This window comes from Aegilops tauschii, chromosome 6 (assembly GCF_002575655.3).
Source record: "Aegilops tauschii subsp. strangulata cultivar AL8/78 chromosome 6, Aet v6.0, whole genome shotgun sequence".
NCBI classification, from domain to species: Eukaryota; Viridiplantae; Streptophyta; class Magnoliopsida; order Poales; family Poaceae; genus Aegilops; species Aegilops tauschii.
The window spans coordinates 452030052-452174230 of record NC_053040.3 but is presented as its reverse complement, the minus strand read 5'-3'; the positions used below and the strand labels follow the sequence as shown (position 1 = coordinate 452174230).

General features: G+C 46.8%; 3 protein-coding genes and 1 pseudogene across 4 annotated transcripts; 1 reads left to right on the top strand and 3 right to left on the bottom strand.

Annotated features, from left to right (window-relative positions):
* Positions 1–5381: 5381 nt before the first annotated feature.
* Positions 5382–6209, bottom strand: LOC109751349 (probable CCR4-associated factor 1 homolog 11). The gene has a single exon (XM_020310242.2). The coding sequence runs from the start codon at positions 6207–6209 to the stop codon at positions 5382–5384; it is 828 nt and encodes a 275-aa protein (XP_020165831.2).
* A 2020-nt stretch (positions 6210–8229) lies between these two features.
* Positions 8230–9526, top strand: LOC109751357 (uncharacterized). Of its 2 annotated transcripts, none has more exons than XM_020310252.4 (3): positions 8230–8551; positions 8999–9119; positions 9235–9526. In XM_020310252.4, the coding sequence occupies exons 1-3, from the start codon at positions 8278–8280 to the stop codon at positions 9365–9367; spliced, it is 528 nt and encodes a 175-aa protein (XP_020165841.1). In that variant the 5' UTR covers positions 8230–8277; the 3' UTR covers positions 9368–9526. The 2 variants fall into 2 exon arrangements, with proteins under 2 accessions (XP_020165841.1, XP_020165842.1); XM_020310253.4 differs by having other exon boundaries at positions 8247–8551; positions 9031–9119.
* A 5800-nt stretch (positions 9527–15326) lies between these two features.
* On the bottom strand, positions 15327–19776 carry LOC109751363 (fatty-acid-binding protein 2). Its single transcript, XM_020310258.4, has 11 exons — positions 19385–19776; positions 18006–18588; positions 17626–17836; positions 17308–17383; positions 17088–17190; positions 16603–16671; positions 16283–16319; positions 16123–16197; positions 15995–16046; positions 15871–15915; positions 15327–15742 (listed from the first exon to the last, which is right to left on the bottom strand). The coding sequence occupies exons 2-11, from the start codon at positions 18509–18511 to the stop codon at positions 15645–15647; spliced, it is 1272 nt and encodes a 423-aa protein (XP_020165847.1). The 5' UTR covers positions 18512–18588; positions 19385–19776; the 3' UTR covers positions 15327–15644.
* Positions 19777–25183: 5407 nt separating this feature from the next.
* Positions 25184–140711, bottom strand: LOC141026172 (protein FAR1-RELATED SEQUENCE 5-like; annotated as a pseudogene).
* Between the last annotated feature and the right edge of the window lie 3468 nt (positions 140712–144179).

The following is a 144179-nucleotide window of genomic DNA, read 5'->3' as shown; positions in this document are numbered from 1 at the left end:
TGCTAGAGCTTTTCCAATGTCAAGTATCTGTTCCTTAGACCATGAGATCGTGCAACTCCCGGATACCGTAGGAGTGCTTTGGGTGTGCCAAACGTCACAACGTAACTGGGTGACTATAAAGGTGCACTACGGGTATCTCCGAAAGTGTCTGTTGGGTTGGCACGGATCGAGACTGGGATTTGTCACTCCGTGTGACGAAGAGGTATCTCTGGGCCCACTCGGTAATGCATCATCATAATGAGCTCAATGTGACTAAGGCGTTAGTCACGGGATCATGCATTGCGGTACGAGTAAAGAGATTTGCCGGTAACGAGATTGAACAAGGTATTGGGATACCGACGATCGAATCTCGGGCAAGTAACATACCGATTAACAAAGGGAATTGTATACGGGATTGATTGAATCCTCGACATCGTGGTTCATCCGATGAGATCATCGTGGAACATGTGGGAGCCAACATGGGTATCCAGATCCCGCTGTTGGTTATCGACCGGAGAGGCGTCTCGGTCATGTCTACATGTCTCCCGAACCCGTAGGGTCTACACACTTATGGTTCGGTGATGCTAGGGTTGTAGAGATATGTGTAGGCGGAAACCCGAAAGTTGTTCGGAGTCCCGGATGAGATCCCGGACGTCACGAGGAGTTCCGGAATGGTCCGGAGGTGAAGAATTATATATAGGAAGTCAAGTTTCGGCCACCGGGAAAGTTTCGGGGGTTACCGGTATTGTACCGGGACCACCGGAAGGGTCCCGGGGGTCCACCGGGTGGGGCCACCTATCCCGGAGGGCCCCGTGGGCTGAAGTGGGAAGGGAACCAGCCCCTAGTGGGCTGGGCGCCCCCCCATGGGCCTGCCCCCATGCGCCTAGGGTTGGAAACCCTAGGGTGGGGGGGCTTCCCACTTGCCTTGGGGGGCAAGGCACCCCCTTGGCCGCCGCCCCCCACCCTAGATGGGGTTTGGCCGGCGCCCCCCCCCCTCCCAGGGGGCCTATATAAAGGGGGGAGGGAGGGCAGCAACAACACAGCCTTGGGCGCCTCCCTCCTCCCCTGCATCACCTCTCTCTCTCGTAGAAGCTCGGCGAAGCCCTGCCGGCATCATGCTACATCCACCACCATGCCGTCGTGCTGCTGGATCTCCATCAACCTCTCCTTCCCCCTTGCTGGATCAAGAAGGAGGAGACGTCGCTGCATCGTACGTGTGTTGAACGCGGAGGTGCCGTCCGTTCGGCACTCGGTCATCGGTGATTTGGATCACGGCGAGTACGACTCCGTCATCCACGTTCATTGGAACGCTTCCGCTCGCGATCTACAAGGGTATGTAGATGCACTCCTTTCCCCTCGTTGCTAGTATACTCCATAGATGCATCTTGGTGAGCGTAGAAATTTTTTAAAATTATGCTACGATTCCCAACAGTTTTCTGGCAGCGGAGCCGGACACTGGATCCGCTCCACCTTCTTTGTCTAGCCCTGAAAAGACAAATGGAGAAACTTAGACATCTTCCTTGAATACATAGGAGAAGGATACACCTGAAATACGAAAAACTTACCGGACTGGCGGGATGGGTCAGGTTGTACCCACGGTCCTCGGTCGTCTTCGGCCACGTCTCGTTGGCCTTAAAAAGCACATTCCAAATGCCTTCGTGTGCAGCGCCGAAGAATTGTTGCAAGGTCTGGTGCTGGGCCGGATCGAACTCCCACAAATTGCAAGTCTGGCTTTGGCAAGGAAGGATCCGGCAAAAAAGCATCACCTGGATCACATTGACAAGCTTGACGTTCTTGTCCACCATGCTCTTGATGCGTGTCTACAGCACTGATACTTCGTCCGACGACGCCAAGTTCAGGCCCTTTTCAAGCCAGGAGGTAAGCCGCATTGGGGCGCCGGACTTAAATTCGGGAGCCGCGGCTCAGGTGGTGTCGCGGGCTCTGTGACGTAGAACCACTACTAATGCCACCCTTTAACAGTCTCCAGAAAGGTACCTTTGGGCCACGTGATGTTGAACAATTTGCTCACCATAGCACCTCCGCACTCCGCGTGTTGGCGATCCACCACCTTCGGCTTCACATTGAAAGTCTTCGGCCACAGTCAGAAGTGGGGTGGGATGCGGAGGAAAGCCTCGCACACGACGATGAATGCCGAGATGTTGAGCAAAGAGTTTGGGGCTAGATCGTGGAAATCTAGCCCATAGTAGAACATGAGTCCGCGGACGAAGGGGTGGAGAGGAAACCCTAACCCACGGACGAAGTGGGGAATAAACACCACCCTCTCATGGGGCTCTGGGGTGGGGACGATCTGCCCCTTGGCCGGAAGCCGGTGGGCGATTTCCTAGGCCAAGTACCCCGACTCCCGGAGCTTCGTGATGTCCTTCTCCGTGACGGAGGAGGCCATCCACTTGCCCTGCGCTCCAGATCCGGACATGGTCGGAGTGCTTTCTTGAGGCGGAAAGGAGGGAAGCTTGGGCGCTGGAGCTCGAGAGCGGATGGGCGGAGAAGAAGAAGGCGTGGGTGAAAGAGTGGATCCTTATCCTCTTATAAAGGCAGCGAATATCAAGCGCCTCCCCACTCGCCTTAAAACTCGCTTATTCCCCAAGGGTCGTACGGACGGCACGGTGGGATTACCCACGCCTGTATTGATGAGAATCCCGTGATAAAGGGACATGATCTCTACTTCGACAAGACGTGCCAATAGAAACCGCATCTCGAAACGAGGTGCGGGAGGCTAAAAAATGGCTCGAAATAATGACCGTGTAGAGATGTGGCGTCTCACTACAAAAGATGTCAGTAGATGGGACTTGTTAATATTATACTCTTTGCGGCTGTATGTGGAGCTTGTTTTGCAGAGCCGGACACGTTCTCTGTGTTCGAGGACTACTTTGGAGTATTCGGAGGAGGAACCCGCCTTGCAATGCCGAAGACAATCTGTGCGCCGGACACATCGTCATTGAAGTCTGGTTCAGGGGCTACTGAGGGAGTCCTGGATTAAGGGGTCCTCGTGCGTCCGGCCTATGTGACGTGGGCCGGACTGATGGGCCATGAAGATAAAGATAGAAGACTTCCTCCCGTGTCCGGATGGGACTCTCCTTTACGTAGATGGCAAGCTTGGCGTTCGGATATGAAGATTCCTTCCTCTGTAAACCGACTTTGTACAACCCTAGGCCCCTCTGTGTCTATATAAACCGGAGGGTTTAGTCCATAGAGGCAATCATAATCATACAGGCTAGACATCTAGGGTTTAGCCATTACGATCTCGTGGTAGATCAACTCTTGTAATCCTCATATTCATCAAGATCAATCAAGCAGGAAGTAGGGTATTACCTGCATCAAGAGGGCCCGAACCTGGATAAACATCGTGTCCCCCGTCTTCTGTTACCATCAACCTTAGACGCACAATTCAGGACCCCCTATCCGAGATCCGTCGGTTTTGACACCGACACCAACTCATATGAAAATCATGGAGGCATTTACATAGGAGAAGATGCTGAGCCTCTGTGTAAGTTACAAATTTCGCCAGTCTAGTTTACAGGTTACAGGTCTATTACTACTATACATACAACCGATGTTCTCCTCGTTCTGTCTATATATATGTGCCCTTTGCCCCCGTATAGAAGAATCAAATAATTTCAACCGCCGGCTATTTAGCTAGCCATTACCCTAGCATCTTCTAATGAGTCCACCCACATTCTGAGCGATGTCTTGTTTGGTCTGCACTGAAACGGGTGGGTCACCGATATACTAGTACATCCTCTATAACACTAAGCTCCGTAATTTCAAAGGGCTCACAATCAATTGAGGTTTACAATTGAAATTGGGCAATCCGATTTTGACCGGGTCAACAATTTCTAAAAGCTATCTCATTTAATTGTTTTATACTATACACTACTCTCACATTCAATTCTTTTAATTTACTATATTCCTTAATTTTAAAGCTCTTTAATTCACTAGAGGTATTCGATTTTGGATTTGATTTACGATTTTGGTCGGGCCAATGATTTTTCAAATCAATCAGCAGCAGCCGGCCTATAAAAACATATCAATCGTGCACTTCCTCCCACCAATGATTTTTCAAATCAATCAGCAGCAACCGGCCATCATGCGTTACTGTAGCACCAATATAATACATGCAGCTACCGATGCAGAAATTTTCCCACATAAATATGGATTTATTAGCGGATAACACAGAATCACACCCAAAAGACCCATCAAATATCGTATTATAAAAAAAATACACACTCCATCATCTCACAGCCCCCCAAACTAAATATTCCATCCATTCCAAAATATAAAGGGTATTAGTTTTTCGGAAAGTCAAATTTCTTTAACTTTGACCAAGTTCAAAGCCAAAATTGCCGACATCCACAATATTAAGCAAAATATATGAAAATTCATTTTGTGGTGAATTTAATTATACCGATTTGATATTATGGATTTTGTTATATTTCTCTACTAATATGGTCAAACTTAAAATTGTTTGACTTTTTTAATAAGTAATACATCTAATATTTTGAAACATAGTGACTAATTTTTTTAGAAACCCAACAACACCAATGGCGTAGCAAAGCGCGCCCAACTCTTCTAGTATCGAAGAAAGCCCCTATCCGTAAAGACAGGATGTATCAAATAATTATTATAGCAGAGACATAGTGACTACCTAAGAGTTCTAGCTTCAAGTAAATGATCTATAGTTCTTCAGCTAAGAAATTTCAGCAAGTAAATAATCTTCACTAAAAATTACATCCAGATTCGTAGACCACCTAGCGACGACTACAAACACTGAAGCGAGCCGAAGGCACGCCGTTGTCATCGGCCCTCCCTCGCCGAAGCCGGGCAAACCTTGCTGTAGTAGACAATCCGGAAGTCGTCCTGCAAAGATTATATAGCTATTTGTAGGCTGATATAACTCCTCAACAAGATGGGTGCAAAGATTGTTAACAGAACACTGGTAGGCAGTGTAGCCAAGAAAACTGGGTATCTCTACATAACTTCTTATTAATATAGTTAGATGGGCAACATTCTTGTAAAACTTTACTAAAATAATCAAATACTTTGACCTATAAAACTGCAAATAACTAGTCCTTTATACATACTCCCTCCGCTTCGAAAACAAATGCGGGGTTGACCTAAAACCCCGACACTTATTTTTGAACAGAGGGAGTACGGCTTATTATTATCAATATGGTTACATGCATGGGCAACATTACTATGAAATTTTACTAAAAAAATCAAATACTTTGACCTATGAAACTGGCAGTACCAAATTACCAATCCTTTTTTTATTTGAGGGATCAATCTTCTTTTTTTTGAGGGACCAATCCTTCTTTCAAAGACTCGATCAGAACGACCGCTTCATTCCGTTGCAGGAATTTAGATTGTGGACGACCTAGCTAGTGCTAGTGCAGGCCATGAAGCAGGCCTCGGTGTCTCTCCACGTCGCCGCCCAACTCTCTGTACTTGAGCCGCATGAAGACCTGCAGCGCGTGCACGCCCGCGGCAGCCGCGAGGCGAGGGCTCCCCAACGGCGGATGGAAGCCGAGGTGATCAGCGATGCGCTCCAGCCCCAGCGGCATGGCCGGGCATTCGGCCGCCATCCTCGCGACGTCGTACACCTGGACGCCAAGGTAACGCCGAACGGCGCCGACGAACCCGGCCATGTCCTGCGGCAGCGGGGCGCCGCCGGTGACGATCTTGAGGAGGTACGCAATGTGGTACGCCCCGGCGTAGGTGACCCACGATCGCGCAGCACACCGAGGGTCGAACAGGCCGGAACGCAGCAGCTTCTCCCTGAGCATCTTGGCGCTGAGGCCGCGGACGCGGAGCCTGTCCACGTCGAGGCCGCGGCCGGCGAGGTACGCGAGGGAGCTCTCGTCGTGCGGGTCGGACACGGGGCAGAAGTCGCGGAGGTTGAACTCCCACGCGCCGAGGTGCCGGCCGTGGCCGTCGCGGAGCGCGATGCCCACCTGGAGCGGCTTGAGCGCGTCCACGTTGGCCTTCGCCACGGCGTAGCGCTCCTCCACGGTGAGTATGTTGTGGTTCCGGTCCGCGTGGTGGACGAGGCCCGGGTAGTGCACGTTGACGGCGACGTACCGGGCGTTCCAGGCCAAGTGGCATAGCCTGTCAGATTCCTCCCTGAAGTTCCACGCCCACACAGAGCGCACCGGCACCGCGGACGACGGCACGGGAACTGCAACTGCATGGAAGTAGAACGGCGGCGGCTGCATTGGGGACGTGTGGTAGAAAGGCATCGGCGGCGGCGGCGGCGGTGGAAACATGGGGAACATACCGGCGGTTGGGTTCATGCAGATCGATCGTTGCCTCGACCTCCATGAGCCGGCTGCTGAGCTTGCTTTATAATACAGATACAGAGGGATTGGATCAGGGTCGTAGACTCGTAGGTGGATTCGGAGACAGGACACGAATCGGCCGGTGATTCGAAGAAGCTAGCTAGCAATCCTACTGCAATCCCTCCTGGCTCCTCGTGACGCTTGGCTCGGCTGTGATGTCAGCAGCTCCAGCGCCCGCGATCCCATCGGCCCTCCCACACGGAGTAGATTTGAAGATGGGAAAGACTTTATTTCAACCGGCTGATTTTCTGGCCCGCTAAACCTCGTCGAGAGCCGTCCGATTCCACCGGATGCGTCGGCCCGCGCTGGGCCGCTAACTTGCTCAATCACAATTTGTCGTTGGCGCGCTGGTCCCATGGTTTCCACATCCTTTCTTGTCCGACTTTTTTCACAGGTGTGGTCCCGTGATGCCCCTTTTTGCATGCATGTGCTCGTTTTGACTTCCAGCACCGCTCTTGTTGCCATGTAGTAGTACTACTCATCAGGAGTATTTAGAGAAATTGACACCACGGTTAACTGTTACTAGTGAGTGTTTTGCACGGAGGTTCACTGGATTGCGAGAACCTCGCGGGTATTGCAATGGAGCATCGCCAAACCACCGGAGCATCCTCAGTCTCCGGAACCTCGCGGGTGCTGCAATGGAGCATCGCCAAACCGGCGGTGCATTGTCGGCCTCGGGAACCTCATGGGTGCTGCAATGGAGCATCACCAAACTGCTGGAGCATCGTCAGCCTTTGGAACCTCACGGGTGCTGCAATGTAGCATCACCGGCCGCCAGAACCTCATGGGTACTACAATGGAGCACCACCGGGTCGTCAAAACCTCACGGGGGTGCTTCAATGGAGCAACACCGAGTCGTCGGAACCTCATGGGTGCTGCAGTGGAGCATCACCGTGGCCTCGGAGCATTGTCGGGCCGTCGGAACCTCACGGGTGCTATAAGCCTATAATAGAGCATCGACACCAGAACCTCACGGGTGCTGCAATGAACCATTGCCGGGCAGCTGGAACCTCATGGGTGCTGCAATGGAGCATCGCCGCCGGGCCATTGAAACCTCACGGGTGCTTTAATGGAGCATCACTGGGGCGTCAGCGTATTATCAGGCCGCCGGAACCTCACGGATGCTGCAATGGAGCATTACCGCCGGGCCGTCGGAACCTCACGGGTGCTGCAATGGAGCATCACTAGGGCGTCAGAGTATTATCGGGCCGCGTGGAACCTCATGGGTGCTGCAATGGAGCATCGCCGACGGGCCGCCGGAACCTCACGGGTGCTGTAATGGAGCATCATCACCAGGCCGCCGAAACGTCACGGGTGCCGCAACGGAGCATCGCCGGGCCGCCGGAACCTCACGGGTGCTGCAATGGAGCATCGCCGTCGAAGCGTCGTCTGGCCGCGGGAACCTCACGGGTGCTGCAATGGAGCATCCTCACCAGGCCGTCGGAGCATCGCCGGCCCGCCGGAACCTCGCGAGTGCTGAGCATCATCGGCCGCCGGAGCGTTGCAGCATATGTATTCGTTGTAGAGGATGTGCTGCCGGAAAATGACGACGACGACGGTGCTCTAGCAAAGACAAGGACTCGCGACATTGCAAAATGCAGAGTCGCTGCTGATTGTCCGTGCCCCCATGGCGCAAGAGTGGCCGCACAATTTTGCACGTCGGAAGCGTTGTCGCAAAGCAACTCACTGGACATGCAAAGCTTGTCCCATGTGCGTCTTCAGCGACTACGTAGCTTACAGGGATGCAGACGTTGCTGCACTTCTTTGATGTGGAGAGAGTTAACGACCGGAGCGACGTCGACCCGCGTTGGCCTATTTCTGCGATGGAAAGTAGGGCAGGAGGAACCACAGCGCAGGGAGCGGGATGAGCTATTTTATCCAACGGCAGATGCGTCGCTATCTAACGGTACGGGAGCCGGCTTATGTTTCCCCTAAAATCAGGCGGATGACGCCTAGCAAGCGCCTGGTAACCATCGATTCCCGGAAACCGCTTATGCTTATCTACCCCAACCGCCGGTTCGCATCGTCCACACAAACAGCACAAGGGCCGAATCTCTTTCACTGTGAAGGAAGAAGAAGAGTTCAGAAGGATGGCTTCGCTGTTGCTCAGATCTGCCGCAGGCCGCGTTCTTGGGCGATCAATCCCGCTAGGGGTAGGCTCCTTCCGTCGGAGCCCAGGCCGGTTCCTCTCCGGTGGTGCTCAGAGGATCGAATCCAAGGTACGTAATCCATCTTTCCTCCCCCCTAACGTATGTATTCCCCATGTTCTGTCTTGCTCTAGGGTTTCAGTGATTCGCGAAATTAATTCTTGTTAGCTAGTACTCCCTCCGTCCCATAATATAAGAGCGTTTTTGACACTAGAGTAGATGTGATCTAACTATGCGTTAGGTGTTGCAAAATTATGTGCTAAAGGTACCTCCTTTTAATTAGCACGCTGCAGAAACTTCTTAATGTCATTCTCTTGGTCCTCCTGATTATTTCTCCTTCATGTACCTCCTTTCAGCTTAGGTTCGTTGTTCGGGTCTAGCCGAATCAACTTCTCAAGCTGTGAAATATTTGCAAACAGTTATTACTGTGCATACAAGATGTGCCATGACAAACTAGCAAAGTGCCTAATTTTATATAGTAATTTATTAAAGTTTAATAATACTTTCATTTGTTTACAGCATTCTCACTCAAACTACACCCACTCCCCCAGGCCCGTTTTGAGATAGCATTGGAGAAGTATAGCGAGAACTTGCAAAAGGCACATGAAGCAACTCTAAGTTTGCTAGAACAGGAGAAACGGTAAGTGAATTCATCATCTGTAGTTTTTTGATCGGTTCCCTTTTCTCTTGATAGTGGAACCCAGTCCTTCTCTGTCACTTAAATTTTGTATTGTTCTTTTCTTTTTAATTTGCAGCTTCGAGCAACAGGAGCAACAACAAATGTTGTTGTTATCGTATTTCTTACTTCCCGCTGGTGCTGGATTTTTCATATTTGGTCCAGACAAGAAGAAGGAAACACCCGAGGAGACCATTGAAACCTCTACTTAGCGAAGTTTGCGGCGTTTTGATTTGTACCTTGAACTATGTTCTTATGCAGAGTTAATAATTGTGAGCTTACCGTATGGAACTATGACAAGTTTTAAGTGCAATAATACTAGAAACGGGTAAAGCTGTCTAGTCGCATCACTAGAAATTATTTAGTCTTAACTCAATTCTCAAAATGGTTGATTGGAGAAGTATAGTCGTGTTGTAGGAGAGGGTTTGACTTAGAGAGGCGCATCCCCGAGCACACCCTTCTTGATCGTTCAGTCCCACTTAATCCCAACCCCTCTTTTGATCATACAAAAGGTCTCCCCTCGATTCCTTCTCTGATATCTTTGGTGTGGTTCATTCCTATTGGATCTGATGTTTCACAAACTAGATCCTACTATCTGTTTTTCTCCACCATAATGCTCATGTTTCACAAGCCATGGCGCTGCATTTGCGAAAATACGGCTGGAGGTAGCGCCTAGGGAACCGCCTTGCTGGTGGGCTCGCAGTGGACTCTGCGGGCGCAGCTCTCCATGCTTGGTAAACCTCCATACTCCATCATTCCAAGAACCATGCGGCGGGAGACGGGTGGGAAAGAAGATGGTCGCACAATGGGGAGTAGGGTCAAGCACAAAGTAGGGAGGAGGAGAGGTGGTCGGGGATGGGGGTTTGGTGGGGTTTAGGGTGGGGCCGTGTGTCTACGCCGGGCAAACATTTTAGGTGGAAATTTTAGGCTGCCACTGTCACGACCGGTTTTTCAATAAAATAATTATTGATAGACCAATCCCTTTTACGGACCAGTAAGGAAGAATTCCTTCTCACTGGTAGACAATATCTTGGTCACAGAAGAAAAATACCAGGAGTACTGAATATAATACAAGGTTGAGCGGAGGATGCCCAACAATTTCTTACATGCACGCCGCTAAAACAAGACGGCGGATAGGGTGACATACTACTAACTCACGATAATGACAGTGGTGGAAATATCACTGCGAAGCGAGTGATATGACTCCTGAAGACTACAGCTCTTCGAGCGTCGGAGTGAGGCTCGAGGAGACTTATTGCGGGTGGCGGAAGCGTATATAATACAAGTGACCAATATCCGGGATCGCGCAGGACTGACTGGGACTCCTCTAGGCGTCGGACGCGCTATCAAACTCTTCATCCAAGAGATCGCCTTCGTCAACATCTGGCCAAATCAACAAGCCAGGTGAGTACTATGAAAGTACTCGCAAGACAGCTCGGACAAAAGATATAACAAATGCAAACATGAAGCATGAGAACAATTTAACCAGTGCGATCAGACATAGAGATAATAAATACTGGGTGCCAAGCGAGGGTCTGAATGACTCCTCGAGCGGAAACTGCAAGAATAGTAATACTGGTGCCAAACGAGGGTCTGAATGACTCCTCGAGCGGAAAATGCAAGAATAGTAATACTGGTGCCAAACGAGTGTCTGAATGACTCCTCGAGTGGAAAATGCAAGAATAGTAATACTGGTGCCAAACGAGGGTCTGAATGACTCCTCGAGAGGAAACTGCAAGAATAATAATAATGCCACAGTCGGACGTCTGAGCGACATCACATAAAGGGCTTATAATAGAAAATAAAAGACGAACATGCCACAGTCGGACGTCTGAGCAACATCACCTAAAGGGCTTATATTGTAGCTCAATAATACAATAGTTCGGGAACATAAATTATCACAAGTACGAGACAAATATAAAGTTAGTCCATCCACAGGAATAATAATTTAACTGGATTTACCACTTGAGCTTGTTCACCGGGGACAAGTTTTTCACGCGGATAGATATGGGTATACTGATTTCACTACGTGATCATGGATACGATGACTTGGAAGAATTTGACTCTGCAGAGTTTGTACTTAACCACAGCCAACGGATTTCAGTAGTCACAGGGACTAGTTCCGTTTACGGTGTTTTGGAAGGAACACGTCTAACCAGTACACACCCAATTCAACATTCCAAAGCCAGGGATCACCCTCAGCAACGTTCAAGAAAAACCTTGAGACGGGGAGGCTACAACCTCGCGTAGCATGGGATCAAATTTCTATACGCGCGCTCTAAGGGGGTGCCCCCCCTCTCGGTCCCAACCGGAAACACCCATGCCCCCTGACCGGATGACTGGCTTTAATCCTGGGCCAAGGTACCATCATCCCGGCCCCTCTGTTTGGTGTGTACACGGAAAGAGGTTACCAACTTACTAAACCGCATCCTGGCAAATGAAACATGTGGTAGCACGGAAGGGGGAAAGAACGATAACGTGACTCCGTCCACGTTAGCGTCAGAAATAGTCGGATGACGCAAGGCTGGTATGCTACAACAGTACCACCTTGCTGCCCTTCATGTCACCACATGATTAGGCCATCTCTCATCAGAGATCATCGCAACTATGAAACATGCGGGGGAAAAGAACGATAACGTGACTCCGTCCACGTTAACGTCGGAGAAAGTCGGATGACGCAAGGCTGGTATGCTACAACAGTACCACCTTGCTGCCCTTCATGTCACCACATGATTTGGCCATCTCTCATCAGAGATCATCGCAACTTTGGAACATGCGGGTAGTTGCCTTACAAGCAACGAGGTATTTACCGACACTCATATGCCACGCACAAAACTTTCAAGCAAACATGCAAACACTTATCATATCAAATGTTCAAACATGCTTGCCTGGTTCGGAGAAGTCGGAGTCTAGCTCGGCGAAGTTTGCGGCTCCGTCACCTCTTCCGGAACCTACGGCAATCACGAAAACGGGTACTAACGTGAAAACCAAAACGTGCACAGAAACTTCTCCAAAGTTTTTCCAAATAAATCTCATAAAAAACTAGACAAAAATTTAAGACTGTCAGAAAAAGAATCACTCAAAAATCCCTTTTCATTTAAAAGTTATAAAGGTTTCTATCCAGGGACTTATCTGTAATGAAACAGAAAAGTTCCAGGGTTTAAACTGAGAAACCCGAAAACGCTTCGGAAAGAAATGCGCTAGCTAAAGGAAGAAAACGTATTTTGCCTGAAGGCGCCAACAGAAAACGGTTCGCGAAAGAATAGAACAGAGGCTGACATGCGGGGTCCACATGTCAGGTTTGAAAAGCTCGCCGGCGCCCGAAGACTGCGGTGGACGCCGGCGTCGAACCACGGCGAGTCAGGAGGATCGGAGGGTACCAAGAGCTTCAGCGTGTTCTTCCGCGTCGGTGGGTGGTGGACTCGACCAACGGGGAGCACCACGTCGACGGCGACACTATCTCCGACGGGCGGCGGCTCGGGTGGTGGTGGAGAACTCCGGTGGAGGGCTGCAAACTTCGAATTGAAGCGCGGGTCAGAAGGAGGGATGCATAGTGAAGCTACTGGCAAGAGATGGGAGGCGGAGGTGCACACACGAGGGCGAATCGAGCTGGATCCCGTGGCGGGTCGTGGCGGCCGGAGTCGAGGAAGGAGACCTCCTCGGGGCTCTTCCAGTGGCTAGGCGTGCTCTAGGTGAAGTGCAGGGATGGTGTGTGCTCGAGTTGAAGCTCGAGGTCTCTATTTATAGGCGGATCGACGGGGTGGCCGTGAACGGAGAATCTCCGGCGAGCGATTACGGGGATGCAGTGGATTGGCAGGAGGTTTGAGTGGCCAGGCAGCATCAGTGGAAGTTACTGGTGTCATTCCACTGCTAAACGGAGTTGGTCTTGGCGTAATGGCGTCGGTCCACGGTGAAATGGCCGCACGGGCTCGACGGCGGCAGAGAGCGCGCTCCGCGCCCTGCGGTTCACGACGAGAGTGGCAGCGCGTTCGGGGGAGTGGAAGGCCACGCGGCGAGCTCCGGTGGCTTGGGCGGCGCTGGGTGGCACCGTCTGCGCCGTGCCTCCCGCTGGCGGCCGCAAAGCCGCCGCTGGCGTCGGTCATGGGGCGGCGCACCTTCTGCTGCCCGTTGCCGACGTCCGCAAGGTGCCAGACGCTCGTGCGGTGCAGGAACAAGGGGGAGGGGACGAGGAGCAAGGCGACACAGTGGCACTGGCGAGATCGACGTCGGGTTCTGAAGAAAACGACAGTGCACTGCAATGCTCTCTGAACTTAACTGAATCTTGACATTGACAATGCACTGCAGGTGTTCGACAGAAAGATTTGGCAATGAGATAAATTTTTCTGGAGCTGGTACTTGGTGAGGTGACCACTCAATGCACCCAGAGGCTGCCTGATTTTACTTGAAATTTTTGGAAAAGGATTTGAATGAATTTCACCAAATTTGACAAATCTGGTCCAAACTTGCAGTAAGTGTAGTTTGAAAAATTTGAACTGAAGACCAGTGGATCTTCATGGATCTTGGTTGAGGGTTCAAAGGACTAGGGAGAGGAGTTGGTTTGGGGGCAAAAATCAAAGCAGAGATGGTAGCTCCTTTGTAAATCACCAATGGCTAGAAAAGAAGACAGAAATTTATTTGAATATGTTTTGAATGGAAAAATTTATATGGAGAGGTACAACTTGCTAGATTTGATGCAAAACATGATCCAAAGATGAGGGGAGGGTTAGGGGAATGGATTTGCACTAAGGCCATGGCAAGAGGGAATTGTTGAAAGTGGCAAGGGATTATTCCAAAAGCCATAGTGCATTTTCAAAAGGATTTTCAAAAGTCATTTTCCCCAAATGAAAAAAAACATTTTGTCTTGAGTCAAAATAAAAAAAACAAGAACCTCCAAGACTAAAGACAGATCTTGGATGAATCCAAATAAAATTGTTGCCATAAAAAAAATATTTGAAAGGGAGAGTTTTTTTGAAGAAAAATTTAGATCACCTCCCTCAAGTCAAATAAAATCTTTTGAAAAATCCAATTAAAAACTTGGGTGTCACAGCCACTAATTAGGCTACGGCTGGGGCAGTGGTACCCCCCAGAACTGCCCGTAGCTCCGCCGCTGCCTCCCATGCCTCCAATTCACCACCACCGAACAACCACTAGCACTACCATAACGGACACTACCTAGGTCTAGTAGTGAGGCTTTTCGGTGGTCTAGGTGCTTTGTACTTCTGATGAACTTCTATAATAGATCTGGAACTTTTTACACACAAAAAAAAACAAAAATGAAATTTCAAATGGAAAGCCCAAAAGAGAAAATTGATACAAGGATGAGTCATGAATACCTTTTCTACCTTACTGCGCCATGTGCAAAACCTGACTAGTAGTGCTGAAACGACTTTGTCTGCCTCGCTTGGTTTCGTTAATGGAATCCGACGGAGCCCCCCTCTTTCAACAAAAAAAAAACTACGGCATGTGCACCCACGGGCCACGGTAAGTAGTGTTGTCGAAGGAGCTGTATATCATAGAACCTTAAGTCAGGAATGCCATGGTGAGGTCGTTCTACAATTCCAACAATCAGGAAAACGCTCTAACGTTCAGCAGTGCCTACTTTCATTTGGATTGCTTAACTATCGAAGCAACCGACTAGGAACTACATGCATGCTACCCTGTTTGCAGTAGGGTAGTACTGTATTAGCTGTTTTTTTTTTGGCACGAACGTACTGTATTAGCTGTTGCAACTGAACAAACAAACTGTACCGATTTGCTTCCAGTTCCCTAACCAGGGAGAGCAGTGAAGCGTCTCCTTCTGATATTTCAGCACAAAATGTTCATAAATGTCAAATAGCTACATTGGCAAGTTGGCCCACATAGACCTGGAATCAATGGAATTCGTCTGAAATGTTATGTCTACTTTTATGTGCATAAGCACAAAATAAGTTCTAGAACAGAAAAGGGTCCTCGAGTGTTGTTTCATCACCAGACACCGGTGCTGCGTTCCGCACACGTTACTGCACAAAAACCGGCAAAGGGTGGCGTCCGGCAACTTGATCTTATCTACCGAAAATCCAGTGCACATTACAGGTAAAAAAGGGGAAAAGGCTCAGGACAGTCTACCGTTGTCACCATAGCTTTGCTTACTGAAAATGGGAGGATCGGTTTTAAAAAAACGCATCATGGATATCAGTCGAAAAAAACCGAAGCCATTATTTTGTTATTGATGCAGGAAACACGCGCTCTCTGCTACGCTTCTAACGGGATCAGTGTACATGATACAATGGCAAGGAAACAGCAAATGCCAACCAACATGAAAATCATGGAGGCATTTGCCCAGGAGAAGATGCTAAGCCTCTGCAAGTTACAAGTTCTGCCAGTCTATAGTTTACAAGTTACAGATCTATCACTACTATACATACAACTGATCTTCTCCTGGTTTCCCGTCTCTATATGCCCTTTCCCCCGTATAGAAGAATGAAATAATTACGACCGTCTGCTCTTACCCTAGCATCTTCTAATGAGCCCACCCACATTCTGGGCGATGTCTTGTTTGGTCTCCACTGAAACAGGTGGGTCACCAATATACATATCGAAGAAAGCCCCTGTTCGTAAAGACAGGGTTTAACAAACAATTATTATAACTCTGACATAGTGATTGCCTAAGAGTTCTAGCTTCAAGTAAATGATCTATAGTTCTTCAGCAGAAAAATATATAGGAGTATGCACTTACTGCAAAGATCTTTGCTCTGGACAGCACCAATTTGTTTGCCATCAACTGCATGCAGATTTCCTTGTTAATGTATATTATGGTGGAAAATAACTCAAATCGTACTAAAAGAAACAATTATACTAACCTTCAGTTATAAGCTGGCCATCACATGTTTGACGGAAGTCGATCTTTGTACCCTGCAGTTAAACCGATTATAATATCACATGACTAAACGCAACAAATCATATTAACCAGATGAGACTAGAAGCTTACCACAGGTATTCGAATGTCTTCCCTGAAGTAAGAACCAAATGTCTTTAGGCAATGGTAATCAGTATTAGGATTCATCTGATCGTCAGTAAACAAAAAGCTCTGTTAAGCCTATACGGATAGCAAAGAATATTGAACTAGTTGCTGAATTAATAACAATCACCTTTTGCAGTCGAAAGCCAAGAGATTTCTCAAACGCACTGAAAAGTTTGGTAATACAAATAAACAATTAACTTCAATCTTGCATTAGCCATATCTTCTGAACCATAGATAAGGATCAAAATATACTGCCTCCGTTCCTAAATATAAGTCTTTTTAGACATTTCAAATGGACTACAACATACAGATGTATGTAGACATATTTTACAGTGTAGATTCACTGATTTTGCTTCGTATGTAGTCACTTGTTAGGATCTCTAGAAAGACTTATATTTGGGAACGGAGGGAGTACTACTGTTAGCATGAGAATTCAGGAATACTTACTCTCGCACTGCACTAATGCTAAGCCCATTGTAGCTAACTACCAGTCTGACTGTCATATGAATATTTTCCCTGCATAACAGGGCAAGTATAATGCAAATTCTATTAGAAACAGAGGCAAATGAGTTGCGGGTGGGGAAGAAAATGAATGTTTCTGATGTAGTATCAGGGAATAAGAAAAATCCTACGCATCATCAAAACTCGCAAGCCTACTGCGTCCTAAAGATGGAATCTACTGACAGCAGGTCAATCGGGAGTCCTAAAAATGACATGAAAGAATTGTAGGTTTGGAACCGTTTGTCTATGAACGGAAACGTTAAAGGGCTATCTTTCTTAACGATTTCCAGATTTTGGCCAGATGGAACCGTTTCTCTAGCTCAGCTTACACAAGTGTTACATGTAAATAGGCTGTGTAAGCTCAAGAATATGGGAACGGTTTTCATACAAGGAATTTCAACACATGTACATGATCAATAAAGCATTCACACCTCAGAAGATCTTCATAGAAATCCGGGTGATCCTTCAGCTCGGCAACTGGAACAGTAGCATACTTTGAACCCAGCTTGTTGCAGATAGAATCTGGTTGTATATCTATAAGAATAGTCGAATACAACATCAGTAACTCAAACGAACATCCTTTAAGCAGTACCTCAGTCTGTTATCAGTTCATAAGTAGTAGCAGCACACAGGGAAATTTTGCCTACTCACATAATCCAAAGGCATAAAGATTCAGGTTTTTGACCTTCATTATCCGCATACTTCTGTAACCCATCCCGACAAGCACCTGTAAATTGAATTGTTTGCTGTCAAAGGGAATGCTGAAGGCCATATTAAGATTACATATTTGGTATAAAACATTGTGAAATTGCCAAAACAACAAGATACAGACAAAAGTGTCCAAATAATTGCCACAACACTGGAAGCAGAGCATGTGATAGGGCAACAGGAAAGGAAACAATATTTGACTGGCAAGAAGGAAAATGGTGCATGACGCAATTATCCACAAAAGAGAGTAGGAAAAAGGACCTCTGCGGTTGGATTGGAATTCTCCTCAAGAAGAGTAGGGAACTTGATCCCAGTTCTTGGTTCTGTCAGATCTTCCGGCAATATTGTTCTTGGCACAGCAACACGAGCACAACCTGGGCGCCTTTCGTCCAAATAAGGCTGATCAACATGTTCTCTGATTTGGTCACCATCTTTTCCCAACATCATTGAGTCCGCAAGCATCTTTGGCGATCTTATCAATGCATGTAATGATGATCAGTTAATAAAGCAAAAAACTGAAATAAAAGTATACCCTACAGGAACAATCAGAACAGAGAAAGGAAGCAGTAGCAATCCAACAAGATATATCACGATTGAGCATTGTATTCCCTTTCTATGAAAAGCAGGGGTTCGAACCTTACATGTTTTCAAATGGTGGTATTACACTAGCGGCAGCTAGCATAAGAATGTTACAGGCATGACGCTCCTCAACCTCATTCCACGCTCGCCCAAGCGTTGCGTTTGCAAGCTTGGCTAAGAGCATTTGTATAGCATGCTCTTCTCTGACTTGCAATCCAGCCAAGTGCTGCATGCAAGAGGTCACTTGCTTTATTTGTGCCCGACAGGCTCTTGAACCAGAGCCCGCAATAGCGGACAACCTGTGTAAAATCTTGGGATTCGATGCTCTAGAAAGGCAGAAATAGAAAGCTCCAGCAACCTTGTTGAAGCAGCTGAATGCTTCCTGAACTGCACCACTTCCTGTAGAGCATGCATGCCGCGGATGCTGAAAGGAACTCTCGACTAAAGCCCCAACTTGTGATATCAATCCTAACCCGATGTCATGCGGGATTGGAGAGCCTAGTGGAAACTTGTGCAGGTATCCTCCGTTATGATCAAGCTTGGAGAAAATGAACCAATCAGGTTTCATAGTGCTGCCAAATACTGCAACTTCAGAAGTCTTTGTACCAAGTCGGGGAGTTTGCCAACAGGAGAAGTTAACCGGATCTGTCAATTGGAACAGAGGAACTGAATCAGGGCACAGATGCAACACATATTCAGTGCCTGCTTGCAGATAAAAGTTTTACGACAGTGTTTGCGCCTACCCGTCAAAATGTATGATGTTCTCTCGAAAGCTACTTCCCGGTTCATCATTATCTGATACTACACTCTAAGAAGCCATTCTTTCACCACACATCAGCTACTGATTTTTTACCCCTTAAGCCATCCACAGTGGTTGACATAACAAAGCAAGCCATCGACAGTAGTTGGCATGACGAAGCAAGCCATTGACAGTAGTTGGCATAACAAAGCAATAACAAACCATCCGAAAAACAGCAATTGGAGCTCCCAAAAATTATCCATTAGCACGAACAGAAAAGGAAATCTTATGATCCCACTGAAGCCAAGGAGAATACAGAACACGCCGAGCAGCTACATACATGGCGGTTCTTGTTAGATCAGAATTTCCCCTCCCTCGCGGCAACTAAGCATTTGGCACAGAAATCCCACCTTCTGTAGAGAAATACGCAAGCAGAACACCCAGAACGCCCAGATCAGCACCAAACACGCCATGATCCCGCAGCCTCCGCCAGATTCACACGCAAGAAGCACCACCAGACCCATCATTCACAGTCCGCCCCCAAATCCTAACGCCGGCCAACCTCCCCTCGCCAAAACAACCGAAATCCCCCACGAATCAACCATTTACACAGCCCGCATTCCGCCGTTCGTCCCATCTAGAGCGAGACGCGCATAAAGAAGAGATAACAAAATAACAGCTCGAGGAAGAAGCACACCAGACCTTGGGCGCACGGAATCGCGCGATGTTGTTGGGCGGATCGGGGAGGAGGCGGCGGCTGCGTACGCGAGCACGCTTGGCGGTTGTGGATGGGGGAGGATGCCGTGCGACCGTGGCTTCCCCTGCCGGCTGCCGGTGTTCCCCCGGATTCCAAACCGAACCCAGGGGGATGGAATGAGGGAGGTGGCGGTGGCGAATGAATGAAGAACCGAAAGCGAGAGGATTCGCTTTCGTGTTAACTCACCTCCCCAACTGCTTCTCGGCGGCGGCTGGCTGGCTGGCTGGCCGGCTCTGCCCCGTCCGTGCGTGCGAGGAGGCGAGCAGCACGTGCGCCGATGCCCTGCTTTGGGTCGGGGTTGGGGTCGCCGGGTCGGGGGTGGTTCGAGTTCGGGGTCGGCGTCCGTCTGATTTGCTACTACTGGTTTTAAGACGAACCGGACTTTTTTTTCGCGTCGGCCCTCTTGTTACGTCCAAACTCCTCTCAGACCCAAACTGCTAAGTGCTTTTGGATCCCAGCTTTAAAAAAAGCAGCACAAATTTCTCAAGAAAAAAAGCAGCACAAATTTACAAGCCTAGCAACAAAGCTGCACCGCAAAGTATGATATTGATCCTATAGTGGCAGATAATGTTGAAATCGTCGGTTACACTATGTCATTGCAGCCGCTCGGGGGCTCGGGGCATGATAACGGTGCGCAGTGGCGGGCGGAGCTTGGCCCTAATTCTTAGGAGGGGCTAAACCATGTAGGAGTAGGAGGATTCAATAGTCAATACACGACCTTCTTCAAAAAATGTTTTCTGCATAAATTTGGTCCTTCATGCTTCATCGTATCTTTTTTCATGAAATCCCTTTCTTTTTTTGGGGACCCTGAAATCCCTTTCAAGTATATAGTACTCCCTCCGTTCCGAATTACTTGTCGCATGTATGGATGTATCTAGATGTATTTTAGTTCTAAATACATCCATTTCTGCGACGAGTAATTTGAAACGGAGGGAGTACATTTTTGAAATGGAGGCTCACTAAAGCTTGGAGCCCCTCGCTCCAACACTGCTCTACCCATGGAAACATATATCATATTCAAATTTCTGAAGAAAATAATCATAAACTCTTGATTACAAACTTTGAACACCTCCAATGCAAAACTAGTAAATAAACAAAATTTCACCTGGGAATGGTGAATTATACGAAAGCTTAGCCACCTGAACGCATAATTCAACTTGTGATCTGTAGGAGAAGACAATGCCTGCAAATTTTTTGGGGGGTAAAAAAAGGAATCCCGGCATATGCTGTCCTCGGTCGGACGTCGGAGGGCTGCCTGCGACCGGCACGCACGCACGACGGTCGAATCGGCCGGTGGATTCCCGGAATCGCCCAGATGCGCTCCGCGGCGCGCGCCCGGAAACGAGACGTGGACGTTTACCGTTACGGCCGGCAACCAAACGAGAGTATCTTTTCTCTATTGTTGCACGTAACAGTCGATCAACCGAAGGCGACACTCAGGTATATATAATTCTGCTCATTTTTAGCGTCTAGTGATTGATCCTAGCACATTCCTGCTGATAAACTATGCTGCTGGTAATGGACAGTGGCAGGGCCCTCGCTCGCTCGTCTGGCAAGTCCTTTCACACGGGAAACTACATTCGTCCTGAACCGGACTGATCGAGTGATTAGCATGGGCACGCATGACAGCTCTGGTTGCTTAACTTATTATTGCAGCCCACATGGATTGCTTCTGCTGGCTCAACGTCTTGGGGTGCCACGTCCCACATGCCTGCCCAACTTTCCAAGGCAAAGGCATGGCCGATGATGCGGCCCCTTCAAGGCTTCGTCAACTTCTAAGCAACGAATGATGCGGCATCGGCTTGCTGGCTAACTGCATTCGCTCGTTCGTCCGGTGTGTATGTCTGCATGCCTGATGATTCATGGGAGATGGTTGTGGAGGGTCCGTCCGGCCCCAGGAGGAGAGGAGAGCTACGCGACATGACGGAATGCATAGTGCTGCTTTGCCGCGGCGAGGCGCCGTGTTCACTGAACCTGGCCTGGAATCCCCAACAGTGGGAAGGTGAACCCACGTCTTCGCAATATGACGACGAAGCTGTCTTTTTCCCATGGGGATCCTGCGAGCCCAGTGCATGGGCCATGAGTTCCTTGTCACTGCTGGCAATTCTCAGTTTCTCACCATCAACGTCCAGACTCATTTCTATCGCTGTCACGTGTAAGGTGTAACCGATGATCTATACGAGAATAATGGATCGTGCGACATATATGTAACGAATGTGGGGTGGCACCTTTTACACTCCGTGGTATCCAGAATCGGAGCGTGTTGTTACAGTTTTCTTCTGTTTTTTCGCAAATTAATCGGGCAACTCTCTCCTTTTTATTGAATCGAGTCCTAAGGGGGTGGCTTCAACAGATAAAATAACACTTGGTGGTGCCAACATGCATCTAGATATGTAACCGGTGCTCTAATTTGTGGGGGCTTCTTAGGTCGTTCAGATTCCTGTCTATTTTAAGATTGAGGAAGCTTTTATTGAACTCATATCATTACATCAAGGTGATACAGTTATGCCAAGATCATTCTTGGCATCTGTCAGATTCCCTTTTAAAAAGACAAATGAAGCGTTTCTTGATCCATGTCCAGTGGCGGAGACAGAAAAATTGGATTGGGGGGGGGGGGGGGGGGGGGGGATGTTGTCAAAACAAGTTGGGGAGGGCCAAACTGTTGTAAAATAGGTTTTTAGCAACAAATCATCACCAATTTGGAACTGTTCATTGGTTAGTTAGGTGTAAAACTCACATGTTAGGGGGAAAGGGCCCCTGCTGGTCCCCTTGTCTCCGCCGCTACCCATATCACTACATCAAGGCGATATAATCATTCTAAGATCAGCCTCTGCATAATTAAGATGCACACAAACCATACACACGCACAAGAAAAAATTATCACAAGTGAAATAACTGGGAAATGCTATGGGCCATCATCACCATACTAGGTTGCAACCCATGCTACCAGGCAAAATACTTTCTCATCACCCGCTCCAAATGTTGACGTGTCATTGCAACCAAATCCCGAGAACCCGTGTTCTATGGAATATCACAAGTACAGAATAGAGAGCAGCGATGTGACCCGTCGGTCCTGCTGAAAGCCGGCCTTCTAAGACCGTACTGGACCAAAAGCGTTGGGCCTCATAATTAACAAAAGACAAGCCCATTTGGGTACACATGTGGTGGGATAAGCCCTTTTGGGTACACATGTGGCGGCCCAGGTGGAGTGACCCGTCGGTCCTGCTGAAAGCCGGCCTTCTAAGACCGTACTGGACCAAAACCGTTGGGCCTCATAATTAACAAAAAGACAAGTCGCGTTGCCACTGTGCTCAATTCAGTGCCGGAGTTGAATACATATGCATATACACGCATGCACGTGAATCTCGAGGAGGAGCAAGGACTGAGATAATAGTACCATATAGTAGTATGACCCATATTGAATTTTCGAAGTACAGAGCCAGTGGATAACTAAATATATAACTTGTAAAGGATATAATTCTTTTTATTTTCAAAAACTAGATCATTCTTGCACAACCAAAGCAACCAACACGTAGGAGCCACCCTAACAGAACTAGCGGTTTTAAGCCCTTCCTATTGCATCATAGCCACCCACCAAACATATGTGATACATACTAGATGATGCCCCACGCTTTGTTGTGGTACCTTGTTAAAAATGCATACATGGTTGCTAAAAATAACTAAAACTAATGAAAAGAAAAAGTAATCTTAAAAATATAAAAATGAAGTGTACCAAAAGGGAAAAAGTTTTGAATTGCACTTAAAAGAATGTCATTTCTAACAAAAAATATGAAGGATGAACTACATACGCATGCTACAATTGCCTGACAGATATACTGTCAATAAAAAGGCTAATGTAAAAAATAACTTCTGACTAACATGCATTAATTGATGATGTGGTAGCGCTACATGTGAAACAGTAATAATTTATATTACTCAACCACTTATAAGGCTTCACTTATCCGTGTAGATTTGTATTACTCAATCATTTATCCTCCAAAATTTTGATTTGGGTTTCATCCTTTGTCATTAAACTATCGAAGGAGAGAAATTCCCCCTTCACTTTGCATCAACAAATAACTCAAATCAAGTTACTCGACGAAGAGGTCACACATCGCACATTAGATAATGGCAACATATCTCGTGAATCCGTGATCTTTCGTGTATCCGTGTGTCCCCTCTTTTCCAGCCCCACGATTTTCATCTCGCGCCTCACGTGGAGTGAACCAAATATTTACATTTAACCGCCCGCGCTGTAACTTAACTTACATTTTTCGTTTGCAAAAAACCCCTAAAGCCTCTGATCCAAGATCCCTAACCTGAGGCCTCGAGTCGTCCGTCCTTCCCCAAATCGTCCTTGCCAAATCCCTTGCATCGGCTCCCGAATCAAATCCCAATCTAGACGGCTGCTACCATGGCAACCACGACCTGGACGATTCCCTCGAAGTCCTGCAGGTAGCGGCAGCACACGAGTACCCGGCAGGCGATGGCCACCATATACGGCGACTAAGCCCAGGACGGTCATCTTGGCGGCGAAACCATGAAGAACCGACGACATGCTGCCGCGGTGACGAAGCATCTAAGATGAGGCCCCCCTCCCATGGATGACCTCCCCCGATAGCGATGATTCAGCTGTGCCCCCTCCGCCCCTCGGGGAATGTATCCGGTGCACCCGAACTTGTGGTGCTACCGGTGCACCGGATGCCATAGAATGTTTCAAAAAATCTGAAAAAAAATCTAGCACGTTGACGCAATATTAATGTATGATGTCACTAAATTTCGTGCAAAAATTTAAAATATTTTTTGAGATACAAAAATGACAAATTTGACTTCAGTGTGATAATGGGCCAAATCTAAAGCCCAAATTACGTTATGTACTATTCAATGTTGAATTTGTCATTTTTGTTTTCCGAGTTATGTTTTGAATTTTGACTTAAAATTTTGTGACAACCTACATTGATATTGTGTGAGTGTGCTAATTTTTTTCCAGAGTTTTTTAAATATTTTAAAAGTACAATATGAGCTCGGTGCACCGGTAGCACCACAAGCTCCGGTGCACCAGATATTCCCCCGCCCCTCGTATGGAGAAAGCTGTAGGGATGCAGGTTGTAGCCGGTAGCAGATGTACCAGTGCAAATATTGTCCTTCTTTATTCAGCCAAGAGATATGCAGATTATCAGTGCGAATGCTTGCATCAGCAGATTGTATCTATATTTGCAGTATAATGAATGACAATGGCTTGTTCAGATCAGAGGCTTTGGTTGAGTTTTTCCCTGTTATTTGCTTGGCATTTGGCAAGACAGTATCCTCTTTGCTGTTGCCAAAAAATTCAGTGACTAATTCAGTTATGCGTTGGAAAAATAAGTGACCTTCTCAGTCATGTGGTGAAAGCATATATGTTAAGTAAAGCTTTTGAACTACAGAAGTGGACTGAGATGGCCGTGCCCAGTTTTTAGATGAAAGCTATAATGAAAAGTCATTGTCATAAGTTTCCTGAACATCTACAAACTTCATTGTGTTCTCCCTCACGATGAAGGTCTGACCACAAATAAAGGGGCAACAAACCTGCATGTTTGTTACTAAACAGCATTACAAGTTACAGAGAAACCAGAAATTTGTACATGCTTGCATAGATAGAAAAAAAAAGTGTGAATTCAGTACATGACACAAACTTAATGTTCAGAAGTTTGACAAGCATCAAACTTGTCAGAAATCAAGTAGAATTTAATTCGACATAACACAAATTCTCATCCATTACAAGAATTCAGTACATCAAAGTGTACATGATAACATAGATAAAATCAATCTTTACTTGGACGGCCTTATTTTTTTATCAGGAAGCACCATTTGCCTGAATATCTTGCACAGTCACACTCTCTTTCCCTTTTTTGCCAGGACAGTTACGACTATCGTGAAATACCATTTGCTTGCAGGTCTTGCACAAGCGTGCGAGCTTTATCTTTCCGCCTTTGTCCTTATTTTTTCGATCCCCCTCCTTTATCTCCTTTCCCCGCTTTATTCTTTTGCATCTCCCCACAGTACGAACATCAGTTGGCGGATGCATATGAACTTTGAAGGGAATATTGCAACCAATAAAAGCCTCATATTCATCTTGCCTAGTGCTTTGGGTAGCTGCAGGGACCATTTGGTCCAAAGGCGCTTCAATGTTCAACACACTTGTTGTTAAGAAGTCCATGCCTTCATCTTAGTGTTTCGCCTTTTGAATCAGCTCTTCCATCTTATAGCGCACAGTTGAAATCTTATTTCTCATGGCCGCACCCAATGAATCAGTGGGCTTCTCTTCTAGTAGGTTCCCGTGTTCATCATAAACATTCTCCCTGCAAAGGAAAAAAATGTTGTTAGTCATATAATTTCGGAATAACAAAGATAAACCTGTTGGCATGCATTATATTTTACCTTTTGCACCTTTTCTGCCATCTTTTCATAATGTAGTAGTTGGGAAGCTCATTTTGGTTATCGATCCTCAACACTTGGATAATATGGCGACATGGAATACCAACTGACTCAAACAACTTGCACGAACAATTTGCTGCCATGCTTGTACTGTCATAGCATACCTCCCTAACCTTACCAGATTGACCTCTCAAGGTGACATTTTTTACCCCTGCATCTTGTGCAATACTCTGAAAACAACAATGGTCTCTAGCAGCGATAACTTGGAACTGAAATTTCTCGAACACCTCATATGTGAATACTTCACTACCTTGTTTCTCCATTGTCCATGGCGTAAATAGTTCTGGGGTGGTATGTATGGTTCTGTTGTCTGCCATTAATTCTTCCTCGCGTTGGCATTCTAAAACTGTGTCAAACCTAAGCCAAAACTCAACAAAAGTGAGCCTCCGTTGAATGAAGCAGTTAAAAAAAGAATTTGCACTTTCTGATCTTGAAGTGGTTCGGAGAATACCCGCTAGAGATACATCCATAAAGTACGCCAGTATCCATTTATCTGGAATGCTAAACCTCTTAGTCAACCAATCTTTTCCCTCCAACCCAAAATCTGTAATGATGGAATTCCATTGTGACTCAAACTCAGTTGAAGTTTCCGAACCCGAAACACATGAGTTCAATCTCGTCCAAAATTGAATATCTTGATTAATCAAAGGTCCAACCTTTTCAGGCACCTTTTCCATTATATGCCACATGCACAACCTATGCACAGTGGTTGGAAGAACTTTGTCAATACCATTCTTGATGCTGGTGGCTTCATCGGTTATGATGAGTCTAGGTGCTACCCCTCCCATTGCTCTTAGGAAAGTCTCAAATAGCCAAATGTATGACTCATCCTTCTCTTTGGATAAGAATGCAACACCAAAAAATACACTTTGTAAGTGATGATTAACCCCTATAAATGGTGCAAAAATCATGTTGTACTGGTTCGTGGTGTATGTAGAATCAAAGGATATCACATCACCAAAGTGACTATAGTTCTTCCTGCGTGTGGCATGATACGTCTCCATCGTATCTACTTTTCCAAACTCTTTTGCCCTTGTTTTGGACTCTAACTTGCATGATTTGAATGGAACTAACCCGGACTGATGTTGTTTTCAGCAGAATTGCCATGGTGTTATTTTTGTGCAGAAATAAAAGTTCTCGGAATGACCTGAAACTTAACGGAGATGATTTTTGGAATTAATAAAAAATATTGGCGAAAGAATCAAGTGAAGGGGGCCCACTGAGGGAGTCCTGGACTAGGGGGTCCTCGGGGGTCCGGGTTATGTGATATGGGCCGGATTGATGGGATGTGAAGATACAAGATCGAGGACCTTCCCCCGTGTCCGGATGGGATCTCCTTTGCGTGGATGGCAATCTTGATGTCCGGATGTGTAGTTTCCTTCTTCTGTAAACCGACCTTGTGCAACCCTAGCCCCCTCCGGTGTCTATATAAACCGGAGGGTTTAGTCTGTAGGGCAATCATAATCATACAGGCTAGACATCTAGGGTTTAGCCATTACGATCTTGAGGTAGATCAACTTTTGTAATCCATATATTCATCCAAGTCAATCAAGCAGGAAGTAGGGTATTACCTCCATTAAGAGGGCCCGAACCTGGATAAACATCGTGTCCCCCGCCTCCTGTTACCTTCGATCCACAGACGCACAGTTCGGGACCCCCTACCCGAGATCGGTCAGTTTTGACACCGACATTGGTGCTTTCATTGAGAGTTCCTCTATGTTGTCGATAGAAGGATCGATGGCTTGCCTTGTCGTCAATGACAAAATCACCTCTGGAAGGGCCCTAGTTCCTGGGCAGATCCTCCAGATCGGCAATTTCACCAAGACGGCCTCCCGGATTGCCGAAAATCATCTCCGCATCAACCCCGAAAGCGTCGATAAGATGGATCCGGCAGATATCTCGTCTTTAAACGAATTGCTAGATCGCATCGCCGCCCTGGGGGTCGCAACGGATTATGATCTGATTGGGCTTAAACCCGATCAGAGGGAAATCAGGTCCCCACCGGTCACCCACCTGGTGACTGTCGTGGAAGAGCAAGTTGAGGATACTGCTCCTCCTATGCTAAAAACAAACTATGTTCGGATCTCCGAGCCCCACGAGCCGGACACTCATCTTCGAGAAGAGATCATCTATCCTCCGAGAATGGAGTTAGGCGTTGAACCTAAAAACCCCCAGGACACTCCAGATCCTGGGCCAACGACTTTAGAAATTTTTCAAAATCTGGATTCCGCGGCGGGTCAGGGCTCGGATTCAAGCCCACCCGCCCACCACAATCAATACTCTCCAAGCAATTCCGGTCCCCCGGACATATGCGACTTAATGTACATACGACAGCAACCTCGGGAAACAGTCCACCACTTTTGGGCTTGATTCCTACTTGTTAAAAACAAGATTAAAGATTGCTGCGACGATGATGCGGTATCTGTCTTTTGCCGCAACTGTACAGACGAGGGGATCCTCAATGCCCTCAATCGACGCCGCATACTACACTTTGCAGATTTGGCACATATAGTACAGAAGTACTGCGCAATGGAAAGCGCTTGGAAAGCTCAGATAGCTCGGTGGGAACCACTGGCCTTTAAGCCACCCACCGGCCGGGCAAAAAGGATGCACCCTTACGGGGCACCTGATCATTACTTCACGGAAAGGAAAATAAAACCCTTACCGGGACACAGAACTGTCCTCGATGAATGGCTCGACAAACCCTGTCAGATACACGCGATGCCAAATTCTGAACCAACTCATAGCCTTCGGGCATGTTGGATACTCCGGCAGGTGGCTAAAAGCGATGAGGCTATCCTCACCAACACTACCCCGGTAAGGTACTCCCCCGAGGATAACGATCTCAATGTGTTTACGGTCTTCGAGACCTTTTCTTCAAACAATCAGCATAAAAGGGCGCTCCACGACCTCGCCGAAGTCAATCACGTAGCCGCAATAAATCCTTGGAACGATATGGCGATAACCTTCAACGCTAATGACGAACCAAGGGCTCGATCAGTCCGAGCACCAGCCGCTTTGGTTCTAAACCCAATTGTAGACGGCTTTCGCCTCACTAAAGTGCTCATGGACGGCGGCAGCGGACTGAACCTCATCTATGAAGACACGCTCGATAAAATGCAAATAGAAAAGAGCCGCATCGAGCAGAGCAGTACAACCTTTCGAGGTATTATCCCCAGCCGAGAAGCACGGTGTTCGGGAAAAATAAAACTTGATGTGGTATTCGGCACACCAGAGAACTACAGGTCCGAAGAATTAATCTTCCAGGTGGCGCCTTTCAACAACGGATATCATGCCCTGTTAGGGTGAGATGCATTCACACGCTTTCAAGCCATTCCTCGGTACGAGTACATGAAGCTCAAAATGCCCGGGCCCAACGGTGTTATCACTATCGCCAGTGATCCGGACATAGCACTCCGCGCCGAAAACAAAACCGCATCCCTGGTCCTCGAGGCACTGTCCGAAGCCCTTGTGGCTGAGGAGCTCACCGCTCTACGTTCCACAGTGGATAGAGACGACATAATTCTTGATAAAAGGCCTAAATCCACTTCTTTCAAGCCTGTAGACGAAATAGTCAAATTCCAAGTCAACCCAACGGATCCCAATAAAACAGCAGCCATTGGGGCATAGCTGGATCCGGCGGTCGATGCCGCTCTAAGAGCATTCCTGCGCGAGAATTGGGACATTTTCGCCTGACACCCTTCGGATGTGCCAGGAATCCCACGTAGATTGGCCGAACACAGCCTCAATATAATAAAGGAGTTCAAGCCAGTTAAGCAAGCACTACGGCGATTTTCCGAACCCAAGCAGCAAGCTATGGGGGAGGAGCTAGCTAAACTACTCGAAGCCAGGTTTATTCGAGAAATAAAACACCCGGATTGGCTAGCAAACCTGGTCATGGTGCCAAAGAAGGACAAATCCTGGCGCCTTTGTGTCGATTTTAAAGACCTTAATAAAGCTTGCCCTAAGGACCCCTTCCCACTGCCCCGCATAGACCAAATCATTGATGCAACTGCAGGACACGATTCACTGTGTTTCCTCGACGCATACTCCGGATACCATCAGATTAAGATGAAGGAATCCGATCAGGCCGCAACGGCATTTATCACTCCGTATGGACCTTTCTGCTTTAATACTATGCCTTTCGGACTCAAGAATGCCGGGGCCACCTACCAACGCACGATTCAAACATGCCTGGAAAAACAAATTGGCAAGACGGTGGAGGCATACGTAGATGATGTAGTCATCAAAACCAAACACGTTGAATCATTGGTGGACAACTTACGTCTCACATTCGACAACCTCCGAACATATGACATACGGCCCAATCCGGAAAAATGCGTTTTCGGCGTTCCGGTCGGAAAGTTGCTCGGGTTCATCGTTTCCAATAGAGGAATCGAAGCAAACCCAGCCAAAATCCGAGCCTTGTCACAGTTGGCGATACCAACAGACCTAGAATAGGTACAAAAATTAGCTGGGTGCGTTGCAGCCTTGAGCCGCTTTATCTCCCGATTGGGAGAAAAAGCGCTGCAGCTATATCGCCTTCTTCGGCGTACCGACCACTTCGCGTGGACGGACGCGGTAACAGCCGGCTTGGAAGAAATAAAAACTCTGCTAGCAAACAACCCAATTCTCGCTGCACCTAACATTGACGAACCTATGCTACTATATATATCAGCAACTCACCAGGTGGTGAGCACAGTGCTCGTCGTCGAACGGGAGGAAGAGGGACATAAATTCCCACTCCAAAAACCCGTATACTACGTATCGACGGTTCTCACACCATGAAAATCCCGATACCCGCACTATCAAAAGATAGCATATGTGGTTTTTATGGCATCTCGGAAGCTGCGACACTACTTTCAAGAGTGCTCGATCACGGTGGCCTCTGAGGTACCACTCAATTGTTGGGGAACGTAGTATTTCAAAATTTTCCTACGATCACGCAAGATCTATCTAGGAGAAGCATAGCAACGAGCGGGGAGAATGTGTCCATGTACCCTCGTAGACCGAAAGTGGAAGCGTTAAGTAACACGGTTGATGTAGTCGAACGTCTTCACAATCCAATCGATCAAGTACCGAACGCACGGCACCTCCGCGATCTGCACATGTTTAGCTCGGTGACGTCCCTCGAACTCTTGATCCAGCAAAGTGTCGCGGGAGAGTTCCGTCAGCACGACGGCATGGTGATGGTGATGGTGATGGTGAAGTGCTCCGCGCAGGGCTTCGCTTAAGCACTACGTGAATATGGCCGGAGGCATAAACTGTGGAGGGGGCGCCGCACACGGCTAACAGTTATTGGTGTGTCTTCTAGGCGCCCCCTCCCCACGTATATATAGGTGGGAGGGGGAGGGGAGCAGCAAGGGTGCGCCCAAGTTGGAGGAATCCTACTTGGGGCCTTGTCCAATTCGGCCTCCCCCCTTCCAAAAGTGTTGGAGGGGGAAGGAAAGAGAGGGGGGGAGAGAAGGGAAGGGGAGGCCGAATCCTCCCATTTCCTTTCTCTCTTCCCCTCCTTCCTTCTCCTCCTATTTGGCATATATGGGGCGCACCAGCCCACTAGGGGCTGGTTTGTCCCGCCCTTGGACCAATAAGACCCATATCTTTGTCGGGGGTGCCCGGAACCCCTTCCGGTGACCCGATACGTACCCGGTACCCCCAAAACACTTCCAGTATCCGAATACTATCATCCTGTATATGAATCTTTACCCCTCGACCATTTCGAGACTCCTCGTCATGTCCTTGATCTCATCCGGGACTCCGAACAAAGTTCGGTCACCAAAACACATAACTCATAATACAAATCGTCATCGAACATTAAGCGTGCGGACCCTACGGGTTCGAGAACTATGTAGACATGACCGAGACACATCTCCGGTCAATAACCAATAGCGGAACCTGGATGCTCATATTGGTTCCTACATATTCTACGAAGATCTTTATCGGTCAAACCGCATAACAACATACGTCATTCCTTTTGTCATCGGTTTGTTAGTTGCCCGAGATTCGATCGTCGGTATCCTCATACCTAGTTCAATCTCGTTACCGGCAAGTCTCTTTACTCGTTCCGTAATGCATCATCCCGCAACTAACTCATTAGTCACATTGCTTGCAAGGCTTTATAGTGATGTGCATTACCGAGAGGGCCCAGAGATACCTCTCCGATACACGGAGTGACAAATCCTAATCTCGATCTATGCCAACCCAACAAACACCTTCGGCGACACCTGTAGAGCATCTTTATAATCACCTAGTTACGTTGTGATGTTTGATACCACACAAAGTGTTCCTCCGGTATTCGGGAGTTGCATAATCTCATAGTCAGAGGAATATGTATAAGTCATGAAGAAAGCAATAGCAATAAAACTTAACGATCATTATGCTAAGCTAACGGATGGGTCTTGTCCATCACATCATTCTCCTAATGATGTGATCCCTGTTCATCAAATGACAACACATGTCTATGGTCAGGAAACTTAACCATCTTTGATTAACGAGCTAGTCAAGTAGAGGCATACTAGGGACATTCTGTTTTGTCTATGTATTCACACATGTATCAAGTTTCCGGTTAATACAATTCTAGCATGAATAATAAACATTTATCATGATAGAAGGAAATAAAACAATAAATTTATTATTGCCTCTAGGGCATATTTCCTTCATCAATGACATCATAAACAATCGAGATGGCACCGGCCGCATTGCAAAATGGGCCATCGAGCTCCTACCATTTGAAATAACATACAAACCACGGCGAGCAATTAAATCTCAGGTGTTGGCCGACTTCATCGCCGAGTGGACAGAAGCCGAACTCCCTAAAGAGTACGACACATACTCCAACTAGGTGATGTGCTTCGACGGCTCGAAAATGTTAGCCGGACTAGGGGCCGGTGTCATCCTAACATCCCCTACAGGGGACACAGTCCGTTACGTACTCCAAATCATGTACACAAACTCCAATAACGCGGCCGAATATGAGGCCCTACTGCATGGTTTCCGGATGGCTGTTTCTATGGGCATACAACGCCTCGAGGTGCGAGGGGATTCAAATCTTGCAATATCCCAAATAAACGGAGAATTCGACGCAAAAGACCCAAAGATGGCAGCTTACCGCAATGTCATGCTCAAAATATTAGCTCGGTTCGAGGGGCTTGAGTTCCATCACATGGCCCGAGACAGTAACCAAGCAGCGGACATCCTTGCTCGAATGGGCGCTAAACGCGACCCCGTTCCGCCTAACACCTTTGTGGAGTGGCTCTTCAAGCCATTCGTAGTATGGCAGGACGAGAGCGGAACCACCAGTCCGGCGTCAATCATATCCCCAGATGCCGAACACGATTCAGACATCATCGGGGGCCCGGGCACAGAAGCAACGCCTTCCGCCCATGTAATTATGGCAGTAATCGCCCCATGGACCGAACCCTTCCTGGCCTACCTTAATAGGCGGGAGCTCCCTGAGGACCAGAACGAGGCTCGTTGTATCATTTGACATTCGAAGGCCTGTAAGGTTCATGAAGGAGAACTCTACAAGAAAAGTGCTACCGGAGTCCTGCAAAGATGTATCTCCGAAGAAGAGGGGCGGCAGCTCTTGGCCGAAATCCATGCTGGTCTTGGCGGCCATCACGCCGCAGCTCGGGCCCTTGTAAGCAAGGCCTTCCATACTGGTTTTTTCTGGCCTACGGCCCGAGCAACGCACAAGGCCTCGTCCAACGTTGTGTAGGATGCTAGCTTTTCGCCAATCAAAGCCATATGCCGCCTACCGCCCTACGAACAATCCCCATTACTTGGCCTTTCGCGGTCTGGGGGCTTGACATGGTCAGACCCCTTAAAGGGGGGAAGCCATAAGAAGAAATACCTGCCGGTCATGGTAGATAAATTCACTAAGTGGATAGAAGCCAAACCAGTTAGAACGGCTGAAGCCGGACCGGTGATAGATTTCATATCCGGTGTCGTACATCGTTATGGTGTCCCACACAGCATCATCACTAACAATGGCTCTAACTTTACAGCCGACGAGGTAAAAACTTGGTGTGCTAATCTGGGCATCAAGCTCGATTACGCCTCCGTATATCACTGATGACCCACAAGTATAGGGGATCTATCGTAGTCCTTTTGATAAGTAAGAGTGTCGAACCCAACGAGGAGCAGAAGGAAATGACAAGCGGTTTTCAGTAAGGTATTCTCTGCAAGCACTGAAATTATCGGTAAAGGTAATTTGTAACGAGTAACAAGTAATGAAAGTAAATAAGGTGCAGCAAGATGGCCCAATCCTTTTTGTAGCAAAGGACAAGCCTGGACAAACTCTTATATGAAGGAAAACGCTCCCGAGGACACGTGGGAATTATCGTCAAGCTAGTCAATGCCTTTCCCTTCAAAGATAAAGGGAAGACCTTCTTCTTGATAACATCCTCGGGCATACCTGCAAGATTAAATAATCCACAAACTTCATCCACATAGATTAGGTGCAAATAGGGGTGTAATGTTACATCACCTGTGAAAGGATTAGCTAGTAGTTTCTCTATCATACCCGAAGGAATTTCAAAGTAAACATTTTCAGTAGGTTGAGGAGCAACTCTTTGCTCTACTGGTCGGGGTGAAGATACCCCGAACAAGCCCTGATGTCTACTACACAACCTTCTTCTTGTAGACGTTGTTGGGCCTCCAAGTGCAGAGGTTTGTAGGACAGTAGCAAATTTCCCTCAAGTGGATGACCTAAGGTTTATCAATCCGTTGGAGGCATAGGATGAAGATGGTCTCTCTCAAGTAACCCTGCAACCAAATAACAAAGAGTCTCTTGTGTCCCCAACACACCCAATACAATGGTAAATTGTATAGGTGCACTAGTTCGGCGAAGAGATGGTGATACAAGTGCAATATAGATGATAGATATAGGTTTTTGTAATCTGAAAATATAAAAACAGCAAGGTGACTAATGATAAAAGTGAGCACAAACGATATTGCAATGCGTTGAAACAAGGCCTAGGGTTAATACATTCACTAGTGCAAGTTCTCTCAACAATAATAGCATAATTGGATCACATAACTATCCCTCAACATGCAACAAAGAGTCACTCCAAAGTCACTAATAGCGGAGAACAAACGAAGAGATTATTGTAGGGTACGAAACCACCTCAAAGTTATCCTTTCTGATCGATCTATTCAAGAGTCCGTAGTAAAATAACACAAAGCTATTCTTTCCGTTCGATCTATCATAGACTTCGTACTAAAATAACACCTTAAGACACAAATCAACCAAAACCCTAATGTCACCTAGATACTCCAATGTCACCTCAAGTATCCGTGGGTATGATTATACGATATGCATCACACAATCTCAGATTCATCTATTCAATCCAACACAAAGTACTTCAAAGAGTGCACCAACGTTTCTACCGGAGAGTCAAGACGAAACCGTGTGCCAACCCCTATGCATAAGTTCACATGTTACGGAACCCGCAAGTTGATCACCAAAACATACATCAAGTAGATCACGTGAATATCCCATTGTCACCACAGATAAGCACATGCAAGACATACATCAAGTGTTCTCAAATCCTTAAAGACTCAAGCCGATAAGATAACTTCAAAGGGAAAACTCAATCCATTACAAGAGAGTAGAGGGGGAGAAACATCATAAGATCCAAGTATAATAGCAAAGATCGTGATACATCAAGATCGTACCACCTCAAGAACATGAAAGAGAGAGATCAAACACATAGCTACTGGAACATACCCTCAGCCCCGAGGGTGAACTACTCCCTCCTCGTCATGGAGAACGCCGGGATGATGAAGATGGCCACCGGTGAGGGATCCCCCCTCCGCCAGGGTGCCGGAATAGGGTCCCGATTGGTTTTTGGTGGCTATAGAGGCTTGCGGCGGCAGAACTCCTGATCTTTTCTGTTCCCCGATGTTTTTAGGGTATATGGATATATATAGGCGAAAGAAGTCGGTCAGGGGAGCCACGAGGGGCCCACGAGGGTGGGGGGCGCGCCCAGGGGGGTAGGGCGCGCCTCCCTGCCTCATGGCTTCCTCGAAGCTTCCCTAACGTCTACTCCAAGTCTCCTGGATTGCTTCCGTTCAAAAATAACTCTCCCGAAGGTTTCATTCCGTTTGGACTCCGTTTGATATTCCTTTTCTTCGAAACACTGAAATAGGCAAGAAAACAACAATTTGGGCTGGGCCTCCGGTTAATAGGTTAGTCCCAAAAATAATACAAAAGTGTTTAGTAAAGCCCATAAACATCCAAAATAGATAATATAATAGCATGAATACTTCATAAATTATAGATACGTTGGAGACGTATCAGCATCCCCAAGCTTAATTCCTGCTCGCCCTTGAGTAGGTAAATGATAAAAGAAATAATTTATGAAGTGTGAATGCTAGCAGGTGCACAAGTTTGATCAATGATAATTTCAATCACCTTTTCTAGCATCATTATATGTCTGCTCATCTCATAAAACTTTTCATGATCAAGTAAAGAGCTATTCACATGTTAAAGCATAGACCATAAACTTTCCTGAAAACTAACAAACTATGTTCTTAGTCATCAAACAATTGCAATTCATCTTATTTTCAGGAAGGGTCTATGTAAGAGCTTTGATTTAGCAAATCCCACATACTCAACCATCATATAGTCTTCCATGATTGCTACCACTCAAAGCATATTTTTAGAACAAATAGTATTCATCGAACACAGAGAAAGATAGGGGCTTAATGTTTCGCCTCCCAACCTTTTACCTCAAGGGTAATGTCAACAATAATAATTCATGATCAAATATATTTGAATGGACATATATGCTTAGATCTTTCTCCAGCACATGATGCTTCCCAGCTAAAAAGTAGGTTGGAATGAGAAGGAATACTACTGACTCTTCCATAAAAGTAAAAGATAGGCCCTTCGCAGAGGGAAGCAGGGATTTGCAGAGGTGCCAGAGCTCGAAGCTAAAACAGAGATGAAAATAATTTTGAGAGGTATACTTTCATTGTCAACATAACGACCAAGAGTTCCCAATATCTTCCATACTAGATACATTATAGGCGGTTCCCAAACAGAAAGGTAAAGATTTTACTCCCCCTCCACCAACAATCACACTCCACGGCTTGTCCGAAACAACGGGTGCCGGCCAACTTTCAACAATCCTGGGGGAGTTTGTGTAAATTATTTGCGAATTTGTTTTTGATCTTTTGATCATAGGACTGGGCATCCCAGTTACCAGCCATTTTCTCGTGAATGATGAGCGGAGTCCACTCATCGTGAGAATAACCCACCTAGCATGGAAGATACTGACAACCCCTAGTGGCTACATGAGCGATTCGGGCATACAAAACAGATTATTATTTGAAGATTTAGAGTTTGGCACATGCAAATTTACTTGGAACGGCAGGTAAATACCGCATATAGGTAGATATAGTGGACACTCATGGAAGAAACTTGGTTTCAAGGAATTTGAATGCACAAGCAGTATTCCCGCTTAGTACAGATATTTTAGCTAGCAAAGGATTCTAAATAGCAAGCACCACATGTTAGAGGATCCATAACAATATAACTTCTATACAAATATACCCAAGCATAACTCATTATGTTGTCTTCCTTGTCCAACTTCAACTAATTTGCTCAGGTTTGAAAATAATTAATGGGGCTGACAATCATAGAAGATGTCCAAGATAGTATATTTATATGTGAAATCTCTCTTCCTTCAATATTCTTTCATGAATTGTTCAAGTGACCAATACAATGTTTGCTAACCTTCAAAAAAATTACCACCTCTACTTCTTATATGTGAAGGCATTACTCCCCATGGGAAAGGCATATGAAACATATATAATTTCAGATTTATGACATTCAAATCATTCAACCATTTACTCATAGGATATAAGTGAAGCACACGAGTAAATGACAAACTACTCCAAAAAGATATAAGTGAAGATCAAAGAGTAGTTAAATAATTATGTAGCTATGTGAAGACTCTCTCTCATTTAAGAATTTCAGATCTTGGTATTTTATTCAAACAACAAGCAAAACAAAATAAAACGACATTTCAAGGATAGCACTCATCATGTGAAGAAGCAAAAACTTAGGCTCAATCGATACTAACCGATAATTGTTGAAGAAGAAAGGTGGGATGCCTACCGGGGCATCCCCAAGCTTAGATGCTTGAGACTTCTTGAAATATTATCTTAGGGTGCCTTGGGCATCCCCAAGCTTGAGCTTTTGTGTCTCCTTAATTCCTCTCATATCACGGTCTTCCTAAATATCAAAAGCTTCATCCACACAAAACTCAACAAGGACTCGTGAGATAAGTTAGTATAAACCAATGCAAAAACCTTATCATACTCTACTGTAGCAAATCACTAAAATTATTATTCAACATTGCATACTAAATGCCTCTGCATATTTAATACTCCTATCCTCAAATAGAATCATTAAACAAGCAAACATATGCAAACAATGCAAACATAACAGCAATCTGCCTAAACAGGACAGTCTGTAAAGAATGCAGCAAGATCCATACTTCCCTAGCTCCAAAAATTATGAAAGAAAATTCCCACTGTAGTAAATTTATCAGATCTTATTATGCAAAAGGTTTCAACATTTTATCACATTCTGACTTTTCTAGGGAATTTTTGCAACAGTGGTAAACTTTGTGTTTTGAAACAACAACATGTATACTTGCAAAATAAGCATGGTAAAGGCTATCCTTGACATTTTTATTGAAAATAGAGATGCAAAACATTATTCTAAATAACATCAAGCAAATACTAACAAAATAAAATGATGCTCCAAGCAAAACACATATCATGTGGTGAATAAAAATATAGCTCCAAGTAAAGTTACCGATGAACGAAGACGAAAGAGGGGATGCCATCCGGGGCATCCCCAAGCTTAGGCTCTTGGTTGTCCTTGAATATTACCTTAGGGTGCCTTGGGCATCCCCAAGCTTAGGCTCTTGCCACTCCTTATTCCATAGTCCATCGAATCTTTACCCAAAACTTGAAAACTTCACAACACAAAACTTAACAGAAAACTCGTAAGCTCCGTTAGTATAAGAAAATAAATCACCACTTTTGGTACTGTTGTGAACTCATTCTAAATTCATGTTGGTGTAATATCTACTGTATTCCAATTTCTCTATGATTCATACCCTCCGATACTACTCATAGATTCATCAAAATAAGCAAACAACACATAAAAACAGAATCTGTCAAAAACAGAACAGTCTGTAGTAATCTGTATCAAACGTATACTTCTGGAACTCCAAAAATTCTAAAATAAATTGGCGGACCTGAGGAATTTTTCTATTAATAATCTGCAAAAAGAATCAACCTAAAAGCACTCTCTAGTAAAAAATGTCAGCACATCTCGTGAGCGCTAAAGTTTCTGTTTTTTACAGCAAGATCATAAAGACTTCACCCAAGTCTTCCCAAAGGTTCTACTTGGCACAAACACTAATTAAAACATGAAAACACATCTAACCAGAGGCTAGATGAATTATTTATTGCTAAACAGGAACAAAAAGCAAGGAACTAAAATAAAATTGGGTTGCCTCCCAACAAGCGCTTTTCTTTAATGCCTTTCTAGCTAGGCATGATGATTTCAATGATGCTCGCACTACTAGGAAAAGGTTACTTAGTGGCGCACCTGTTTTTGCCATTAATGGCGCACTACAGGTGTGCCACTATTATCACGCCATTATTAACAAAATAATAATGGCGCACCTCTGGTGCACCATTAGTATAGTGCGCCATTACTATGCCTATCTGGTGCGCCATTACTAAATGACTTAGTAATGGCGCACCACATAGAAGTGCGCCATTACTAACAATTTTTTTCAAAAAAAATTCAGATATTTTTAAAAAAATCATTTTTTTTCATTTTTTCTTCTTAAGCTCGGGTCACTATGGCTTAATCTCAAGTCAATATGCTTAACCTCAAGTCAAATCACACTCCGTGGTCAAACTTCCCGGAAGGTCACCCATCCTCACACTACTCCAGCCCAAGCACGCTTAACTTCGTAGTTCTATCCAACCCCAGCACCAGCTCACTTCACAGACACTTGTTGATATATCTATCATATCAATCCTATTAAACCTTATTGATGTCTAGGACTTTGTTCATGTTCATGAGTGTGATGAAATTTTGAAAAAATATTTCAAACTTCCAGGTCATATTACGTATCATATTTTGAAAAAAATGTCCAAATTTTTTTTTAAACCAATTTTTTTCCTGTTACTAGTGGCGCACCTAGCAAATGGTGCGCCACTAGTAAGTTTGAATTTTTTTCATTTCCCCCCCTCTAGATCTTAAAAGCCCCATATCTTTCGTTCTATTAGGTTTTTGGGGATTTTGAAGATGTTGAACAGGGTTCCCCCAGTTCAATTCGTATGTAACTGACGCGGCTAATAAATTATAGATACGTTGGAGACGTATCAAGCATCCCCAAGCTTAATTCCTGCTCGTCCTCGAGTAGGTAAATGATAAAAACAGAATTTTTGATGTGGAATGCTACTTAGCATAATTTTCAATGTAATTCTCTTATTTGTGGTATGAATATTCAGATCCGAAAGATTCAAGATAAAAGTTTAATATTGACAAAAAAGTAATAATACTTCAAGCATACTAGCTAAGCAATTATGTCTTCTCAAAATAACATGGCCAAAGAAAGTTCATCCCTACAAAATCATATTGTTTGGTCATGCTCATTTTCGTCACACAAGAATGCTCTCATCATGCACAACCCCGATGACAAGCCAAGCAATTGTTTCATACTTTAGTAATCTCAAACTTTTTTCAACTTTCACGCAATATATGAGCGTGAGCCATGGATATACCACTATGGGTGGAATAGAATATGATGATGGGGGTTATGTGGAGAAGACAAAAAAGGAGAAAGTCTCACATTGACGCGGCTAATAAACGAGCTAGGGGATGCCCATCGATTGATGTCAATGCAAGGAGTAGGGATTGCCATGCAACGGATGCACTAGAGCTATAAATGCATGAAAGCTCAACAAAAGAAACTAAGTGGGTGTGCATCCAACTTGCTTGCTCACGAAGACCTAGGGCATTTGAGGAAGCCCATTTTTGGAATATACAAGCCAAGTTCTATAATGAAAAATTCCCACTAGTATATGAAAGTGATAAAACAAGAGACTCTCTATGATAAAGATCATGGTGCTACTTTGAAGCACAAGTGTGGAAAAAGGATAGTAGCATTGCCCCTTCTTTTTTGGGGGGGCCTTTTTTTATTTGGCCTTTCTCTTTTTTGGGGGACAATGTTCTATGAATGATGATCATCACACTTCTATTTATTTACAACTCAATGATTACAACTCGATACTAGAACAAAGTATGACTCTATATGAATGCCTCCGGCGGTGTACCGGGATGGGCAATGAATCAAGAGTGACATGTATGAATAATATGCATGGTGGCTTTGCCACAAATACGATGTCAACTACATGATCATGCAAGGCAATATGACAATGATGAAACGTGTCATGATAAACGGAATGGTGGAAAGTTGCATGGCTATATATCTCGGAATGGCTATGGAAATGCCATAATAGGTAGGTATGGTGGCTGTTTTGAGGAAGATATAAGGAGGTTTATGTGTGATAGAGCGTATCGTATCACGGGGTTTGGATGCACCGGCGAAGTTTGCACCAACTCTCAAGGTGAGAAAGGGCAATGCACGGTAGCGAAGAGGCTAGCAATGATGGAAGGGTGAGAGTGCGTATAATCCATGGACTCGACATTAGTCATAAAGAACTCACATACTTATTGCAAAAATCTACAAGTCATCAAAAACTAAGCACTACGCACATGCTCCTAGGGGGATAGATTGGTAGTAAAAGACCATCGCTCGTCCCCGACGGCCACTCATAAGGAGGACAATCAAAGAACACCTCATGTTTCAAATTTGTTACACAACGTTTACCATACGTGCATGCTACGGGACTTGCAAACTTCAACACAAGTATTTCTCAAATTCACAACTACTCAACTAGCACAACTTTAATATTACTACCTCCATATCTCAAAACAATCATCAAGCATCAAACTTCTCTTAGTATTCAACGCACTTATAAGAAAGTTTTTACTAATCTTGGATGCCTATCATATTAGGACTAATTTCTCAATTTAAGCAATTAGCATGCTGTTTTGTTGGACTCTCAAAATGATATAAGTGAATCATGAGAGAACAATAATTTTTATAAAATAAAACCACCGCCGTGCTCTAAAAGATATAAGTGAAGCACTAGAGCAAAAACTATATAGCTCAAAAGATATAAGTGAAGCACATAGAGTATTCTAATAAATTCCGAATCATGTGTGTCTCTCTAAAAAGGTCTGTACAGCAAGGATGATTGTGGTAAACTAATAGCAAAGACTCAAATCACACAAGACGCTCCAAGCAAAACACATATCATGCGGTGAATAAAAATATAGCCCCAAGTAAAGTTACCGATAGACGAAGACGAAAGAGGGGATGCCTTCCAGGGCATCCCAGATTTGGCTTTTTGGTGTCCTTAGATTTACCTTGGGGTGCCTTGGGAATCCCCAAGCTTAGGCTCTTGCCACTCCTTGTTCCATAATCCATCAAATCTTTACCCAAAACTTGAAAACTTCACAACACAAAACTTAACAGAAAATCTCATGAGCTCCGTTAGCGAAAGAAAACAAAACACCAATTCAAGGTACTGTAATGAACTCATTCTTTATTTATATTGGCGTTAAACCTACTGTATTCCAACTTCTCTATGGTTTATAAGCTCTTTTACTAGCCATAGATTCATCAAAATAAGAAAACAACACGCGAAAAACAGAATCTGTCAAAAACAGAACAGTCTGTAGTAATCTGTAACTAACGCAAACTTCTGGAACTCAGAAAAATCTACCAAAATAGGACGGCCTAGACAATTTGTTTATTGATCTACTGCAATTGGAATCAGTATTTTATCACATTCTGGTGATTTTTAACAATTGTTTTCGTGAACAGAAAGTTTCTGGAATTTTCAGCAAGATCAAATAACTATCATCCAAGAAGATCCTATAGGTTTAACTTGGCACAAACACTAATTAAAACACAAAAACAAATCTAAACAGAGCCTAGATGAAAGATTTATTCCTAAACAGAAGCAAAAAAGCAAAAAACTAAAATAAAATTGGGTTGCCTCCCAACAAGCGCTATCGTTTAACGCCCCTAGCTCGGCATAAAAGCAAGGATAGATCTAGGTATTGCCATCTTTGGTAGGCAATCCATAAGTGGCTCTCGTAATAGATTCATAAGGTAATTTTGTTTTCTTTCTAGGGAAGTTTTCCATACCTTTCCTTAATGGAAATTGGAATCTAATATGTCCTTCCTTCATATCAATAATTGCACCAATCGTTCTAAGGAAAGGTCTACCAAGAATAATAGGACATGAAGGATTGCAATCTATATCAAGAACAATGAAATCTACGGGCACATAGTTCCTATTTGCAACAATAAGAACATCATTAATTCTCCCCATAGGTTTCTTAATGGTGGAATCCGCAAGGTGCAAGTTTAAAGACCAATCATCAAATTCACGGAAACGTAGCAAATCACATAAAGTTTTTGGAATCGTGGAAACACTAGCACCCAAATCACACAAAGCATAGCATTCATGATCTTTAATTTTAATTTTAATAGTAGGTTCCCACTCATCATAAAGTTTTCTAGGGATAGAAACTTCCAATTCAAGCTTTTCTTCATAAGATTGCATTAAAGCATCAACAATATGTTTGGTAAAAGCTTTATTTTGACTATAAGCATGAGGAGAATTTAGTGCGGATTGCAACAAGGAAATACAATCTATCAAAGAGCAATTGTCATAATTAAATTCCTTGAAATCCAAAATAGTGGGTTCATTGATATCTAAAGTTTTGACCTCTTCAATCCCACTTTTACCAAATTTTGCATCAAGATCTAAAAACTCCGAATTTTTGGGACGCCTTCTAACTAAAGTTGACTCATCTCCAGTCCCATCATTATCAAGATTCATATTGCAAAACAAAGATTTAATAGGAGACACATCAATAACTTTTAGATCTTGATCTTTATTCTCATAGAAACTAGAAGAACACGCTTTTACAAAGCAATCTTTCTTAGCACGCATACTAGCGGTTCTTTATTTGCACTCATCAATGGAAATTCTCATAGCTTTGAGAGACTCATTGATATCATGCTTAGGTGGAATAGATCTAAGCTTCAAAGAATCAACATCAAGAGAAATTCTATCCACGTTCCTAGCCAATTCGTCAACTTTAAGCATTTTTTCTTCGAGCAAAGTATTGAAATTGTTTTGCGAATTCATAAACTCTTTTACACTAGTCTCAAAATCAGAGGGCAACTTATTAAAATTTCCATAAGAATTGCTGTAGGAATTACCATAATTATTAGAGGAATTACTAGGATACGACCTAGGATTAAAGTTTCCTCTATAAGCATTGTTACCAAAATTATTCCTACCAACAAAATTCACATCCTTAGATTCATTATTATTCTCAATCAAAGTAGACAAAGGCATATCATTAGGATTAGAAGAAACACTATTATTAGCGAACAATTTCAATATCATCCATCTTTCCACTCAAAACATTAATTTCTTCTATCGCATGCACTTTTTTACTAGTAGATCTTTCGGTGTGCCATTGAGAATAATTAACCATAATATTATCTAGGAGTTTAGTAGCTTCTCCTAAAGTGATTTCCATAAAAGTGCCTCCCACGGCCGAATCTAAAAGATTTCTAGAAGCAAAATTCAATCCGGTATAAAAATTTTGTATAATCATCCACAAATTCAAACCATGAGTAGGGCAATTACGTATCATTAATTTCATCCTCTCCCAAGCTTGTGCAACATGTTCATGATCAAGTTGCTTAAAATTCATAATATCGTTTCTAAGAGAGATGATCTTAGCAGGAGGAAAATACTTAGAGATAAAAGCATCTTTGCACTTATTCCAAGAATCAATACTATTTTTAGGCAAAGACGAAAACCAAGTTTTAGCACGATCTCTAAGCGAAAACGGGAATAGTTTCAGTTTAACAATATCATTATCCACATCTTTCTTCTTTTGCATATCACACAAATCAACAAAGCTATTTATATGGGTAGCGGCATCTTCACTAGGAATGCCAGCGAATTGATCTTTCATGACAAGATTTAGCAAATCAGCATTAATTTCACAAGATTCAGCATCGGTAAGAGGAGCAATCGGAGTGCTAAGAAAATAATTGTTGTTGGTATTGATAAAGTCACACAATTTAGTATTGTCTTGAGCCATCGTGACAAGCAAGCAATCCAACACACGGGCAAATAAGAAGCAAGCAAAAAAGAGGCGAACGGAAAAGAGAGGGCGAATAAAACGGCAAGGGTGAAGTGGGGGAGAGGAAAACAAGAGGCAAATGGCAAATAATGTAATGCGAGGGATAAGAGTTTGTGATGGGTACTTGGTATGTCTTGACTTGTGCGTAGACTCCCCGGCAACGGCGCCAGAAATGGCTCGTTGTCAGGAGTTCAAATCTTGACTTGACTTTGCGTAAGCCTCCCCGTCAATGGCGCCAGAAATCCTTCTTGCTACCTCTTGAGCCTTGCGTTGGTTTTCCCTTGAAGAGGAAAGGGTGATGCACTAAAGTAGCGTAAGAATTTCCCTCAGTTTTTGAGAACCAAGGTATCAATCCAGTAGGAGGCCACGCTCAAGTCCCTTGCACCTACACAAACAAATAAGAACCTCGCAACCAACGTGATAAACGGGTTGTCAATCCCTTTACGGTCACTTACGAGAGTGAGATCTGATAGAGATGATAAGATAATATTTTTGGTATTTTTATGATAAAGATTAAAAGTAAAGATTGCAAAATAAACAGTAATAGAAATAGCTTGTTGTCGGGAGATTAATATGATGGAAAATAGACCCGGGGGCCATAGGTTTCACTAGTGGCTTCTCTCAAGATAGCATAAGTATTACGGTGGGTGAACAGATTACTGTCGAGCAATTGATAGAATTGAGCATAGTTATGAGAATATCTAGGTATGATCATGTATATAGGCATCACGTCCGTGACAAGTAGACCGACTCCTGCCTGCATCTACTACTAGTACTCCACACATCGACTGCTATCCAACATGCATCTAGAGTATTAAGTTCATAAGAATGGAGTAACACTTTAAGAAAGATGACATGATGTAGAGGGATAAACTCATGCAATATGATATAAACCCCATCTTTTTATCCTCGATGGCAACAATACAATACGTGTCGTTTCCCCTACTGTCACTGGGATCGAGCACCGCAAGATTGAACCCAAAGCTAAGCACTTCTCCTATTGCAAGAAAGATCAATCTAGTAGGCCAAACCAAACTGATAATTCGAAGAGACTTGCAAAAATAACCAATCATACATAAAAGAATTCAGAGAAGATTCAAATATTGTTCATAGATAATCTGGATCATAAACCCACAATTCATCGGATCTCGACAAACACACCGCAAAAGAAGAGTTACATCAAATAGATCTCCAAGAGAATCGAGGAGAACTTTGTATTGAGATCCAAAGAGAGAGTCTAGCTAATAACTATGGACCCAAAGGTCTGAGGTAAACTACTCACACATCATCGGAGAGGCTATGGTGTTGATGTAGAAGTCCTCTGCGATCAATGCCCCCTCCAGGGAGCGCCGGAAAAGGCCCCAAGATGGGATCTCACGGGTACAGAAGGTTGCGGCGGTGGAACTAGGTTTTCGTGGTGCTCTTCGATGGTTTGGGGGTATGTAGGTATACATAGGAGGAAGAAGTAGGTCGGTGGAGCCACGAGGGGCCCACGAGGGTGGAGGGCGCGCCCAGGGGGTAGGCGCGCCCCCTGCCTCGTGGCCTCCTCGTCGGTTGCTTTACGTGCACTCCAAGTCCTCTGGATCACGTTTGTTCCAAAAATCACGTTCCCGAAGGTTTCATTTTGTTTGGACTCCGTTTGATATTCCTTTTTTGCGAAACACTGAAATAGGCAAGAAAAATAGCAATTTGGGCTGGGCTCCAGTTAATAGGTTAGTCCCAAAAATAATATAAAAGTGTATAATAAAGCCCATTAAACATCCAAAACAAAATATAATATAGCATGGAACAATAAAAAATTATAGATACGTTGGAGACGTATCAATGGCAAGAAGCACAGACGTACAGGGGAATTTCTAGGTGGTTTCTTTAACGATTACTCTACCTGTTTTCAGGACCCACACATAACTCTCCCTTGGTTGTGGCATGTCAAATAGCCTGTTGCTTATCGCACTACTTGTATCAATGCGCTTTGACGTATTCATCAAACTATAATGGAAACAGTTTGCGGCCCAAATTTTAGATATAGTCAGACAGGCTAGACTTCTAGGGTTTTAGCCATTACGATCTCGTGGTAGATCAACTTTTGTAATACTCATATTCATCAAGATCAATCAAGCAGGAAGTAGGGTATTACCTCCATAGAGAGGGCCCGAACCTGGGTAAACATTGTGTCCCCCGTCTCCTGTTACCATCGACCTTAGATGCACAGTTCGGGACCCCCTACCCGAGATCCGCCGGTTTTGACACCGACAGTTCTCCATTCATCAAGTGAGCTTATGTCAAATAACCTCTTCTCACCGGCAAGTTTGAAATCATAATTGAGCTCTTTAATGGCCCAATATGCCTTATGTTCTAGTTCGAGAGGTAAGTGACATGCTTTTCCATAAACCATTTTATACGGAGACATACCCATAGGATTCTTATATGCAGTTCTATAGGCCCACAATGCATCATCAAGTTTCTTAGACCAATTCTTTCTAGATGTATTAACAGTCTTTTGCAAAATCAATTTAATCTCTGTATTACTAAGTTCTACTTGACCACTGGACTGCGGGTGGTACGGAGATGCAATTCTACGATTAACATCATACTTAGCAAGCATTTTACGAAAGGCACCATGAATAAAATGTGAACCACCATCAGTCATTAAGTATCTAGGGACTCCAAACCTCGGAAAAATAACTTCTTTAAGCATCTTAATAGAGGTGTTATGATCAACACTAATAGTTGGAATAACTTCTACCCACTTAGTAACGTAATCAACAGCAACTAAAATATGTGTATACCCGTTAGAGGAAGGAAACAGTCCCATATAATCAAAGCCCCAAACATCAAATGGTTCAATAACAAGAGAATAATTCATAGGCATTTCTTGGCGTCTACTTATATTACCAATTCTTTGACATTCATCACAAGACAAGACAAACTTACGGGCATCTTTGAAGAGAGTAGGCCAATAAAAACCGGATTGCAATACCTTATGCGCAGTTCTGTCTCCAGCGTGGTGTCCTCCATAAGCTTCGGAGTGACACTTGCGTAGGATCTGTTCCTGTTCATGCTCAGGTACACAACGTCTAATGACACTATCTACTCCTTCTTTATAAAGGTGTGGGTCATCCCAGAAGTAATGTCTTAAATCATAGAAAAACTTTTTCTTTTGCTGGTATGTGAAACTAGGTGGTATAAATTTAGCAACAATGTAATTAGCATAATCAGCATACCATGGAGCAGTATGAGAAGCATTTATATAGCTAATTGTTCATCAGGAAAGCTATCATCAATAGGTAGTGGGTCATCAAGAACATTCTCTAACCTAGATAAGTTGTCTGCAACGGGGTTCTCAGCTCCCTTTCTATCAATAATATGCAAATCAAATTCTTGTAGCAAAAGAACCCATATAATAAGTCTAGGTTTAGCATCTTTCTTTTTCATAAGGTATTTAATAGCAGCATGATCAGTGTGAATAGTTACTTTAGAATCAACAATATAAGGTCTGAACTTATCACAAGCAAATACAACTGCTAAAAATTCTTTTTCAATAGTAGCATAATTCTCTGGGCATTGTCTAGAGTTTTACTAGCGTATTGGATAACATTTAATTTCTTATCAACTCTTTGTCCTAGAACAGCACCTACAGCATAATCACTAGCATCATACATAATTTCATAGGGTAGATTCCAATCAGGTGGCTAAACAATAGGTGCAGAAATCAATGCTTTCTTAAGTATTTCAAATGCTTCTACACAATCATCATCAAAGACAAAAGGAACATCTTTTTGTAAGAGATTAGTCAGAGGCCTAGAGATTTTAGAGAAGTCCTTAATGAACCTCCTATAAAAACCGGCATGACCAAGGAAACTTCTTATACCTTTAATGTCCTTGGGACATGGCATCTTTTCAATAGCATCAACTTTAGCTTTGTCTACTTCAATACCTCTTTCAGAAATTTTATGCCCCAAGACAATACCTTCATTAACCATAAAGTGGCACTTCTCCCAGTTCAAGACAAGATTAGTTTCTTCACATCTCTGCAAAACTCGATCAAGGTTGCTTAAGCAATCATCAAAAGAAGTTCCGTATACGGAGAAATCATCCATGAAAACCTCAACAATCTTTTCACGAAAGTCAGAGAATATAGCAGTCATACATCTTTGAAAGGTAGCAGGTGCATTACATAAACCAAAAGGCATACGTCTATAAGCAAAGGTACCGAAAGGGCAAGTAAAAGTGGTCATTTCTTGATCCTCTTTTGACACAGGTATTTGAGAGAAACCGGAATAACCATCTATAAAGCAAAAATGTGTATGTTTGGATAGTCTTTCTAGCATTTGATCAATAAAAGGTAAAGGGTAATGATCCTTTTTAGTAGCTTTATTTAATTTGCGGAAATCAATTACCATTCTATAACCTGTAATAATTCTTTGTGGGATCAATTCATCTTTATCATTAGGAACAACAGTAATACCTCCCTTCTTGGGGACACAATGGACATGACTTACCCACTGACTATCAGCAACGGGATAAATTATACCTGCTTCCAGAAGCTTTAGTATTTCTTTTCTTACCACTTCTTTCATCTTAGGATTTAACCGTTGTTGGTGATCAACAACCGGTTTAGCGTCTTTCTCCAATTTTATTTTGTGTTGGCATAGAGTGGGACTAATGCCCTTAAGATCATCAAGAGTATATCCAATAGCAGCACGGTGCTTCTTCAGAGTTTTCAATAATTTCTTTTCTTCATGCTCTGAAAGGTTAGCACTAATAATAACAGGATATATCTTCTTTTCATCGAGATAAGCATATTTAAGAGTATCAGGTAATGGTTTAAGCTCAAACACGGGATCGCCCTTGGGTGGAGGAGGATCCCCTAGGATTTCAACAGGCAAGTTGTGTTTCAAAATAGGTCCCTATTTAAAGAATACTTCATCTATTTCCCTTCTTTCATTCATAAACATATCATTTTCATGGTCAAGCAAATATTGTTCTAAAGGATCATTAGGAGGCACGGCAATAGAAGCAAGACCAATAATTTCATCTTTACTAGGAAATTCTTTATCATGGGGTTGTCTACAAAATTTAGCAAAATTAAACTCATGAGACATATCCCCCAAACCAATAGTAACAACATATTTTTGCAGTCTATCCTAGCATTAACAGTATTCAAGAAGGGTCTAGCAAATATGATGGGACCAAAGTTATCCTGTGGGGAACCAAGAACAAGAAAATCAGCAGGATATTTAACTTTCCCACACAAGACTTCAACATCTCTAACAATACCAACTGGTGAAATAGTATCTCTATTGGCAAGCTTAATTGTAACATCAATTTCCTCTATCTCAGCAGGGGCAATATCATGCATAATTTCTTTGTATAAGGAATGAGGTATTGCACTTGCACTAGCTCCCATATCACATAAGCCATGATAACAATGATCTCCTATTTTAACAGAAATAACAGGCATTCCTACAACAGGTCTATGTTTATTTTTAGTATCAGAAATAACAGGCAATTCTAGCAGCTTCATCATAGAAGTAAATAACATGCCCATCAATATTATCAGCCAAGAGATCTTTAACCATAGCAATACTAGGTTCAACTTTAATTTGCTCAGGGGGTGTAGGTGTTCTAGTATTACTCTTATGAACCACAGTTGAAGCTTTAGCATTATCCTTTATTCTAACAGGGAAAGGTGGTTTCTCAATATAAGCAGTAGGAACAACAGGATCAACATTATAAGTGATAGTCTTTTCTTCAACTTTAATAGGTGCAACTACTTTTACTTCAATGGGAGGATTATATTTAAACCACTTCTCCTTAGGGAGATCAACATGAGTAGCAAAGGATTCACAGAAAGAAGCTACTATCTCAGAGTCAAGTCCATATTTAGTGCTAAATTCACGGAAAACATCGGTATCCATAAAAGATTTAACACAATCGAACTTGGGTGTTATACCTGACTCCTTACCTTCGTCGAGATCCCAATCTTCATAGTTGCATTTAATTCTTTCCAATAAATCCCATTTGAATTCAATAGTCTTCATCATAAAAGATCGAGTACAAGAAGTATCGAGCATGGAGCGATTATTGAGAGAAAGCCGAGCATAAAAATTTTGAATAATAATTTCTCTTGAGAGCTCATGATTGGGGCATGAACATAACATTGACTTAAGCCTCACCCAAACTTGAGCGATGCTTTCTCCTTCACGAGGCCAAAAATTATATATATATAATTACGATCACGATGAACAAGATGCATAGGGTAAAACTTCTGATGAAATTCCAATTTCAATCGGTTGTAGTTCCATGATCCGATATCATCACATAGCCTAAACCATGTCAATGCCTTTCCATTCAATGATAAAGGGAAGACCTTCTTCTTGATAACATCCTCGGGCATACCTGCAAGCTTAAATAATCCACAAACTTCATCCGCATAGATTAGGTGCAAATCGGGATGTAATGTTCCATCTCGTGTAAAAGGATTAGCTAGAAGTTTCTCTATCATATCCGAAGGAATTTCAAAGTAAACATTTTCAGTATGTTCAGTAGGTTGAGGAGAAACTCTTTGCTCTACTGGTCGGGGTGAAGATACCCCGAACAAGCCCCTCAAAGGATTATGTTCCATAGTAACAAGTGACAGTAAATTTCAGCACACTATATAATTTTTTCCTTACCAAATTCCACCTACCAAAGGTGCTTCAATCCCCGGCAACGGCGCCAGAAAAGAGTCTTGATGACCCACAAGTATAGGGGATCTATCGTAGTCCTTTCGATAAGTAAGAGTGTCAAACCCAACGAGGAGCAGAAGGAAATGACAAGCGGTTTTCAGTAAGGTATTCTCTGCAAGCACTGAAATTATCGGTAACAGATAGTTTTGTGATAAGGTAATTTGTAACGAGTAACAAGTAATGAAAGTAAATAAGGTGCAGCAAGATGACCCAATACTTTTTGTAGCAAAGGACAAGCCTGGACAAACTCTTATATGAAGGAAAACGCTCCCGAGGACACATGGGAATTATCGTCAAGCTAGTTTTCATCACGCTCATATGATTCACGTTCGTTACTTTGATAATTTGGTATGTGGGTGGACCGGTGCTTGGGTGCTGCCCTTCCTTGGACAAGCATCCCACTTATGATTAACCCCTATTGCAAGCATCCGCAACTACAAAAGAAGTATTAAGGTAAACCTAACCATAGCATGAAACATATGGATCCAAATTAGCCCCTTACGAAGCAACTCATAAACTAGGGTTTAAGCTTCTGTCACTCTAGCAACCCATCATCTACTTACTACTTCCCAATGCCTTCCTCTAGGCCCAAACAATGGTGAAGTGTCATGTAGTCGACGTTCACATAACACCACTAGAGGAAAGACAACATACATCTCATCAAAATATCGAACGAATACCAAATTCACATGAATACTTCTAGCAAGACTTCTCCCATGTCCTCAGGAAAAACGTAACTACTCACAAATCATATTCATGTTCATAATCAGAGGGATATTAATATGCATAAAGGATCTGAACATACGATATTCCACCAAATAAACCAACTAGCATCAACTATAAGGAGTAATCAACACTACTAGCAACCCACATGTACCAATCTGAGGCTTTGGGACAAAGATTGGATACAAGAGATGAACTGGGGTTTTAGAGGAGATGGTGCTGGTGAAGATGTTGATGGAGATTGACCCCCTCCCGATGAGAGGATCATTGGTGATGACGATGGCGATGATTTCCCCCTCCCGGAGGGAAGTTTCCCTGCAGAGCAGCTCCACCGGAGCCCTAGATTGGTTCCGCCAAGGTTCCGCCCCGTGGCGGCGGTGTTTCGTCCCGAAAGCTTGCTTATGATATTTTCCAGGGTAAAAGACTTCATATAGCAGCAGATGGGCATCGGAGGCCTGCCAGGGGGCCCACGAGGCAGGGGGCGCGCCCCGGGGGGGTAGCGTGTGCCCCCACCCTCGTGGCCAGGGTGTGGGCCACCTCTGGTGGATTCTTTCACCAGTATTCTTTATTAATTCCAAAACGTGCCTCCGTGAAGTTTCAGGACTTTTGGAGTTATGCAGAACAGGTCTCTAATATTTGCTCCTTTTCCAGCCCAGAATTCCAGCTGCCGGCATTCTCCCTCTTCATGTAAACCTTGTAAAATAAGAGAGAAAAGGCATAAGTATTGTAACATAACGTGTAATAACTGCCCATAATGCAATAAATATTGATATAAAAGCATGATGCAAAATGGACGTATCAATCGCCCGCAAACAAACGGTCAAGTCGAGCGGGCCAATGGCCTGATAATGAGTGGCATTTAACCCAGACTAGTGCGATCCTAAAGGAGTCAGATAAACACTTGGTTGAGGAGCTCTACTCCGTACTCTGGGGGCTGTGGACCACACCAAATCGCATGACCGGATACACACCGTTCTTCATGGTGTACGGCGTAGAGGCCATCTTGCCCTGCGATATTATTCATGACTCACCTCGAGTGCGCATGTACGAAGAGAGAGAGAGGTCGAGCTCAATTGGCAAGATGATTTAGATAGCCTGGAGGAGGAGCGTGACGTCGCAAAAGCTCGTTCCGCATTCTACCAACAAGAAGCTCGAAGATGCCAAAGCAGAGAAGTGCGGGCAAGACTTATAATGTTGGTGAACTCGTTCTACGCCTACTAGAGAAGAAAAAGGACAAGCTAAAGCCCAAATGTGAGGGTACCTTCATTATAGATGAAGTTCTCACTAGAGGAGCCTATCGCCTTCGTAATGCATCGGACAATCGCTTAGAGCCGAACCCATGGAACGCTGCCAGACTCCGAAGATTCTATGCCTAAGTCCGGACATATTGTTCGTTACCTTTTTCTCCTTTTTCTCTTTCTTCTTTTTATTTGTTTTACGACTTCTAGCGTGTGTTCGAGTAAGCCGCACACTTGCGGGGAATACATCTTTAAATGTACACACCCCACTATAACTGGGGGCTTCTTTTCATAGAAGTTCATTATTATTATTATTATTCTTTTTTCGAGCATCAAGCTCACCGTATATATGTGTCATCTTCTCATATATGTCTTTCCTTCGCCATTATATGCACCTTTATGACTTAAGTTTTTGCCAAGCTGGGTTACCTGGCTCCTGTGCTTATGCCCTACGTTCCCGCTTGTTCGGCTAGGGCATAAAGGGAGCACCTCTGCAATTGTTACAGTCGGGTTATCCGGACGTGTACCTCAGACGGGTGAAGCCGAAAGCTAGCGTTCTTAAGGGAATAATAGGTCGGCAGACAAAAGATGAACTGCCTTCGTTGCAATACAAGCCCCCAAAATATAACGTGTACTGTGATTTTTAGCATCAGAGCTTAGGCATGCAAAAGAACGCATGCTGGCCCAGGGAGAGGTACCCTTAACGGAACTACTCTCTCTGGAAGATGTTTCTTACGATCAAATGTAGTATAACATAACTCCCCGAATACAACTTGTCTGTTCAAGCAAATGTGACCAGACCGTCTGGTTTTCGAACATACTTCGGTGTTTACCGACGGTATAGTATTCGGAACCTTGGGTTTCGGAGGAAAAAGCGGACGGTCTGCCATGACAATCGTTTTATAATTCGGCTGGAGATACGTTTGCCGATAAAAGTACATTACTACTTGGACTCGACAGCTTCTTCCTCCTCTAGACCATCTAACAGGTTGTCTAGTTTACAATCCTGTTGTGAAAACTTGGCGGCTATCTTTACTTGGTCATACACCAAACTAACAGGAATTTACTGTAGATCTGATCCCCGAGCCCGACCCGGGCCATATGATTTGGATCAAGTCCAGTGTACCGCGTTTTCACCATGGCCCATGCCTCTCTTGCGCCTTCTTGGCATGCTGATATCTTCCATAGCCCAAAGCGGCGACGAGCTCCCTTGAATAAATTTCACGAGTTCCTCCATACTTCCTGGAGGATAATCGGCTGGCCATAAAGCCTTGCAATGTTCCTCATTGCCTTCTGGGCTCGCTCATGCACTTTGGATAGCTCTTGCAGCAGATCGCCTTGAAATCCGGGCACCACTCCTTCGGGCCTCCCAGTCAGCACACCTACAGAAACAAACTTGTTAAAACTTCCCATTAGGGGATTGTACGAAAGTAAGGTCAAAAAGCATACTGAATATGCCGCCTTTCAGCTTTCTGTTCTCTTTCAAGGCATCCGCCAGTTGGGCTCGTATGTCCTTCAGCTCTTCGGCTTGCTTGGTATTGGCATCTTGAAGCTTGTTCTTCTCATCCCTGGTCTGTGTCAGTATACGTTGACCGGCGGCTTCTTGCCTTTCGACATGTTGTTTATCCGCATGCGCGGCCCTTAGTTTCTCTTCCAGTTGATCCGATCACTACAAAAAAATACACTTCTGTGATGATACATGTTTGTCACAGTAGGTCACGTTTTCTGTCATGCATGTACATCCATGACAAATTTATGACAGAATCAAGATAGTCATACATGTGCTGTCGTAGAAGTGTTCCATGACGTTACCAAAATTATCATCACGGAAGTGTCCACTTCCAAGACGATAAATCACGCATCATAGAAGTGCTTTCGTCAAGGGTGACCAACATGTGGCATCCACCGTAACGGGACGCCGTTAAGCTATCGGGTCCGGTTTTGGACCCGATAACCCGTTAATAGCCCGGACCAATGGGAAATTTCCACGTGTAAAATTCTGATTGGCCGGAGGAAACACGTGTCAGCTAGTCGGTGGGTCAGATAGGCGCCTATGATATGTCGACACGTGCGACGGCCCACCACTGGCCCATTTAGCTTACAAAGGCCGGCCCGTTTGACTTGGTCAAAAGATAGCGGGTTGGCCCATGAAAAGCCTGTTAACGGTATCTTCGCAAATAGCCCATTTTACGGCCCGGTAACTCACGGCCCGTCAGGGCCTGCACGAAATCGGCCCAACAACGTCATGTGAGCCGTCAAATATAACACCAGCCTGTTTCACTTTCGGTCCATGTATGGCCCACGACGTCTTTCGGCCCATATGAGGCCTTCGTATCTTTAGGCCGTTTAGAGGCCCACGGTGACTCTAGCCCGTAATGAACAGTAAATTTCTTTGTACCCGTTAATGACCCATGATTCACATGGGCCGTTTCCAGCCCGTGTTAGCTTTCGGCCTACCGATGGCCCATATGTTCTTGGGCTCCTTTCCGGCCCTCGATTACTTCCGGCCCGTTACTGGTCTGTTCCCCTAATGGGCCAAATTCGGCCTGTGGCAAGAGTCGGCCCGTTTCTAGCCTCTAACCCGTTGCACTGTTTCCAGCCTGTCCTATATTCTGGCCCATTAACGACCTGTTATGCCTGTGACGGAATTAAGCCTTTGCTGTCCTCCGGCCTATTAACGGCCCATTACCGTGTTGGGCCGATACCAATTACGCCCGTTTACGGCCCATGTAGACCCATTTATCCAACAGCCCGAGGCCCACCGATTCTACGACCGTGTTGGAGGCCCATTTAAAGACGGCCCATAGGAGGCCCATGGATCCTACGGCCCGTAGGAGGCCCATGGATCCTACGGCCCGTAGGAGGGTCAAGGCTACCACAGTCCATATATGGCCCATGGTTGTTGCGGCCACTAGCAAACTAGGGAAAAAGAAGACTAGGAAATAAATAAGCCCGAAATTAACGCTAGACTATTAAGGCGATTGCACAGATTACATCCACTGGGCATGAAAGATTGCCACCAGTGCAAATATAGGGAACACCCTACACTATACAAAAATGGCTTGCTATTTTCTTCAGCCAGTGGCTGGACGTTAAGAACAAATTTTATATCGCAACATAACAAATTACAACTATAAAACAAAAGGAAGGTTGGCATAAAAGTTAACAGTCTGGCAGATAAATGCACCACCAGAAGTTCAGAAGCTTAGTCCATTTGACCTGACTGTTACGTTTTCATGTTGTATTGTCCGATGGAGCACCATAACCTTCGCCCTCATTTCTCCTAGGCTCCTGAACAACATAGCAAATGTCTGATAGTCTGATTTCAAAACCATGCATATCTTGACAACATCGAACAATGTCTGTCCTTTTTTCACAAAGGGTCTCTGTTAAGGAACAGACTTGTGTCTGGAGCGCAAATATAACATTGTTTTGAGCTTGCATATCTTGATCATGAGGCAGTTTGGACGAGATTGCCTTAACAACCAACCCAGTATTATGCAGGAACGTGCTTTTGGCACTGTTAGTGGACAGGTACTGACCCACTGCAGCAAGAGCTGACATTGTGGTTATAGTTGCCTCGCCACCTTCAGAAGGTGGCGGTTCCACCATTTTTTCCATAGCTTCCTGAAAAGTTGAGTTTTTACATTAGTAGTACCAGAACAGAAGATATTAAGGAGGCAGCAAAACCAAAAAAAATAGCTTTGGTCTATATATAGAACTTATTCTGGTGAACCCATGTAAAATATTAGTTGTATTTTACTGCAAAGTACATAATAAAACCAGGTTCCAAACATATGACCATGTACCATGGCTAATGTATTGTCTATTTCTTCACATTGTATTGACAACTAAGGATAAAGAGACAAAGTTTATAATACGGTAAGTAGAGTATGACATCATTCATATAACAAAACAACTGAGAACAGACAAACAGGCAATTGTAACGTTGTGTGGGCAAGTCCAGCACGGAACTAGATTACAGGTCAAGATCAAAGGAACATCACTCCTCTCTTTTAAACCTTGTAAGGTGCAATGATACGCTAAGACAATTGTGTATAAAATTGAAAAGAGTAATAGACATTGGCTGCAAACCATGCAGTTCAAGGCACAAGTCAGAGTAAGTAGTAGTTAAAAGGCATGAGGATTAAGGACTTACAACAGCGGCTTTGACTAGTGTAGTCATGCCCTTCGTCTTGCTGGTGTGATAGTCCTTGAAGATTTCCACAGCATTTAGTTCAGGTACTTTTTGGTCCTTGCGGGCTTTCCTCTGCATTTGGAACAAGTCAATATAGATATGATAATATGTACAACGAAAAGAGTGAAACAGCAGCTAATTACAAGAGCCTCGCAGTGTGCAATATAGCTACGAGATCCTGTCGTCTGTTGGAATTTCACTTTCGTACGGTTGGCCTTGTTCTTTGAACAATTCACCTACAAGAAGATAGATTTGTGTGGCACATGCGTAAATAGGACTTCAACATGTGATCTGATCACATATATATAATGTACCTGATACTTTGGATCAGACCAGTATTTAACGAGGCCTCTCCAGTCTTCATCCGATATATTTTCCACTGGAGATGTTTGGGCAAGTTCACTCTTAACCTTGCCTTCAAAGTGAGTTTTCCTCAAGTTATACCGATACTGTCGCAGAGCAGACTTAAAAACATGGGCGCAAGCTTGTCTGGTTGCATCATCTTGGCTATCCAACTTGAACCTCATCTGTTGAAAATGATGGGAGTCCCATTATCAGCAACCTAGAAAGTATTGGACAGAGCAAGACGATATTACTAGTTTCCATACATAACCATACTTACAAATAAATGTTCGAGGAAGGTGTTGTACTGGGTTTCGTCTTTGTCATTCCTGTACTGAATCCATGTTGGGAGGATACGTACATGACACCTAACGGCAACCGCTGCCTCTGATACTAACTTGGCTGACTCTGTAGCATCACGTGGCCTTTTTAAACCTGCCTCAAAACGTATCTCCATTCTTCCTCCTCTAGATTTAGTTAACCTATCAAGCATTATCCCTGATGTTTGTTTCCTCTTGCGCCTAGGTGCTAGTCCAACAACGAAAATAGGAAGTGTTAGTGTACATCAAACTGTGAGACTAAATATAAAGAAGCATGCAACTATAACTTGACTCCAGCAACTACCTTCTTGCTGTTGAAGCTCACAAAGTTCATCTGATCTTGCCAACTCATCTTGTGTCAAGAGTGCTTCGGAAGTAGTGTCAGGCGGCAAGGGAGCTTGGGAACATGCTGCTAGTTGAGTTGACCAACGAGTAAATCGTGCAGCTGGTGGTACTGTGGAAGGTGTTGCAACAACTAGGGCTGTCTCTGCTTGTTTGGTGGTAGCTATTTGTTTCCGTTTGGCTTGTTCTGTAGCTTGTGTAGCACGGGATACCCTGTCGATACAATTTTCCATTGGACTTTGACCTTCTATTTCACCATCAGTACCAGCAGAATATGCAGGATCCGGTTCCCTTTCCCTGTCGTTCTGTGTTGCTTCCTCTTTCTCTGTGCCATGTTAAGTCAAGCCGACAAGAAAAACGAATAACAATTTAGTTCTTCAGAACAAATGTACTCTGATGTAAGAACATGGTGTGATAGACAGATATTGTATGTTCTAGAAACAGGAACACGTGTCTTAGTCACAAGTATAATGTGTAAAGTAAGCAGATGAGATTCAACAAAATTAGAAGCAATACAAGCTAGACATCATACATAACATGCAACCACATATAACAGTGACAAGTTAGAGGGAGCACCTGTGATGGTGCACTAGGGGAGACGTGCTCATCACCAACACAGCTACGTTGAGTGTCTATGCATGTGTTGTCTTGGAAATCATCTTGGGGGGATGGAGGAGTAGAATCTGTAGAGGCCCTCCGTTTGGAAGGAGCACCTTCATCCGCTGCCTTGCTAGCTTCCTTCCGCTTTATTGATTTTGAATTGTCAAGTAAAACCGACAATAAAAAGCAATAAAATTCACTCTTCAGAACTCATTCGTGCATGATACTGACAATCACTACTTTGATGTAAGGCAAACACATGATTCCAGGATGGAATAATACGAAAAACAGGACGGCATGGCATATTCACAACTATTTGTGTAAACTAAGCAGAAACCATTTCAACAAATAAGAAGCAGTGCAAGCTAGACTCCACATGAAAGATGTAACCAATATGACTCTGCCAAGTTAAAAGCGTCCCATCATAAATGGCATTTCAACAAATTAGAAGCAACGCATGCTATAAATCATATGAAAGATGCAACTAATATCACACTGCATATACTGAAGGTGTATCGTCATATTAATTTATGCGGGATACAAAAAACAATAGTTTATGTGAGGACATGCTTAATAGGCAGATGTACTATGTACTAAAAACAGGAAGGCATGTCACATTAATAGGTATAATGTATAAACTAAGCAGAATAGCACATGCAATTTAACCAGATTAGAAGAATTACAATCTAGACACCATATGCAACATGCAACCACATATCGTGCTGCCAAGTTAGAGCAAGCACCTGCGATGCTAGTGTAGGGGAAATGAGGTAATCAACTATAGAGCTACGTTCACTATCTTCATCTAGCCTTGCTGTTTCTTGAGAATCATGTGGGGAGGCTGACGCTGGATTCTTTAAATGAGGATCTTTTATCACAATAGTTCATTGGCCTGACTACCTCATCATAAGTGATTGATGAGGGATACACAAGAACATTAGTTTGATTTAAGAACATGGTTAATAGACAGATGTACTAGTATGTACCAAAAACAGGAAGGCATGTCATATTCAAAGGTATAGTGTGTAAGCTAAGCAGATGCAATTTAACCAAATTGGAAGCAATACAAGATAGACATCCGGCTGGAGTGGTGAGCATGATCATCTAGGACATGAGAGCCTAGTGGGAGGCGGGCTGCTTCACCACCATCGTGGATTTTTAGTTGGCTTCCAGGTGATGCATGTCTGTGCTGGGCTTGTCACTGGCTCGGCCAGTTCCCTGACTAGCTATTTGTCTTCTGGTGCTCCCGGGATGGTGGTTCAAGTAAAAAATATCTTTCCTTATCTTGATAAAGACCGACTTCGGCCTTTCGAATACAAGCTAGACACCATATGCAACATGCAACCACATATGACACCGTGAAGTTAAAGTAAGCACCTGGGATGGTGGTTCACGGCGAGCGAGATCATCAACTCCAGAGCTACGTTCCCCATCTCCATCTGCTGACACTACACCCTTTAAAGCCTTGAAACGTGTCTGGCCTAGCCGCGTACCGCGCTGGAGCGACTTCTCTCTACTCTTTTCTGCTTCTGTCAAGGTAGGGTCTGAAATACCCTTGCATAAAAAACACAACAGTGAGAGTATGGTGAAGTGTGTACAGAACTAGTGCACTGTAAAAGTAGCAGATAGCAGGTGGCTGAAAAATAAATGACAGGAGACATATGATAGCTCTACAACATTGCATGGCAAACAAAATTAGATTCTACTCTGTATGATTTTGTAATATATGAGCACAGGAAATGCAGGTACTCCTCCAGCACACCACCACATGTGGTCCTATCAAGACAAAAGTCGACTGAAAATAAATAGGTCAGTCAATTTTTTTATGAACCGTCCGATCTATAAGGAAAGGGCAGATGGCCTTCGTCTACCTCCCGCCAGTCATTGTTGATGATCTTTCTCGAACCGCCAACAACCACCGGCCCAGACCCCTGCCTCCGCCGCCCCGCCCTCCCCTCGACCTCACACCACCGCCGTGCTTGGCAGCGCCCCCAGACCATCCCTTTAATCCCGGCCGACCTCCAAATCAGGCGCCAGCATCTCTAGGCCCCACACGCCCCTAAGATAAACACCGAGGCGCTGCTTCCCTGGCGTAATAGGCGGACTAGTGCCTGTTACGCTGTGGAATGCTTCCGTTAATTGGGAATCAACTGACCAGAATTGAAATCCAGGGGGGCGACGGACCTCTAGCTAAGGTGAAATAGTATATGAGGAGAAACCTTGTGCACCGCGAGTAACTAGGAACATCTATTATCAAGAAGAAGCGGTCAACTAGTGTCTTATGTGGGATGAATACCGTGCAAGCAGACACGTAAGATTTGCATGTATAAGGGAAGAGGAGTACCATTTTCGGTTGCCGGTGTGGTTGCCTCCACATGTCGCGCCGATATTCTTCTTTTTGCCGGGGAAAGCGATGTTTTGGACGAGGGTGCAGGCTTGGAAAAACCCATGGCCAAATTGTTGACTGTGTTGCCGTGGCCGTATGTCGGCGGAGGGGAAGCAGATCCGATGCGGCGAAGGATGGCGTAGCAGGAACAGCTCCGGTGCGGTGGACGGTGGCGAAGTTGGAGCGGCAGTGGTGAGGCGCAGGACGGCGTGGTTGAACTGGCTCGGGTACGGACGGCTCGGCCTCAGCTTCAACTACTAGCCATGGAGGGCGTTGCGGTTGAGGTTGCGGTGGACGACGACGTCGGGGTATCGGCTCCGGCGTGATGGAGGAGGGCGGCGGTTGATGGGTGGGATGGGGTGGCGGACGAAGGACGCCGGGTTTTCGCGGCTGGTGGAGAGGTAGTTTTGGCGCCCACGGAGTACGAATGGGGAATCAGACGGGGGCGGGGGGTGGGGGGAGCTAAGGGAGAACCATGTTTCGATCTGGGACGCGCTTGTTTTTGGCTTTTTTGAACAGATGGGACGCGCTTGTTTGAAATTTGGGGAAAGTACAAACTTTACCCCCCTCTTAAATTGCGGACCTACTGCGAGTCGGGGTAGGATGGTAATCCCAGGTGTCCCAAATAGTGGGTGGGAGCAATTTCGGCCGCGCGCATGTGTGCTTAGGCGGCCATTGTGTATGAATGTTTTTCGTAGGCGGTTGCGTGGCGTCTAGATGAAGCTACAAACCTACCCCAGTTTAGACCTTTGGACGTCGGGCCGGTAAGTTTCACGGGTCGGAGTTAGAAAAGTAATTTCCTTCTACTACCAAACATTGGTCTCACGCGGTTTCGGGTGAGTAGATGCTCTTTTGGTGCTTCGTTCGAAATTTTGAAACAGAAGCATTCACATTTAGAGTACTCTTGAACTTTGAGGATTGACCTAAATAGACAACATTAAATTTGACCTTGTATGTTTGAAAACCTCATTAAATTATCCGCTTCTTTTTGAAATTTTGACACTTGAAAATCCTATAACTACGATTATTTTGGAATGGAGGAGCTAAATTTGAATCTATTTTGTACACGACTATATATGCTATTATGTACAAAATCAGAGCAAAGATTGGTGCCCCCATAACTTAGGTATGATTTACAAATGTCATGATATAGAATTCAAATAATTGAATGGACTTCGTGTTGAATTCATTTTTTAAACCACCTTAAGTTGAATCCAAATGTATGCTAGTTCATAGCTAGCTATTTATAATGTTCATTGTGTAACTTTCGTATGTATAATGTGCTTTACACACACAACATGAACTATACTCACGTTTATATTCGATTGCTAAAGCGATGCATTGTCTGGAGTTCAAAATACTAACTATGTGGATCAATTATGTCGAATAATAACATAGACATGCGCAAATTCGATAGAATCTAGGTGTCTGATGGATCAATGACTGTTCCTTACGCGAATTGCAAATATCATGATCCCATCCTAATATTTGGATACAATTTATATCTTTAATCAATGTGTACATCAGTCTTTTACGTGTAGTTTCACTCTCCATCGGTGGTCTCTCACACATGCTCACACACTCTCTCCCGAGGTGTCTTTCTCGCAGACATGCTCTCGATATAACCCTGCCTCCCTCTCCTAACCATTTACGACTGTTTTCACTAACCTTTATCACAAGCACTCTTCCTCTCACAAGCATACACACACACAATCCCCATCGACCCTTTCTATACACATAGACCTACCAACGTGTCTCCTGTACGCACATTATCTTTAGGCATGTTTCTCACGCATTGTCTCACACCTCTCTTCCTAATCGACGAGTATGATTCTAGCAGAGCATTCTGTAGGATGCCCCTTAAAGTTAGGTTGGATGAATAGTAATATCAAAGATAATGGGTTACCTTAGTCCGATAACCCAGGGTTACAAATCCTAGCCGGCTTTGTCAGTGGACACAGAGTCCTTCACAATTATGCTATCGTTGTCTTGTACGACAAGTCATCCATGGGTCTCCCTAAATGCGTCACGGGCCGACCAATGTGGCGCAGGGCGGAACCGAACCAAGGGCCCACTACAAAAAAAAGACACATCCGTGACATTTTGGGCCGAACGAAATTTTTTTCTGTCATACATATGACACTACTATGACGATAATTGTGACATAACCCGGTATCATCATAGATGTGGTGGGATCCTACTTCTATGACAAAAAATCAAGATAGAAAATGGGCTTTTCGTCCTGGGCGGGCCGGAGACGCAGCTGCATGACATTCTTTGTGCCGTCCATGACGGAAAAACCATGGTAGAAGCGAGGGCGAGGAAAATTTCGGGGAGTTCCTGGTTACAGTGGGAGGTCGGGGGCCGAGCGATGCGCATTTCTCTCGTACACGTACGCGCGTGTCTGCGAGGCGTTGGCTCTAACTGAACCCAAGCGAGGCGTTGGGCTCTAACTGAACCCGAGCGATTGCACTGCAGGCTACGCGTTACTGAATCCGAGCGATCGATCGATGACTGTTAACTGAACCCGATCGAGCGATTCCTTCGCTACTGCTGCTAACTGGAGCCGATCGATGCTGCCTCTGGATGAACAGTGAGCGTTGCGGGGGGGGGGGGGGTTTGGATAAACAGTTACCGGTGGGGGTGGATGAACAGGACCCCGTGGTGTTGCCTCTGGATGAACAGGACCCCGATCGATCGAGCCGGTTGGGGCTGGATGAACAGGACCCCGTGGAGGGCAGGATGAACAGGACCACCCCGTGGAGGGCAGAATGAACAGTAGACGGTGGACGGCTGGATGAACAGTAGACCGTGGAGGGGTGGTTGAACAGGAGCCCGTGGAGAGGGCTGGTTGAATAGTAGCCGGTGGAGTAGCGCGTGGTGGAGGCTGGATGAACAGGAGCCCGTGGATGAACAGTCGCAGGTGGAGGCTGGAGGAGGTCGACGGTGGATGAACAGTAGCCCGTGGAGGCTGGAGGGGGTCGACGGTGGAGATGAATAGTGTCCCGTGGAGTCCCGTTTTGCGGTACGCCACATCCCTCCCTTTGAACAGGACCCCCGTTTCGGCCGTAGCGCTCCAACACAAGTCCGTTTCCTCCGTTTTGCGGTACGCCACACCCCTCCTGATCAACAGGACCCCCGTTTCAACCGTAGGAGGTCCGTTTCCTCCGTTTTGCGGTACGCCAGACCCCTCCCGATGAACAGGATCCTGTTTCAAAAGTGGTCGTTCGAACACAAGGCCGTTTCCTCCGTTCTGCGCTACGCCAGGCCTCGTTTCCATCGGCTGTTCCGTCCAAGCCCTCCCGATGAACATGACGACGCATTCCGTTCTGACCCAGCCGGTTGGCTCCCACGCGTTCCGTTGCCTCCCGATGAACACGACGCATTTCGTTGCCTCCCCATGAACACGACGCATTCTGTTGCCTCCCCATGAACACGACGACGACGCTGTTTCTCCGTTCCGATCCAGCCATGTACACGAGCCTTGGCCGTACGTATGCGCGAGTAGGCGTTCGTGACCCCGCCCGTATGTACACATACGTGGTCGTATTTTCTTTCTTGCACCCTGGCCGCTGTACGTACGTGTACATGCTATGTGCGCGCCACTACTACGACATGTACGCGCCTCTACTACGACACGTGCGCGCCTCTACATCCACCAGTATATATGTACGTACATATTCGCGACCAGAATGACAACGCTACGTACCCTTCGACCAGGTGGGTCCCGACTATCAGGCACTTCCTTGCCTGCGAAGATGTAGCTGGTGGGTCCCAGCAGTCAGGGGGGCGAATCATATTTTTTTTGCCCGGACGCACTTCCTTGCATGCGAAGATGTAGCTGGTGGGTCCCAGCAGCCAGGGGCAAACGTTTTTTCATGAAATACGGTGGCCTGTCCGGTGGGTCCCAGCTGTCAGGTGGAGGAATAATTATTTTGCACGTAATAAGGAGGCTCTTCCTTGCTGTGGCCGTGGACCCAGCTGTCAGCCTCTCCACGTACAGTCCACGTCCGATGGAAGCCATTCCTTGACCACGTTGACCACGCCACGCCGAGAGCACCAGGGCGGTGGACGACGGCGAGGCCTAGGAAGGGGACGACGCGGAGCCGGGGAAGACGCGGCAGTGGATGCCCACGCGTAGAGGAGTACGAGGGTTCACTGGTTCGCTGCGGTGTGAGGCTGACGTCGCCGCAGAATAACAGGGGGTGTGGGTGAGTAGAGGGATGGCCTGGCCAGCGGTGGGAGTAGTAGGGGCGGTGAGGCCTCCGCCGCATCGTAGCCGGCCACGGGAGGCAGGAGCACGAGGCACGACCGGCGCTGGTTTGGGCGGCTGGAGCAAGAAGACCAAAGGTTGAAGAAGCACTACGGCCGTTGGATGGACATCGTACGGTCACTGGAGCTAGAATCATGCATATTGACTAAGTTGACAAAGCCCTCCGTCCCCGTCAACTTAGTAGGCCCACAAGTCAGCCTGCCACTATACTGGGTCTCAGCTAACAGGGGGGAGTATTCATTTTTTTTGTGCGTAATAAGGAGGCACTTCCTTGCGTGTGAAGATATAGCTGGTGGGTCCGAGCTGTCAGCGGCGGTAACGTTTTTTCACGAAATACAGAGGCCCTTTTGGTGGGTCCCTGATGTCAGGTGGAGGAATCATTATTTTGCGCATAATAAGGAGGCATTTCCTTGCGTGTGGCCGTGGACCTAGCTGTCGGCCTCTCCACGTACAGTCCACTTCAGATGCATGTCGGTCGTTGACCACGTTGACTAGGCCGCGCCGAGAGCACCAGGGCGGTGGACGACGGCGAGGCCTAGGAAGGGAATGACACGGAGGCAGGGAAGACTTGGCAGTTGTTTCCCACGCGGAGGGGAGTACGACTGTACGAGGGTTTACTGGTTCGTCTGCTGTCGCCGGAGAATAACAGCAGGTGTGGGTGAGTAGAGGGATGGCTAGGCCAGCGATGGGAGTACGGTGGGGCGGTGAGGCCTGCCCGGCAGCACAGCCAGCCGCGGGGAGGAGGGAGCAGGCAGTCCCGCCGGCGCTTGTTTGAGCGGCTGGAGCAGGAAGAGTAGAGATTGAAGAAGCACGATGGCCGTTCGATGGACATCCAACAGTCACTGCTTGTGCGTCAACCTTTTTTTAGGAAAGCCTCAAATATGTGGAAAACAGCACACAACCCATTTGCCATTATTTCTAATAATTTACAGCCCATTTGCTAATTCTTAAGGTTTTTTTTGCAGCCCATATTCTTTTTGTTAGCATTACAGCCCATATTGTGGCCACGGTTAAAAAATTATATGAAATTTTGCATATTTCGGTGCGGTCCGAACTGTTTTTAATCCCAAAATTTCGACTCACATTCAAACTGATTTTAAAAATAAATGTATATCAATATAAAATCCAACAAATTCTCCACGCATAAAAATTAATGTAATTTAAAATCTCGAAATGAAAAAAAGATATTTGAAACTAATTGCCGGTTTGATGTGTTTTAAAAATGTACAACCCATTTCTCATTACTGATAGGCCATTTTCTCGGCCAGCCGAATGAAGCTCTCCTCGTCTTGAAAGATTTGCAGCCCAACAGGCCTGACAAAGCGACTTACTTGGCAAATCACAAAAAAACTGGGCTGTGGCCGTGGACCCAGCTGTCAGCCTCTCCACGTACAGTACTCTTCCGATGGAAGTCGGTCGTTGACCACATTGACCACGCCGCACCGAGAGCACCAAGGCGGTGGACGATGGAGAGGCCTAGGAAGGGGACGACGCGGAGCCGGGGAAGACGTGGCAGTGGATGCCCACGCGGAGAGGAGTACGAGGGTTCACTGGTTCGGCTGCGGCGTGAGGCTGCCGTCGCCGTAGAATAACAGGGGGTGTGGGTGAGTAGAGGGATACCCTGGGCCAGCGGTGGGAGTAGTAGGGGGCGGTGAGGCCTCCGCGGCATCACAGTCAGCCACGAGAGGCAGGAGCACGCGGCACGACCGGCGCTGCTTTGGGCGGCTGGAGCAAGAAGACCAGAGGTTGAAGAAGCACTATGGCCGTTGGATGGACATCGTACGGTCACTGGAGCTAGAATCGTTCATATTGACTAAGTTGACAAAGCCCTCCGTCCTCGTCCACTTAGTAGGCCCACAAGTTAGCCACCCACTATGGTGGGTCCCAGCTAGCAGGGGGTATTCATTTTTTGGTGCGTAATAAGGAGGCACTTCCTTGCGTGCGAAGATATAGCTGGTGGGTCCGACCTGTCAGCGGGGGGAACGTTTTTTTCGCGAAATACAGAAGCCCTTCCCACGTACAGTGCACGTACAGTGCGTAATAAGGAGGAACTTTCCTTGCATGCGAACATGGACCTCGTGGGTCCCAGCCGTCAGGCTCTCCACATACAGTCCTCTTCCGATGACTCTCGTATGTTGACCACGCCGCGCCGAGTGCACCGAGGCGGTGGACGACGGCGAGGCCCCGGACTGGAACGACCCGGAGATGGGGAAGACGCGGCAGTGGAGTCGCAGACAGAGAGGAGTGGGAAACTTGACTGGTTCAGGTGCGGGGTGGGCCTACACTCGGCAGAGAATAACAGGAGGTGCGGAGTGGAGGGATGGCCTGGCCGTCGGCGGGGTAGCGTTTCGCTGAGGAGCGCAAAACAATGCCGCTGGACGCGGAAGGCTGGAGCAGGCGGTTCCGGCAGCGCTGGGGGAAGAAGACGAGAGATTGAAGAAGAATGCTGGTCGTTGGATGTAAATCCAACGCCTTCTTAGGCTTCGACCTACTGGCCCACATGTCAGCCAGTCCATTTGTTTTTTAGTCCATTTGGTGGGCTGGGTGAAACAATGATGTAGCATCTATGCAGCCCGTTTAAATCCCATTTGCATTTTTCTCGAAATCTGCGAACTTGCTGGGCTGGGTGAAAATATCATGTTGGCCTAGACGGAGAAATGTTATAAAAACATAAACACATGATTGCACGTCAGTAAAATCTTTGCAAGCTTATGTACGCAATCACTAGGAGTTAACTTGCCAAGTTATATATAAACAATTATTATTATTATTTTGTAAGAACTTTCAACTTACGAAATAAAATATCATTTTCATTTGATGGGTTAATAGTACGTGGGGTATTATTATTATTTAGGCTAGACGTGGGACAGTTGAGTTGGTTCTAGGGGAAAGTACTGGGAGAAAACTCAGTTTACATCGAAAAAGAAAGTGGGAGAAAATTCAGAGACCTGCTGGGTCCACCTGAGGAGGGGAATATGGGGAGGAAGGAGATTCAAATTACGGCAGCCGAGTGAACTAGTTTTTTTTACGGACAAGTGAACTAGTTTACATACATAAGCAAATAGCCACTAAAAAAAGCAATCAGGTTAATGGGTTCTTAAAGGAAATATTTCGGACAAAACAGATAATTACGACACATAGGCTAATGCATGAAACACTCAGATGATAAAGGTGCTTATAAACAGATGAAATACAACATCTAGACCTTCCTGGCATGCTTGATCATGATGCTGCGGCTGTCCGTGTAATCGTCGGTTACGGGAAGCAGACACGCCCTCATGTCCAAGATCTGCCTGTACATGTCGTAGCATGCGTATGCGTCCTTGGCCGCGTAGGTTATGTAGGCTAGATTCAGAGGTACCTCCCACGTGTTCAGGTCGTCTTCTTTCATGTTGGCGTATCAGGGGTCTATGATGGTCTCAGCGAGGTCAACCACGGAGTCCTTCTCCTGCCCGTTGCTGATGATCTTGTATTGCTTCTGGATGTCGACAAGCTTGTTGCACCAGATGGCGGAATCGTCGCGTTCTTCCTTCTCTCCACCGTAGCGAAGGTGCAGTCGCCGCTACCGATAAAACGGGTGAATGCTCCAGAACCTGGTGCAGCCATAGGACTGAGGCGAGGCCGAGCTTCACTGAGTCCGTATCGTTGGTGTACATCACATTCAACTTGGTGCAGCCATAGGACTGAACGGCGAACTCAAAGGGGAACTCCTTGCTGAAGTCCATATCCAGCAGGCTCACCCCTCGGATCGCCATTGGAGTCTCTTCGAGTGAACGAGTGTGTAGGCGGTGGCAGCAGTTCGTTTTTCAGCTCTTGGGGAACTGGATTCAACGGTAAGCTGAGTGTGTACAGGCGACAACAGTTACTACCCCTCCCTCGTCCGCTGCACGCCCGGCAGAAGATGCACCCTCGGCCACACGTCGGTTCACGAGCGGGTCTATATTGGTACTGTAATAACAGGAGTTAGTGGTCACTTTACTTAAATTTAATTAGCTTTAATAGAAATTTATACTTAAAACAAGCAATGCATTCGCTTGTTCTATCAGTGCCACAGGATCAACATGCACAACAATTAGAATTATTATTCTCAGGACGCTCACGATCAGCACATTTGTCGCAGTTTCACAAAGATAATACTACCAAGTTTGAACTGTTTGTTATGGTTGTTGTCCTCTGCATCATCATGACGTGTTTCCCGGCTTGCAAGATTCAGAACCAACAAATAAGATCCAAATAATAAGTACAACAAAGATGCCTACACATCTCATTGATTCCCAGCTTGCAAGATTCAGAACCAACAAATAAGATCCAAATAATAAGTACAACAAAGATGCCTACACATCTCATTGATTCCCAGCTTGCAAGATTCAGAACCAACAAATAAGATTCAAATAATAAGTACAACAAAGATGCCTACACATCTCACTGATTCCCAGCTTGCAAGATTCAGAACCAACCCATTAGAGCCTTTTGATAAAGTGAACATCGGGATTAAATCCATCTTGGCTAGCCATGTCATACAATCGAAGAACTTGGCGAATGCTCTTGACCGTCACAACATCTATAGTTGAGTATTCCTGTTTGCACAGCGCAGATAATAAAGAGCATGATTACTATAATAGTGGCACTAGTGGAAGTCAACCTGCAGCTCCACCCGATGATTCAATTCATGCCACTTTTTCCGCAGTTCGCCTAAAATGAAGCAAAGATTGCATCATTCAGCTACGACTCATCTTGCAAAGGCTAATAAAATGTTGCACGAGATTACCAGCAAAATTTGACGGAGATTTTGGAAACTCCAATCACCATTTTGTGCAGTTCCACCAAAATTGAGAGATGTTGCCCATGTAACATTTTAGTTGAACTGCACAAGGCACTCATTCCAAAAAAGTGTTTTGTGCAGTTCACCAAAAGGTCACAATAGCAACAAGGTGAAATGGATATCCCTATCTGCACAAAAAGATAGAAAGTAAACAGTTGCTGGTCAATAAGAATATACAAAACATACACAAAATGAAAAGAAGCATCTTAATTATGTTCATGGCAATCACGCAAGGACAGTAGAAATTTTAAAACGTCAGCAATGCTTCATGTTACCAGAAGCATTACGATCAACAACGAGATTCCTCAAATATGGGATTACTTTAATGGTGGCATTGCTTGTTTACCAGACACAGTAAATCAACAACAGCTAAAGAGTTGGTTTAAGGGCATGGGACCGTGGGGACACCAGGACACTCAGCAGCGTAAAGGAGCAACTTACTTATCATACTGGGGAAAACAGCAGGAGTGCCATTTGTAACACAGTTTAATTACATCTTATCACTGGAGGCATTAGATTAACAATAACACTGGTTAGACATGTCCCTAAGGTAACAGTGTGATCGCTTCATTTTACATGCGCAATTACATTAACAACAGCAAAAGGTTGGTATAAGGACATGCGACAGTGGACGCATCAGCACAATGTACCTACAAGGAGGCATAAAGTGGTGATGCCGAGTTTGTTCATGCTATGTGAGGGCAGCAAACCTAATCCTGGGGACCTTGTACTATGTGAGGGCAGCAAATCTAATCCTGGAGACCTTTTACTATGTGAGGGCAGCAAATCTAATCCTAGAGACCTTTTACTATGTGAGGGCAGCAAATCTAATCCTGGAGACCTTTTACTATGTGAGGGCAGCAAATCTAATCCTGAGACCTTTTACTATGTGAGGGCAGCAAATCTAACCCTGAGACCTTTTACTATGTGAGGGCAGCAAATCTAATCCTGGAGACCTTTTACTATGTGATGGCAGCAAATCTAATCCTGGACATACTCTGTTGACTTGTCCACTAGCCGCCACTTTCTATCCTTTTTTCAACCAATAATAGATCTGTTCCTTATCCAGTTTGTACTGCGTTTTCCCATTATTTCCCTTTTCAACCAAGAGACCGGTTGGGTATCCGGTCTCTACTACTTTCACCATATTATTTCCTCTTTGAATCAAGTCCTAGATTCATGCTACAACTTTCCCCCCTTTCTTCGTTGTTTGAACAAAGCCCTAGATTCGAATGCATGAAGTAGCTTTACCTCTAATAATACTAAAAATTTAGGTGGCTTTGGAAGAGCTGATGGGAGTAGAAAAAGATGCACATGCAGACACGTGGGAGCTGGGGCAGTAGAGCAAGGCCGCTTTCGAAGAACTTATACCTGAGGGTCGCCGGGATGTCGGCGGCGGCAGGTCGGATCTGCGGACAATACGGCAGGGAGGAAGAAGGGTCGGAGGTCCTCCCGAGCCGGCGCTGTGTCGGAGAGAACGGCACGGGCAGAGGATCGGGCCCCTCCGGCAGTTGTGGGTTTCCTCCCTCGGCGGCGATGACCGCGTGAACGATGCACCTTTTAGTCCTCTACACACACCGACCGAAGGGATCCGGCCGGATCTGTGACCAGCGGTGAGCAGAGAGAAAATGTCGCTACCGCTGTCTTGTTTATATCTGGAGAGGATGAGAGAATGAAGAGAGCAACCCTAGTAAAGCAAGCGCTCAGGCCCCTGCGTCCATATATAGTGGAGTGATTATCCTTTTTCTCTCCACAACAAGCGTTTCAATTTGTGTATGTGGCATTAAAGAAAAGAAACTCTCTATTTAAGGTGACTACTGTACGACTCCTACTTACTACTAGTAGTACTACAGTATTGTTCACTTGTGCTCCCCGCCCCTCCATTCATTGAACAACCCCACGGGTGAATAAACATACAGTAAGTACTGTATTTATATAGAACGAACAAGCTCGAACTATTTTTGCGTAGTTAAAAGTTGAGGGCGGGGCTTTTCCCGGGCAGTACGCGCGGCAGTTTTCGGGTAGGCGGTTTGACAGAGAGGCGAGGAGGGTGAGCGAGTGGGGCTGTGCGATTTGACGGCACGTTACTGCTGGAAAGACTTGTGATATGACCACTCACTATAGTCATGAATTACTGGCGCTCCGACCGGGGTGATGCCCCCCTTCCGTTCCGCGCTCTAATCTGGTGCATGACACATCGACCCGGATGCTGGCTCTCCCACATGTCGGAGTAGTAAGAAGGAGCAAAGAATGATGCGGTATATACTAGTACCATACTAGAGTACTACTCAGGTCGGAGGAGTGCGAACCACGGCAGCCCAGTGAACCAGCCGTGCGAACCACGGTAGCCCAGTGAACCAGCAGTAGAAAACAATGTGGCGATATGGCCATAAAAACAATGTGCTACGGTCCACACTGTAGCATGTACAGTAACACTCCTCTTTGTTTGGATCCCTGAGTTAGAGCTAGTTTGGGTTGAAATAGCCTCAAATTATCGAAACAAGAGGGGTTAGTTTGAGCTAGTTTGCTCTAACCCAGCTAAAAAAACTAGCCCGGTGGAGAGGTTCTAATTAGGTTAGTTATCCTCGGGCCCACTAAAAGAGAACTAAAAAAATCTCCCCTGCCCGCACCAGATCGCTCCCCCCCTCTCGCACGACTCCTCTCTGTTCCCCATAGGGCCGCTCGCCCTCTCTCTCCTCCGGCCGCCCTCTCCTTCCGGCCTCCGCCGCCCTACTCCGGCCGCCCTCTCCCTCCAGCCTTCGAAGGTCGCCCCGCTCCCCCTTCACCAGTCGTTTTTCTCCCTCTGTCGTGCGTGGCGGCGGCGCATCTACCAGGGAGGTCGCGAGAGGGGTGAGTTTGTTCGTTCCTTCTCTGTCTCACGGCCATATCATTGATCTTGCTTGCTCTAGCGCTAATTCTGATTTGGAAAAGTAGATCCTGATCAAACTTGGTATAGATTTGTGGTGCACGCATGGAATTGTTTGATGCTGCTTGAGGAGGTAATAAATCTTTCTAGAGGCCCAAAGATTCAGGTCACCTTTCTAGGTATTTCAATTTCAGGCTTGCATTATTTCTACCAAATATTCAGTTCACCTTTCTAGGTATTTCAATTTCAGGCTTGCATTATTTCTAGAGGCCCAAATATTCAGTTCACCTTTCTAGGTATTTCAGTTTCAGGCTTGCATTATTTCTAGAGGCCCAAAGATTCAGTTCACCTTTCTAGGTATTTCACTTTCAGGCTTGCATTATTTCTAGAGGCCCAAAGATTTAGTTCACCTTTCTAGGTATTTCAGTTTCAGGCTTGCATTATTTATAGAGGCCCAAAGATTCAGTTCACCTTTCTAGGTATTTTAGTTACAGGCTTGAATTATTTCTAGAGGCCCAAAGATTAAGTTCCCAGTCGGCGGCAAGCGGCCCTGCTACCCATGCCGGTGTCGAACTCAACTCGCAAGGGCCGGCGTCGGAGGTGTTCCTGGGGCTTGGGCTCTACAGAGCCTTCCTCCAGAGCGACGATGGCGAGCTCCTCCCTATCGTGAATGACTTCCATGATGAGTTAGCTCATTCTTTGTTTCATGAAGTTGTTTTTTATTTTGTGAAGCTTGATTGACGACTTGTATGTTTAAGTGGGATATCTCATTTGTATGGAAAAAGTAAAAATTATCATGTTTTGCATGCTTGATTTGTATAGATGGTTCGCTTATGTCAATTGTGAGCGGGAGGAGGCCACAGAAGAGCCGGCCACACCAAGCGGGTGCTTGGATCCAAGGGACTTATTTTAGTCTGACTAAAAATAGTCTCTTTAAGAGGCTAAAGTTCCAAGCACCCCTAACTAAAGAGGGGCTAAAACTAGTCTTGAGACTAAAAAATTTTAGTCAGGGGTACCCCTACTAAAATGTGTATTAGTCCTCTCTCTCCTCATTTAACTCCTCTCCTTTAACATAGGCGAGTTCTGGATTGGAGGGTTTGGAGGATAATAAATGCTCATTAACTTGATTTTAGTCTCTTTAGTATTTGGATCCAAGCATGGGTGAGGCTAGCAAGTTTTAGTCCCACTACTTTTAGTCATGGAACTAAAACGTATCCAAGCACCCTCCAAATCCGGCAGGAAATAGGGTCCAAAGTAGTCAAATGATTGAGATAGAGCATTTATTGTCAATCTAACCCTCCCATCCATACACCTCTTTGGTTTAGAGTTAGTTTAGGGTTAGAATCTAACTCTAACCTCTAACTGAGTTAGAGTTCTCCTCGTCTCGGTTCATCGCCATCATACTTTCCCCATTCCTGTGTTTTCAGTATCCTGTGAATCAAAGAGGCCCTTTTTTTGCTGGAAAAATCAAAGAGGCCCTTAGACTGGTTTCGGTCCGGTCATTTTTTATAAACGTGTTATGTCCAAAATTTAATGAACGTGCTCCAGTTTCCACGAAAATAATCCGGTTTCATGTAGTAATTCATTCATTTATTTATTCTTCTGCGCGGGGTTTGCATGTAATTCGTGAGGTCTGAAATGTAAAGTACCCCGGCATATGCTCCGAGTCGTGCATGCACTACGACCCAGATGCTCTATGTCCCACATGTCGGCGAATGGGAGCACGTGGAAATAGACTAGGAGTACATATAGGAGGATAAATGCGTGAAATAATATGTACTGTGAAGCGTAGCCGCGGTTCGAAAAGGAGACCTAAAGTGATGACAGCTATAGGTCGCACGCACCCAACTAGTGGTACTAGACATACGACTAATTTTTCCCTCAAAAAAAAGAGGCACGAGTGCTCAGTACTCCTATTCTATAAACACGAGTCCCATCTGACAACAGCGTCCGTGCTACAGCTAGCTCTCCTCCCTCGTTTCTCTCTTCTAATTCTAAACTCGGCCGACGCCCGGTGGGCGGGGTGGGTTTGCTCAACTACGGCCCCACCTCACAGTGAAAACGTTACGACTGGAATAAAAATGCCATATACTCCATCCGTTTATAAATATAAGCCTTTTTAGATACTGTTTCAAATGGAATACAGCATACAGATGTATGTAGACATAGTTTGGAGTGTAGATTCACTCATTTTGCTCCGTATGTAGTAGTCACTTGCTGGAATCTTTAGAAATACTTATATTTGGGAACGGAGGGAGTACTATACTAATAAAACATTAAGGCCACGAGGCGATGCAGTGCTGGTTACAGGAGGCAAGAAGAGATGCATCCATCGACGACGTCCACCTCCTCGACTCAGGGCGCCGGCCCACCGAACGGCGCCTAAGTAGCAGCGGCTTTCGTGGGCAGGTCGACGTGCTTCTGAACAATGGCGTCCAAAGATTCCAGCCGCTGGAAGAAGGCCAACGTCTTTCTGTCCTTGCTTGCCTTGTAGTGGCCTATGTAGACGATTTCCTCGTAGACGTGGATGTGCAGGTTGACGGTTTCTTGCATGGCGAGGCGCTGCGCGGCGAGCGCGGCCTCGAGGTGCACATTCTTCGTCGCGACCTCCGGCAACTGCAGGGCCACCAGGGCTTGAAAGAGTTCATCACCATGGAGGCCGATGAGGGTGGCAGGCAATGAGGAGCCTGGGCGCGCGGGCTGGAGCAGTACAGCAAGGTCGTCCGCGCGCTTCTTGACGGCGGTGAACTTGCGGATGGAGTTGACCATCATGTCGTCCATGCGAGAGGCGAAGCCGGCGTCAGCGAGGGCTACGATGCCTGCGGTCGCCACCACCGTCTGGAAAGCTGCGCGGTGCGGGGCCGCAGGCCGGCGCCTTGGATGATTTGGCATAGCCGATTGCCGCTCGCGTCCATCGCCTCCATAGGTGCTTGTGGCTTCTGGCCACTTGGTCTTGGATTGGAGTGAGCAGTGTTGCGCAGAGACTTGGGAGTAGATGGATTGGAGTGATGGGGCGCCTTTATTATATGAGAGTCCAAACTATGTTGCATTCACATCGTGCTGGCTCTATTCTGCTTCTCCAATTAATTCCCTCTGCATGTAATTGAGGATGCATCATTGACCGTTCAACGTCTCGGGAGCTGCTGCCCTCTCCCTCCTTGGCATTCAAGCACCTATGAACCCGTCGACGACGAGGTGCCTATGGTGACTTCGTAAATTTCAAGATGATAGTGTCGTGCGTGTGTGCATTCATAGGGGTGAGTGTATGCGCGTGTATATGAGCGCTTGCGTCTGTACTGTGTAAAAAAACGTAAATGCATGTCAAAAAGAGACTAGTCAGTATACTAAATATTGTGCACCTCAGAGAGGAAAATGATAGAACTAGTACGTATTTATTTACGGTGCAGATTCACTCATTTTGCTCCATATGTACTCCGTCTCGGTGTAGTCTAGTCACTTGTTGAAATCTCTAGAAGGGCAAATACTCCTTTCTGGTTTAAAGGGCTATACTAGCAAGTAGTTGTACGTACTAGTACAATAGTGGGCTCACATAGCAATTTTGTCTCATGCAAGAGCCTGGCTGTATGCGTGCTCCAATGTTCGCAACTGCAACATTCGGTTTGCGCTTGGCTCTTCGCCTCTTCGAGAAGACGAACAATGATGTTACTACTACTGCTTCTACAGTGTCGAATCCACTGCTGCATGTCCGTCCACCGCGAGCGGGATGGATAGCTTGTTGTAGAAGTACTACTAAGCAAAAGCCTGTCCTCGTTTGCGAGCAACCGCGCACCTGGGTGAGGGAGATGGTGTGTAGTAAAATCAAGCTTCTCCTCGTTGTACGAGTTGACGCGACACATCATAGCACTGGCCCCACATGCTTGTCTCTAAACTTGGCTGAAAGACCCGCAGTGTACAATATATTTGCTGCAACCTCTAACATTTACCCACCACAAATTAAAATATATGTGGCCGTATGCATCGTTCTGATGCAGAGGCCGGGGAGTCCCCCCTTTTTGAAAAAAAACAAATTAAAATATATATTCCTGTCTTGACCAGATGAGCGTGCAAACTACAATCACCAGGGTGTCAGGTAGGGCCCGAAGACTATTTTATTTTAATTTTAAAAACTTCGAGACGGCCACATAGCATGGAGCCGACCCCAACGATTTTAAGCTTACAGGCACGATACACGCTATCCTAGACTACTCTACACATGAAACTGCCACACGAGCGTCCGGGCTGCGCTTGGCTCTTCGCCTCTTCGGGAAGTCGAACAATGATGGAGTACTTCTGCACTGGAGGAGTACTACAGTACACTTCTGGCCATCTGACACCGATTGAATTGCTGCATGTCCACCGCGTGCGGGAGGGAGAGCGTGTAGCGAAAGTTTCTCCTAGTCTTGCCAGCCACCACGCTCATGGGCGAGGGAGGGACGCTCCTGCCTTTGCGTGTATGACAGGTGGGCCCGACAGGTGTGTGGCCAACCTGTCATACAGCCAAAGGCAGGTGCAGTTAAGTCCGCGAGGGAGAGGATAATCAAACTTCTCATTGATGTACGAGTTGACGCGACACCAAAGCACTACACTCGATATATTTCAATAATTTGCGTTTACCGATGCATTAATTACAACACATGCATGCATGCCGTGACTCTCCTTTTGATACTTGCATGTGTTGATTTAATACACCTTGAAGTAGTATAAAATATGTGACGGTAAAGCTTTCTAATACCCCGGCCCAAGTCGAGAGATGGTTGTGCACGAGGAGGGCGAGATCATGCAGACCGAACAGGACCCGACGATGGAGCTCTCTAAGGTCTCAATGGACCTCACCATGCTCCACTACCCCTTGTGCCTCCGCCCCTTGAATTGTGGTTTCTCAACGAGTTGTGCTGAACTTCTTGTGAATTGTGGTGGTTTTCAGTAATGAAAATCGGAAGGGGCAAGCCCTTATTTGATCAAAAAAAATTAATCGTCCTTATATATTCATCAGTCTTGCTATAAGTCGCAGTAGATGCTATATAGGTCCGTCGGATCTTACATCAAGATCCGTGCTTTCAGATTTTCTTTTTTCTCTCTTAAATCTCAGTCGAGTGAGACATAGCCACGCCATTAAACAGAGGCTCGGGCGCCATTAATGGAGACCTTGGGAGAGAGGTGCACGGCAGATGGAGGTCCAAGGGCTCTCCTCCCAATAAGCACGCGCAGGGGTCTGATCGCACGCCTCTCGTACTCAAATAGCTACCCTGCACGGTGCCTCCTAGCTAATAAAAAATGGGGACGCGTGGCGGCACGTAAATGGTACTAGTAAGTAGAACGCCCACGGTTTCAATAATACTTGTGTTTCCGATTGTAACGTGACATCACTTGTTCCAAAATGACTTTGTTGATTGTTAATGTGTGCGCCTTCGCAAATCGGACTGCAAATTTACCACAGCATGTTGGTGCCATGTCATGGCACCAAGCCAAGTTTCATTATTTTCATGCGTGTTTTGGATTTACAGGAATTAAAAAACTAAGTTTCTCAATGTTTCCAACCCAGCCACGACGCCCAGAATTTTGAATTTCATTCCCATTTCTTGCATGGAACCTAGAAATTTACCCGAGGACACACATGTGATTTTTCAACCAACTTTGGTGCACTGGAACATGTGCTTGTATTTCAAATTTGAATTATGCACACAAAGGTGACACGTTCCCTCCCAGAACCACGGGCTTTCTTGAGAGAAGCTCCGATTTGCAAGAAGCTTATACCAAAATTTGTTCCTATTCGGCCAATTTTTTTACCACGGCATGGTACTACCATGACATGACACCATGCCAAGTTTCAAGATTTTAAAACCAAGTTTCTGAATGTTCTCGACCGAGCCACGATGCCCAGATGTTTGAATTTCATTCTCATTTTTTGCATGGGACCTACTCCCTCCTTCCATCTATATAGGGCCTAATGTGTTTTTCAAGACAACCTTTGACTATTGACAAGATTAATAGCACATGAGATGTATACTATGAAAATTATATTATTGGAAGCTCCTTTGACATACAAATTTGAAGGTATGCTTTGTGTAAGTTGCATGTCATATATTATTGCTCTAACGTTTGGTCAAAGTTAGCCTCGAAAAACGCATTAGGACCTATATAGATGGAAGGAGGGAGTAGAAATTCACCCGAGGACGCAAATGTGATTTTTCAACCAACTTTGGTGCACGGGAGCATGTGCTTGTAGTTCAAATTTGAATTATGCACATTAAATGACCAAAAACTCAATTAATGTGTAAATAAGGCCAAACGAAGCCGGAATAATTCCAAAATTTAACAGGGCACTCATGTAGTTCTATGTTGCCTTTGTAAATAAACTCAAGGGGAACAACGTATATCGTTTCACACTCAAAGGTGGCACGTTCCCTCTCAGAACCACGAGCCTTATTGAGAGAAGCTTCAATTTGCAAGAAGCTTATACCAAAATATGTTCCTATTCGGCCAATTTTTTTACCACAACATGGTAGTACCATGACATGACATCCATGCCAAGTTTCATGATTTTCAGACGTGTTTTGGATTTACAAGAATTTTAAAACCAAGTTTCTCAATGTTCTCGGCCGAGCCACGATGCCCAGATGTTTTAATTTTATTCTCATTTCTTGCATGGGACCTAGAAATTCACCCGAGGACACAAATGTGATTTTTCAACCAACTGTGGTGCACGAGAGCATGTGCTTGTAGTTCAAATTTGACTTATGCACATTAAATGACCAGAAACTCAATTAATGTATAAAAATGACAAACGAACCCTAAATAATTCCAAAATTTAACAGGGCACTAATGTAGTTCTATGTTGCCTTTGTTAAGAAACTCAAGGGGGGCAGCGTATATCGTTTCACACTCAAAGGTGGCACGTTCCCTCTTAGAACCACGAGCTTCCAAATCGGCCCAATTTTTTACCACAACATGTTAGTGCCATGACATGACACCATGCCAAGTTTCATGATTTCCAGGCGAGTTTTGGATTTACATGAATTTAAAATCAAAGTTTCTCGATGTTCTCGGCCGAGTCATGACGCCCAGATGTTTGAATTTCATTCTCATTTCTTCCATGGGACCTAGAAATTCAACCAAGGACACACATGTGATTTTTCAACCCACTTTGGTGCACCGGAGCATGTGCATGCAATTCATATTTATATTATGCACATTAAAAGTCCAGAAACTCAATTAATGTATAAAAAGGCCAAATGAACCTGAAATAATTCCAAAATTTAACAGGGCACTCATATAGTTCTATGTTGCCTCTGTAAATAAAATCAGGGGGAGGCAGCGTATATCGTTTCGCACACAAAGGTGACACGTTCCCTCTCGGAACCACGAGGCTTGTTGAGAGAATCTCCGGTTTTGCAAGAGGCTTATACCAAAACTTGTCCCAATTCAGCCAAAAACTATACATATGAAAACAGGGTTTTGATTATCCCCTAGACCAATAATGTACTATGACTTGAATTCAACATAAAATGGATACAAATATTTGAATTGGAGAGCGTATGGTACATGTAGTTCATAGTGAAATATAATTACTGCTATATGTATGTTTTTTGTTATCAAGATAATATTTAAATTATTGTATAACTTGACAACAATCGTATTCAAATAAGGAAAATTGATTCAAATTTAGTCCATATGGTAGACGACAATATATATGTTCACATGGTGGAGTAAAATGTTCATATATGATGGAAGATCAAAATGTACGACTACATCAATTATAAACCGCAAGGTCACCTAACGATATATTCGAATTCAACATAACGTGGATTCAAAAATTGAAATTCGAGATCATGGCATCTGTAATCATATAACAAGGGACATTACTCTTTCTTTGGTGGGAATTGATTTGTTTTTTGTTGTTGTTGAGGGAAGTGTGAATCGATTTGGTACTGTGCAGGGTAATCTTGTTCTCCCGATTTTTTTACATTTTTCTTGTAGTTTTTTCAATGGCATCTATAGCAATATAGTAAAAGGGGACATGACTCTCTTGTGTCTTGTATGAATTGTTTTTTTACACGTTAAGTTTGTTCTGCCGAACAAGGAATCCGCACCTTGTTATCCCGAAATTTTCAAGCTCGGGTATCTTTTGTCTCTCCTGCTTTGAAACTCCCGCTTCTTCAACCCGCGCCGCGCCTTGTTATCCCGAAATTTGGACGCGCGCGAGAACTCCCTCCTCATACGAAATCACTCCCGCAGCCCAGACACGCGAAATCCCCCTTCTACCCCTCAGCCGAAAATGAAGCTCCACGTCGCGGTGTCAAAACCGGTGGGGGTACGCTGGTAACTTACCCTACATTTCGGACAAGCGCGTCCCTAAGCTTGGCTCCCCCTCCCCCTTCGCCCCCCCCATTCGTACACCGAGGCCGCCAAAACCCGCGAAACCCCACGCTCCTCCGTCGGCCTCCCGACCGCCGCCCAGCCAGAGACTCTTCCCCGACTACGTCGTCCACCGCAACAGCTCGCCGTCCCTCATCCACCGCACCGGATGAGGATCCGTTGTCGATCTCGTCGTCCTCCCGGATCAGCCGCCCCATCCTCCACCTCCAAGGAGCTTCCCCGACGTTCGCCTCGTCTATCGCGACACCTCAATCCCCACAGCGCTGTCTTGACCTGCCCCACCGGAACCGCAGCACCCTCACCAATTCCTCCGATGAAGCCGAGGCCAACTCGGCGCCACCAAGGAGGTTCTGCACTCACCGCTGCATTTTATCTTTTATTCGATCTCACGGGGCTGCCGGTGCTCGATACCGAGCAGACATGGCGTGTCTCCATCGACGGCGCCGTCACTGGCCACATCATCCACGGTGTCTCTCCCCCATGTCGTTGCTTCCTTGGCGGCGACTTCCACAACGGCACTAGCTGCAGCTGCTCCGGCTCTCGCTCGTGCTGCGGCTCTCTTCTTGCTGTCGGTCGCGCTGCTGCACTGCTCCTGCTTTCGTTCATGCTGCTGCTCTGCTCTTGCACTCGCTTGCACTGCTGCTGCTGCTGCACGACCTCCGGCTGCTACAGGAGTTGCTGCTTTAGCACTCGCTCGCGGTGCTACTGCACGACTTGCTCTCTGCTAGTGCGTTCCCTGCTCGAGCGTCTGCTGATTTAGATCACTGCTTCTCTGCTACTAGTGCTCGAACGCCCTAAACATCTATTGCAATGCTCTGTTACTTGTTCAATCAGTTTCGACAGTAAAATTCAGTTTTGACTGTGAAGTTCATTTTCTTCAGTTAAGTTCGGAGTGAACAGTACTTACAGCATCTGTCGGAGCGGCCGTGGCGCGGCTGATGCGTTTTACATCTAGCACTTTTTGGTGATGTATTTTACATCAGCTATTGCAGATGATATTAGGGTCCCACCTCAGATTAACGTTGTCTATCTTGTCATGCTTCAGCCTCGTCGCCGTACACCTTAGCGGAGCTGCTCCATTGACGGAACCGTCCATCACAGCGGAGCAGTACCCTCGGCGCTGTTTCCAGAGGCCTCAGATCTTCTTCCCCGCCTCCAACAGTCACACCAGCATCATCACCATCCTCCACGTCCAACCCAATGATGCTGAGGTCCACAAGGCTATGCCAAAGAGGTTGTACACTCGTCGCATCAGTTTGTTTCTCCATTCCTCTGTTCTTCCAATTCATGTGAGCCAAACACCCAGGTTGACTGAAATCCTATGTTTCCAAATGCTCTGTTTTGCACGTGCATTCCTATCCTATTCCTGTGTTTTTCCTGTCCCTGTGTTTATAGAATCCTCCAATTCTAAGGAGCCCTTACAGATTTACTTCATTTTCAGATAGGCGTCAAAGAAAACTCTGTGTGTTATGTCCTGCTCCTGTCGTGCCGTCATCCACCCCACCTGAGGTGCACCATCGACAGAAGTGTTCACTGTAGCAGAGATCCCCCCTGCAGACTTCCTTTCGTCGCCTCAGATCATCTTCCCCGTTGCCGGCAGCCACGCCAACTGCATTACCATCATCGACTGAGCAGATGAACCTGAGAACTACACAGTTCCGGAAGAGAGGTCGCGGTCTTTCGTGTTTGCTTACGTTATACATCGGTTATTATTACCTGCTACTTTATCGTTCAATCTTGAGTTTTGAATTGCCCATGGGTCTCATATCGAGCCAGCAACGAATAGTATCTGTCTACTATCTGGTTCATCTGTGGTCTTCTATGTGGTTCATGTTGGGTGGGCAACAAACAATAGATGATCCATTGTCTATCTTTTTAAACTGAAGCTATAATCTACCTGCTATCATTAGTTTTGGATCCATCCACTCGTTTGCTACCATCAGTCTTGATTTTTGCATGCACCCCTTAGGCCTTACAAAATCTAACTATTTTTTTATTATGCATGTCAGATATTGTACACAATCGTACTGAACATGTAGAGAAAAAGACAAGACCGTTGCGTGCGAATATAATGTCATGCAGACGCCGCTCCATGGTGGGCGAAGTGCCCCCCTCCTGCATTTCCAGATTGTATTCCAGAGGAAGATAACTGTTCAGATGGAGATTCAGAAGGAGCCGACCACGCTTGTTTACTACCTGAGGTGTTTGCTCTAACCTTGCATGCTGATGTTGGTCATATCATGCATATGGCGCCTTGCATTGCTTACATTATACATCTTATATGTCATCAGCTTAGTAATGCCACCTGTTTGGTTTCTATATCATACTCCCACCATTCCTAAATATTTGTCTTTTTAGAGATTTCAACAAGTGACTACATACGGAACAAAATGAGTGAATCTACACTCTAAAATATGTCTATATACATCCGTATGTGGTAGTCCATTTGAAATCTCTAAAAAGACAAATATTTAGGAACCGAGGGAGTATATGGGAATTATGCAATGCCATCTTCTTTAGCCAGGCATCATATACGTGAATCATGCAATGCCATCCTGTTTAGCCAGTCATCGTATATGTGAATTGTATTGTGCCATATTTTTTCCATAATGTATTCCATTTGTCAACAATGTTTATACATTCATCTACTCTTCCTGTGCATCAGCCATTTGAGTCGGTCATGGGAAAATCTGGAGTGAAAACAAGGTCTTCTGAGCAGTCAGTGCTACCTGTCGATGCAGATTTCTTGCTGGTTACAGATAGCTCCTCAGAGGAGGATTCAGAGAGAGATGACCAGTCGTATTCCCCCCCGAGGTGCATGCTCTAACTTGGCTGGGTTATATTGCTCATATCATGCATATGGTATCTTGCATTGCCATGTCATCTGCTTAGATTAGACATGCTTTGTGTGAATGCCTCCTGTTTGCTTTCTATATCAGATATGTGAATTATGCAATGCCATGTTTTTCAGCCAGTTATCATATATGTGAATTATGCACGGCCATGTAGCCAGGCATCATATATGTGAATTATCGCATGCCATCTTTTTTTATTACGTATTCCATTTGTCGACAATCTGTGTATATTGAACTACTCTTCATGTGTATCAGCCATTTGAGCCGGTTATGGAAAAATCTGGAGTGAAAACAAGGTCTTCAGAGCAGGCAATGGTACATGTTGAAGCATATATCTCGATGGTTACAGGGAGCTCCTCAGAGGAGGATTCAGAGACAGATGACCAGTCCTATATCCCACCTGAGGTGTATACTCTAAGTTGCAATGTTTATATTTCTCATATGATGCATATGGTGTCTTGCATTGCTTAGTTTAGACATCATATGCACAATATTGAATTCTATCTACTTAGTTTAGAGATCATACATGCGAGTGCCAGCTGCTTAGTATATGAATCAATTATGTCAATTATATCATGCCGTCCTGTATACTTAGACAACATTTATGTGAATTATTTCATCCCAACCTATTTTAGAAAGACATCATATAGTTTTGTCATGTCATCCTGTTTAGGTACTCATCATATGTTGAATTATGCCATTATATCCTGTTAAGTTATCCATCATATATCTGAAACTGTGTCATGCTATCCTGTTTAGTTAGGCATCATATATGTGAAATTGTGTCATGCTGTCCTGTTTGGTTAGACAACATATATGCGAATTACCACATCTGTCTATCATACAATGTCTGTACGTTCAATTTCTTTTCTTGTTTATCAGCCATTTGAATTGGAGGGGATGATGGCAGTATCTAAGGGAGCAAAAACCCGTTCTTCACAAAAGATAGTGCTACCCGTCGATGCAGATAGAACCATGGTTGTACTGGCCCACAAACTAGCCCCACCACACATAATCGAAACTCTTCCAGATTGCACACTTACACCGTTGGGCAGAGAACCAGCTACAACCCATCTAACCGCAACCCCAGCGGATAGTAACCCACTTATAGTTGACAAAGCACCATGTCCACCACAGAGTACCCCCACACGAGCAGTTTGTAAAGCTACTACAGTGCCCAAAGCACGAAGACCACCACAGCTAACCCAAACTCCATGTTTAAAGCAGAAGAGCAACTGTTCTCAGGTCAGATTCCGTAGCTATGGTCCATACTCCTTTGCTGTTGCATCACTGTATTTACTCATACCAACTACTTTCGAATTTGAAGGATCCAATTGAAAATCCAATGGTGCAACAGGTATGTTTTAAACCTATTTCTTTAACTGGATTGCTGTTCTAACTTCTTGCTCTATGTTGATTTCAGTTTAAGTTGTATAAACAGTTATGTTCTCATGTGATGCACATTACAAGTGCTGCCAATGCTGTGTAGTTTCTCACACTTATATTCTGTCTATGCTGTTGTGTCTTAAAAATATATGAGTTGAACTGTGTCTCTATCTTGATTAGGGAACATAAACTAGAATGATATGGACAATACAGTGACCATAGTACATAGATATATGTTTGTTTCATGTTGTTATCCTGTCCACCTTACTACTGAACCGGTTTACCAAAATGAGTTTCGTATACTACAAGCTAAACCTGTGATGTGTCTGCTTGTTTCTCTTGTAGTATGCAAACAGAATATTGGAGAAGAGCACCCCACTATGCAATGGTAGAGAAAGTAATGCAGATAAGGTTCAAGATAGTGAGAAAACCCTGTTGGTCTCCAAGAAAGGTGATAAAAACGATCTTGTAGACAGTGAGAAAACCCCACAGTCCTGCGTTGATGTAGTGTTCGAGTTACTGGCCAGTACCGCTGGCACAAGCTCTTCGAACTCGCTGCCTGAATCACTTCGGCTTCCTCAGTCTCAGCTACAAGCTGAAAGGCATCAGTCAGCTGTGCTGTGTCAAGAAGCCGAAGGATTGAGGAAGTCCCTGCAGAATTCAGATGCGTACTTTCTTGTGCAACAGCAAGCGCTGGAGGATTTAAGCGCCAAACAAGAGAAAGTTAATAAGCTTGCTAAGCATCTTGCCAGCATTATGGGTACCCAGGATATTGTTTCTTGAACTCTTCTGAAGTGGTTTCAGTTCTGGACTTGTTTTGCTGCGGCATTTATATGCTGCTTTGTTCCCTATATTTGCACTGGTGGCGAACTTTGATGCCCAGTGGATGTAATATGTGTAATAGCCGTGATAGCCTAGCATAAGTTGCTTGCTTATTTATTTGCTTGTTGTCTTGTTTATTTGTTTGCTTGTAGTCAGTGCAGTTCTTTTTCCGCGGTTAGCTAGTGGCTGCAATAACCTATTTTTTAAAACTAGGCCACAATAACCATGGGCTAATATTTACTGTAGTGACACTGGGCCTCCTACGGGCCGTAGAAACAGTGGGCCTTCTATGGGCCGTAGAAAAAGTAGGCCTTCTACGGGCCGTAGAAACAATGGGCCTTCTACGGGCCGTAGAAACAATGGGCCTTCTACGGGCCGTATCATCAATGGGCCTTATACGGGCCGTATGATCGATTGGCCAAACATGGGCCAATAACAGGCCGCATTATGGTCGTAAACGGGCTAGAGTTGGAATCATCCGTGCATGGGCCGACCATAACGGGCCATCGTTAACCGGCCGTATTTGATGACGCTATGAAAACGGCCCAAAGTATTAACGGACCACAAACGGGCCGACTGTAACCACGGGCTGAATTTGGCCCACAAGCAGAAAATGACAGTAACGGGCCGTAAGTAAACGAATGCTGGAAATGAGCCCAAGAATAAATGGGCTCTGAGAAGGCCGAAAGATAACATGGGCTGGAAACGGCCCAACGGAATAACGGGCCATTAATGGGTATAAAGTGATACACTGTTCATTACGGGCCAGTTTCACCACGGGCCGTTAATGGGTATAAAGTGATACACTGTTCATTACGGGCCAGTTTCCCCACGGGCCGTTAATGGGTGTAAAGTGATACACTGTTCATTACGGGCCAGTTTCACCACGGGCCGTTAATAGGCCAAGAGTTACATAGGGCCTCATATGGGCCGAAAGACGTCATGGGCCATACATGGGCCAGAAGTGAAAACGGGCTAGAATCATATTGGATGGCCCAGATGACGCTACTGGGCCTAATTCGGATAGGGCATAACGGGCCTTGGGTTAGCGGGTTGTAAATGGGCTATATGCGAACAGGCCGTTAACAGGCTTTCCATGGGCCGGCCCGCCACCTTTTGACCAAGTCAAACGGGCCGGCCTTTTCACAGGAATGGGCCTCTGTTGGGCCGTGCCACGTGTCGACGTATCATAGGCGCCTTCCGTCCAATGAGTGGATGACATCTGTCCCAACGATGAGCCGACACGTGTTTCCTCCAGCCAATGATGATTTTACACGTGGAAAATCCCCATTGGTCGGGGCTGTTAACGGGTTATCGGATCCAAAACCCGACCCGATAGCTTAATGGCGTTCCGTTACGATGGATGCCATGTGTCGGTCACCCTTGACGAAAGCACTTCTGTGACGCACGATTTATCGTCATGGAAGTGGACACTTCCGTGATGATAATATTGGCAATGTCATGGAACACTTCTACGACAGCACGGGTATGACTATCTTGATTCTGTCATAAATTTGTCATGGATGTACATGCATGACAGAAAACGCGACCTACTGTGACAAACATGTATCATCACGGAAGTGTATTTTTTTTGTAGTGGCCTTACCTCTGCCCCCGAGTCTCGTTATCTTCTCACACCCACACATACCAACACAGACACCACACACAAAAAATCTCCTCGTGCCTCTATACCCTCCCCCTTGCATATACACACTCAAGGGAATCTCTCGCCATGACATCATATATTAGTCTCTCTCTCTAGACCTCTCTCATTTCTCGTGCTATCTCTCCCACGCCCCCTCCCCCCGCCGGCCCCTCTATCCATGCCTCTCTCGAATACGTAATACACACACATACCTCTCTAGGCCCTGCCAACTACATCAACTACACATTCACACATGTTACATCACGTACCCCATTGATCTAAAAAGCCCTCTCTTCATGATTATTTCGCATACAACATTCCTTTTGAATAAAGTGTGGCCAAAAAATTATTTTAGAATTTCTACATATATACAACATTACAAAGTTATATGGAGGAGCATGAACGTTAATTTGCATTGCATGGTGCCCACAATGATATTTATTCCGCACTGTGATTTTTTATATTTTAATACTATATATAAAGTTAGTCATAATAAAGAGAAACGAAGAGCATCTCTCTCCCCATCGCATACACCCCCTCTACGCCCCTTTCACGTATGCACACAAACTATCTCCAGGTCCTCTAAAAGTAAGCCCCCAGCACATTCACGCATGTTTCATCTTTCTCTCGCGATATATACAATGAAGATCATTGTATTTGGAGCGAAAGCACGATACGTACATTGGACTTCAGAATCCACTCATTACGGTCACCATTTACGTTTTGTGGTTATTATACAGTCACGGGCTCACCGTACAGCTCTGTATTTGCTCAAGACACGACTAGTTGACCAGTTAAACGATCCACGTTGCACCTCTAGTGTTGCATCACATTATCTCACTACCATTGGGCCTACCTGTCGGCTTGTATCTACTCTTCTATCTACACTCTTATAAAAAAACAGAGTTGGTGATGATGGTGTGCCTGCCATCCTGCAACATAGGCCGTCCGATTTATATCTGACGGATAGGAAGGAAACTATGGCAATTTTGCAAAAAGGTACCCACACACCTCCCCACATTTGCAAATAAGGCCTTCCCTCATTCATCCTTTTCTCTCACAAGATAAACTAGTCATACAAATGCATCTTGATGTTACGTGCAACGCACGGGCATCTTGCTAGTAAGAATGAAAACAAACAACAACAAAATATTGGACGGTGGTTCGAAGTCATGACCGCGGGCACAGCGGACAAGCTGGCCTTGTATTGGTATGCTAAGCCGTCTGTTTTAACATACAGGAGCTGGTGTGGTGATTATACACACACGCATGCACACGAACTGCATGCACGCAACACTCACACGAACACATGCAGCCACGCACGCACGCAACACTCACACGCACACACGCACGCATGCATGCACACACCATATGACCAACACACACTCTCACGCTCAAGTGCTCAACCTACACGTGCACGCGCACACACCAGGCCCTGACACACACATACACAACCAGGTGATTCCCGCGCACGGGTTGGAGTCTTGTCGCGCCTGGGTAAATTTGTGTTTATCTGACCTTTTTCCTATGTGAACTGACATGTGGGACCCACAAGGAACGTGGTCAGTTTAACTAGTCAACATGGTGCCATGCAGACTATTTGGCCGGCCAACAGAGTGCAATCTAATGCTGAATGGTGAGCAAGTGACCATATAATCACCGCAAAACGTATATAGTGACCGTAATGAGCGTATTCTGAAGTTCGGTGACCATATTACGCTTTTCTCTCTGTAGGCCCTCCAAAACTACATCTCTACACATTCTCGCATGTTACATCTAACAACTATGCAATACAGCACTACTACTACACTCTAACACAATAAATCATATGTGTTTTTAGTTTTACTAGATATCATATTGTTACTTAATTATTCAGTTTGCATACATTAAAATTGCCTTTGAAATGTATGGCCAGTATCATCTACCGCGCGGGAAAAATCCCGCCCTTTCCTGTTTAATCGGGTTTGTATCGATGGATCATGTGAAACAGCAAAACTATAGTACTATACAGTACAAGTGACAGTTCACGGGGCCGCCGCGTCGTGTACTCCTCCGTCGTAAGAGTGGAGCGCTCACTTTCATAAATGTTCTAGTCCCGTTCGCTGACATGTGGGACATCATGCTACCGGGTCCACGTGCCATACCGAAATACAGTGCAGAGCAGCAGGGGTGAAGCACCCCAGTCATGGCGCCGGCGTAGTAATGAGCAATGAGGCGTCAAATCATAAAGCTGCACCTTTCCCGCAGTTAAGTTGGAGGGACGAAGTAATAATGCTAAAAAAAGAAGTTGGAGGGACGAAGCAACCATCATTTCACTCGTTGCTGAATCTACTTCTCCCTCGTCTTCTTCAAGTTTTTTTGATAAGATCTTCTTCAAGTTAACCACGTGTTGCTTCTACCGTTGTTCTGCCTCATGTGGGACGCGGATCGGCTTGGTAAAGCACTGACATGTGGGACCGCATGTTAGCAAACCGCCAGGCCAACGTCCTCTAAAAATAAGAAACCTCCCCCGCCATCCGCGCGGCAAAATCACCTCCTTTTTACTAATCTTGATTCTATAATTTTTTAGATCAATATAATTGAGATTTGTATAGATAGCACACAGGAGCAAAACCAAGTGGTACGGTTAAGGGCATCCACAATGTGTAGCCAAATGTGAAAATAGCTTTTGGCATCGATGGGAACCATTGTGGACGGTGCTGCCAATGCCAAAAAGATGGAACCGAAGCTCCCTGATTGATTGATTGAAGGAATAGAAAAATGCAACGTCTCTCCTCTTGCTCCCGTGCTTGGACGCATGTACAGTATAGAGCACAGAGTCTACTCCCCTATCCGGACGATGCTTTGGTGCCTTAAGGCACCTACCTTTGTGTCTATGACATGTTGGCCCAACAGGTGGCTGGCCCACATGTCAATGACCCAAAGGCAGGTGCCTTTCAAGCACCGAAGCTGCGTCCCCCTGTCCCTTCTATCACAAATCACAAAGAATTGAGGCGTCAAATCACAAAGCATGGACGAAGCAACCATCATTTCACTCTTCGCTGACTCCGCTTCTCCATCATCTTCTTCGAGAAACCACCTCACCGCACTAAGCTGGACAGACGACGCTATTGTGTACTAGTAGTACTAGTACATTTACACATCCTTTGGTTCAACGGACTTCCTGGATGCAAATAAGGCGGTTGTCTCGGCTTGCAGGCGGCACTCGCGTCCGGTGGTGTCCCTCAACGGTGTTCTCCGTTGAATGCACTTCGTCAAACTACAACGTTCGAGATATCGTCGACATCACCGCACTGGGGAAGGAAGTCAAATAGTTACTACCTCCATTTTTTTGTACACAAGGCTAGTATATCAAAATTACAATTTGCAAAAGGCCACTAACACTAATCGAGGCAAAATTGATGGGGTTTGTCTCGTACTAGCAACCAAGGACATTAATATACCCTTGCATGCATGCAGAAGTGAGAAGGTTGGTTTGCATGGCGCTGCATTAATCAAGCGATGAGGAGTGAGATGGTTAGCTCTTTGGGCTTTGGAGAAGAAAATACGCATTAATTGACACGTCAAATGAGGATTTGTATCGATTAATCCCACGAAGGAAAACCCCGCCTTTCTTTATTAACACCAGTACTCCTAGTACATACGTACTTATCCTGTTTGGGTCTAGGCCTTGCATTGCCATACTTCGCCACACATTTTTGCCAAGCTTGCGTAAATTTTTCAAAATGAAAAGGAGGTACACTTCTGCACGGCTGTCGCGGTCGCACCGCACCCTCACACGGTCGCTCTGCACCCTCACACAGTCGCTCCTGCATGCCGCAAACCCAATCAAGGGAACGCACCCTCACTGACACGTGCTACCGCATGTGAACAAACCAAACTTAGCCATCCTACCGCTGACACATAATTTTCGTTCATACAGTATGTTTATCCAACCGCATGTTGGGGAGGATCCATACGGCCCGTGCGGTGGTCTGTTGGGGAAGAAGAAGAGGTGAGGAAGAAGGGTTAGGAGACGTAGGATATTCATCCAACAGCCTGAAATGGTAGACTGACCCAAATGATGAAAGTCAGGCGACTTGCATAACAATATATGTTTTTACACAGCAAAAGATCCCTAAAAACAACAACATAAAGAAAAACTATCACTGCTCGCAGAACGAGACGGCCTCATCATCTTTGGCTGGCGGCGCGAACCAGCCGTAGCTGCCGACGTGTGTCTCCGCACCGTGGTTGTCCTGGGCCTCCAGCTACTCGTTCACGTGGAGCGTGCGGGCACTCTGCATGGACGAGAGCACCGCCCGGTTCAAGGCGAGGACGTCCGGTTCCGCCTGCAGGAGGGCCTCGATGGCAGCGGCATCCGCGCGCTCCACGTCGAGTTGAGCCTCCGCCGCCCGGTTCAAGTCGAGGGCGTCCGGTTCCGCCTGCAGGAGGGCCTCGACAGCAGCGGCATCCACGCGCTCTGCGTCGAGTTGAGCCTCCGCTGCCCGGTTCAAGTCAAGGACGTCCGGTTCCGCCTGCAGGAGGACCTCGATGGTAGCGGCATCTGCGCGCTCCGCCTCAAGTTGAGCCTCCGCCGCCCGGTTCACATCCACGACATCCGGTTCCGCCTGCAGGAGAGCCTCGATGGCAGCGGCATGAGCGCGCTCCGCGTCGAATTGAGCCTCTGCCTCCCGGTCCTCCTTTAGTATCGCCAGGTTGAACCATTGGTCCGCCTGCACCATGGGGGACCCGGACGCCGGCATGAAGTCGACGTCCATCGTCTCATACCCATCGGGGGCCTTCTGCGCCGCGACCTCCTCCATGAACATTGGATCGGCTTCCTCCTCCTCGTAGTTTGGCTCCAGAGAACTCGGGGATTGGCCCGCCGCAAAGCGAGCTTGGGAACGGAGGTCTGATACGTCTCCAACGTATCTATAATTTTTTATTGTTCCATGCTATAATATATTCTGTTTTGGATGTTTCTTGGGCTTTATTATACACTTTTATATTATTTTTGGGACTAACCTATTAACCGGAGGCCCATCCCAAATTGCTGTTTTTTTGCCTATTTCAGTGTTTCGAAGGAAAAGAATATCAATCAGAGTCCAAATGGAATGAAACCTTCGGGAACGTGATTTTCGGAACAAACGTGATCCAGAGGACTTAGAGTCTATGCAAAGCAATCAACGAGGAAGGCACGAGGCAGGGGGGCGTGCCTACCCCCCTATGCGCGCCCTCCACCCTCGTGGGCCCCACGTTGCTCCACCGACGTACTTCTTCCTCCTATATATACCTACGTACCCCCAAACGATCAGATACGGAGCAAAAACCCTATTTCCACCGCCGCAACCTTCTGTACCCGTGAGATCCCATCTTGGGGCCTTTTCCGGTGCTCTGCCGGAGGGGGCATTGATCACGGAGGGCTTCTACATCAACACCATAGCCTCTCCGATGATGTGTGAGTAGTTTACCTCAGACCTTTAGGTCCATAGTTATTAGCTAGATGGCTTCTTCTCTCTCTTTGGATCTCAATACAAAGTTCTCCTCGATTCTCTTGGAGATCTATTTGATGTAATCTTCTTTTGCGGTGTGTTTGTCGAGATCCGATGAATTGTGGGTTTATGATCAAGTTTATCTATGAACAATATTTTAATCTCCTCTGAATTCTTTTATGTATGATTGGTTATGTTTGCAAGTCTCTTCGAATTATCAGTTTGGTTTGGCCTACTAGATTGATCTTTCTTGCAATAGGAGAAGTGCTTAGCTTTGGGTTCAATCTTGCGGTGCTCGATCCGAGTGACAGTAGGGGAAACGACACGTATTGTATTGTTGCCATCGAGGATAAAAAGATGGGGTTTATATCATATTGCATGAGTTTATCCCTCTACATCATGTCATCTTACTTAAAGCATTACTCTGTTCTTATGAACTTAATACTCTAGATGCATGCTGGATAGCGGTCGATGTGTGGAGTAATAGTACTAGATGCAGAAGGTCTACTTGTCGCGGATGTGATGCCTATATACATGATCATACCTAGATATTCTCATAACTATGCTCAGTTCTATCAATTGCTCGACAGTAATTCGTTTACCCACCGTAATACTTATGCTCTTGAGAGAAGCCACTAGTGAAACCTATGGCCCCCGGGTCTATTTTCCATCATATTAATCTCCCGTCAACAAGCTATTTATGGTGCCGTTTATTTTTGCTTTCTTTACTTTTAGTCTTTATCATAAAAATACCAAAAATATTATCGTATCATATCTATCAGATCTCACTCTCGTAAGTGACCGTGAAGTCACTCTCGTAAGTGATCGTGAAGGGATTGACAACCCCTTTATCGCGTTGGTTGCGAGGTTCTTATGTGTTTGTGTAGGTACGTGGGACTTGAGCGTGGTCTCCTACTGGATTGATACCTTGGTTCTCAAAAACTGAGGGAAATACTTATGCTACTTTACCGCATCACCCTTTCCTCTTCAAGGGAAAACCAACGCAGTGCTCAAGAGGTAGCAAGAAGGATTTTTGGCGCCGTTGCCGGGGAGTCTACGCACAAGTCAAGACATACCAAGTACCCATCACAAACTCGTATCCCTCGCATTACATTATTTGCCATTTGCCTCTCGTTTTCCTCTCCCCCACTTCATGTTTGTCATTTTATTCGCCCTTCTTCTGTTCGTCTTTTCGTTTGCCTTTATGTCTTACTTGGCTCATTTGCTCGTTTGGTTGGAATAGTTGTGTATTTATTGATAAACAGAGAACCTAAGATCTATGGATCCTCATCGGCTTGCCAATCTTTTTAAGAGATCCAATTATGATGAACCAATTCCTAGTGATTTGGGTGCACTAGATTATCTTTATAAGGTTTTGCTTGAAATCCGTGAATCTGAAAATTGTGATGAAGTGCTTTATGAAGTGATTCACGATAGATATTTGAATAAAAAGCATGATTGCAATGATGTTATTATAAATTCTATTAATGTCAATGGTGTTAATGATATGCAAAACCCTAAGCTTGGGGATGCTAGTTTTGCTATGTCTACTACTTGTTGCAATGATCATGATTGGGGTAATTCTTCTTATGATCTTGAAAATTTATTTAGGACCCATGATGAATATGAGATTGATAATAGTGTTTGCAATAATATTGAAAGTGGGTTTGGAAGAGTGTCAACTTTAGATCCCACATATTTGGATTTTGATCAATCTTATGAAATTTTTCATAAAAGTGGGTTTGGAGAGGTCATGACTTTAGTTAATGTTAATCCCACTATTTTGGAAGAGTGTCAACTTTGCATGCATGTGGTTCATAAAGAGAATATTTTATGTGATAGCTATGTTGTTGAATTTGATTATGATCCCACATGTAATTATTATGAGAGAGGGAAATATGGTTGTAGAGATTTTCATGATGCTAAATTACCTCTCGTTATGTTAAGATTGCTATTGTTTCTTTCCGCTTCCTTGCATATGCTAGCTTTTGTTGCCTTGATAATTTGTTTGCCTATAAGATGCCTATGCATAGGAAGTATGTTAGACTTAGATGTGTTTGTCACATGTTTTATGATGCTCTCTTTGCACTTCAATTCTTCTCTTTCATGTGAGCATCATTAAAATTATCAATGCCTAGCTAAAAGGCTTTAAAGAAAAGCGCTTGTTGGGAGACAACCCAATATTTTCCCTTGCTGTTATTCAATAAATATTTTATCTAGCCTCTGGTTAGATTTGTTTTTATGTTTTAATTAGTGTTTGTGCCAAGTTAAACCTATAGGATCTTCTTGGATGATAGTTATTTGATCTTGCTGAAAATTCCAGAAACTTTCTGTTCACGAAAACAATTGTTTAAAATCACCAGAACGTGATAAAATACTGATTCCAATTGCTGCTGATCAATAAACAAATTGTCTAGGTCTTCCTATTTTGGTAGATTTTTATGAGTTCCAGAAGTTTGCGTTATTTACAGATTATTACAGACTGTTCTGTTTTTGACAGATTCTGTTTTTCGCGTGTTGTTTGCTTATTATGATGAATCTATGGCTAGTAAAATAGTTTATAAACCATAGAAAAGTTGGAATACAGTAAGTTTAACACCAATATAAATAAAGAATAAGTTCATTACAGTACCTTGAAGTGGTGTTTTGTTTTCTTTCGCTAACGGAGCTCAAGAGATTTTCTGTTAAGTTTTGTGTTGTGAAGTTTTCAAGTTTTGGGTAAAGATTTGATGGATTATGGAACAAGGAGTGGAAAGAGCCTAATATTGGGGATGCCCATGGCACCCCGAGATAATCTACGGACACCAAAAAGCCAAAGCTTGGGGATGCCCCGGAAGGCATCCCCTCTTTCGTCTTCGTCTATCGGTAACTTTACTTGGAGCTATATTTTTATTCACCACATGATATGTGTTTTGCTTGGAGCGTCTTGTATGATTTGAGTCATTGCTTTTTAGTTTACCACAATCATCCTTTCTGTACACACCTTTTGAGAGAGACACACATGATTCGGAATTTATTAGAATACTCTATGTGCTTCACTTATATCTTTTGAGCTATATAGTTTTTTGCTCTAGTGCTTCACTTATATCTTTTAGAGCACGGCGGTGGTTTTGTTTTATAGAAACTATTGTTCTCTCATGCTTCACTTATATTATTTTGAGAGTCCTACAAAACAGCATGGTTATTTGCTTTAATCATAAAATTAGTCAAAATGTGATAGGTATCCAAGATTAGTAAAAATTTCTTATGAGTGTGTTGAATCTTATGAGAAGTTTGATACTTTATAATTGTTTTGAGATATGAAGATGGTGATATTAGAGTCATGCTAGTTGAGTGGTTATGAATTTGAGAAATACTTGTGTTAAAGTTTGTGATTCCCGTAGCATGCACGTATGGTGAACCGTAATGTGATGAAGTCGGAGCATGATTTATTTATTGATTGTTTTCCTTATGAGTGGCGGTCGGGGACGAGCGATGGTCTTTTCCTACCAATCTATCCCACTAGGAGCATGCGTGTAATACTTTGCTTTGATAACTTGTAGATTTTTGCAACAAGCATATGAGTTCTTTATGACTAATGTTGAGTCCATGGATTATACACACTCTCATCCTTCCACCATCCTAGCCTCTCTAATACCGCGCACTTTTCGACGGTATCATACACCCACCATATACCTTCCTCAAAACCGCCACCATACCTACCTATCATGGCATTTCCATAGCCATTCCGAGATATATTGCCATGCAATCTACCACCATTCCGTTTACTATGACACGCTTCATCATTGTCATAATTGCTTTGCATGATCATGTAGTTGACATCGTATTTGTGGCAAAGCCACCATTCATGATTCTTTCATACATGTCACTCTTGATTCATTGCATATCCCGGTACACCGCTGGAGGCATTCACATAGAGTCATATTTTGTTCTAAGTATTGAGTTGTAATTCTTGAGTTGTAAAGTAAATAAAAGTGTGATGATCATCATTATTAGAGCATTGTCCCATGTGAGGAAAGGATGTTGGAGACTATGATTCCCCCACAAGTCGGGATGAGACTGCGGACAAAAAAAAGAGGCCATAAAAAAAAGAAAAGGCCCAAAAGAAAATAAAGAAAAAATGAGAGAAAAGAGAGAAGGGACAATGCTACTATCCTTTTTCCACACTTGTGCTTCAAAGTAGCACCATGATCTTCATAATAGAGAGTCTCCTATGATATCACTTTCATATACTAGTGGGAATTTTTCATTATATAACTTGGCTTGTATATTCCAATGATGGGCTTCCTCAAATTGCCCTAGGTCTTCGTGAGCAAGCAAGTTGGATGCACACCCACTTAGTTTCTTTTTGAGCTTTCATATACTTATAGCTCTAGTGCATCCGTTGCATGGCAATCCCTACTCACTCACATTGATATCTATTAATGGGCATCTTCATAGCCCGTTGATACTACTAGTTGATGTGAGACTATCTTCTCCTTTTTTGTCTTCTCCACAACCACCATTCTATTCCACATATAGTGCAATATCCATGGCCCACGCTCATGTATTGCGTGATGATTGAAAAGGTGTAAGATCACCAAAAGTATGAAACAAGTGCTTGGCTTGTCATCGGGGTTGTGCATGATTTAAATATTTTGTGTGATGAAGATAGAGCATAGCCAGACTATATGATTTTGTAGGGATAACTTTCTTTGGCCATGTTATTTTGAGAAGACATAATTGCTTAGTTAGTATGCTTGAAGTATTATTATTTTTATGTCAATATTAAACTTTTATCTTGAATCTTTCGGATCTGAATATTCATACCACAATTAAGAGAATTACATTAAAAATTATGCTAAGTAGCATTCCACATCAAAAATTCTGTTTTTATCATTTACCTACTCGAGGACGAGCAGGAATTAAGCTTGGGGATGCTTGATACGTTTCCAACGTATCTATAATTTTTTATTGTTCCAGCTATATTATATTCTATTTTGGATGTTTATTGGGCTTTATTATACACTTTTATATTATTTTTGGGACTAACCTATTAACCAGAGGCCCATCCCAAATTGTTGTTTTTTTTGCCTATTTCAGTGTTTCGAAGGAAAATAATATCAGACGGAGTCCAAACGGAATGAAACCTTCGGGAACGTGATTTTTGGAACAAACGTGATCCAGAGGACTTGGAGTCTACACGAAGCAATCAACGAGGAAGGCACGAGCCAGGGGGCGCGCCTACCCCCCTGGGCGCGCCCTCCACCCTCGTGGGCCCCATGCTGCTCCACCGACGTACTTCTTCCTCCTATATATACCTACGTACCCCCAAACGATCAGATACGGAGCAAAAACCCTATTTCCACCGCCGCAACCTTTTGTACCCGTGAGATCCCATCTTGGGGCCTTTTCCGGCGCTCCGCCGGAGGGGGCATTGATCATGGAGGGCTTCTACATCAACACCATAGCCTCTCCGATGATGTGTGAGTAGTTTACCTCAGACCTTCGGGTCCATAGTTAGTAGCTAGATGTCTTCTTCTCTCTCTTTGGATCTCAATACAAAGTTCTCCTCGATTCTCTTGGAGATTTATTCGATGTAATCTTCTTTTGCGGTGTGTTTGTCGAGATCGGATGAATTGTGGGTTTATGATCAAGTTTATCTATGAACAATATTTGAATCTCCTCTGAATTCTTTTATGTATGATTGGTTATCTTTGCAAGTCTCTTTGAATTATCAGTTTGGTTTGGCCTACTAGATTGATCTTTCTTGCAATAGGAGAAGTGCTTAGCTTTGGGTTCAATCTTGCAGTGCTCAATCCCAGTGACAGTAGGGGAAATGGCACGTATTGTATTGTTGCCATCGAGGATAAAAAGATGGGGTTTATATCATATTGCATGAGTTTATTACTCTGTTCTTATGAACTTAATACTCTAGATGCATGCTGGATAGCGGTCGATGTGTGGAGTAATAGTAGTAGATGCAGAATCATTTCGGCCTACTTGTCGCGGACGTGATGCCTATATACATGATCATACCTAGATATTCTCATAACTATGCTCAATTCTATCAATTGCTCGATAGTAATTCGTTTACCCACCGTAATACTTATGCTCTTGAGAGAAGCCACTAGTGAAACCTATGGCCCCCGGGTCTATTTTCCATCATATTAATCTCCCGTCAACAAGCTATTTCTGGCACCGTTTATTTTTGCTTTCTTTACTTTTAGTCTTTATCATAAAAATACCAAAAATATTATCTTATCATATCTATCAGATTTCACTCTCGTAAGTGACCGTGAAGGGATTGACAACCCCTTTACGCGTTGGTTGCGAGGTTCTTATTTGTTTGTGTAGGTGCGTGGGACTCGAGCGTGGTCTCCTACTGGATTGATACCTTGGTTCTCAAAAACTGAGGGAAATACTTATGTTACTTTACTGCATCACCCTTTCCTCTTCAAGGGAAAACCAACGCAGTGCTCAAGAGGTAGCAAGGTCTGTGGCGCCGACCGCCGCCGCGATTTCTGCGCGGCGCTCCGGCGTCAGCATCTTGTAGTACGTGATCTTGCGGCACACCATGGCTTTCCGGCGAACTATGGGACGCTTGATGCGGGCTAGGGGACCGAAAGGTGGGGGGATGGGCTGGAAGGGAGGTGTGGTTTTGGGGCAGTGGCTGGCGTATGCCGAGCAGCGAAGGTTCTAGTGTGAATAGTGGTTCCGGTGACGACCGGTCAATCAGTTTTGACTGTACATCGCTCTTGTCACGTTCGCGTTGCACCCCGGCACGCTGGACCCTCCACGTTGCTCACCGAATGGAATGCGCTTCGTCTTGCATTTTCACTCGCTTGTGGGACCACAGTTGAGAGCAAACCGACGTCCCTCCCCCTCCCCCGCCCGCGTCATTTATACTACCACTCCCTCTGTTTTATGCAGAGTAAATAAAAACAGAGGGAGTATACTACGGATGAGGATCCCCTGACGTGGCCGAACCCATTGAGTAACTCACATGCGGGGCCTAGCAAGAATGGGGTCCGCCAGTAAGTGAACGAAAGGGAGGGTAAGGTAGGGATACCTACGTCAGAGGATCCACTTCCACTACTACTCCCTCCTTCCATCTACAGGGCCTAATGCGTTTTTCGAGGTTAACTTTGACCAAATGTTAGAGTAATAATACTTCCTCCGTTTCTTTTTAGTCTGCATATAAGATTTGGTCAAAGTCAAACTTTATAAAGTTTGACCAACTTTGTAGAAAAAATATCAACATCTACAATACTAAAGCTATATGGTATGAAAATTAATTTCATAATGCATCTAACAATATTGATTTCATATTGTGAATCTCGATATTTTTTTCTATAAACCTAGTCAAAGTTAAAAAAGTTTGACTTTGACCAAATCTTATATGCAGACTAAAAAGAAACAGAGGGAGTATATGACATGCAACTTACACAAAGCATACGGTCAAATTCGTATGTGAAAGGAGCTTCCAATGATATAATTTTCACATTATACATCTCATGTACTATTAATCTTGTCAATAGTCAAAGGCGGTTTTGAAAAACACATTGGAGCATGGTTAATAATATAGGCAGCCGATGGCTATATGGAATTGTTATGTCATCTATAGCCATCATCTATATGCACTCATACAGTAGTGTGGGATATTTCCCGCAAAAAAATATATAAGGTTGGCTATTGTATTAGTACTTTTTTCCATCTCCTCTCTATCTCTTTCTTCATATTTATTGTATTTAACTAGGAATGCGTATATAGCTAGGCTCTTGCATGAGAGCTCACTCCCTTTACTTCTTCACATCTCTCTCCTCCACATAGGCCCTATATAAATGGAAGGAGGGAGTACTATGAGCACTGCATACTCTACTACAGATGTTGTCAGTACTCCACTAGTACTATTGTTTTAACAACTTTAGTGCCAGTTCTTTTCCTGACTTTTTTGGGCTTCCAGAATAAGCTGCCCCCTACCCAGCTTATTCTAGAAGCTCAACCAAAATTTTCATTTTAGAAGCCTACTAGTCAAGTCTCAACTACTAGGCTTCTAAAAGAATAAATTTGGTTGGGCTTCTAGAATAAGCTCGGTAGGGGGCAGCTTATTTTAGCTTATTCTAGAAGCCACCAAAAGAACTGGCCTTTAGCTGATTGATCTACGAATGGAGGGATTCAAGCTTATTTTTGTTAACCGAGATGCAAACTACTAACAAACTGGATTCGAAGCCACCTGTCGTAATAGTACCTGCGGGTTCTTTCTATGGAGCCTGCAAATGCAATAGCTAGCTGCCCAACGGCCAATGCCACAGGCAAATCTCCATTTTCCAACTTATACAACTCTTTGGGGTCCAAAGATACTCGCCAAACAGGGAGCTTAAAAAAGTTACTATTGGACTGGCTATACGTGGAGAAATCCTAGTAGGAAGAGCATGCGCGAGAACAAGCACATTCACGTGGTTGAAAACAAATTGGAAACCATGTCTGTTTGAATACAAATCTAGGAGTACGTACGAATCTAACAATATTGATTGGGCGTTGTTGAATGTTGATACTTTTTTCTGTAAGTTTGATCAAAGTAGAGATACTTTGACTACACATAAAACTTATATGTAAACTACTAGAAAGGATCGGAGGGAGTATATTGTACGTTCAAGAGTGAAGCGAACATTGAATACCCTTTGTATATGATTTGTGGATGCTATGATCACTGGTTCAAAATTTTGAATCCACCTTACGTATCACACATTCACCCACTCGTTCTCTCTCGATTTCATCTCGGGGTCCGGAGATCGATTGAAAGAGGACTAGGGTGGGTACAATACGTTCGTTTCGCTTACGAAAGTACAATATACTCCCTCTGATCCCCACAGACCCCCCCCCCCCACGCGCCGGTCATTTCTATCATAGAAACAGACCAAACCTTTATCTCCTTGCATGGAACGCATATTGATCTCTCAACATCAATCAATCTCGTCAAGATGTGTCGGGGCATGAACTGAATGGGATGTCAAAACTAAGACGGGAAGCGACACGTAGTGGAGGCAAAGTGAAACTTTAAACGAACCGTTTGTTTGTATGCATGTTGGACAAATTACAACATTGGAAATACAAGCATGGTCTAGGCCCACATGCGAATGATACTCGGCGAAATGTTCAAATGAGGCATGCGGGAGCGACACGCTCATCGTCGCTTTACACGGTGGGTTTCAGTGTGCCGAGGGTGGCGTTAGCGCTTTGGCACGACCAGCAAATCAACACCTGGCTCATCGAGGATGCACGGGGCGCCGAAGTGCGCGCGTGCCGCGATGCGTCCGCGGAGTGGTGTAGCGCGGCCAACTGCATCCCCAGAACGTGAGACCATGCCGGGTCGTCTTGCTTTTTTGATGACATGTGGGGTCGCATATGAGCAAAGGGCATCTCCAACGTTGCCACGACCGCAGCTGACTACCTTGGCACACCAAAAACCCTCCTTCCTCGCGCCGTCGCGCGGTGTGTTCCCAGCCGGCGCCAGCTGCCCGCATTCATGTCATCTGTCCGTATGTCGTCGCTAAGAGGCTCGGTGCCCGAGGAACCAACTCCGGCGACTTAACGACGCACCCGGACGCTTGGCCTCACCAGAATGCGCTACTTAAAGCGGCAACGCCCAGCTAACCTCCACACCATAGCGCATCGTCCTGCTACCTGGCACCACATCCGCCATGACCGCGAGAGCGAACGCTCTGTGGGAGAGCTTGTCTTCGGGGATGAAGCTCGAGGCCGCCGCCCTCGCTCAAGTCGCCGCACAAGCGGTGGCCACGCTGGCGGCCGACGACGGAAGCACCGTCAGCCACGCGTCCTACTTGCCGTCGTCCAACGTCCAGCACCGCCGAGGTCGGGGACTCCTCCGAGGATGAGTAGGGCATGGGAGGCGGCAGGGCATGGTGTGCCAAGTGGACGGTCCGTCTCCCGTGTTCTACTCTTCCTCGCCGGAGACCGCACCTTCACTTCACGGGTCTTGAACCCCGCCCCCGTACATGGAGATCGCAGATGGAGGACATCAGTCGCCGCCGTAGAATAGGTTTAGGGTCGGGTTTCTTTTATTTTTCTGTCCTATAAAAGTTCGAAATGTAATGAAAATCTGCCGTGTTTGCATTAATTTCGGCCGGTGTATATGAACTTTCACAATAATATAGTATATTGTAGGAGTACAAGCAAGATGCCCGTGCGTTGCACGGAACATCAAGATCTTGTGAGAAAAGGATGAACGAGGGAAGGCCTTATCTGCAAATGTGGAGAGGGGTGCGGGTAAATTGGCATAGTTTCCTTCCTATCCGTTAGATATAGATCGGACGCCCTATGTTGCAGGATGGCAGGCACACCATCATCACCAACTCTGCTTTTTATTGAACCGAGACAAAGCTAACATGCGAAGTAAAATAAACATATAGTCTACATACACAATTTATCTTAGGCACTCCAATAGTACGTCCACTACACATTCACGCATTTCACATCTTTCTACATCTACGGGAACCTACAAAAGGGTTAACGTAAATTGCTTCTCTCTCACCTCCTTGATTTTCATGGTGGTGGGCCCCTCCCTCCCCCAATCTACAATCAACAGCTAACACGTTTCACATTACGTTAATTACGTAGGTGTAGCATTACTCGTCTAAAAAACCCAACTAAGCCAACCTCCCAGCATATCGCGCGAGAAATGACCCGGCCGTTCCGTTTTAGTCGGGATTACCGGATTACTAGTAGTAGTATCGATGGATCGCGCGAAGCACCAAGTTTTTTTTCTTTAGGGGACGAACCACCTAGTTTATTAAAAGGAAAAAAGGCCGTACACTAATAGCACCCCTGTCGCGGTCGCATTGCACCCCACACACGTTCGGTCCTGCACACGGCTCATGCAAACAGAACGTGCTTCAGCTTGCCTCTTCACTGACACGTGGGACTACACTTGGAGAAACCGACCATGCGCCAAACTCCCCCTGCCCACCGCGCGAAAATCCCCCACCCAAAATTCCCCCCAAATCCCAAATTCAACCGCCCTTCAGCCAACTAGCCAATAATATTCCCCAAACCCCCCTCCCCCCGTCCCCGTCCCCCTCCACTCCATTCGCCGTGCCGATACGTCAGCGCCGCGGTTCGTCGAGGGGATGCACGGCGATCCTCTCGCTCCCACAGTACACTCTCGTAGACTACCGTCCTCTAGCCGCGCCGCCACCGGTGGCGACGTTCTTGTGGAGGGGCACAGCGGTCAGCGCCGCCACCGCTGGTGATGTTCGTGTGGAGACGCACGGCGGTCAGCTTCTCCCACGGTACGCGCATTCTAGACTGAGGCCCCATGCATGTCGGTGTAGCGCTGAATGTTAGCTGATAGACGCTATTAATCTCACTGTTTGCCAAAGTAGTTTACAGTCAATATGCTCTGCTTAAGAAGCTTCCTTGCCCTGTTCTGCACTCAATCTGCTTAGCTGAGATGGCATGCCAAGCCCGATTAGTTGCTAAAATATCCTGCCATATATTTATTGTGACATAGATTGCCATGGTCTAGTAGGCAATCTGTTAGGTGAAATAGTTGTACACCGTTTTATACTCGATCTTTGTTTCTGCGATGGCCTTCGATAGTTTGATGGCTGTGTGCTCGGCCTCATTGACTTCCGAAACAGCCTGCCATAATTTAGCACTCAAATATGTTTGCTGAATTAGCTTTACATATATCTCATTACTTAGATCTGCTCGTCCAAATATCTTGCCATAGCTTTAGACATCGACCTAGGTTTTTTTTCTGGACTTCATAAAAAAGCATATATGTTTTTCCTGTAATATCTAGTAGAAGAACTAATTTGTATGTCTAACAGATGGACAGGACTTGGATAACTTCTGCTCGAAGATTCTCCGCTGCATATGTCGAGGGGTTTGAAAACTTCATGAACTTTATCAGAGCTGAGTACGGTGGTCCGAAATCAGATGTGCTCTGCCCGTGTAGCAGTTGTATGATTTCAGTTACAAGACCCCAGTCAACTGTGCAAAATCATCTACACTTGTATGGGATGTCAGTCACATATACTAGGTGGGTTCATCATGGTGAAGTTGTGAATGTCAATGTTACTGACTATGTGGAAGCAGTAGATCACCATCTTGATCTGCCTGATGCTCAGGTGGAAGAGGAGGAGGAGGTGGTGGTGGCGGAGCCAGTAAGTTTGACCAACATTGAAACAATGCTACGAAATGTTCATGCATTTCGTGAACTTTCACCTGCAGAAGAAAAACGGTGGGCCCATGTTGGAACAATGCAACGTGGTTGTCACCCCAGGAAATAAGCTGTCAGTATTCTCAGCTATGGTCACCTTTCTTCAGGTGAAGACATCTGAGCGGATGACCAACAAATCATTCGATGCGATGTTGGCTGCTTTCCGCAAATCTTTCCCAGATGCGTCTCAGCTGCCACACAGCTACAGTAAAATGAAGAATTTCCTTAGTGCAGTTGGAATTGGATATGATATGATCCATGTTTGTAAGAATAACTGTGTTCTATTCCGAAAGGATTATGCCAACTTAAGTGAATGCCCGAAATGCAAATCATCAAGATGGAAAGATGGCGATGCTGTGAAGAGGGTTCCTCATAATGTTCTGAGACATTTTCCAATTACACCAAGATTGCAAAGGTTGTTTCATGATGCTGAGACAAGAGAGGATGTACTGTGGCATTCTAGGAACCAGGAGTACAGAGATCAGAATGTAATGAGCCATCCATCTCATGGTAGTGAGTGGCAAAGCTTCAATCAGAAACACAAAAAGTTTGCTGCTGACCCGAGAAACATTAGACTTGGCTTAGCTTCAGATGGATTTAACCCATTTGGCCACCAGAGTGCCCAATATAGCATGTGGCCAGTGCTTGTTGTCCCTTAAAACATGCCTCCAAATGTCTGCACCAAAGAATCAAACTACATGATGGCCTTGCTCATCCCAGGTCCAAAAAGTCCTGGAAAGGATTTTGATTTATTCATGGAGCCTCTTGTGGAGGAACTTCAACAGCTATGGAAGGGTGTTCTCACTCAAGACCTATATAGCACTAAAAAGGGTACAAAGAACCTGAGATGCAAGTAATGGCTGAATAGCTGGGGAAACACTAAATAAAGACAAGTGTCATCCGGACTTACTTGATTGATTGAATCGAGAGATGGAAATGCCATTGAGAGATTAGAAGGGATAGAGAAAACGCCAGATAGAGGTCGTGCTTCTGCTCAGTCCAAAAGAACAATCTGAGTGAGGATAAGGTGGTTTATGTTAGGGTCCGAGAAAGCAACTTGATATGCCAATCCTAACCAGAATTCCACTCTTTCTGGTCATGTCAGAAACCACCTCTTGGAAAGTAGATCGAAAGCCAATCGTTTCAGAAGATGATGACCCTCTTGTGCTCCTACGTTCCTGCTAGTTGGTGGATGAAGAATAGGAGAGAGCTTGCTTGAGTAAAAGATAACCCGCGAGAAGGATGTTTTGTAGCGCTTTCTCATACAAAAGGAAAAGGCGTCACGACCAAAGATAAGGAAAGATCCCAGCTTTTCATTGCTCTGTCGCGCCACCCCTCCTCCCAGAGCCGGTTCTTATCCATAGATTTTTCATCTAAAAGATACGGTATATATATCAATGAAAGCTGGCGCCTTTGGTTCTTGGTACAACTGGTACTTTTTCTCATTTATCGGTCTAGTTGGAAAAAATTCCCCTCAAAGATCAAGTTTTTCTTATATATTATGCTACGCCCTTGCCTTTAACCTTCCTTTATCTTCTATAAAAAGGCTAGACGTCAAATGTAACTGATGCTTATATTCTAAATATGACAAGCAAGAAACCTACTATTGTCGTAAACAAAGACCCAAACATTAGTAACTAACAGAGCTTTCGTATTCTAACTATTTCCCTATAAACCATGATTGATATACCAATCAAAAAAGACTTCTGAAACTAAACTATTCTATTGATTTATGCCCGTGCTTCTTCTTCTGTTTTTCTACGCAGAAGGATGTCTAGGAGGAACAGATCACTGAGGTTAAGGATGAGAAGGTGAAAAGTGAAGATAGAGAATAGATGCCATGAACAAGTGTATCAATTCAAGAGTTAAGGAATACTATTGGGAAGATTGGGCATTGGGTTCATCTTGTTATTGACCATCCCTTTTCAACACATATCTTTTAGTATATGTCTTTTTTAGTTGCTTAAAGATTTCAGATATTGCTTTTTCTGTTATAGGAAGTGTTGCGTTCCCCTTTAGGGTGTTTGTCAGTGGCGTCACCCGATAGGGTGTGTGCCCGGAAGAGAGAAGAAAAACATGTTGCTTGCTATTTCTGGTTGAAGAGCTATTTTTTCCTATCGAACAGGAATTCCGAGGGATGTTTTTTGTTGTCGATTTGTAGCAATAGAAAGATAATGGAAGTGATTGAATAAGTTGGGTCATGAGAATGGAAGTTGGGTCATGTTGATACTAGATCCATGTCTTGATTATATGACTTTTCCATTCCAATGCACAATACTATGCATTCCATTCCAAAGAGCGGTTTCGGTGGGTTGATACGATTTCCACTTTGACGGCCCACCAGCTGATTTCTTTCTGCGTGCTGTTATAATTTGGTGCATCCATGATTATCCGGCTTTGGGAACTACGTCAGGGCGAACGACACATGGTTACAATGCATGTGTTCGCTGTGACAGGAATCCGCTGTCATACGCAATACTTAGCAAGATCTGTTACATTGGACACCGCCGTTTCCTTGCCAAGGACAAGCCGCGTCCTACGAAATACCGAAGACATGTGTTCAATGAAAAGCATGAAAACCGTGATGCGCCAAAGAGGCTCACCGCCAATGAGTTGCAAGTGGAATTAGAGAAGGTCAGGCATATTACACCAGGAAACCATCCTGGTAATGGTAGCGGGAAAAGGAAGCATGGCAAGGCAGAAGAGAGATTATTGTTTACCCGCAGGTCCACTTTGTGGGACTTGGAGTATTGGAAAGATTTGGATCTGCGGCATAATCTTGATGTGATGCACATCGAGAAAAATATATGTGACAGCATTGTCGGCACACTTCTTAATATTGAAGGCAAGACGAAAGATACCTTAAAATCTAGGATTGATTTGACACATCTGGGTATCAGAAAGGATTTGCAGGTGCAAGATGAAGGTAAACCACGGGATATGGCACCAGCTGTGTACGTCTTGGACAAGGTAAAAAGAAAGAATTCTGTGAGGTCCTATTACGTGTGAGATTCCCACATGGATTTGCTTCCAACCCTGAAAGGAGAGTCAGTGCAGATGGAAACAAGGTACAAGGGTTGAAAACTCATGACTGCCACGTCCTACTTCAAAGGGTTTTACCTGTTATCCTTAGAGGATTGGGCCACCCTGACTTATACAGAGCAGTTGCAAAGTTGGGACAATTCTTCAGGGAACTCTGTAGTAGAAATATCAGGATAGATGCTTTGGAGCGTCTTAGAGACAAGATACCAACTATCCTATGCGACCTTGAGAAGATATATCCTCCAGCCTTCTTTGATGTGATGGTGCATTTGGCTGTTCATCTACCTGATGAGGCACTACTTAGAGGTCCAGTACAGTATGGCTGGATGTACCCTATTGAAAGGCGGCTAGGCACTTTCAAGGGCTATGTCAGGAACAGAGCTAGACCTGAGGGTTCCATTGCATAGGCCTACATTGCTACAAAAGCGTTGACATTCTGCTCAAAATACATTGAAACAGCTAATCAGCTTAGCAAAGAGGTGGGTGAAGACAATCCCGGGCTCAATGTTTTTGATTATTCTGTTCGAGTTATAGGGAAGAGTCGACAAGAAGACAAACCTAAAGATTTGGACAAAATGGTTTGGTATGTGTTGAATAAATGTCCTGAGATACTACCTTATATCAAGTAAGTGCTAAGTACTATAGCTTATACATCATAATCTACTAAACTTGCAGCACATTCTTATATATTTAGATGTTTGACGCGATCACTATGTTGTGCAGCATCTACAAAAACGAGTTACTGCCGCAAAATCCAAGAAACATTGACAAACTGGTTATGGCAGGATTTGCGAAATGGTTCAAGAGCCATGTAAGCTATTGAATTGCACTGTCCGTTTTTTTAATATATTGATTACATAAGATGATTAGCTTGTCTATTTTCTAAACATAGGTTAAGAAGATGCGGGAGGATGGGCAGGTAGTTGATGATGCCCTTTACGCACTAGCAATGGGTCCTGATACTCGGGTAAGACATTGTGAATCTTGCGTTGTTGGAGATGTGCGCTACAACACCCTTGCACGCGATGAAGGCAGGAAGACACAAAACAGTGCCATCATGAGCACGGATACATACGACAGAGAGACAACTAAAATGTATGCTAACATAACAGACATTGTTCAGTTGCAGTATATCTCCAGTTTCGAGGATCATCGGTGTGTGGTTCTGTTGTGCTGTCGTTGGTATAACCTGTTTTCTAGGATTGCAAAACCCAGAGCTGATGATTATTTCAAATCCATCAATGCCAAGGCGGCGTACCAGACCAACGAGCCTTTTATTTTGGCAAATCAAGCAACACAGATATTTTTCTTGGAAGACACATTTGCACGTAGCGATGACTAGAGAGTATTGCAAAGGTTTGAGCAGAGGAATTCGTTTAATGAAGTTGCACAACAATGATGCTTACACCGCTCCTGATGTACAAGATTCCACAAATGTTCCTAATATCTTTGAGAACCATCACGTCAATGATGCTGGCGAAAAGATTGTCTGTCATGCTGTGGACATACAAGAGTTGATCAAGAAGAAGCCAATGTTCGAGGACATTGAGGATGAAGAAGAAGATGACACTCTGGGGAATTACGATTCAGACTGATACACATGGCGAAGATGTTGACGCTGTTGCTGTGGATGATGATTAGATATCTTTTGTCGTATTTGCCTGTCAGAAGACGTTCTTTTATCTACTATGTGAAATTGTGCTTGCTATGACAACTGAAACCTGATGAACGTGTTGTTTAGTATTTTGTTGTGAGAACATCACTTGTTATGTATGTTGATTTGTGTTTGGTGATTGTATGACGAGTAAAACATGATGACATTGTTGTTTAGTTGTACTCATATTTGGCTGTGAAAATTGAATTTGATGACATAGTTTCCTGTTGGACTGCAATTTGCTCGACGTCTTCGAATGGGAACAAAGCTGACCCGACAGGGCCTCTGCTAATTTATTTATTTATTACCAAAAGGGCCTCTGCTATTTATTTATTTATGAGCAAAAGGGGATGCCCCCCAATTTTCGTTAATACAAATCATTAGATGTTCACAACACTACGCCCAGCTTGCTACATAGGTTTCATTCATTACTAGTTCCAGCAAAGTGCTCATGTCATAGCCACTGAATACATCACGAGTGCTACATACACTGCAAATAAAGAGACAATCATCCTACAGAGCACATCGATTTTGCCCATTATCTTCACAAGCTCTTTCATCTCCTCATTGCTGTCAAGGCTGTTCAGCAGCTGTTGCTTGGCCATGATCAGAGAAACTGCATCTTTAACCTTCTGCTCTGCATCTTCCTCTTCTGCTGTTCCTTCAGTTACTTGTCCAACACCCCAACCTGCTGGTATTGGGATTCCTCGGCTAACCAAATAATCAGCGTAGTTGCATTCCCCCACATCAGCAACTTCCCAGAAATACAAATCACACGAATCTTCCCTTTTCTGCACGAATCAAATTGGAAGATCATCAACCAAACTATTAAAAAAATCAGCAACTGAAAGCAGCAGAACAACACTTAAACATATTATTACCCCATGATTCGGGCATTTGTAGAAGACTCAGCCAGGGTTGAGGATTGTGGTTGAGACGCGACAGATGACTCTGCGTGATTTGCAGCAGTGGCACCACACCAACGGCAGTGGGTTGCGATGAGCAACCGACTGCGGTGCGTGTGCCGGCGCGGGTGTGATGAGATCCACAGGCGATGGTACGGGTGGCGACTTGGCGCATATCTGGTTGTTGCCTGCTGAAGAGCAGGTGGACGAGCAGCCGGCGGACATGGTTGCTACGGCCAGAGCTTCTGATGCTAGGCAGAGTAAGTAGAGAAGAGGAGAAGCGAACATTGGATATGTCAGTTTCATTACTTGCAGAGTATCATGGCACCATATATAGTCATAGTCTAGGTTTGGATTCGAACCAGCTACAGGAGCACGTCTCTCTTTTTTCTAAAACTTAGCAACGTCTCTTTACTGGTACACTAGCTTGTTCTGTACGCCTTCTCAAGTCTTTGATTTTCTTTCTTTTTTCTGCAAGGAAGGAAGGAGGACAAAATTGAGAGTTCCTGGGACTCGAACCCAAGGCCTCCCGGTTGAATACCAAGGGTGCTAGTCACTTATGTGGCGAACGTTCCCTGGGAGGAGGACGGCAGACGAACGCATTTTCCTCGCAGTTTTATTTGCGACGCAAGATCGAACGGTCGCAGTTTCGGGAATGTTACCAGGCGAACGAGCCCAGTTTTTCTTTTCTTCCTATATATAAAAAAGTATGCTACTTGGTGTCGGCTTAGTTAACAAATGATTGTGCCAACCTTGACCGTTGGATTGACATTCAACGTATGTCGTGTTTCTTCAGTCTCTTCTTCCTCCAGTCGCCAAAGCCAAACCAGCGCCGGCAGGACGCCTGCTCCCGCCTCCCACGGCTGGCTGTGCTGCCGCGCATACATCGTGGCCACATCGCGCCCAATAAAACTCTGCGCATCTTCCCTGGCTCCTGTTCGTTCCCGTCCGAGGCCTCACCATCGTCCTCCGCCTTGGTTCGCTCACCGCGGCGCCGCCCTCCGGTATTGTCAACATGGTCAACAACCGAGAGGAATAAGGATATGACTGTGCATGGTGAGGATGACAGTAGGGACCCAGCAGCACGCGCAGTAATTTTGTTTTTTCGGGACGGAGAAGGGAACTGGGTTGTGCGGGAGTTGTGGCCCTTCTAGCCCAGGATTTTATTTCATATGTTTAGCACATGACCAGCCCAGTTTGTTTTTTTCCTTTCTGAAAATGGCTAGCCCAGCTATTTTGTTTTTTTGCAGAATAACCAACATAGGCCTACTTGCTTTTCTACGCCCTGCTGGGCCGGAAATCTTTCAAGACGAGGAGGGATGCATTTTGCCCGGAAAATGGGCTATAAGTAATAAGAAATGTGCTATAAGTAATAATAAATGGGCTGTAAAATGAAAAAATACAGCAAACAGGCAATTAGTTCCAAAATACTTTTTTCTTTCGGATTTTGATATTTTAAATTTCATTATTTTTGTGCGGGTAAAATTTCATTGGATTTAAATTAAGGTATGTTTAGTTTTTAAATTAATTTGAATATGGCTAGAAATTTCGGGCTGTATGCTGTTTGGGACAGATTTGGAGGCTGACTTGTGGGTCTACTAGGTTGACGTGTATGAAAGGCTTTGTCAACTTAGTCCACAAAGGATTCTAGCAGCAGTGACTGTTGGATGTTAATCCAACGGCCGTGCTGCTTCTTCAGTATCTGATCTTCTTGCTCCAGCCGCCCGAACCAGCACCAGTGGGACTGCCTGCTCCCGCCTCCCGTGGCCGGCTATGCTGCCGCACAGGCCGCACCACCCCACCCTACTCCATTGCTGGCCAGGCCATTCCTCTACTCACCCACACCTCCTGTTATTTTCTGGCGACGACAGCCGAACCGCATGGGCAACCACTGCCGAGTTTTCCTCGGCTCCGTGTCGTTCCCTTCCTAGGTCTCACCGTCATCCACCGCCCTGGTGCTCTCAGCGCGGTGTGGTCAACGTGGTCAACGAACGACATCCATCGGAAGTGGACTGTACGTGGAGAGGCTGACAGCTGGGTCCACGGCCGCACACAACGAAATGCCTCCTTATTACGCGCAAAATAATGATTCCTCCACCTGACATCTGGGACCCACCGGAAGGGCCTCTGTATTTCGTGAAAAAAACGTTCCCCCCGCTGACAGGTCGGACCCACCAGCTATATCTTCGCACGCAAGGAAGTGCCTCCTTATTACGCACAAAAAAATGAATACTCCCCTGCTAGCTGGGACCCAGCATAGTGGGAGGCTGACTTGGGCCTACTAAGTTGACGGGGACGGAGGGCTTTGTCAACTTAGTCAATATGAACGATTCTAGCTCCAATGACCGTACGATGTCCATCCAACGGCCGTAGTGCTTCTTCAACCTCTGGTCTTCTCGCTCCAGCCGCCCAAAGCAGCGCCGGTCGTGCCGCCTGCTCCTGCCTCCCGTGGCCGACTGTGCTGCCGCGGAGGCCTCACCGCCCCCTACTACTCCCACCGCTGGCCAAGCCATCCCTCCACTCACCCACACCCCCTGTTATTCTGCGGTGATGGCAGCCTCACACCGAAGCCGAACCAGTGAACCCTCATACTCCTCTCCGCGTGGGCATCCACTGCCGCGTCTTCCCCGGCTCCGCTTCGTCCCCTTCCTAGGCCTCGCCGTCGTCCACTGCCCTGGTGCTCTCGGCACGGCGTGGTCAACGTGGTCAAGCAACGACTTCCATCAGAAGAGTACTGTACGTGGAGAGGCTGACTGCTGGGTCCACGGCCGCAGCAAGGAAGTGCCTCCTTATTATGCGAAAAATAATGATTCCTCCACCTGACATCGGGGACCCACCGGACGGGCCACCGTATTTTGCGAAGACTGCTGGGACCCAGCAACTACATCTTCGCACGCAAGGAAGTGCGTCCATATTACGGGCAAAAAAAATTTATTCGCCCCCCTGACTGCTGGGACCCACCACCTACATCTTCGCACTCAAGGAAGTGCCTGACAGTCAGGACCCACCAGGTCGAAGCATACGTAGCGTTGTCATTCTGGTCGCGAATGTGTACGTACATACTGGTCGATCGGTCTGTCTGTAGCCTGTAGCGATGAACCGTGGTCGTGTAACGGTGTAAGGAAGGGCACGTGTCATAGTAGAGGCGCGCACATGTGGTAGTAGAGGTGCGCACGTAGCATGTACACGTACGTACAGCGGCCAGGGTGCAAGAAAGAAAATACGGCCACGTACGTACATACGGGCGGGGTCTCGAACGCCTACTCGCGCATACGTACGGCCAGGGCTCATGTACATGGCTGGGTCGGAACAGAGAAACTACGTCGTCGTCGTGTTCATCGGGAGCCAACCGGCTTGGACGGAACAGGCGATGGAAACGAGGCCTGGCGTACCGCAGAACGGAGGAAATGGCCTTGTGTTCGACCGGCCATGGTGGAAACGGGATCCTGTTCATCGGGAGGGGTCTGGCGTACTGCAAAACAGAGGAAATGGAGCTCCTACAGTCGAAACGGGGTCCTGTTGATCGGGAGGGGTGTGGTGTACCGCAAAACGGAGGAAACGGACTTGTGTTCGAGTGCTACGGTCGAAACGGGGGTCCTGTTCATCGGGAGGGGTCTGGCGTACCGCAAAACGGGACTCCACGGGATACTGTTCATCTCCACCGTCGAATACCTCCACGGGCTACTGTTCATCCACCGTCGACCTCCTCCAGCCTCCACCTGCGACTGTTCATCCACGGGCTCCTGTTCATCCAGCCTCCACCGCGCGCTCCTCCACCGGCTACTGTTCAACCAGCCCTCTCCACGGGGGTCCTGTTCAACCACCCCTCCACGGGCTACTTTTCATCCAGCCCTCCACCAACTACTGTTCAACCAGCACTCCACCGGCTACTGTTCAACCAGCCCTCCACGGGGTCCTGTTCATCCAGCCCTCCACGGGGTCCTGTTCATCCACCGGCTCGATCGATCGGGGTACTGTTCATCCAGCGGCAACGGCCTCTACTACCACGGGTTCCTGTTCATCCAACCCCCCACCGGGAACTGTTCATCCAAACCCCCTCAACAACGCTCACTGTTCATCCAGGGAAGGAGGCAGCAGTGTTCGATCGGCTTCAGTTAGCAGCAGTAGCGAAGGAATCACTCGGGTTCAGTTAACAGCAAGGGATCGATCGATCGCTCGGGTTCAGTAACGCGTAGCCTGCAGTGCAATCGCTCGGGTTCAGTTAGAGCCCAACACCTCGCTCGGGTTCAGTTAGAGCCCAATGCCTCACACACACGCGCGTACGTACGAGAGAAACGCGCATCGCTCGGCCCCCGACCACCCACCGTAACCGGGAACTCCCCGATATTTTCCTCGCCCTCGCTTCTACCATGGTTTTTTTCGTCATGGACGGCCCAAAGAATGTCATGCAGCTGCGTCTCCGGCCCGCCCAGGACGAATAGCCCATTTTCTGTCATGATTTTTTGTCATAGAAGTAGTAGCCCACCACATCTATGATGATACCGGGTTTTGTCACAATTATCGTCATAGAAGTGTCATAAGTATGACAAAAAAAATTTCGTTCGGCCCAAAATGTCACGGATGTGTATTTTTTTGTAGTGGATGATCCTGTTGTTGTAAACACAACAATGCTTCTATTAAAACATGTTGAGCACAGAATCGTATTTTCCGGACAGTAGTTGACATTACCAGCCGGTGCCTTCTTGGATTTCTCCAGTTCCGCAGTAACAATAGTTAGCTGGGTCCGACACTTTTCAAGCTCCTGAGACAGCATGTCGTTCTTCTCCGTAAACACCTAATTATACAATGATCCTCAAATTAGTTGCGTCCACTTCTTTTAGTCTCGGGGGCTACTGGTGCACAGGATTATTGAATCTACACGAAGCCTTACCCGCATATCCTTTGCAAGCTGTGTGTAGCTCCGGCAAGTCCATCTCGAGCAGCCCGGATGTATGCATCCACAGAGCTGAGGGCATTGAACGCCTCTTCAGTGAAGCTTGGGTCGCGCATGGCCTCTTTTCGCCGCCGATGGACCATGGCACTCTCCACTTCGGAATTGGTGATGAATACATTATCCGAATCCTCGTGGAGATGACTATCCGGCATGGCACCCGTACCAACCCTAGTACTAGTGGCAGGGTCCGGGGCTGGATTGGCCGATGCATGGCCGGCGAGGTCCCCGGATATGGTTGAAATAAAACACAGCAAAGCACATTACAATCCATAATATTTGCCAAGTGCAGGTTGAAAATTATACCTCCTCAGTGGACGAGGGGGCTTGATGGTATCACTGCCCGTCTTTCTTTTCCAAGACTCGCCCTGCGCGAGTGTCGCCTTCTTGGAGGGCGCCTTCGATGTGGTTTGGCGGGACGAGCGCCGCCCCTTCGGAGCATGAGATAGTGCGGTGGGTGAGGTACAATGGGAAGGCGCTTGTTGAAAAGATGTCTCCTGGGAACTTACGTGGGAGGAGGGGAGAAGGCCGGGATAATCGGTTGTGATGGCCACTTCTGTGCCGTCGTAGCTCGCCTGATAAAAGACCCCCTCCTTGAACTCGATAAATATGTCCGGATCCTCTTCAAATCCGGGATCCTAGTCTCAAATATGGTCCTCCGGCTGCGGAGCGGGGCTATAGATCCCCGCGACAACCTTTCTCCATTCCTGTTAAAAATAGCTGGATTAAAGTTCAAACTATGTGCGACTCAGGAAGAGGATTGAGTAAGGTTACGGAGCGAAAGCTCACCTAGCTAGGAGGTTTGTACATGGAAAATACCTCTTGGCACTTAAGGCGAGTAAAATCTTCTTTCTCCCCTCTATAAAGATCAGCCAACATGGCAGCCAAGGCGGCAAAGTTGTCCGGACCCTTGCGCCCACAGCGTGACGTCTCATCTTCCCCATTGTAGTGCCACATGGGGAGTCCTCTGGATTGAAGTGGTTGAACGCCTCACGTTATTGAAATAACCATTACCTCGATTATAGATAGTCCGTATTGGACGAGTATCTTTATCTTGCTCATTAACTTCTTAATCTCCGCACTATCTTCCTCTTCGAGGCTCCGGGGGCGCCAGCTGTGGCGCTTCTTTAACGGAGCGTTGGAAAATTGGGTAGGCCCCGTCGGATTGGGTCTGGAAGAACAACGTCTTCAATATAAAACCACTCTGAGGGCCACTCTTCGGATGCCGTCTTCAGAGTGCCAGACAGGTATCCTGTCCCGACTATACGCCATACTTCGGCACCGCCCACCTCGAATATAGATCCCTTTTGGGAGCGGGGGACGAGGCAGAAAAGTTTCCTCCATAACTCAAAATGGGCCTCACAGCCTAGGAACGGCTCACAAAGAGCAACGAAGCCCACGATTTGCAGAATGGAGCCCGGCGTGAGATTGTGCAGCTGGAGGCCGTAGTACTCCAGGAGACCTCGGAGGAAAGGGTGGATTGGAAATCCAACGCCTCTTAGTAGGAAGGAAACGAAGCACACTCGCTCCCCTTCAGTAGGATTGGGGAAATTTTCCACCAGGGATTCGCCATTTATGGAAGTTAATCCCGCCCGAACGGGAACCAGGTCCGCGGGAGGAAGATATCCCTGCGTCTGGAGCTTGGTCAGCTGGACATGGGAGACCGAGCAGCCCTCCCAATCACCTTTTGAGGGTTGTGGGGCGTGAGGAAGAACTGGGATCGCTAGCCATGTTTGTGTGGTTCTCTGGCCAGCTCTAAGGATTTTCGCCTGGTTTGGAATGGCATCTAAGATCCAATCTCCTTAAATAGACGCCTTCCCCATGCCATCAGGGTGTTATCTGTAAAAACACTTGGACCCTTTGTATTCATCTGACACGTGGAAGCCAAGGCGACGGTAGCGCAGAAGCCGAAGGATATAATATTTAATGTGAAGCCAAAGCTGCCCGGAGTATCATGGAGGGCCCACCTAATGGAACCGAAGATATAAAAGCCGGATACTGCGTCGTCATTGAAAATTCGGATATGGTTCTTTTGTTCAAATTGCTTTGGAGTATTCGGAGGAGGAACCCACCTTGCAATGCCGAAGACAATCTGCACACCAGACACGTCGTCATTGAAGCCTGGTTCGGGGGCTACTGAGGGAGTCCTGGACTAGGGGGTCCTTGGGGGTCCGGGCTATGTGATATGGGCCAGATTGATGGGCTGTGAAGATACAAGATCGAGGACCTTCCCCCGTGTCCGGATGGGACTCTCCTTTGCGTGGATGGCAAGCTTGACGTTCGGATGTGTAGTTTCCTTCTTCTGTAAACCGACCTTGTGCAACCCTAGCCCCCTCCGGTGTCTATATAAACCGGAGGGTTTAGTCTGTAGGGCAATTATAATCATACAGGCTAGACATCTAGGGTTTAGCCATTACGATCTCGAGGTAGATCAACTCTTGTAATCCATATATTCATCCAAGTCAATCAAGCAGGAAGTAGGGTATTACCTCCATTAAGAGGGCCCGAACCTGCGTAAACATCGTGTCCCCCGCCTCCTGTTACCTTCAATCCATAGACGCACAGTTCGGGACCCCCTACCCGAGATCGGCCGGTTTTGACACCGACACCCACCCCCTGGCCACAAGGGTGAGGGGCACGCCCACCCCCTGGGGGGTGCCACCCGTCCTTGTGGGCCCCCTAGACCTCCACCGACCTCAACTCCAACTCCATATATTCACTTTTGGGGAGAAACAAATCAGAGAGAAGGATTGATCGTGTTTTACAATACGGAGCCACCACCAAGCCCTGTTCTTCCTCGGGAGGGCAGATCTGGAGTCCATTCGGGGCTCCGGAGAGGGGAATCCGTCACCATCGTCATCATCAACCATCCTCCGCCACCAATTTCATGATGCTCACCGTCGTGTGTGAGTAATCCCATCGTAGGCTTGCTGGACCGTGATGGGTTGGCTGAGACTTACCATGTAATCGAGTTAGTTTTGTTAGGGTTTGATCCCTAGTATCCACTATGTTCTAAGATTGATGTTGCTATGACTTTGCTATGCTTAATGCTTGTCACTAGGGCCCGAGTGCCATGATTTCAGATCTGAACCTATTATGTTTTCATGAATATATTTGTGTTCTCAATCCTGTCTTGCAAGTTATAGTCACCTACTACGTGTTGTGATCCGGCAACCCCGGAGTGACAATAGTCGGGACCACTCCCGGTGATGACCGTAGTTTGGGGAGTTCATGTATTCACTAAGTGCTAATGCTTTGGTCCGGTACTCTATTAAAAGGAGGCCTTAAGATCCCTTAGTTTCCAATAGGACCCCGCTGCCACGGGTGTCGGGTGGTTGGTGCGACATATGCCAACGGATGGCTTATCATTGTGGGTGCCAATAAGACGTCGCCGGTGCCGGGAAACGGGATGAGGCGAAGACATGCACACCGGCGGATCTTACCCAGGTTCGGGGCTCTCCGAGGAGATAACACCCCTAGTCCTGCTCTGCGGGGTCTCCGCATGATCACTAGATCAGGTAAAGTAGCTACAATCGCTCCTAGAGCTGTTGGGTTCAAGGGAGAAGAAGAACAAGGCTAGCTCTCGCTTCTCTCTATCTCTATGGTGTGGGTGTTGTGTTCAGAAGCTAACCCTTTGCATGGGTGCTCTGGGGGGTTTATATAGGCCTACCCCCCAGGGTACAATGGTAATTCGGCTGGGCACTGGTCCCAGCCGTCAGTGTCTACGCTCGCCGGCTTCTCCGCCGGCTGTTGGGTCCCGCCGACTGGTGGGTCCCGCCGGCTGCCGGCTTCTTGGTCGACAGGCCGGCCCCACCGCCTAGAGTCTTGTCGGCGGCTGCTTACTGTAGCCTCGCCCTTGATGATGAGGGCTTCATTGAGGTAAGCGTGGCTACAGTGGGCCGCCTCGGGGGCTCTCACTGTAACCTTACCTCATCTTGTCTCCTTAATGTGGCGCACGCTTCGAGGGAGGGGGTAGCTGGCTTCTGGGGGCCGGCTACGCCCTTGGCCGACTGGGGGAGGCCGGGCTGCCTTCACGCCTCTCTCTGGCTCAAGGGGCCCGCCGCCCGTGGGCCGTACGGGAGTCTGTCGTGGATGACGTTGAGGCCAGCATGGCTACAGTGCCGAGCTGAATGGGAGACGGCCGTCCCGTACGGCCTCCTGTAGCCATGCCCGCCTCGGGCTTCGGGGGTAGTGGGCCGCACTGTGGCCACACCCCGTCTTGTCACCGTTATGTGGGTGTAGCTTTGGTGGTTGGGGTCTCGGCCGACTTCTTGGAGTCGGCGCTCTTCGAGGCCAGCTTCCTGGAGTCGGCCACCCCGCGGTTGTCCCGGGGAGGGAGGTTGCTTGAGGCTGGGCCACCTTCCGTGAGTCGGCTTCAGAGGTAGCCGGCTAGGGAAGGGGGTCCAATGCTTGGAGTGCTTGAAGGCCCAAAGGCCTGATAATTTTTCAGAAGAACCAGGGGTAGTCGGTTAGGCTACCCGTGGCCATTTACTCCGACAGTAGTCCCCGAAGCTGATTGGGCTTCGAGGTGGAGTAGGAGTCGAGAAGTTCGATCAGCTACCTATCTTGACAAGTCGGCAGCTGGGAGCCGGCTTTGGTTAGGCATGCCGCCTTGGTCGAAAACTCCGGAGTCGGAGGGCGGGAGCTCGCCAGTGCGTGCACCGGGCCGCGGGCCGGCCACTTGCCGTCTGCGAACCACGTGGCCCCTCTTGGCCGGAAAGCCTGCCAGCCCACGCGCGCGATGGGACGTCGCCGCAGGGCGGGGGCCCGCCACGTCCACGGCCGGGCCCAGGCGCGGATTGTCTGCATCCCGAAACCGCCCGCACGTCTTCTTGCGGCAGTTTCGGCTCGCCTTTAGGGCGCAATAATCGCGAGGCGTGGGGGGAATGGGTGCAGTTAATCCCACGTCTGCCCCCACGTTCGGCCTCCCCGGCCTCGCCTCGCGAGGCTATAAGTAGGGGGAGGTGGAGGGCGGCAGGCCCTCGCACGCTCCTCCTACTTCCACTATCTTCTTCGCTTGTCGTTTCTTGCAACAGCGCCTCGCCGCCGTGCTTTTCCACCACACGTCGCTCCGCCGCCGCGCTCGTTTTCGCCATGCCCCCCGCCACGGAGCAGTATGGCGGGGATTGGGACGGCTCCAACGTCCACGAAGATCACATCGAGTTCCTTCGCAATACACGGCGGCTGCCCGGCGCGGACAAGGTGGAGGTCTGTCTTGCGCTGGCGAGGGAAATTACGCCGGAGCCGCGGGAGGGCGAGTGGGTGGTCTTCCGCTCACATTTCTTGCGCGGTTTCGGCCTGCCAGTGAGCGCCTTCTTCCGCTCCTGGCTCGATTTCTACCAGCTCCAGCCGCACCACCTCACCCCAAACGCGGTGGTGCTGGTGTCTGCCTTCGTCACCCTGTGCGAGGGCTACCTCGGCGTCCTCCCCACCCTCGAGCTCTGGGGGGGGTTCTTCCAGTCCAAGCTGGGCACGCGCATGCAGGGCGTGCCGGCTCAGACTGGCGCCTTCATCGCGTCGCGGAGGCCGGTCGCCGACAACCCCTTTCCCGTCATCACGCTGATCCAATTGGTGAAGAAGTGGCAAAAATCGTACTTCTACATCAATCTGCCGGCTTACGTAGCCGGCCCACCAGCGGGCAGGCGGCCCCAGTGGTCCTTCTGGGCCGTGACACTGACGCCGGCCGGGTCCGCAGCCATCGCCCGAGTGCGAGTGCTGACCCAGTCGGAGGGCTTGACGGGGCCCAACCTGCTGGCCGCATTCGTCACGCGCCGGGTTCTTCCGCTCCAGAGCCGGCCTCATCTGATCTGTCAGATGAGCGGCCCGCTCGATCCGAGCCGAATGTGCACCAAGGAGATGCCGCGCGAGGAGGTCGCCTATATGGTGAACTACCTTGCGAACTGCAAATTCTCCGAAGAGTGGCAGTTCGGCAAGGAGCCATACAGCCGAGCCAATCCACCGCCCACGGTATGCTTTCCTTGGCTCTTCTTTTTCTTTTGATTTTGTTGCCGAGTTCCTCTTGGCCGACTCTAACTTAGTCGGCTCGTTTTTCGACAGAGCCCTCTTCTTCGGCCAGCCGGCGGGTCAGACGCGGAGCGTCGATTTGTCCCTGACCGGACCGAACACGATCTGGAGGACCCCGACTTGGGGGCGGCCGGTATGGACGATAACATCGAGCCGGGTGGTGGCCAAGCCGGCGGCGAAGCAGGCGGCTCCGGGCTCGGAGTCACCTTCGACGACTGGCCGGACGACGATGAGGCCGAAGTCGCCCCGCGCCGCCAGCCGGCATCTGGACGCGGCGCGGGTTCCTCCGCTGCACCGCCTGCTCGGGGCGGAGGGCAAAAGCGTCGCGCCGCCCAGGGTTTGTTCGGCAGTCGGACGAAGAAGCCCAGGGGCGGGGCGGCAGCCACCAGGCGGGAGGAGGCGGCCGCGAAGGCGACTCGCTTCCGTAAGACGGTGAAGCAACTGCAGACCGTGTCGGCGTAAGTTCACTTTCTTTCGTATACTCTTTTTTCTTTTCTTTCTTTTCTCTGGTGGTTCTTGAGCCCTTGTCTTTTTCTCCAATGATCAGAGCTCCGCTGTCGCTTGAGCGGGCGGCTGCTGCCTCCGTCGTCGAGTCGCCGAGGGGGTCTGGGAGCACCACCCGCCGTGTGGACCCCCGCGCCGAGCTTCAGGCGGCGACTTAACGGAACGTGCGGGAGGCGTGGGAGGAGCAGGAGGCGCGGGAGGCGGAGGCACGGAAGGCGGCCGCCGCCCAGGCGGCACGGGAGGAGGAGGCGGCGAAGGTGCTCGCGGATGCCGCAGCCAGGGCCCAAGCAGAGGCTGCAGCTGCAGCGGCGGCGGGGGAGGTCCTGATGGTCACCCCGCTACGCGTCATGGCGCCTGGGGACATTGAGCCCTCGCCGGAGGGAGCCAGCGGCGACCAGCCAGGGCTGGGGAGAGACGACGACGTCATTATCCTGGAGAGGGCGCCGGTGCCGACCCCGCCAACTGGGGCGGCTCAAGGCGGTCGGCCTGATCCGCCGCCTGCACAGTCAGCGGGGGGCGAGCCGGCCGCGAGGGCTGAGATGACGGTCCGGATGCCGCCGAGTCGTCGTGCGGGGAAAGTTGTGTCGGAGCCACAGAAGGCCGCGTCGGAGCCGCAGCCGGCCGTGGGCTCCAGCTCGTCAGCCCAAGATGCGGAGGCGGCCAGCGCTACCTCGGGGTGGACGCCAGGCGGAGGGACGGCCGTGATGAACGTGGCCGCGCAGGACGTCCGGACCCGGCTCCAGGGCCAGGCTATGGCGCTGAGGCAGTTCACCGATGAGTTCCTCGCGACGCGGGCGGCCATCCGGGTTAGTCTTCCCATCTTGCTTCTTCTTGACTTTGATTTCTTCCGTGGGGGCGCGTCAGCGCACCCACTGGGTGTAGTCCCCGAGTTCTGAGTCGGCTGCTGAGCAGGCGGCTTGGAACTTCTTAGTGGATTTGTCTTTGCTATTCTTGTTCTTACTTCGATCTTCTGTCTATCTTGCAGGACTACCACAACCTTCGTGCGGCCGCCTTCAACCCCCAGGCTCGGGAGCTGACTCAGAAGACCACCGACCTTACTGAGAGCCGAGGTACGTGCTTTGTTCTTTATCTCATGTGGGGGCGCGTCAGCGCACCCACTGGGTGTAGTCACAGAGATTCGGGCCGACTGCTGAGCAGTCGGGTCGGATCTTCTTTGACGACTTCCTCTTACTTGTTCTTTCTTTTTCTGCCGTCTCTGCAGCGGCCTACGCCAGTCTGAGGGCACAGCTGGGGGAGTCTCAGACTGCCCTTCGTGCCAAGGATGCCGAGCTCGCTGCCTTGGTGCAGGAACGCGACCGCCTAGCCAAAAAGTTGGCCGACCAGGAGGAAAGCCACAAGGCGGCACTGAAGGCGGTGCAGGACCGCGAAGCCGCCCTCCAGGCCGAGTACGAGACGGAGGCGGCTGGCTGGGCTGAGGCCAGGCAGACTCTGATCTCTGGCTATGGTCAGATCGAAGATCTGGTTGACGGTAAGCCGCCTACCTCTTCGTCCTTTCTTGCCATCTGCCACTTTGGCTCTTTTTCTGATTTGGTGCTCTTTTCTTCTTTTCTTCTTCTTTCTTGCGCAGAATATTTCCCTGGCTATTCTACTGCCGCCAACTAGACCATCGAGGCCCGTCGCCAAGCGCGAAGGCAGGCTGGCTTTGAGATCTCGCCAACCGCCGGCCGTTCGCTGGAGGAGCAGCTTTTGGCGATCCAGGCCCGCATCCAGCCGGCTCACCAACTGCTCCGTCGGCTTCAACGTGCTGGGGCGCAAGTCTTGGCCGCCCTCTGGCCCGGCCAAGTGGTTCCTCGCACCCCCAGTCGGACTGCCGACTGGCTGGAGGTGGCAGTCGGCCGCTTCGAAGCTTGGAAGGCCTCGGCGCTGGAGTTCGTCAAGGCCTGGTATCCCGGCTTGAGCCTGGATCAGCTGGCTACCTGGCGGCAGCAAGCCGACACGGAGCTGGAGCCGGCGCGGCCGGCTATCATCCGGCGGGCTTCGGCGATCGCCGACTACACCGACACCAGCGTCTTCACCCCCGAGGTGGACGACAATGGTGTCGCCCAGCCGGAGGAGTGGTTCGGGCTGAACCCGGCGGACGGTGAGGACTCGGCGGAGGAGATCGACTCCAGCGACGAGGGTGAGGAGGAGGAGGAGGGTGAAGACGTCGAGCCGGCTGGTGGAGCGGCCGACCAGCCTCATCCTGACCGCACCTCCAGCACTACGTCGCGTGCGTGTGCATCGCCTGCCGCTGGTGGTGGCCAAGCCGAGACCCGCTAGGCGGCCGCTCCTTCAGCCGGCGGGGCCGTCTCCACCGATCAGCTCGGCCTCCGTGTCGCGCCCTAGTCTGCCATCTTTTGTTTTTCCTGTCTTGTTACTTTTGGAACAATGTTTGGTTAAGTCTGCACAATTCCACCCACTGGGTGTATTCGAACTTATGTCCGTTGCCGGCCTGTTGGGGGCTTTATGTATATATAACTTATGCATGCATTTGGCCTTTCCTTGTACTTTGCTTTTTATCCTTCCGCTGTTTCCTTTGCCGCCCTCCCTTGGTTGCCGCCTCCCCAGTCCAACAGTTGCTCTGCAATCTGTAGCTGGAGGAGTGCTTTGGCCAATTGGGGGGGTACTTTAGCTTTGCTGGACTAAAGCTAAGTGTTTAGGAAGCCGGCCAGCCGGCTGTTTTGACAGCCGGCAGGCATGTTTGGAGGCCGTCTCTTTGCTATATAGGTTCGTTGTTCCTTAGCCATTTTTCGTGTGGGCATCCTTTCTGTCTTGCCTCTTGCTAGTCGGACAGTCAGTTCTTTGAGCTACGACTTTCAACAAGAGAGGACTCGGGAGCCGGCGCACTACTTTTCTGACTTCAGGAAGAACTTTTAATATAGCTCAAGGCGGCCAGTCCCCGGGCCGACTAGTCGAACCCGGTGCCGGACAAGAAATCAAATGTAATAATACATTCATGGATATGACATTCGTCATTCATAAAAGGCAGTCCCTGAGTACTGTTTGGGGGGCCTGTTGGTTCGTGCTTAATACAAAAGGGTAGCATGATACATACTGCTTTCAACTGTAAAATCTTCTCAGGAGGTTCGCATTCCATGGTCACTCCGACTCCTTGCCGGAGTCATCTCTCTTGCGTGCTCTTGGTTTTTGTGCGTCGATCAAGTAGTAGGAGTCGTTGCCGAGTGCCTTGCTGACGACGAAGGGGCCTTCCCAAGGGGCCGAGAGCTTGTGCTGGCCGGCTGTTCGCTGGATTAGCCGGAGCACAAGGTCGCCCTCTTGGAAGGATCTTGGCTTGACCTTGCGGTTGTAGTAGCGGCACAGCCCTTGCTGGTAGATGGCGGATCGGCTGAGTGCTAATAGCCGGCCTTCTTCCAGTAGGTCAACGCCGTCTTCTCTTGCTTCCTTGGCCTCCTCCTCCGTGTACATGGTGATCCGAGGCGAGTCGAACTCGATGTCTGTTGGGATGACAGCATCGGCACCGTACACGAGGAAAAATGGAGTGAAGCCGGTTGACTTGTTGGGTGTAGTGCGCAGACTCCAGAGGACAGCCGGCAGCTCATCGAGCCAGCAGCCGGCCGATCGCTCCAGTGGTACAACCAGTCGGGGCTTGATGCCGGAGAGGATGAGTCCATTTGCTCGCTCGACCTGGCCGTTTGACTGCGGGTGGGCAACGGACGCTAAGTCCAGTCGGATGCCCTGCGTCGCGCAGAAACATGCCAGTGCTCCTTTTGCGAAGTTCGTGCCGTTGTCGGTGATGATGCTGTGCGGCATGCCATACCGAGTAGTGATGTCGGTGATGAATGTCACGGCAGTCGGCCCGTTCAGCTTCTTGATCGGCTTTGCTTCGATCCACTTTGTGAACTTGTCCACAGCGACAAGTAGATGCGTCAAGCCGCCGCGGGCTGTCTTGAAAGGGCCCACCATGTCCAGCCCCCAGACGGCAAAAGGCCAGGTGAGGGGAATGGTCTTGAGTGCAGAAGCCGGCAGGTGTTGCTTGGAACTAAAAACTTGGCATCCTCTACAGCTCTTGACTATTTCTTTAGCATCCTCCAAGGCAGTCGGCCAAAAGAAACCATGGCGGAAAGCCTTGGCCACAAGGGATCTTGAGGCTGCGTGGTGGCCGCATTCACCTTGGTGGATGTCTTTGAGGATTGCCACTCCTTTTTCTGGCTCGACACAACGCTGGAAGACTCCGGTGATGCTGCGCTTCACAAGCTCTCTGTTGATTATTGTGTATGCTGCGGCTCGTCGTTGTACCATTCTTGCTGAGATCTCATCAGCCAGCAGCTCTCTGCTGACTAGGAACTTGAGGATGGGCTGGGCCCATGGCGGAGCTGTGACTTCTTCTTCTGTTAATGTAGCCACCATGACTCGGGTGGGTGGGTTGGGTGGCGCGGAATTGGAGTCGGCCATCGCTTCTTGTGTCGTTGTAGTCCCCGGGCCGGGTTCTGAAGTCCCCGGGCCGGGTGCGACTACAGCAGTCCCCGGGCCAGTTGTCGAAGTCCCCGTGCCGCCTGCGGGGTTTCTCCAGTCGGATCCGGCTGTATCTGGCGCAGGCGGTACGAAGATGGAATCCGACTCTGAAGACGGCTTGATGGACGGCTTGAGGAGGCGCTGGAGGGAGACGCCAGTCGGTATGGCTTGTCGGGTGGAGCCGATCCATGCTAGGGCATCTGCTTGATCGTTGTCGGCCCTTGGCACATGGAGGAACTCGCACCCCTCGAAGTATCCGCTGATCTGCTGGACGAGGAATCAATAGCTCGCCATGTTCGCGTCCTTGGCGTCCCAGTCGCCAGACGATTGCTGGACCACCAAGTCTAAGTCGCCGTAGCACAGGATCCGGCGTATGCCAAGCTCTTTGGCTAGCCGGAGCCCGTGTACGAGCGCCTCGTACTCGGCCACGTTGTTGGAGGCGGCGAAGTGGATCTGCAGCGTGTACTTGAGCTTGTCGCCTTTGGGAGAGGTGAGGACGATGCCGGCTCCCAAAGCGGTGCGCATCTTGGACCCGTCAAAGTGCATCCGCCAATGGGTAGAGTCGGGAGCCGGCGGTAGGTACTGGGTCTCGGCCCAGTCGACGAGGAAGTCGGCCAGTGCTTGGGACTTGATGGCGGTGCGGGGTTGGTAGAAGATTGTGTAGGGCGCTAATGCAATGGCCCATTTGGCCACCCGGCCGGATGCATCCCGGCTGCCTATGATCTCAGCGAGCGGGGCAGTGCACACGACCGTGATGGGGTGCTCTTGGAAGTAGGGTTTCAGTTTCTTGGCAGCGAAGTACACCCCATAGCACATCTTCTGGTAGTGCGGGTAGTTTTGCTTTGAGCTGGATAGCACTTCGCTGAGATACTACACCGGCCTCTGGACTAGCTGGGCTCGGCCTTCCTCCGGGCGCTGGACCACAACAACAGTGCTGACGACTCGGCTAGTCGCGGCGATGTAGAGGAGCATGGGCTCCTTCTCAGTCGACGCCGCCAGGACAGGCGGAGTGGTCAGCATTTTCTTCAACTCATGGAAGGCTTGGTCGGCTTGGTCGTTCCACTCGAAGTGAGTGGACTTCTTCATGAGTCGGTACAGGGGGAGAGCCTTCTCTCCTAGTCGGCTGATAAAACGGTTCAGGGAGGCTAAGCAGCCGGTGAACTTCTGCACATCTCGCAGCTTGGTGGGAATCTCCATCCTCTCGATGGCCTTGATCTTGACGGGGTTGCATTCGATGCCGCGTTCGGAGACCAGGAAGCCTAGCAGCTGGCCGGCTGGCACTCCGAACACGCACTTCTCGGGGTTGAGCTTGATTTGGAATCGGCGCAAGTTGGCAAATGTTTCTTTCAGGTCTTCCAGCAGGGTGCCGTGCTTTTCTGTCTTCACCACAATGTTGTCTACATAGACGTGGGCATTCCTGCCGAGTTGTTTCAAGAGGCATTTCTGCATGCAACGCTGAAAAGTGGCACCGGCGTTTCTCAAGCCGAATGTCATAGTCAGGTAGCAGAAAGCTCCAAAGGGTGTGATGAAGGCAGTCTTCAGGCGGCCAGCTGGGTCCAGCTTGATCTGATGGTACCCTGAGTACGCATCCAAAAAACTTAACAGCTCGCATCTGGCTGTGGAGTCTATCACTTGGTCAATCCGTGGCAGAGCAACCGGATCCTTTGAGCAGGCCTTGTTCAGACTGGTGTAGTCTATACACATACGCCACTTGTTATTCTTCTTCAGAACCAGAACTGGGTTGGCAAGCCATTCTGGAAAGAACACTTCCATGATAAAGCCAGCGGCAAGGAGTCGGGCTATCTCTTCTCCCACAATTCTTCGCTTCTCTTCTGATAGTCGGCGGAGGGGTTGCTTGACCGGCTTCGCATCAGCTCGGACATGTAATTTGTGCTCGGCAAAATCCTTCGTGACACCCGGCATGTCCTTTGGGGACCATGCAAAAATGTCTCGATTCTCACGGAGGAAGTCGACGAGCTCGCCTTCCTATTTACTGTCCAAGTTCGCTCCAATGACAACGAACCTCTCCGGGTTCTCCGGGTCCAGAGGTATCTTCTTCGTCTCTTTGGCAGGCTGGAAAGAGCCCTGCGCATCACAATCTTTGGGGTTGGGGGACAAGGCCGGCTGCTTGCCGGCCATGGCCACAACCCGTTCCAACATCTTCTTCTCTTCTGCCACCACGAGGGACTCGGCCAGCCGGCTACTGGCCATGGCGCACTCGATGGACTTCTTGTAGTCGCCGGCTACCGTGATGATCCCCTTCGAGCTCGGCATCTTCATCTTCAGGTAGGCGTAGTGGGGCACAGCCATGAACTTGGCCAGAGTAGGTCGGCCAAGCAGGGCATGATAGGGGCTCTCCAAATCCACTACCTCGAACCATATTGCCTCTCGGCGGAAATGATCTTTGTCTCCGAAGAGAACATCCATTTTGATCTTGCCGATTGGGGAGCAAGACAAGCCGGGGACGATACCATGGAAGACGGTGCGGCTCGGCATGAGCTGCTTCGCTTTGATGTTCAGCTTCTCCATGGTATCGCGGTACAGTATGTTGATACTGCTTCCGCCGTCTATCAGGACGCGGGAAAATCTGGCAGCTCGCCTCTCCGTCGCGAGGGTGACATCCAAGACCATTGCATAGGAGCCAGGCGAAGGCATCACCTCTGGGTGGTCAGCCTGGCTCCAGCTGATTGGCTTCTCTGACCAGTGCATGAACTCGGGGGCGCTGGAGGCGACTGCATTAACTTCTTGATGCTGTCGGCGTCGACTGCGCTTGTCGTCGGCTTGCCTGGTGAAGACGACGTAGGCGGCGTGCTCTTTGGGGAATTCGTCTTGGATGGCGCCGACTGCCGGCCGAGCCGCCGGCTGCTGGGGGGCTGGAGGCGGCGGGCCGGGAGGCGGAGGCGGCAACATCCCCTCGCCCTTGGTGATGCGGGTGAGCCAGTGGCATTTCCGGGTTGTGTGGTTGGACGGCTTCGCGCCGCTGTGGAACTTGCAGGGGGCGTCGAGAGCTTGCTCGTAGGAGAAAGACGGCTGCCAAGCCGGCCTTCCACCCTTCTTCTTGGGAGCGGGCCGTTCTTCGGGCTGCTCGTCTTCAACTGTGGCCACCTGCCGACTGGTGGAAGTCGGCATGGGGGCCTTGCGCTTGTGATCGTTCTGGTAGGGGCGCCGATTGGGGTCGCCAGCCGGCGTTTTGGGAGCCGGAGCAATCACCTTCCCCGAGGCGTCTACTCGGAGCTCGGTCTTCATTGAGGAGTCGGCCGTGGCGTACTTGTCCGCAATGACCAGCAACTCGTCGAGGGTAGCCGGCTCATCGCAGAAGAGTCGGTGCTTGAGGAGGGTGCCCTCTCGGCACCCGGCAGTGAAGTACTCGATGGCCTGGACCTCGTGCACCCCCTCGCAGGAGTTGCGGAGCTCGTCCCATCGCGTGTGGTAGTCGCGGGTCAACTCGTTGGGCCCTTGGACGCAGAGGGAGAGTTGGCGAGGCTTGGGAGGCCGCTTGTAGGTGCTGGTGAAGTTGCGGACAAAAACTTCTGTGAAGTCCAGCCAACTGTTGATGCTGTAGGGCTTGAGGCTATTGAGCCATGTGCGCGCCGTGCCTTGCAGCATGAGGGGGACATACTTCACGGCGACGCGCCGATTGCCGTTGGCTATGCTGACGGCCGTGGAGTAGTCGATGAGCCAATCTTCCGGCTTCACTGAGCCGTTGTACTTGGGCGTGTCTCTGGGGAGCGAGAACCCTTTGGGGAAGGGCTCGTCGCGGATGCGGGGGCCAAAGCATGGCAGGCCGACATCGTCTTCTTCTTCTAACGCCAAGGATCGAGCAAGGCGGTCGATCCTGTGGCGGGCGTCGTTCTCGCTGACTCCTTCTCGGCGGCCGAGTCGGTCGCCAAGAGTCGGGTGCGTGATAGGCGGCGGAGTGAGGCGTCTTTCTCTTCGAGGCGGGGGAGGAGGCAGATTTCCTTGGTGCTCTACTGCTCGAGGGCGGCCCTCCGCGTCGCGCTCGATGGTAATGTGAGTCCGGCTGCGGCTAGCAGCCGGCTCCTTGTCTTTCTTCTGGCGTGCGCCGCTCGCAGTCGGTGAGCGGGACGTTGCGGCGTGCTCCCGGCGCAGGGGATGACTATCAGCACGGGCGCCGGCTTCGTGCCGTTCTGCAGCCGCGTCGATCAGCTGCTGGATCTGTCTTGTCATGTAGGGGAGCTCATCAGCTCCCAGCCCATTGAGCTCCTCTGCAGCCGCCTGAGCGGCTCGCAGATTCTCGAGCGGGGTGGCGTAGACGGGGCGATCTGCCCCCAGCATGCTGGCGACGGCCGCGCCGCGCTTCTGGACGAAGCCGGCTCGGCTCGGGCCGCTAGGCGGCGGTGTACCGAAGGTGGCGCGGTCGACTTCGCGCTGGTGGGCCTCGGTGAGGCGTCTCATGGAGGCTATCTTCTGGCCCTCCGCGATGAGGGCGAGGCGGCGTGCCTCCAGGGTCTCGGCGTCGGCGTCGGCCGGGATGGGGACGGAGAGGTCGTGCATCGCCGCTTGCAGGGCATCGTGGGCGTTCTCGCCCGAGTTGGCGACGTGGCTGATGACCAGCACTTCAGTGACAGCGCTGCTGCCGCTGTCAGCTCGAGGGAGAGGGTCGTCGAAGACCACCACGTCGGAGGGGTAGGCGTCGAGCGATGCCGTGTCGGAGTCGACAAGCATCGGGTCGGTGGAGCCGACCAACTCCATATCTGCAGCAGGCTCGCTGGAGACGTGAAGCTGGTCGAGGAGGCTGACGAGGCGGCTCTCGGGGTAGTCTGTGACTGCGTCGGACATAGGCTCGTCGGAGATGCGAGTCTCGCCGAGCAGATCGGCGAGGCAGCTTGCTGCGCACGCGTCATCGACGCCTTGCAGCGCGTCGAGGCAAACGCCATCGGGCGCAGCAGGCTGGCTGCGCTCGTGGGGGAGGAAGAGGGTTCCCGTCCAGAACAGGTCTCCGGACGATGATGCACCTGGCCCCATGGTGGGCGCCAAATGTCGGGTGGTTGGTGCGACATATGCCAACGGATGGCTTATCATTGTGGGTGCCAATAAGACGTCGCCGGTGCCGGGAAACGGGATGAGGCGAAGACATGCACGCCGGCGGATCTTACCTAGGTTCGGGGCTCTCTGAGGAGATAACACCCCTAGTCCTGCTCTGCGGGGTCTCCGCATGATCACTAGATCAGGTAAAGTAGCTACAATCGCTCCTAGAGCTGTTGGGTTCAAGGGAGAAGAAGAACAAGGCTAGCTCTCGCTTCTCTCTATCTCTATGGTGTGGGTGCTGTGTTCAGAAGCTAACCCTTTGCATGGGTGCTCCGGGGGGTTTATATAGGCCTACCCCCCGGGGGTACAATGGTAATCCGGCTGGGCACTGGTCCCAGCCGTCAGTGTCTACGCTCGCCGGCTTCTACGCCGGCTGTTGGGTCCCGCCGGCTGCCGGCTTCTTGGTCGACAGGCCGGCCCCGCCGCCTAGAGTCTTGTCGGCGGCTGCTTACTGTAGCCTCGCCCTTGATGATGAGGGCTTCGTTGAGGTAAGCGTGGCTACAGTGGGCCGCCTCGGGGGCTCTCACTGTAGCCTTACCTCGTCTTGTCTCCTTAATGTGGCGCACGCTTCGAGGGAGGGGGTAGCCGGCTTCTGGGGGCCGGCTACGCCCTTAGCCGACTGGGGGAGGCCGGGCCGCCTTCACGCCTCTCTCTGGCTGAAGGGGCCCGCCGCCCGTGGGCCGTACGGGAGTCTGTCGTGGATGACGTTGAGGCCAGCATGGCTACAGTGCCGAGCCGAACGGGAGACGGCCGTCCCGTACGGCCTCCTGTAGCCATGCCCGCCTCGGGCTTCGGGGGTAGTGGGCCGCACTGTGGCCACACCCCGTCTTGTCACCGTTATGTGGGTGTAGCTTTGGTGGTTGGGGTCTCGGCCGACTGCTTGGAGTCGGCGCTCTTCGAGGCCGGCTTCCTGGAGTCGGCCACCCCGCGGTTGTCCCGGGGAGGGAGGTTGCTTGAGGCTGGGCCGCCTTCCGTGAGTCGGCTTCAGAGGTAGCCGGCCAGGGAAGGGGGTCCAATGCTTGGAGTGCTTGAAGGCCCAAAGGCCTGATAATTTTTCAGAAGAACCAGGGGTAGTCGGTTAGGCTACCCGTGGCCATTTACTCCGACAACGGGAGGGTAGGACAAAAGATGTCATGCAAGTTCTTTTCCATAAGCAAGTATGACTATATTCGGAATACATGCCTACATTATATTGATGAATTGGAGCTAGTTCTGTATCACCTTATGTTATAACCGTTGCATGATGAATGCCATCCGACATAATTATCCATCATAATTATCCATCATTGATCCATTGCCTACGAGCTTTTCACATATTGATCTTTGCTACTTTACTTCTTCGCTGCTACTGTTACAATTGCTACGAAACTGCTACTGTTACTTTTGCCACTGTTACCGTTAATCCCATACTACTTTGCTACTAAACACTTTGCTGCAGATATTAAGTCTTTCAGTTGTGGTTGAATTGACAACTCAGCTGCTAATACTTGAGAATATTCTTTGGCTCCCCTTGTGTCGAATCAATAAATTTGGGTTGAATACTCTACCCTCAAAAATTGTTGTGATCCCCTATAACTTGTGGGTTATCATGGCATCAGCCCAGAACACATGCACAAGCTCCCCCTCGTCATTGACCTCAAAATCATAGAAAAATGCTGAATTCACTTCCTGCTTTCTAGCTAATTGGGCCACAAACATTTGAGCATCAGCATCTCTGATTTTATACCTGAGTCCGAGGTAGTTATTCTGCAAGTCCCTCTTCATGCACCCAGCATTCAAAATTCCACCCTTGCTAACTTGCAGGGGCATGTATGCCTGGGAGGTTCATTACTCTCCTCTTCATGTACGCATTTTCCTCAAGGGGTCATTACTCTCCTTACTATCTTTTGACTTGAATCCTTCCCTATTAGACATGAAATGCTTAGTTCGGGCCACCTTATTCTCAATCTTTTTCTGTTGTCCGATACGAACACCAAAACCTGATTTATGTGCATATTCCTTGTAGAACTTCTCCACAGCCTCGGGTCCTTCAAATGTCATACCCACTTTAGGCTTCAAGTGCCCATCACATTCAGGTGTAAAGGACGAAGGCTGCAACATTAAGAATGAACCGGAATTAACATCTTCATGCATAGTTTCAGACATTTAGTTGTTAGTGCAAACTGAACTTACAAAGAGATGTTTGTCCGTGCTCGTTTTGGGTGTACTAAATTCTCCCTGGCTGCTATGCATTTGAATGTTATTGATTAGATCCATACTGCTGCAAACAAGGCTACATGATCAGCCTTTCAAACTGCAGTGACACACGTACACACAAGATCTGAATATGTCCGTGTTTTACCTCATACTTTTGATGTCCTCGTGTTTATGATTGCAAGTGATGGCAGGGTACTTGCTAGTTGCCCGTCGCCGCTGGAGCAAAGTACTAGTACTAGTTATAAAGGAGATAGATTCAGATCAGGGATGCACATGCATGGGACTCTTGCCGGTGCTTCCTGTCAACGTGGGAGCAGAGGAGCTTGTAAAGGATTGGGACGCTACCTGCATGGCCTAGGTGCCGGTGGACGTCGGGATCAAGTCGACAGAAATTGGTGGCACCTGTAATTTGACGGCGGCGGCGCACGAACAAACACAAGCAGTTGGGGTATTCTTGCAAAATCAAGTTGTTTTTTAGTTGGAGGGTGGGCGTGTTAGTGTAAAATTACCACAAACTTTGCTAATTCGCAGGATTAAGATCGTGGGGCTGGAAAAGAGGGGATACACGGATACATGAAACATCACGGATTCACGAGATATGTTGCCTTAGATAATTTATACAAAATCTTTATACTTATGGATAACTTGTTATAATCATGTAATTTTTTAAATGAGTATAATGACTTAGTTGGCGTAGTTAACCACTATCATGTTATATTCTTAATAAGTACAACGACTTAGTTGGCGCAGTTAACCACATAATATTCTTGATACACATTATTTGCAATATATTATACATAATGGTGCAGTTAACCACATAATGACTTTGTTATATTATTTTGCAATGAACTTAGTATATCATTGCATTCACTTGTGCTAAATTTGAACTATGTATATATCATGCTAGTGATCTCTAGAGCGTATGATCAAGCAAATATCTTAGTAGAAAATTCTAGAGTATGATTAGCTAAAGATTTTTTTAGAGAAAAGGCATATGTCCGACTTTATAAATAAAGCCACCAGGCATAATCAAAGCAGTCGAACACAACAGCCCCACAGGGAATAAGCAAGCAGACAAAAGTTTTAAAAGGGCAACGCATACCATCAACTTACGCCAAAAGGCCTATACAAGCAAAACTAGCTAGCATAAGACAAAATCTTTAGGCAGGAGCAGCTGGTTCTTGCTGGGAGAGGGAAGACGCCATCGAATGCACATGCGAGATCAACTTCTCCATCGCCACGCTATCAACCTCCTTAATCAATAATTTCAACTGCTTGAGGAAATATAATAGCTTAAACAGGTAGTCAGTGATAAATAGTAAACTTATTTCTGGTGGTCCATAAGACCTAGCACACAGCAAAAATACCAAAATAGAACAAATGTCTCTTCTATCCCGACAGCTGAGAAGATAACAAGTGAAGATCACCGAAGGAAGAGGGGGACCAGTCGACATCCATCCATGACCGGACACAACACCATAACATGCTAGCAAAGTCACAATTGAAGAAAATATGGTTGGTATCTTCACGTGCAGCACATGAAGCACATAGATCAGACCCAGGGTCATTACGTTTACGAATTTGATCAGCCGCAGGCAGTCTACCACGAATAGTTTTACATAAAGATTTTAATTTTCAAGGGAACCTTGAAATGCCACACATCTTTAAACTTAGAAGTGGGAGAAGCCACGATCAACCTAAAATAAAGAGACTTGATGGAAAATCAACCAAAAAAACAATGAAGCCAATCTCACCGTGCTGGCTGACTCCAAGAGCAAAGGAAAGATAGCAGCAAGACAATGCCAATCCACCAACTCTTTGAGAGAGAGCACACACTGGAGACCCAGGTCCCAGTTATTATGACAATATTTCGAGATGGATATCCTAGGTTTAGAACAATACGAGAACAAAACGGAAAAGAAGAGCAGAGAGGCGAATAACCATACCACCAATCAAGCCAAAAATGAATGGATTCCCCATTGCCATTTACAAATTTAATACCCGCAAGAAAACTAAAAATTTAACATGGACGCAAAAGTCATCTCTAACTTTAACCAAATCCCGCCATAATTGAGACCCACTGGTGGAAGGAGCAAACATAGGGTTGCAGGTCGGAAAATATTTGGCTTTGAGAATATGAAGCCACAAAGTCGCAGGTTTAGTAATGAGTATTTAGTGGTGGAGCTTGACAAGAATCTATGGGGGGCAATGACAAAAAAATTAACCAACCGCAACAAATGAGAACTTGTAGCCTCCAGGCAAATTTAAAATTACATTACCCATATTGCTAGCAATATACATGTATGATTAACAACATATACTCCATAAGAGAACTAACTACACCAAAATATATGACTTGTCTACTTATTCCGTTCAGCCTTCAAACTTCAAACACATTCTGTGAGCCAACCTAGAACCACATTTATAATGTCTTGTGACCTCTTGTAAAGCCTGACCAAGTCCTCCAATTATCCCTAACATCTCCTTCATCATACATAAGATAAAGAAAAACTCATATGAGGACAAAGAGTTGAAAGAAGTGTGAGCATCAACACGTATTGATCCAACTACTGATCTACCAGAAGATATATCTTGGATAACAAAATTTACTGCAGTCTGCAGTAAACAACTTCTTAAGGCTATGAATAGAACAAAAGTGAGAACCCCCACCTAGTGTCCCTAGGTCTTTTAAGTGATCGAATCTGATTTGCTCCTTGTTCTAGTATGAACCTTCCTTTTTCTATCATATGTGCTAGTTCTACTAGTTGGGCATCATGGAGCTCATCATGGAGTTTTGATGAGGAGTCAAGAGTGTTTACAATGAAGATCAAATTCTAGAAAAACTAGGCAATAGGAACCACCTCTTTGGATGCATCTACTAGTGCAAGTTGCAGTCTGTAAGCATAACAATGATCGTAGTATGCATATGGGCACACCTTCAGAAAAAAAAGATTGCAATCCATTCAGTTCTCCTCTCATGTTGCTAGCCCCATCGTATCCTTGTCCACAAAGTTTCTGAATATCAAAACCATTTAGTGATAATGCAGAGCACAATTTATCTTTCAATGTCATGGCCTTAGTGTTGGCCACATGTATCAAATCAAATAACCGCTCTTGTGAAAAGCCAGCTTCATTAACAAATCTAAAAACCAGTGTCATTTGTTCTCTTTTCGCCACATCACATGTCTCATCCACTAGAATAGAGAATTTAGAATCCTCGATTTCTTCACGGATATGTCTCCTAACTTTATATGCATATATGGACAAGGTTTCCTTTTGAATATCCGGAGACGTGTACTTTGAGTTGTATGGAGAATTCCCCAAAATGACTTTGGCAAGATTAGGACTGAACGCTGCGAGAAGCTCTAACAATTCAAGAAAAATTCCTTTATTCATTGACTCAACTTTCTCATTATGTCCTCTAAAAGCGCAAGATCCAAATGTTAGCAACCTAACAACCACAACAGATGCTTTTAGCCTTAAACGGTTTCTTTCTGCCTTTTTCATCATCCTTTGTTGCTACAACATTTTCTAAATGGCCTCAATGGTTCAATAATGCTTGGCGTTCTACGACTGCATTGTTGTGAGTATTCTCCACCACCACTTGATGATCAAACATCTATTCATGACCGAAGTATTCATAATGCCCAAACCCCCAAGGTTCTTAGGCTTGCACACTAACTATCATTTAACTAATATGTACTCCCTCTGTTCCTTTATATAAGGTGTATTTGTATTTTCAAAAGTCAAATGAGTGCATGTTTGACCAAGGTTTCAGAAAAATATATCAATATCCACAATACAAAATTCATATCATTTGATTCATCATGAACAGTAGTTTCATATTTTATCTATTAGGTATTACAGATGTTGTTATTTTATTCTATAATCCTGGTCAAACTTTTAAATGGTTGACTTGCACGGAAATCAATACACCTTATATTCTGGAACGGAGGGAGTACTTTCTTTTATTATATTTATTTTTAGCGTGTAGCGATTGATCCTACTCCCTCTGTCTAGAAAAGCTTGTCCCTCAAATGGATGTATCTAGCACTAACTAGGTTCTAGATACATCCACTTGAGGGATAAGCTTGGGACAAGTTTTTTCGGACGGAGGGAGTACATTCCTACTGATATGCTGACAGACGCTCCGTACTAGTACTCCTACTACTTTTTGACACGAAATGGAAAACAGACGCTCCATCGTTGAACAATTCGTCCATCCTTTTTTAGGGTTAATGTTGCTGCTTTATTTAAAACTCAAAGTTTGGAATCTCATCCGAAAGAACATCAAGCACAAAGTCTGGGGGAGCCCCCAACCAAACCTTACATAGTTCATCCCCTATGCCAACTCTAGCTAACTTATGTGCGGCAACATTAGCTGAACGTCTAACCCACGTTACCTGTGAATCTGTAAATGATCTCAGCATCACCTTGATCTCCTCCACCAACGGCCCCGCAGCTCAGAGATTCTTCTGTGGGTTGTTCAGTGCATGAACTACCCCTTGGCTATCCAGCTCCATGTGAACTCTCTCTGCGTTGATTTTTCGCGCCACATGAAGGCCTTGCCTGCATGCCAACATCTCAGCCGTCTCAGGATCCACTATATCAGGGAAAAGATGGCACATTCCTGCCCTAAAAGCACCCTGGTGGTCCCTTAGCACTGCACCACCGCCCGACTTGTCCCCTGTCTTGGTAGTCGCCCCGTCGGAGTTGACCTTGATCCACCCCTCCTCTGGCGCCTCCCACTTCTGCACCACTTTTTGCACGGGGTTTTGGTTCGACGGAGGTTGAGCTCCTTTCCATTCTGCCATGTGATAGAGGACGGAAGCTAGTATTTCATGTGGTTGCTTGATCTTCCTCCCATCTCTAGCTTCATTCCTAGCCAGCCACAGGCCATAGATTGCCTGTATCGTCGCCTCTTTCTCTTCATCTGACGCCCCCGCTAGCCACCCAAGGAGCCAGCGCGCTAGTTCACTATGGGAGTCCATCGGACCAGGTGGGATTGCCACCCTAACTCCCATCTCCGAGTGAAACAGCTTCCAGAATAAAACCGAGTGTTGGCATGCCCAAAAACGATGGTAGATGGTTTCTTCTCTTCCACAAGCCACACAAAAGACTCCTGGTTTTATTCGTCGTCGATGAATCTCAGCTCCTACCGCCAGCCCATTTCTGATAAGCCTCCATAGGTGTATCTTTGTCTTGCCAGGCGCACATGTATCCTAGAGAGCAGAAAAACCCTTGTGACAAGCAACAGAGCTTGATGATTCCGGTTGTCCGGTTCTTGCTCTGCCCCGGGACATTTTTAGATGATAGGCTGATCGCACCATAAACACACTGTTCTTTATGTAGTTCCAAGCGAGGTGATCCTCTCTTCCAGCTCCACCAACAGCGATCTGCAAAATATCCGCAACATCTAGGGGGGAAAACATCTCCCGAACTCTCTCCTTTTGCCAAGAGCTACCGTCCGGCGTCAACAGATCGGCAACTTTCCTCACCCCTTGGATAAACACCTGGCCCAATGGCTTTAATGATCCCGCCCGAGGTATCCAATTTGCATGGTGGATGCTAACCTTTGACCCATCGCCAATACGCCAAACCAGTCCCTCTCGCGACAGGTCCCGTCCATGGAGAATGCTTCTAAAAGTGTACGAGGCCGACGCGGGGCAAGTTGATGACAAAATGGAGTCCTCCTTAAAATATCTCGCCTTCAAGACCCTAGCACATAGAGATTGGGGGTATTGCAGAATTCGCCACGCCTGTTTGGCGAGAAGAGCTTGATTAAAGGCCTCCGAGTCTCTAAATCCCATCCCCCTTCTCTTTTTGAATTGCACATTTTTTGCCATGAAATCCAATGTACTTTCCGTTCACCATCTTTTGCTCCCGACCAGAATTTTGACGAGATAGAGTTCAGATTCCGGCTTGTTTTCTTTGCGAGGAGAAAACAACTCATAGTGAACGTAGGTACGGCTTGGAGACCCGACTTGATCAACACTTCCCTTGCAGCTTTCGAAAGGCCTTGTCCCTTCCAACCACTTACTTTTCCTTTAAAGCTCTCCGTGACATACTAGAAGGTTCCATCCTTTGATCTCCCAACCAGTGTTGGTAGACCTAGATACCTTTCACTTAGCGCTTCCGATGAAATACCCAAGACTGTTTTGAGCTCATCCTTAGTGTTGTCCTGGCACCCCTTACCAAAGAAGATAGAGGACTTCTGCAGATTTACCTTCTGACCCGAAGCTTGTTCATATATGGCCAGCATATCTCTAAGTGTCTCCATGTTATCCTTGGACCCCTCAAGAAACACAATGCTGTCATCGGCGAACAGAAGGTGTGTGACATGGGGGCAGTGCTCCCAAACGACACCCCTTTGATTTTTTTATCAGTTTGAGCCCTTTTCAGCAGTGCAGAAAACCCCTCAACACAAAACAAGAACAGGTAAGGAGAGGGGGGTCCCCCTGCCGGAGCCCCTAGTAGGCACAAAACTCCTAGACAAACCTCCATTCATCTTGACTGAGAAACTGGTTGTAGATACACACCTCATAATCATCTCAATCCATTCTGATGCAAAGCCAAACCTGTCCATCACTCGTTGCAGAAAACTCCATTCAACTCTATCGTAGGCTTTCATCATATCCAACTTCACAGCACACAAAGGTTTCCTTCTCTTCTGATTCCTTATCGCATGAACACACTCATAAGAGAAAAGAACATTGTCCGTGATGTGCCGCCCGGGTACGAACGCGCTCTGCTCCTCTGATATAAGAATGGGAACGATGATTTTCAGTCTGTTAGCCATCACCTGTCGCAATTTTGTACAGCACATTACACAAGCTAATTGGCCTAAACTGAGAAAGTAACTCCGGTGAGTTGACTTTCGGGATCATCACAAGTACAGTTGCGTTAAAACTCTCCGGTGCTTCCACCCCACTCAAGAAATCGCGAACAGCACGGCACACATCAGCGCCCAACAACGACCAGTGTCGTTGATAAAATAGTGCAGGCAACCCATCCGGTCCAGGCGATTTAGTCGGACCCATCTAAAATAGAGTCGTCTCTATTTCTTTGTCCGAGAAAGGAGCAATTAGAGCTGCATTCATCTCTGGTGTGACCAGTACATCAATGTTCTGGAGTAGACTCGCCGCTCCTGTAGTACCCTTTGAGGTGAAAAGCTTTTCATAAAACGTTGCAGCCATCTCCCTCATCTCTTCATCAATCATGCATTTAGTTCCATCTTCTCTCCTTAGCGCTTTGACTGTGTTTTTTCGCTTTCTATGCGAGGCACGATTTTGGAAGTATTGGGTGTTTTGGTCCCCCGCTTTGAGCCAATCTACTCTCGAGCATTGACGGTACATAATTTCTTCTCTCTCATAAACTTCTCGGAGCTGTTCTTCTATATCTCGCACCTCATGTTGATAGCCAGAGCATAAAGCTCTCTCTTTAGCATCAAGCAGCTGCGTCTTCAGCTTCTTTATTTTCTGCCTGATAGATCCGAACACCTCGCAAGCCCATCGCTGCATGGAGCCCGTCATGGCCCAGCTTTTGCCACACTACTATCAGCCCCTCCTCGCCCGAGCTGGCGGCCTGCCAAGCCTCATCTATCATTGTCTCATACTGATCATGTCTGGTCCATGCTTCTTCAAACCGGAACTGCCTCTCCCCCGATCTCGCATGACATGGAGCTGTCTCCAGTACACGCACTAACAGGGCTTGATGGTCGGACTCCTCGCATAAAATGTGCTTCATTGCCTTCTCCGGGAACATGCTTAAGAAACGGTCATTGCAAGTAGCTCTATCCAATCTCACATGTACATTATCCAGCCCATCTCTCTTGTTATCCCAAGTATACGGGTACTCCGAGAAACCCAAATATGCCAGCCCACAATCAGCTAGGCAATCACGGAAGTCTTCCATTTGAGAGAAAGCCCTTTGGTTACCACCCAGCTGGTCCATCTAAAAAGGTGCCTCATTAAAATCCCCCACGCATATCCATGGTAAATCATCCTGGGCACGAAGATATCGAATAGCATCCCAAGATTTTTTCTGAAGTTCAGTCCATGGTTCACCATAGAATCCAGTGATTCTAAAAGTTTTACCATCGCACGCTAATTTAGCATCGAGGAAATATTGACACCATGGTCTAATAGTAACCTGGATATGCTCTCTCCACCACAATGCAAGACCTCCACTACTCCCCTTGCAGTCCACCGCAACACCACTCCTGAACCCCAAACTCCACTTAAGTCTTTCCATAGCTTTTGCTGTTTTTTTGTTTCACTGAGAAAAACCACCGCTGGGTTGTGTGACCGTATCAGGTCCCGTAATTCGCCAACTGTCGAGTCCGACCCCAAGCCCCGACAGTTCCAGGCCAAGATGTTCATTGGTCTCGGCGGCCCCGGGATCCGGGGCTCGCCGCTTTATCACCACTCTTCTGAATACGGTCGAACACCCGAGGCCGTCTTCTGCCTCTAAGGGAGTCCTGGATTAGGGGG

Excerpts from the sequence above, each read along its gene's own strand:
- LOC109751349 (XM_020310242.2), bottom strand. The coding sequence starts at position 6,209 with ATGCAGCCGCCGCCGTTCTACTTCCATGCAGTTGCAGTTCCCGTGCCG.
- LOC109751357 (XM_020310252.4), top strand. The coding sequence starts at position 8,278 with ATGACGCCTAGCAAGCGCCTGGTAACCATCGATTCCCGGAAACCGCTT. Across the intron at positions 8,552-8,998 it reads CTCAGAGGATCGAATCCAAG|CATTCTCACTCAAACTACAC; the intron begins GTACGTAATCCA and ends ATTTGTTTACAG. Across the intron at positions 9,120-9,234 it reads TTGCTAGAACAGGAGAAACG|CTTCGAGCAACAGGAGCAAC; the intron begins GTAAGTGAATTC and ends TTTAATTTGCAG.
- LOC109751363 (XM_020310258.4), bottom strand. The coding sequence starts at position 18,511 with ATGAAACCTGATTGGTTCATTTTCTCCAAGCTTGATCATAACGGAGGA. Across the intron at positions 15,916-15,994 it reads TGGCCAGCTTATAACTGAAG|TTGATGGCAAACAAATTGGT; the intron begins GTTAGTATAATT and ends ATCTGCATGCAG. Across the intron at positions 15,743-15,870 it reads CCAGAGCAAAGATCTTTGCA|GGGCTTTCTTCGATATGTAT; the intron begins GTAAGTGCATAC and ends CTTTACGAACAG.